The 144,179-nt window shown below is 42.6% G+C and overlaps 3 protein-coding genes across 9 annotated transcripts; 1 reads left to right on the top strand and 2 right to left on the bottom strand.

The window, feature by feature from the left end:
* Positions 1–4,474: 4,474 nt before the first annotated feature.
* LOC107319729 (D-threitol dehydrogenase-like) lies at positions 4,475–21,610 on the bottom strand. The gene is made up of 7 exons (XM_015874836.2): positions 21,504–21,610; positions 21,295–21,372; positions 19,939–20,155; positions 15,505–15,713; positions 14,923–14,995; positions 10,869–10,986; positions 4,475–5,154 (listed from the first exon to the last, which is right to left on the bottom strand). Exons 3-7 carry the CDS (start codon positions 20,144–20,146, stop codon positions 4,959–4,961), a joined length of 804 nt encoding a protein of 267 aa, XP_015730322.1. The 5' UTR covers positions 20,147–20,155; positions 21,295–21,372; positions 21,504–21,610; the 3' UTR covers positions 4,475–4,958.
* A 16,770-nt stretch (positions 21,611–38,380) lies between these two features.
* On the top strand, positions 38,381–41,050 carry LOC107319740 (2-epi-5-epi-valiolone synthase-like). The gene is made up of 3 exons (XM_032447317.1): positions 38,381–39,073; positions 39,835–40,068; positions 40,739–41,050. The coding sequence occupies exons 1-3, from the start codon at positions 38,381–38,383 to the stop codon at positions 41,048–41,050; spliced, it is 1,239 nt and encodes a 412-aa protein (XP_032303208.1).
* Positions 41,051–45,220: 4,170 nt separating this feature from the next.
* On the bottom strand, positions 45,221–131,459 carry MITF (melanocyte inducing transcription factor). 7 transcript variants are annotated; one of them, XM_015875345.2, is made up of 10 exons: positions 131,242–131,459; positions 83,259–83,505; positions 63,350–63,577; positions 62,130–62,213; positions 60,717–60,812; positions 55,970–56,087; positions 53,103–53,177; positions 52,096–52,171; positions 50,821–50,968; positions 45,221–49,179 (listed from the first exon to the last, which is right to left on the bottom strand). In XM_015875345.2, the coding sequence occupies exons 1-10, from the start codon at positions 131,343–131,345 to the stop codon at positions 48,778–48,780; spliced, it is 1,578 nt and encodes a 525-aa protein (XP_015730831.1). In that variant the 5' UTR covers positions 131,346–131,459; the 3' UTR covers positions 45,221–48,777. The 7 variants fall into 7 exon arrangements, with proteins under 7 accessions (XP_015730831.1, XP_015730832.1, XP_015730833.1 ...); XM_015875346.2 differs by having other exon boundaries at positions 53,103–53,159; positions 131,242–131,453; XM_015875347.2 differs by lacking the exon at positions 62,130–62,213 and having other exon boundaries at positions 131,242–131,453.
* Between the last annotated feature and the right edge of the window lie 12,720 nt (positions 131,460–144,179).

Raw genomic sequence — 144,179 nt, 5'->3', positions numbered from 1 at the left:
ATCTTGTGAATTAATGAGGCTTCCTTAAGATACAAACTGTGTCTGTACACAGGATGTGATGATGGTGAAGGGAGAGCAAGTAGAGCGTAGCAAAAAGAGCTTGTAGTTGCCAGTGCAGGGTTCTGTACTGAAAAACCCCAGAGGATGGTTTATTGTCCCCACCACCAAGCCAGAACAGGCTGAAGTAGTCCTCAATGAGCATAGGTTAGAGAAAGGACATAAGCAAAAGTGAGAATGGATCTCTATCCTTCCCCAGATTCAAGAACATGTTCACATATTCGGATGAGAAAGGCGTTGAGGTGGGAGTTACTTGTACTCACCGAGAAACAAGAGTCCTCCCACATTCACTCCTGTTGATAAAGTCCTGGTACCGTGAGCTTCGTGGGTGGTGATACAACACACAACAGGCAACCCCAAGTGGTTCTTGTGTACCTGTCACCAGGGGCAAGTAAATGGAAGTTATATCTAGGACCCGGCATTGAGATATCTCTGGGCAGCCCAAGTGCACTGACAACAGACTCCATTTGGACTCTCTCCACTCTTATCACCTGCCTCTGTGCAATGGAGTGACTACAGCAGCAATGGCAGGCAAGCAGGCAGGGGGAGGGATGGCTATGGGGCAAAAGCGAAGAGAAGGGAGGAAGGGAGAAAGCAGAAAGGAGACTAGACAGGTAGAAGACTAGCAGCAAGGCTCTTCGTGGAAGAACATGTATTCTCTTTCCCTGCTTTAAAGAGTTAATACTGTGTGGAAATTAATACACAATCAGATTTACAAGAGCAGCACAAAACACAAATGGTATTAGGCAAGGCTGGGGAAGGTATCTGGTTTTCAGTCCCAGCTCTTTGTATTTCCCTTCCCAAATACTGCCCAGTGCTCTTTCAATGAAGGTCTCAAACCTCTTGTTTCCAGGTGCTGCTCTCCCTTCTGCTGGCAGGAAAAGCAGTAAGAGCCTCCCAAAATTTCTTGCTTGCTAAAGAAGTGGGAATTGCAATACCTTTCTACTTTGCTAGTTGAAGATGACCAGGAATTTGCCACAAAATTCCACATTCTGTGGAAATGGCTGTTTTCTTTAAGACAATGTTCCAAAGGGGACTTTGCTGAACTTCCCACAAATGTTGACTAGTGGACTCCCACTAACGAATGGGCAGCAAGTTAGAGAGGGGCCAGGTAGAAGATGGGTTGGTGTCCTCTGCTGAGCACTCCAGGTTCTGGGCCTCCTAAAACCACTTGTGTCTTTGTGGCACCTGGAAGGTCCAGTTTCCATCACATGCAGAAGAGAACCCTGAAAACTACCTCTGATATCTCCTAGGTTCCTTTCCCACTCTGCACTAGAAATTTGAGTGGTGCCCTCTGCATTTGCAATGTGCTGAAACAGATAAGAAAAACACACCTGTATGAAACACTTCACTGACCTGTTGCCATTGGCCTTGAGCACACACATACCTGAGACACCTGTATCCCAGATGTCCTCCAGCACATGAAATGGGTGGGTGGGAGGGGGAGCTGCAACCAGCAGCTATGCCAGGTTATCAGTGTTGCATCACCACCAGTCATCTGCAGCACCTGATCCTTCGGAGACATCACCTTAACACCTTTCCATTGGGGTAACCAGTGATGGAAGGGTGAGCTAAAAAGCAATGTCCAGCCTTTTCCTTGCAGAGACCACAGTAACAGTCAAACCCACTACCAATGTCAAGCCTAACTCTGCATTTTAACTATACAGGAGACTGCCTTAAAAAAAAAAAAAAAAAGAAAAAGAAAAACCTAATATAATGTTTTAGAATAGAGAATTTACCTAAGTAAATAATTATTTTTAAACCCAAGATTTAGGCAGCTTTATTATTCCACATTATGCTAATGTTTGACAATTACTAAGAGTGGGTATCAGCCAGCATTTTTTTTTCTTTTTTTTTTTTTTTTTTTTAAAGTTTAATTTAAAGCAATTTGACATGGAAAGGTTATTACTTTAGTTGCCAATAAAAGCTGTACTTTTAACATAAGTGTACACCAAGCCCTAGGGTATGTGACTATTATCTTTTCTGCAATTATGTGGTGTTCTACATAAATGTTAAAAAAAAAAAAAACTTAGAAATATCAAAAGTACCAACTTAGCAGCAGTGTAGAACTTGAGCAGCAGCTCCGAGAAGCAGCAGCTCCCGCAGGCACAGAGCAGGTTGAGGTTTCCTCCTAGAGGTGCCGCCGGGAACGGCTCCGCTGCCGCCTGCGCAGCCTGGAGAGGGGCCTTCTTTGTAAAGCATGTTTCTTCTTCCTTTTTTCTTTAGGTCTTCAGTTCTAAATGGCTTTTATTTTTTTTCACTATCCCTCTGGAGCTGCAGTTTTCCCTTATTAGGGGAAACTGTGATTTCCGCTCACTGTAGGGTCATGTTGTCAGAAAACAGTAACCACCCCTATCCCCCCCCCCCGCCCCCTCTCAGGAAATTACACATGAGACCTTTAAGAGCCACGATGCTATTTCTGGAGCCACTGAACCACTGAATTCTAGGGTGGAGGTATGCATTGTAAAGGATAGAGCAGCACATAGGGTAGCTCAGCATGTGTCTGGGGCTGAGTACATCCCCCCTGACACCTCTTCACCTCCAGGATTCATTTCTTTGGCCAAGATAAGGTTGCCATAGAAGCTGAAAACATCAGACGCAGTTGCCAGTCACAATGGGGAGCTGGCACCTTGGGCTGGCTGACCAGAGCCCATCCTGTCCCATGGGTCCACTGCCAATGAGTGCAGCCTGTTGCACCAACCCCTCCAAGCCAGGTCCATGCGGGTGTATGGCAGTGCCCCCAAACAAGGGCCAAGCCCCACGTCAACCTGTGTGCAGATAAACATATTCCACTCACCCTTCAAAGGCAGAGCCCAAGGGTAAGCAGATTGAAACAAGACAAGTTCTAGTCCAAACACTGAAGGTTGCTTAGTTAAGAGATCACTTTGATATAACTTTTTTTTAAAGTCTGGGTCATTTTTTTCTGTCTGGGTTTTGTTTTTAAAGTTACTTTGGAGCTTGAAAAAGTCACAGCATGACCCTCGCCAACTGCAAACCTTCCAAAAACACCCAGTACCAGGGCAATGAACTTTGGCTTCCTGCAGCACCATGCCCACGCCTGTTGGAGCTAACCTGCAGCCATCCCTAGGCAGGGAAAGGGAGCTCAGCCCTTTGTCTTCACGCTAGAAAAGCAAGAGCATTGGTTATAGTCAGAGTGCCAACTCCAGTTCATGGTTCAAATTAGCTAAAGTTTGTTATTTTACACTTTAACTAGGAGCTGCAACAAACTGCTCACCGGCAGTCCCAGCGATAGTATACAAGCCCCTCTAGGATCCCTTGGAAGAGCTCGTGATGAGTTCACCAATGTTTGTACATTAACCTCTGGGTGAAAAGCCAGCCAGAGGGATGTGAGAACCGCTCCAAACCCTCCAGAGCATGACACAAAATGATGCAAGTGTGGGAGCTAAGAGAGAAAATGTTGTGCGAGCCCAGAAAAATAATAAAACATTTAAATCCTTAATTGTTTTTCTTGAAGATTTATCCAAAATTGAGCTCTCCTTAAGCCTGTGAGTTTGCAGAGCATTGTCAATAAATTAGATCATGCACACAAGGCAGGGATTTCAAGCCAAAAAGCTCCAGCCATGAGTCGCTTAATAGCAACACTCCCCAGAAAAACGACTGGAGATGAAGCACAAGATATGTATTAATTATCAATGGTCTAATAGAAAATTTAATGAAGACAAGTATCTTCTTGCACTTTTTCCATGATAACCATGATAGCACGTCAGCAAAATGCATACCTTACAATGTGGCGGTGAAATGTCAAGTCTGAGGCCATTATAGCAATTCACCACAATAATGGCTAGCCAATGTATGGACTTGTAGCACTTAATCAAAGTAATGACATTCATCCACAATTATTTATGTTATGGTAACAAAGAGCTGCCAAATGCAAAACAAATGACATGAGGACTTGCAAGTGAATTCCTTCCCGTAAATTCTGCTAAGGTTATGCTTAAAGGCCCTCAGGATGGGAGTCTGTATAAATTCAGAGCGTTATCACCGGTGTTGTTATTGTGCCACATTTTACTGCCTATAAGTCGTGAACCCAGTGGTCTAGCAGGGATGGGCTCTTCAAGACAACAGAGCTGTCTTGAGACCTTTGGAAATGGCCCTGATATACACTCAGGAATTGTCTGGAGAATTTTACAGAGGGGAAAAAAAATGTAAAAGAAGACCTTTGCTTACATCTGCTTATCAAGGAGAATGCAGAGCTAGTTATATCAACACGTATACATGTATTTAAAATACACGAGCAGCCCCCACTTACCTCAAAGGGTTTGGATTGCAGCCATTATGATTGCCAGCCATGATTCTCTATTAAACGCAATACTTTTCTTTTAGGGGCATTTATGTGGGTGTTTGTATAAAAACACTGTCAAAAACTAAGAACACCAGTAAATATAAAATGGCAACATTCGGGTTCAAATGCAATGAACTAATTTATTCTTTTCAACAGTACATCCAACTGTTTTTTACCACTCACAGATGTCACTGGAACAACTTGAATAAAAAAAAAAAAAATTAAATTAAAAGAAAAGAAAAAACAGCCTAGGAACAATATCCTGCACAGAGCAGCAAATATTAATTGCTTTAAAAATGCCCTCTATTAAACTAAATAATAGCCAAATCTCACTACAGTAAATGCGCCCTTACATGATTAAGTATAATTTAACAGAAATATGATTGCATAGTAGAAAACACGAAAATGTTGAAAATGAAGGTTTTGTTGGTTTTGTGTTTTTTTTTCTTTCCCAGAATATGAACCTCCAAAGAAACACCCAGAAGAGGAAAACAGCCATTAGCCAGTCACTCAACCACAGAGGCCAAAGCTGTGCTTGCACTAAACTCTACCACTCCACTAAGTGAATGCAATCCCAAGAAGGGAGGCTGGTGGGCTCTCACCACAGGCTCTGGCCACCCTCAATGACCAGGTTGTGGCCCGTCATGTAGTCTGAAGCTTCAGAGGCCAAGTAGACAACAGCAGCCTGCAGGTCGGTGACCCGTGCCAGCCTGGCAGCAGGGATGTCTGCCAGCCAGCGCTGCACCAATGGCTGCAGCTCCGGGGAGTGGATGAGTGGTGTGTCCACGATGCCTCTGTGAAGAGCAAACATGGTGTGGGTTAAGGAATTTATTGGCCCAAGTGGAAAGGCAGTACAAGGTGTTAATTCAGAAGGAAAGCCATGGGGAGTAGCATGGAGAGTCTTGGCATCGACTGAAGCTCAGAATGCAAACTTCAGCAGCAGTTTTCCGACTGCCTTCCATTACCACTGGGCAGGCTTAGAGGATTTATTCTAAAAGGAGAACATGCACACTGTCGTCTTAGCTAACAGCAAGACCCCGTAACCTTCAGGTTACTCATCATCAACTCCAATTTACATTTTCTTATAGAAGGCAACATAGCACTGGAACCAAAGGTGCCTCCAACCAGGTCTGTTGCTACTCTTGGGAACTGCTGAAATCAGAATAATCCTATTTCTCTTTTTGCAGCATGATGTTACACAATGTTCATATCCTGCCCAGAAACTGAAAACAGCCCAACTTCCCACACGTCAAACACAAGGAAAGCAAATGCCAGCACCTTTCTCAGCCCTGAACTATTTCCACACAAAAAAGGAGAGACACATCACAGTGAAATCCCATCAAACAAATACCCCGGCAAAGCATGTACCTGTCTTGCCTGTTTTACATTAATGAGAGACTACACCATTTATTAAAGCTCTGCTAAGTTCATTTTCTCCGGGTGCCCTAAAAATGAGTGATGCTCCGGAAAGCACAATGCATGGCGAACGTTAGGCTGGCTTTTATGACTTTAACTACAACTGATTTGTCATACTCCTCCTTAACAACATATTTGTATTTTGTGAAATGTATAATTTTTTCAGCCCCTGAACAAATATATTTACATAACTGTGTCTAACGAGAAATTACATTTAACTTCTCAGAAATGACAATAACTAAAACCTGAACTGCCAATTCCACTTCATTAGTGTGGTAGAAATGCATTCCAAATGTTAATAAAAATTCCAACATGCTGATAAATTAGCGCTTCTAAGGAGCATGTGACACCTTGGTTAACATATTCAACCTCAATTATATTTCTCTTCAGCACCCTGTTATCTGGAACCTTTGCTGGCAATCAGAGGTGCTGTTTTTCAGCGGCCAATTTTCTAGATAATGTAGCTTATCAACACTGTGGGTAAACTTGCCAATGAAATCAGGCTGCACTGAACCACACACACGCTAATTGCATCTCTTTTTTATGCATATTTACAGACTGTCACTTCAAAGAAATCAGTGGCCCATTGAGGCAGCCAGTTAGCTGGAAGAATTGCCTCTTGCAAATGAAAATTAGCAAACAAGCCAGTGATAAATATGAAACGAACAAAGTATAAAAATACCCATTTTGTTCTGAAACTTCATCGGCATCCCAATTTATACTTCCAAGGAAATCATTTTTTGAGACACGCTGGATTCTGGGTATGAGATTTACCTTTTGTTTTAAGTGAAGGCTGAAATCTTCTATTTACTCTGTTACAAAGTGGAACTAATTCAGACTTTCCCCCCCAAATTTTTTTGCTTTCATTAATCAGGCATGATTTAAAGATCAGCTTTATTTCTTATTGTAATTGACAATAAACACTACAGCGGTTCTGAAATGCTGAGCAATGCAGCTTGGTTAGGCTCTGGTGGTGTATTAGTATCAAATGCATTCTAGCATAGGGCTGCAGATTTTACTTCTTTCCCCTAAGCACGGCTCCTAGTCTCCCCCCTCAGTCAACCAAGCTCCTCAGTAACTGGTTTACTTCAGAGAGAACTGTGCTTTGAGCAGCAGATGTGGAGTACATCGCACTCTGTTCCCCTACACGCCTCTCACTGCACTCACAAAACCACCTGCATAATCATTCTGGCTTTGCACTATCAGACATCAAATTCAAATCCTTATGATTCTTTTGTTTTCTTAGTTTGAACCCAAAGGGAATGTGGATTAGGAAATACAGCACACATTCCTCCAGTAGAGCAGATTTCACTATAAGAGGATGTATTTCAATGTTAGGAAAAACCATCCTTGGTCTGATTTCAGCCCAGGGCTTCACCTCTTGGTTGACCTTTCCTTCGGCTCACTTTGAGTAGCAAAAATTTTGATGTGTGACAAAACTTCATTACAATTTTTTTTTTTTGTTCCATAAATGAGAAAAAAATATAGCACAAAACTTAAAGTTGCAAACACACATACTGATGGCACTATAAATATTAGGAATGTCATTGATACTACACATCTTCTGGGAAAGCTTTGGTGCCAAGTTGGGCAATTTAATGTTGTTGAACCCTTTTAGGCAGATTTTAGTTGGCTCCTAACCAGTTCCAGCAAAGACAACTGCCAATGCATTAATTCCCTACCTCATCTTGTATGCAGTGCTGAGCCTATCAGTACTTTCTGTTGCATGTCAATGTAATATCAAACTGCTAGTTCCTTAACATTAGGCATGAGCATCAATATTTAATTATTGATACACAGGACAATTTGAGACATTAGGAGAAGAAAGGGGAAAAAAAATAATAATAAAACAACAAAAAACAATTGCCTAAAACATTTCCACTCCAAGAGACACATTAGGAAAAATATCACTTACCAGATACTTAACTGGAATTGTTACGTGCGTTCAATCCCCAAATGAGAGCAAAAAGAGATTCCATCTGTGTGTAACTTGATTTCTTTCAGATGAGTTATTAATTTGAATGAGTTAAGTACACTCCACTTAATCAGGAAGTGTTTAATCAAGAGATCCACTTAATTGGGACATCTCCCAAGGAATTAGATTTAAGTCCAAAGATACTTACCAGCAATGACTGCTGCTTAATGGGGATGGTAATGCCTCTTAATTGGGATGCCTTGAGATGATTCCGGGTTGCTCATTCACCCGCTTTTCCTTTCCCCCAAATTTGGCTACCCCAAATTTGAGGAGATCCCTACCTGCTTTATCACACCTTGTTCCCACTGGGCTGAAAGCATCCAGTTCACATTATACAGAGCCCATTGGTCAAGCATGCTGTCTTCAAAATGAGGCATCCCATGCATGCTGAGAGCTGAGGTCCCCAAAGTTCCCTGGTCCATCACACCCATCTGACTTGAAATATCTGCAGGGACCGGGACAGGGACCATTTACTCATAGGTCCCCTCTGCGGCCCAAACTATATGTCTCTTTTGATGAAGTCCAGCACTTTCGTTTTGCATGGCACCAACTGTGCAACAAGCTATGAAGGAACAGAAAAGACAATGGCACAGAGATGCTTGCTCTGCATGGAACAAGAGGCAAATTCAGAGGATCATAGAATGGCCTAGGTTGAAAAGGATCACAATGATCACGTAGTTTCAGTCCCTTTGCTATATGCAGGGTCATCAACCACCAGACCAGGCTGCCCAGAGCCACATCCAGCGTGGCCTTGAATGCCTCCAGGGATGGGGCATCTATTGGATTCCTGGGATCCCATGTGATCCAACAAATCTCAGTCACTTTCTGCCCATGGGCTTGAGATTTGCCTGGCTAGTGAGAAAAGACTGGATCTTCAGTTTTATAATTGCAGTAAATTATGCGAAGGACTCTGCCATAACATTTTATGCATTGATAACTTTTATGCATTGGTCTGCATAAGTTTTATGCACTCGTTAAGAAATTAAGTTGATAAAAAGTGACCAGATAGGAAGAGGAAAAAAGGCCAAAAGGTTTGCATGGTGAAATAATGTTCAAGGCCAGACTGGAGTGTACGGAGCTTCAGGCAGATATGTGCTGTGAATGCCTTAAAGCATTAAAGAAATCTAGTGTGGGGAGAGCAAAGGACTTAAGGGCACACCTCCATACTTTACTTCTCCAGAGATTATCTGGAGCTAATCTACCATCATGGCTTATATCCATCTCTTGTGCTCCTCATAGCCCTCAGAATCTCTCAGAATGTTGCACATTACACTGGACATCCATGCTCAGATAAACTCATGCATTTGGAACTTTTTCCAACCCAGCAAAGTACTTTGATGGCCTCACCAAAATAAGGTTCACAACTCTCATACAGGCAGTAGCATATGCAGAGTCTGCTTTTAGCAAGGGAGATCTGAGCAGTACAAATCACACTAAACTCTGACCCAGAGCTCCACATGTGTCTGGACAGGATGGGGTCAACCAAAGCTTTGAAGTAAAACTCTGCGAGGATTTGGGAGCCTTTCAGTCCATGTCCCCAGCTGCATTGGAGAGAAAGAGCTGGAGACATTCAGTACAGCAGAAACTTTTGTCCTTTCTGTGCCCTTTTTGGCTATTGCTTTACAAAGAAAAATCCCACTTCCTATCATAGGATTTTGAGCTCACAGTTAGAGTTAAAGATGTGATGATAAAACTGCAACCTCATTTTGGCTTATAAAGTAGAAACAGACAAGTATGGCTCTCTTTTCAGTGCTTTGACAATTGCCTCCAAAAACATAACTTCTTCAAAGAAGAGTGTAAGTTTCCAACTTACACAAAACAATGAGTTTTGATCATTCAGTGGAGACACTTAAAATATATGCAAACCCCTCAAGAATAGGTAATTCCTCCTCTAAGAACCTTCATACCTGTGATCACAGATAATGTGGCATACTATCCCATCTCTGTTGGTAACGATTACCTGTGCATTTGCAGGCGCAGTTCCTGCCAGGTCCTGCTGGGCTTCCCTAATTCCCTTCATCTCCCCTGGCTCCTAAAAGCCTGTGTAAATTCAGCAGACCTAGTTGTGAGAACGCTATAGCAGAGCTGTTAGTATTGGCATGGGGAAAATCCTACTACCAAGTAAGATGCTGTTAAAAGAATCCATGGATCACATCAAGCAAAGGCTGGAGTCCCTGCTATAATTGGTAATAAATAATCATAAGGAAGAAAGCTAGCACAAGGAATCGGAGAGACAAACTGACAGTAAAAACACAGGCACTTGCCATTGAGCTCCGTGTTTTTTTTTCCCTTCCACTTTGTGGATTAAAATATGTAATTTGTTTTTCCTAATTTGACATACATTATAACTTCATTATTACAATTTAACTCCTGGGTTAAAATCCTGCCCTTCTTACTTACTCTGATTGACTTCAACGGTCTACAGAATTTGACCGCTTCCAATTAGCGCTATCCACTTGGGTTTCTGCTTAGCACTATGATGCACTGTTAATTGTTTAATAAAATGACTGTGTGTTGGCCATGTCTGTGAGAAACAGGGAGAGAAAAGATGGCAAGAAAACTTTGCTCTGGTGAATAAATATCATAAAATAAAATGTGCAGCTTTAAGCCTCAAAAAAATAAGGAAATTGTAATTTGTAATAAATACAGATATATATTTACAAAATTACACCTGGCCTCCTGCAACTGTCAGAGCTGAACGGTATCTCAATTACAGCACTGCAATGTGGCGTTTTAAGTGCCTATATATTTGTCTCAAGCAAAAAGGGGAAAGAAGTATTGTCTATTAAGTGTCAAAAGCCTTTTCTTTAACTGCAGAAGGCTTGGACAGACTAAGGAAATATTTCATCTGGAAGAGAAATGCTAAAAACTACCCTTCACATTATTGGAAAACCTATTATCAAATGCTAAAACCTCTTCTTAAATCCCTGAGTATACACAGCAACAGAGCAGGCTCAGTTATAAGTATTTAAACCTTTGTTAAGGAAAAGACAACATAAAAAGGGATGCAATCCACCTGCTAATTAGAAACTTTATTTTCCAAGATACTGCTCATTTGAGCTTTTTAGAACATTTCGTTCCCTTTGTACTTTCAGAATGAGACTACATTTTACTTACGGAGAAATGCAGTTGACTTTTACTCCTCTGTCAATCCATTCCGTTCCTAACGTCTGTGTTAATTTTACGACCCCGGCTTTGGAGGCATTGTATGCCAACTGCTTCTGCGGGTGCGGAACTGGAAGAGATTCAGAAATAGAAAAAATATTTATTCTCCTCAAATTAAGACGTATGGGGAAGTTCAAGTGCTGTTTCCTGCCTTGAGATGAACTCCTTGTCGTTTCCCTGATACCAGGCATGGAGTAACAAGAGTTTATTCATCACACAGCAACACTAAATCTGTATTTGGTCACCTCACATTTTTGCCTCAGCATCGGGGAGAAATGAAGAAAAAAGAAATGAACTCAAAACATTCTGTGTTTCGGCAAAGCCAAAAGCAATGTGTTAAACATATATGCAAGTATTTGACTTTTTCCAAGAAGGATAAATAAACACATCAGTGTTTGCACGTTTATGCTTTATACATATGTATATTTTATGGAAAATATTCATACACTGCAATACTAAGGAAAAGCTATACCCCATGATATAATATCGATGCATTACAGATTTTTATGTAACACACCATATTATATATCTCCCTGGAACAAATTATTCACCTTAATTTTTAAATTATCCACGGTCTGAAGCAAACACATTATCTAATCAGTGTTTGTATGGATGTGAGCACAGGTGCGTCCCAAAAATCCTGAACACCCACCATTTCCAGAATCTAAAGCTTCTGAAGATGTTTCAGAGATGTCACATGTCAGTCACGGAGGGATGATGATCGGCTTGCTAATTACAATGTTCAGGCTTGTTAGTGCGGTGTGCTTGGTGGCTCTGCCCCTCTGCCAGCTCTCATGCTTGCAGTGTTCCCAGAGAGCTGCTTAAGGACAAATCTACAGTGGGTGTAAAGTCTTAAACCCTGAGAGCCTCTGGTGAAACTCACAACACACAGATAGAAGCACGTGGAGTCACTGGCAGTTGGCACTGCATTGGTCCTAACTCATGGAGCTTTATGCCAAATTTACCAAGTTGGTAAATAAGTTCCAGACCACTGCTGTCTATGGTACCCCAACACCTTCACTACTACTTTCTGTCTAAAACAATTATTTTCAAGTAAGTATGCTGATTTGAAGTGTGAAAAGAAGACTGTCAGAGAAGAAAGTGTCAGAGTTAACTAAGCTCTGAAAGAGTGAAGACCCCTGCTGCAAGGTGCCGAGCCTGTCAGTATGCCTTGAACCATAGATCCACAGAATCATTACAGTTGGAAAGAATGTATAGTCCATCAACCCCTTCCCACTGTGCCCACTAACCATGGCCCCCGGTGCCACATATACCCTTTTCTTGAACACCTCCAGAGACAGTGACTCTACCAGCACCATGGGCAGCCTATGCCAATGCTTCACCAAACAAAGAATATCTACAAACTGAGATATCTGCTGTACCTACAAATGGAGATAAATATCTATGAATGGATTTGAAGAACATGAAGAACTGTGGCAAGGATTAGTGTTTCCTTTTACTCCATGTGCTGAAGGTATGCTGAGAATCGGGCCTTTTTAGAATTAAACTATTTGAAACTGTCCCCTTTGCCAGCATTTCTCCTGCCCTAATTTTTTGTTCTGTACCAAATGAATCCCATTCCAACCCACAGAACCCTGCTGCTCTCCTTGTCCCCATCACCCCACAGACACAGTGCTCTGTGGGGGCTCTTGAGCAGGAGTGGCACCTAATTTCCTGATTAATTGCAGCACATCAGCTGCAAGTTATGTACAACTATGGTAGTTAACCTCACAACCTCCCCAAAGCAGCTCATTGCTAAACTTTCCAAACACGTCTGTCTGTGATAAATCACTCAACGTTTGCTCAGAGGAAAAGAGTTTTGGCACTGTCTCTGCACCTCTTGCCCACACGGGTGAGAGCAGCTAGTGGTTGCCAGCAATCAGCATTCTGACTTGGGGTGGGGGTGTCAGGATTTACAAGACTCTCACCATGTCAGTGCTTTTTTCTCCATAGTAATGGCTAAGGAAGGTAACCAAGATGGAATATTTTCCTCCTGAGACACATAAAAACTTCGTTGATCATCAGTACTGCCACCTCCATTCCCCAAGCCACATTTTTGGGTAATGCTTCATAGACCCACAAATCTTCAGCCCTCCAAACCAGAGCCTGTGAATGAAGCCATGCCTCCAGCAGTGTCATCGGGATATCTGAGTTCATAAGGTCCACATGAAGGGAGAACGCTCGCTCCTGTTTGGCATGGAGAAGGTGGGAGGCAAGCAGATAAAAATGCTGCCAACATCAGCTGCATTACATTTTAAACATCTGACACAATGTTTTTGCTACCTTGTTCAGTGCACAAGGCTTCTTGCCTGACCTTGAAGCAGCCGTGTAATGTTAATGAGAAGAGCATACAGAGAGAAGAACAGATCACTTCCCACTAAAGATATTTGCTGTAAAAATTAGAGTGGAGTTCCACCTGTACAAATGGCTGAGCCGCAGCAGCCTCCTCTCTGCTGCTGAAGCATACGTCTGGAATAATTCCAGTCAAACACCAGAATCAACATGCACATATGCAAAATGTATGCAGCCTATCTTCAGTTAATTAGAATTGACTCTGAGCAGTGTATCTGGAAAATAAAAATCACAAACAAAAACCTTTCTATCCTGCAAAGAGTCTCCTTGTTTTCCTCCATCTCTCAGGAAGGACTCAACCTATAAAAAAAAAACAACCCACAACTATATCCCCTAACTATTTCTAGAAACATTTCATACTATGCCAGTTGGCCAACATACTTAAATAACCAACCAACCAACATATTTATTTAACATTCAGCAGATGGACATGATATGAACATCGTGGTTTTCAGTTGTAGTTTTATAACTACTAGATTTTTCCCATGCCAAGATCCAAACAGGTTCAGAAGGTAAACACATCCCTTTGTCTCCTAACTTCTGGTCTACCCGTGTCCACGTGCATTAACTTTCAGTGACATTTGATCAGAATGCATAATGTCCCTTTTGGGCCCCACTCAAAGCTGCACTTCATGAGGGTACGTGAAGTCAAAAGCTTTGCAGTCTTTTCAAATCTACTTTGGTTTTGGGGGATTATGTTACCTTACAAAGCTGGGGCAGAGGTATGGTGCCTGCACTTGAGCATAAGTGAAACAGCTGGTAAAGACACTTGACAAAAATTAACAACAACATTACAAATGCACTTTTGAAGAAACATTTAAAGTTACTACCCAGTAAACTGAACAGAATGTCACAGAAAGTCAAACTGGGCACTGTAAAAATAAATGTTATTCCCAAGGAAAATAAAAAGACTGCATATTTATGTAACGTTCAGCAGATGGACATGATATTAATACAGGGGTTTTCAGTTGTACTTTTATAGCTACTAGATTTTCTTGCCTAACTTGGCAACCCAAGGCACCATTTGATTTTTGGATTTGGACAATACTGCAACAGATGTCCAGACCAATAAAATAAATTCCTAAAGGGCTATGCTTAATTTGTGTAATTGATCAATTTTTGTTACATGGGCCTCAGTTCACCAGCATGTAACTGCCTTCCAGATTAGCTCAGCAGTAGGGATTTCATTCCATATGTTACAATGGTTTATTGGTGCTTTTCACAGCGCTGCTGATTCAGCAGCGTCGGTGGAGACACCTGTTGGCAACGACAATGAAATATAACCATGGTACCGTGGCAAAGAATGGCACAATAGCATTTAGGTGTCTTGTAAACATCACCAGGGCACCACTTTCTGCACTGAAACTCATTTGCCCAAAATTACTGGGGAGAGTACTAGCACCTCTCCCACACCATCACTGCAACAGGCGCACAGGTGACTCCACCTCTCCTATGAAAAGCAGTAAGTGCTCTAAAACATAAAGGACCGATAAATGTTGAAAAATGATATCAATAAAAATTTTGTAGTACATTTCCTCTAATACAAAATGTCAGTGATTTACTCCTTCCCAATACAGGTTTAATTGATTCAAATAGCATCGGTAGTAATTAAAATATGGATTCTGAAGCACAACTGTTAGCTCTCATCACTCACCTATTAAACTTGCCATAGATGCGGTGTTAATTATCTTCCCATATCCTTGATTCAGCATAATGCGGCCTGCAGCCTGTGACAGAAATTAAAGGAAAGACCAGTGACCCTTTTTGTGATTGTGCTAATAATGACATGATAATAAATTAGTCTTCACTTTTCAGAAGAGTTTATGTGCTCACACATTTTTTTAAGCACTCGATATAAAAACTTGGTATAAAAATGGCTGATGCAGGAAAAATTCCATTGCCATTTTGGACCCTCTTTGCTTTTGGCAATATATTCTTTTTTTTTTTTTTAAATCACTGATGCTGGCAATGGCCCCCCAAAGCTTTCTGCTCTTCAGGGGTTGTTGAATAATCACCCTTCCAGAATAAGGCCATTTTTAAGCACCTAAGCTTGGACAGTAAGTAATGACCAGCTGTTCTGAAAATATTGACCAAAATCAGTAAGTTGATTAATCCCATGAAATTAACCCCATTATGATTACATTAACAATAAAATGGTGTTTAATCTTGGTAAATTAAATACTACGAACATTGCTTCCCATTTGCATATCAAACCTGTACAGCATTTCACACTCACTTGGCAGCACAAAAATAGTCCTCGTAAATTGACATTGAAAGTTTTGTCCCATTCTTCTAGTGAAGTATCTTCACTTGCAGAATTCATATTGATCCCAGCGTTGTTGCATGCAATGTCAACTGTGCCCCACCGAGCTACAATGGTATCAACAATCCTTTGCACATCCTCAGGTTTGCTTACATCTGCTGCAAGGGCAATGCTTTTAATCCCTGAATTAAAACAGGGGTGATGAAGTCAGTATGGGAATTCAGAGAGAGAGAAAAAAATATATCTATTTTATGATTAGTTATTAATTCATCTCCCAGTTCTATATGTCTGTATTTCATATGTATGTATGCATTACATATATATTCACCGCTTTAATTTGCTTCTACACAAACCATAGCCAGTGTGCATTTGTTACTGCAATGAAATTTAAGTTGCTAACTGGAGCAAGGTTTGCCTGTTGGTAGCCAACATGAAACTGAAAGCAGAGCTCAGCGTTTGAGCAGGACGAAGCTGTGAACACTGCACCATCTTCTGTCCAAACACTCAATTGCAGCTTCCCAGCGGGGGAGCAACTCCAGCATTTCCTGGGTGCTGGGGACCGGAAAGAGCAACTCCAGAACAAGACAAAGCGGTGGGGTCCCTTCATTTGCTCGAATGCAAATGCATACATATGGATTATATGACAGATCTCCACATGCTACAGAAAGTCAGCCAATTTGTCCAAAAAATGTGTTTTCTGGTTGAACTGCATAGTGAAGTCAGCATGGAGCTTCAGACAAAACTAACCCAGTTTTAGGTGGGAGCTAACTGGAAATACCTGCAGGCTCACAGGTGTGATGGTCATGGCGCCAAGCCTTGCTTGCTACAGATCACATTGTCAGAGTAAGCAGAGCAAACATTCTGAAGGGAAAAGATTTGCTGTAAAATTTGTGCTTTCCTTTCCTAGGAAAATGATCAAGATGTTGACTATCGCTCCAGTGCTGATTTGTAATTAGCTTCATTTAATTTAATATCAAAATTTGATTTAAATATCCTTATTATTAAGCCACTGTAACAAGGTTATTACAAACCACTGGACTGGGGAAAGATTATATGTTATAAGCAGTTCTCCCTAGAAAGCAAGAAGGAAGGGTGATACCTACTGCAGGCGGGAAGGGCTGGCTCTTAATATGCAGTGCTGATTGTCCATGGATGTTTGAGATCATTGACTGGTACCATACCCGTTGTTCATGGACATTTGAGAGCATGTGATCAATACTATATGCATACTTCAGCATCCAAGATGTATCCCAGATGATGTTTCAGACCTTGTGAGAATGCTCAGAAACCAAAGACCTATGGACACTGCTGTACCATCCCCTCTTTAACATGTATGGAGTTGAGATCCCTCCTCAAAAAAACTTCAAATACCTCTGAGCAGAAGAGAAGGCTCTCCCAACCAATTCTTAAGATGGAGGCAAAGCAATAATATCCCAGTGATAATCTCCCCATAGAGGGAGCCACCTACAAAAAATGAATGCATACTCTGCCACAAAACAAACCCTCTTCTTTTATCACTGATTTTATGATAAAGATGCTGGAAGAATAAGAATATCCAGACAGCCCACTTTGCTCCTCCTGGCCCTGGCCTTTCTTATTCGATTTACAGACAAAAATGGGTGTAAGCTTGTAACTGAGGGCAACAGAATGAGGTTTTTCACCTGCCCTCCGATTCTCACCCCATGTACAGCTTCATCCTACATGATAGCTCACAAAAATAGGACAAAAGGCGCCATGAATGTCTAGAGAAGAGTTAGTGGAGGCATGCTCATTTCCAACAGTCCCACACTTGACCTTAATCAGCCGATATCTCTGCGCTCTGAGAGAACAGCTTCTTTCTCTCCACTGTTACCCCAAACCATCAGACAAAATAAATAAACAAGTAAAATAAACAATGGGAAAACAGTTTAAATCTGTAGTATCAACCAGAAGCAAGAGCCCTTCAGCTACATGCATGAGGGTACCAAAGCATCTCTTCAGACTTCAGTTTGTCTTTGTGAAGCTGGTGGGGGCAGTTTTGTGATGAGCAGAAGAGGAGCCCCAGTGTGCCCAATCTGCCCTTCTGCAGGGGAGCCCCTTTGACACAGAGCTCTGTCTTTAGGCTTTCAGCATAAATGGAAGTAATACACTGCATACAGACAAGAAGATCAGAAGTGACATTGTGGGAAAGGCATTTGCATAGTTTACAGTGAAAATGCACATTTTAAAAATCCCATCAGATTAATTCTTCCCTTAAGGTAGAGGAAGCGGTTACCCCTGAAGACATAGATGTATGTATAGGAAGGTAACCCTTAGGAGTTTTTGGTTCTGTTTCATCATTTTTGGTTCTTCTGTCAGGATCCATTAGCAACAGTTGAAAAAGGTATTCACTCAGGATGTAAAAACAAAGACCCCTATAGCCAAGGGAGATACACCCGAGATGTCTAACAAAGCTAAAACTGAGATCACAGAGTTTCTGATGTTTAAAATCCATCATGAAATGATGGCACCATCCCAAAAGACAGCAAAGGGCTCCTTGGTATAAGAAGCAAAGTGGATTTAAGAAAGCAAAGTAAAATGTTTTGAAGAAGTATTCAGTATGGGGATGACTTGGGGTGCTGCGTTTCAAGCTTTGAGTAAGAGACCCGCAAACAAAGAGCAGGGGGGAAAAAAAATCACAGCTCCTTTGTGTCTATTATAGCAGGAAAAATATGTATTAGTACTACAAGTGTTGCTTTAATTTACACATGTGAATATTGTGAGTGTAAAGCTAGCTGAACCTTTTTGTCAAAATTTATTTCCAACAGAGTACGTTGCTTCTTTGAAGCCAAAGTGTTTCATGGAAACATATTGATTTCAACAAAAGTTTTCAAGGAAAAGCTTCTGAGGTCCAGGCTAGACACACTAGTTACCTCTGGGGAGAAAGAGATTGAAAATCTGACCTTTCCAGATCTTTTCCAAGAATGGGCATTTGGATATAATTCCCTTTCACAAAAGCATTACAAAGTTTGGGTTTTGTTCCAACAAGGAACGACAATAAATTTGAAACCTCAGAAACCCTCATGAGGCGGAATAGATGTGCCCTGACCAGCCGCACTGGTCAAGATGGCGGAGAGTATCTGACCTAGAAAAATAAAGATATGTGAAGACTGAAAAATGAGATTTTCTTTACTTTGGACCACAGTAATATTTGCAATGCCTCATGACCCCCCAACTGTATCGCATAACCCCTCTGTCACGTCCACCTTCTTTGGGCTTGCAACCCACCAGCAGAGGAGCAGAGATAGGACAGCCATTGAAGAACAGATGATCAAACTCCTACTGAAAGTGCCCTGGAGAAAAGTTAAGTTCATTTTCAAATGGACCAATGGCATCCAAAGTCTCATGGCTCTATCAGCTATTTCATTTATTCTGAATAGCTCTGCTTGATATGCAGGATCTCACTATAAAAAAAATATCCAAAAGGCAAGTTAACTTGTAGGGCACAGCTATTGTGTGCCATGACCATATGGCTTCAGAGCATAAGAAAATGAAAAGCTTCAGGGAAAGAGGGACTAGATGATTTAAGAATTTGTAATAGGAACTGGAGACGCTATTCTGTGTCATTGTTAGGGATCAGACCAGCAATCAAAGCTTTAACCATTGCACCAGTCCTCACTGTAAAGTGTCCTACGCTTACTAAAGCTGGTATTGTACAGACTGGGACCTGTTGTTTCAAGCATTCTCTGCAAAGGCTCAGGATGGTGTCAAAACCAGAAATGAACCATCCCTTGTCCCTTCCCTAGGGAAAAGCTGATAGATGCAGAATGATGAAAAATAGAAATGTATCTGCAAGGACTTGTTTTGCTGAATAATATGGTTTCCAGTTGCACAAACACAGTTTCCCTGAATATTTTCCATTTGGCAAAAAAAGCTTTGCAGTACCTAAGACAGCGGAGACTCCAGGTTTCAATGGGCAGATCATCCACTGGTGATCAAACCCTTTTTGAGACCAGAGTGGATGCAAATTCTGTTGTCTGTGTCCAAATGGGATTGTGAAAATTTCCTCGGCAATGTTCCAACTTCAGAGGTGACGAAATAGTGAACTTAGAAGAAAGCTTGGTTGTAATCTCACAAATGGATTTATAAAATGAGTAACACTTCCTTTCTTTTCTCATTAAAATTATATTTCCAGCTTTCTTTTTCCCCTTTACAATTGCAGTTTAGCATGACTCTAGGGGAAAATTCAATTTTATGTTACATTTTGTGTTTTTACTGCTAAAATAGAAGTGCCTTGTAGAGGATTTTACCTCTTATTTTGGACTTTAGTTATTATGTCTACTAATATTCCATTCATTCCTCATCTAACCTCATATTCATGTCTGAAAGAACTATAGATGGAAGTTTTCAACAATGACTGCCCCAGTTTGAGGGCAGTGCCATGCTTACCTTTGAGGTTGAGCTCATGTGCCACTGCTTCTGCCTTTGCAAGGACCAGGTCCACCACAGCTACTTTAGCACCAGCTTCTCCCAGCGCATGAGCAAAGGCCCTCCCGATTCCCTGCCCACCGCCAGTGACGTAGGCCACCTTGTCATCCAAACGCAGCCGGTCAAGGATGCGCTGCTTATTATAACCCCAGAAAACATCGTCCCTCATCACTTCTTCCTAAAGTAAAGACAGATATACATGGCACAATCAGTGGCAAAGCTTAGTACTAGAACTGCTATGACAGGCTCTACCTGTGAGATCTTCTTGATCCGTTAGCTAATGCAAAGATATGATTAACTAAAGCCAAAAAGAATCCTTACCCCTACTGATATTATTCTCAACAGGAACACCAAGGCACAAGGCAATGTAGCAGAAGGGCTATGCTTGGGAAGATACACTGACCACTCCATATACAAGACAGTAGAGTGAAGTCTTTCCTGGCCCATGGGATATCATAGAATCATAAAATGGCTTGGGCTGGAAGAAACCTTAAGGATCATCATGTTCCAACCCCCAAGCCACAGGCAGGACCACCAACCTCAAGGTCTGGTACTAGACCAGGCTGCCCAGGACCCCATCCAACCTGGTCTAGAACACCTCCAGGATGGAGCAAACACAGCCCTTTTGGGCAGCCTGTTCCAGCAACTCATCACTGTCACTGTGAAGAACAATGGCATGATCAGGTATGACTTCTGAGAAAAGGACTGAAAAGTCTTCCAGCTATTTCACTCCCAGGACCAAGTCCTGCCCTCTAAATCAGCTGCCTCCAGGAAGAAGGAGGCTGAGAACATGTTTCCAAAGGCAGGATTTGGCTCAAATGCTGTGCAGTCAAAATATCTTCACAGGGCTGGTGCGCAAATAAAGATATCAGCCAATAACTTAAACCAAGCTGTCATCTGATCAGCTGCCATACATCATTTTCCCCTGGCTGGAATCACAATGGAAAATACAAGATGTTTAAAATATTGGTTTTGAAATGCCAGGAATTACTAGTGGATGTAGCTTTGGGAGCAGTCAGAAGCTGCCAAATAATCAAGACATTTGGGTCTGGATTTACAGAATTGGGCGATTACAATTCCAGATGGGAATTTCATTATAGCTGGATGATGCCCATTACAAAAAATGGAGTTCCTATTAAAAAAAAAAAAAAAAGATAAAATCACCATCTTTTCCATAGGACAAGCTAAATCTGCATGGCACTAACAGCACAGCACAGCATAAATCTGGGCTCCCAACAGCAAATCCCTGGAAATGCTCTTATCACTGTTCTCAGCAAAGTCAAAAATTTCCCAGAAATGTTCACAGAAAATACAGACCTTTGATTCAATCACTCCATCTGGCCGTATGGGGCTCCTTCGAATGATGCTCAGCCCACTTTGCACAGGTAAAATTATCTGCAGACATAATGCATAAGCAGTTAAGGAAAGTCCTTCCTTCATTAGGCCAGAGTAGTTTTTCTCCTACTGTTATCCTTTAGCTAAAATTCCTTCCAACCCAAATATGTCAGGCATCTATATTTGCTCACATTCTCCTCCCAAACTCCCAGCTTCCACAGATGCCAGGAAAATAAAAGCAATTTTGCCTCTCCATTTTCTAAATGAGTGTCAGCTGCTGAGATCTCTAGGTTTCCACTGCCTGGCTAATGCTGTTATGAAGACGTTCCAAAATCATTCTCGGAACTTAGCAAACCATCATAGCAACACTTCAGTGTTCATCACTATTCACTGGAACATCTTTCCTGCACCCATAGGTGAATCTAAGTGGACTGTGACAACTGCCTCTGATGCTGTTATCATACTTCAGTGAAAGATGTGCTCAGCGCTGGAGGTTCAACCCTGGGATCAAACCATTAAAAGAATAAGTACAGAAACAACATGCTGTTTACATGCATTAGATGGCTAGCAGTAATATTCAGGGCAGAGAAAGCCACTGTGAGTCTTTCCCTGTTCTACAAAGAATAGTCATTGCTCTTTGTATTCGATAGTTGAGTTGATGATAGAATAATAGGATGAGATAGGAGGCACCCCTAGAGGCTGTCTGCCCTGCAGATAGACAAAGATTTTGAGTTGATGAGGCACAAAGCCCAAGTCCTGTATTATGGCAACCAAGAGGAGGCTATTGGAAGAGTGGATACTTGAGAGCAAGCCTCGTATGCTGGTGCCACTGTGCTGGGGTGGCACTAGTGCCAAGTGCATTTAAAGCCTTGTTGTCTCCTGTTGCGCCAGTGGTGCCCTGTAGCCTCCAGAGGCTTTAAGCAGATTGGTGGTTCCTTGGTTGTGCTGCAGAGCTGATTATTCACTTCTAAGTGCTCAAATTTAACTTGCCTTTAACACTGGAGATGATGTATATAGAGAGCAGGGACTTTTTGCTGAAAATAGAAACTCAGGAAAGGTGAATTATAATAAAACTTGGGTTCATTTTAGGTCCTCTGAATAATGGCACCAACAAAAGAAAGATTCTGATGAGTACATTGAAAAATCCATAGATACAGTACGGCAGGCAGCCTAACCAATTGCATTGCACCAACCTGCTCAACACGAGGATCTGAATTAATCACTGTATTTAATTTCCTGACAGCTAGTACATTTTCCTCAGATATGTTCTCCAGGTAGACTTGTCCTTTCATGAGTGTATTCTCTACACAGATCACTCCGTCCATTCTCAGCAAGTGGTTATCCATGACAAAGCTGTAGTAGTTAACAGCATTCCTTTGATCAGCATCAATAAAGACTATATCAAAGTGTTCATCCTCAGCGTGTAATGCCTGGAAAAAAAAAAAAAAAGAGAGGATGGAGAAAACTCATTATTTACCTGCTGTCTGAATAGCCAGTTTCAACTTACCATTTAAATGCCCTCTATATAAAAAACTCAAATATGAAGAACTCTGGATTTTTGGGTGGTGTTTTTGTTCTTTTGGTTTTGGGGTGGTTTGGTGGTTTTTTTGGCTGAAATTACTTCTGGAGATCTTGGGAGTTTCCCATACTTCACAAAGAATTCTTCAGCAGTCCCAGTGCCCAGATCACTGAACATCTCACAGACAATCAGGATGTAAGAGATGATCTCTCATCCCAGCTTGTCTCATTGAGAATCACAGTAAAAACACCTGCATGTTGAGTCAAAGGGGACTGAGCCATCAGGGTAGGGGAGAAGACTCACATCAAACCCTGTGGCAGCTGAGCTGCTGCAATAAGCTCTCTCTTCTCAAAAGAGTAACTATCCACAAACCAAAGAGTGGCAATTGCAACAGTCTTTGGGAGAAAGAGACATAAGGCTGATCCTGGGAATTGCAAACTAGCAAGTCCCACTTCAATAACAGGCAAATGGTTGAAATCCCAATTAATAATAGAATTATAAGGCACATAAAAGAACAGGTCATGGTAGAGATAAAGCAGCATAGCTCCTGTGAAGGAAAATGATGTTTCTTTAATCTAAAAAAAATGCTCTGGGTGGCTCAGCAACAGAGGATAAAAGAGAACTGGCTTCTATCATCTAATTGGATTTTCAGAAATGCGGCACACCTTCCCTCCAAGCAGGCTGCTGATCATAATGTATTAAAGTGTTGATGGATGACCAGATGGGAGCCTTTACAGCCTTCTCCTGTGGCAGTTAATGCACTCGCTGCCCAAGAGGCTGCTTTGGAATATTTCAGATTCCATCTGGGACTATTTAACTGCATCTGTGTGCGTTGCAATGAAACAACGGCTCATCCACCTATCTCAGGCAAGCATAAATGCTTTCAAGTCTTGGCATTTCAAGTGAAAAGAGAAACAATTACATTTTTCAGAACTCACTGTTTCTACCACAACTTTTAACAGCAGTTCTTGCGTCCAGATTTCCCTTTTGTGTTTGGAGACATTGTGTACAATGAGTGATGAGAGAACCCCTGAGATGTAGGAGAGAAAGCATCAAGAAGAAATGGCAGCGGAGTATTTGAATAACTAACTTGTTTTCAGGACTGAGGTTGATAGCTCCCAAACAGGGATTTCAGGAACCTTTCAGAAGCAGAAAGCACACTGTTCTGATGAGAAAGTAGCAGGGAATGGATCACTGAAGCTCTGAATTATTCTGTTTTGCAAACTAGTGACATTCTGAGCTTGTTAGTGGTTAAGAAATAAAGCTTGTTTCCCTCTTGGGTACTACTGGTGGAAAGCAACAGGGAGATTTTTGCTATGGGGAAGAACATCTTATATCAAACTGAAACTCAGTCAGTCTGTCCAATGTCACTGCTTCAGGAGAGGTCAGAAGATGGAAGCTGGGAGGAGGAGTCTGTTGTGAAGAAAGATTAGAGGTCTCATTCTCCAGAGAGAAGAGCCAAAGCAAATTCAAGCAATTACCATGACTTATCGCTACTTTCTGACTTGTAACCTTCCTGGGTGGAGGAGGTGGGGGGCAGGTATTCAGAAGCAGATGTGGCAATCTCTAAACATATGCTACTACTGCTCTGTGCTATGGCTCCCTAATGAAAAAGAATCTCGCTTTTATGCATTGGCTTCATTAGGTCCATATGGAGTTGTACAGCTCCTAGGATATTTGTTGGACTTCTTGTTTCAACCCTCTTTCTGCGCTGCCTACCTGCTGACAGCTTATCCCTTTCTTATCTAACTTCTCATGCAGACAAACCATCCTTCAGCATCACAGCTCTCAGCCCAGGAGGACCTCTGTGCTCAGTGTGCATCTAGCACAAGCCTGTGTTACCCTTGCTCTGCTTAAAGGTGTTTCACTTCAGACAGTTTGAGTCCTGAAGAGCCAGCCTCAAATTTCACTTGTCACCTTTCATTTCCTCCAACTCAAGCCCTTTGCAGTCTCCTACCCTAATTACATTCTTTGTGCATTGCAGAGATTTGCAAGACACTAATACGTGTTGTGACAACTTGGGAGTAGATTTTAGGTGCTGAAGTTTAGGCAAATAGGTCCATTTTATCTAGCCTAAGGTATACCATACAGCTTCCACATGCAGCTCCAAGTATCTTGTTTCATATACAACAAACAGCTATGGAAAAGTCAAATGCCTAAGGGCAGCTGCAGCAGTACTAGATGCTTACGTAGGAATGCCCTTGGAGCTCACACTGGGACCTCCCAGCAGATCCGAGTGCGGAGCTTCAAGCTCAAAGCAGCAATGCAGCAATGGAGGGAGCAGGAGAGCTCACTGCTATCCCTCTCAGAATGGGACTGACCACCCTTTCCTTCCCCATGGGATTGAGCAGACCTCGCCTGCTCCTGCCTGGGGCCTCACAGCACGTCAGAGGTCCTTTTGTCATTTGCTAAGAGTGCCTCTCTCCAGAGAGAGCCCAAACATCTCCAACCATGAGGAAAACTGAGATCCAGAAGGGAATAATCTGCCTGCAGAATATCTTGCTGAAACTAATTTCCTGAATGTTTACAGTGCAATCCCTGCTCCTTGCTACAGAGGCATCATAGATGGTAACAGATGGCAACAAGAAGTGTCTTAATTCAGAGCAAACTTGGCTAAAATTAATGCTTTTACTTACAGTGAGTCATTAACTTCCTTTTGGATTGAAAAAGAAGGGAGAAAAAAAAAAGAAAAAAAAAAAAAAGAAGAAAAAAAGAACTTGTAGCACTGCATTGCACAGAAGAGATGAACCAAAAGCCAGCACAAGAAGGGCACAGCAACAGTGTTGGCAGATACAGCAAAAGATCAGGGAGAGGACATCCTGAATAAAAACATGAATGAATCTTCTGCCAGAGCTGAAAGAAAACCTGATTGCAGCTCAGATCAGAGACAACACGCTTTCATAAGGCACATATAAACTCAATCAGACACAAACAACTGTCCAGCTCCTTTGAAATGGATCATACAGTCAGCATATTTGTAATAAAGACGTACTCAAAACTTATTACCTTCCCTACGCTATGTTCTTGACCTAAATGCAATAGCGATCCATCCTTAGAATACACAGAATACATGAAGAAGTACAGCTTCCTTTTAAAACACCATTAGAATATTTTACTCTATGTGGACATACACTCTTGTTACTCCTAAACGCTATTCTATTGAGTACAGTTTATATTCACCGGCAAAGCTAAATCTCTGGGGAAGCTAGAGAGGGAATGCAATTTCTAGTAATAACAGCTCACAACAGTGAATACTATCCACTTATCCCCACAATTTCCAGCTATTTTGGACTCCTTTCTGAATTAACCTTTCATATCAAAAGGAGCAATTCTGCACACTAGAGACTCCGACACAATTTCATGCATAATTTATTCACTCAGTTCAACATTAAACGCAGAGTCCTTGACTTTGTCAAGGTGGATTCTGTTGGCAGACTTCACAAGCAGCAAAACAGGAGAAATGAGATCTGCAGCTCAACCTCTTCACCTATTCTGTCTGGTAAAAGGAGGGAAGAAAGGAAAAAAGAAACCCCCGGCATGCTTACACAATGCCTTGCAATCAGCAGAATCTGCTGCAAACACAGCGCTATTTTCTGTGTTGTGCTTTCGGTTTTAAAGTGGAAGGATCAAAATCATGGATGGGAATAATTTGCTGGTAGTTTGCATTCCCCACGGGCTTAATCCTGCGTTCATTGTTCCACCAAATGTCTACCGGGAATTAAAGGGAGCTCTTTGGGAGGGATCAGACCCTTTGCTAACAGCTGATGAGGAGCAAGGCATGTTGCTCAGGCACAGCACTTCAGATTTAAGCAGCTTGTTGAGAAAAGATTTTAAACACTCTGGTTCAGCACGTGCTAGTCCCACTGCCTGCAGTTGGGATCAGAACTCTTGAATCCTTCCGTGCTTTTTGTCCACATTACCCATTTTTGCTTCAGACCTGCCTCTTCCACCTAAGCTGGTCTTCTCTAGGGGGAGAAAAGCAGAGCACTGCTCACAGCCTGAGCCTCTTCCATGAGTTCCCACAACACTGGCCCTGCTCCAGACAGACCCCAGCACATCAAGGCCCCAGAGAGACAATCAAATGTGTCCCTTCATCATTTGTAGTCATTGTGACCAGAGTCCTAGAAGCCAAGTAAGACAGTTCTGATTATCATGGTGCCAATGACAAAATATGTCAGATCAATCAATGCCAGTTCAGAGGACAGCGTGGAAATCCTCCCACAGAGAGACATTTCAGTGCAGAGATCTCACCAGCCAAACACGAGCATCTCCAAGAGGTGTTGGAAGCCCCAAGAACCTGTCAAACTGGGGTCAGGATGTGCCTGTGCTTTGCAATTGGAGGCTATAAAATCAATTGCAACATTGTGTGTTAAGGATTTAATTTTCATGTCTTTGCTCCCTTCTTTAATCTCTACACAGCATGTACTCTGCCTGCCTCTAGATATTTCAATTCAGTCACAGTAAGTCAGTTGCACAGAATGGGCACTAGAGAGCAACAGCAATTCAATTAATTTCACACTCACTGCGGGGAGCTGGGATTTTAAATGCTGCACATTGCAGGTGATCTGTAACATTTCGTTTATTCATATACTTGGCAGAGCTCTTTGTTTCTTTCTTATCAAACTTGGAGGTCATGAAAGCCAGAGGTTAGGGAGCTCCTGGCCATCTCGTTTTGTGATACTTGTTAATGGAAATAAAGTTACAATCAGGCTCATTATGACACGTCCAGACTGAAGATGGAATCATATCAAACTGGTTTGCAATAAATGATGGAAATGCCTTGTATTTAATGAACCTGGCTTTGGCTTCTCCTGTTGGTGCTCTGGACCTGCTGCAATGCCACGGAGATCCAAAAATATGGGATTAAATGTGAAACTCCTCCAGCTTGCTGGGACCCACAAGATTGTCTCATTCTTGGGACAAAGTCACTATTCAGAATGAAACACATTTATCTAATGTGTCTGCACAACCAAAGCTTTTCACATTGCTCTGGAAGTGAAAAACCCAGGGTCTAACTCCCTGTGGTATTATCAATGGGAGGAAAATAGTGATGGGCTGTGGGTGATTTACAGACATCTGCAGGGCTTCCTCATTGTTGTGAACACTGAGGCACCTCCAGCAGTTCACAGTTATGTTTGGAACTAGAGACCCCAATCCAATGGTCACCCAAGTCAAGTAAAACTCTGCCACCAAAGACAACATACCTAAATTTAAAAGATCCGATCAAAAGTCTGTAGTATTTTGGTCAAGAAGGAAAACAAGCTATTTTGTGTGTCAGAGCCCCACCAGGCATTATCATGAATAAGAAATAACTCCAGTGCAAGGTTGTGTTCACATATTAGTGAGTGAATTAGGGTCACCGCTCAGAATCTTGTGGGCAGGAAATAGGACAGGCTGACCCTGCCCAAACCTCCTTAATCTGCTCTGAACAAGAGCTCCAAAATTCCCCTTTCAACAGACTTTACCTTCAACATGTCTGCTATCGGTCCCACTCGCATGCTTATCTTTTTACCATCTGAAGAATAATCAAATGCTTCTTGGCTGTTCACTCCGAGATACGGCGCTTCTGCACATGCAAAGATTTTGCCATCATCTGGCAATTCTTCTGCGATAGCAAGGATACTGTAACCTTTAAGCTTGCCAATTAATAAAATCTTCCTGGCTCTGATCAGATGAACAAACAGCCTAAAAATGTGGCCTGTGGAAAGACAAGAGTGAAAATATAAAACTATAACTGTATGAAAGACAGTTCTTTGTTCACAATGAAAATGAGACGTACCTTTTAAGTGATCATTAAAATAAAATCACATTTTAAAACACTTTCAGATAAGGGTTTAACAACAGAATCTTTCAAAATTTTTATCTAAAATGCAGCAAAAAGACAACAGAAAAGAGGGACTGGTTTGAAATGTAGAACCTTCATCATCAATGCTGCTATTGTTCGAGTGCTTGTTAAATAGTGCTTGAAATATTGCATATTTTAACATTCCCCCCATATGAAAATGGCTTTAAGATGTCTCCATATTCTTTCTGGAACCCGGTTTAAAAAAATCACTACATTACCTTGCATTTGCTCTTAGAGTCATTATCCCCAGACAGCACCATCATTTAAGAAATTTATCATCAGTGGTGTCCTTCGAACAATGTATTAGTGTAATACATTATAAGAGTACTTCACTGTGATGATGTATTACTCAAAAGATGGGAACATCTGGGAAGAATGAATCTAGGAATAGATTTAGTGTAATAAGCTTTGTATGGGAATCCAAGCCTGAGTATTGCTACTTGAAAAGGTGAAGTGCTTTGCCACAGACCACCTTCACCACTAAAGCACATAACACCCTAGCAGGCAACACCAAAGCAAAACTAAGGCTTTCCCCCTCCCTGCAGTGAGGACGACCACCTCCTGGCTGCTCTGTAAGGAGTGGGGACAGCATCATGAAGCAGAGAGGACAAAGAGCACTCATGAGCATATGTGTCAGCATATATGAATGAGCACAAAGGCATGGAGTAGGGGAAGGGCAAAATTCATACAAAAGGAAGGTTAGCAACAGTGGGAAGATCCTCTTTCTCTTTTTAAGAAATTTTCCATATTTTCTAAACTTTTCCATGTCATTCATCCGATCCCCACTCAAAACAGTCTAGAATATGAGGAACTTTGTTTATGCTGATCAAGAGCCATTTTATCATTTTGATTGATTAACTTGCCATTCAAAGAGCCAGAAGTGTCCTCTTGGAGTGGCTTAATTCTGGCTTTGGCTCCTCCAGCATCCCCTGAGCCACGGGCAGGTGACACCTTCCTGGATAAAGGAAAACATTTCAGTGTAATGGTGGCAACCAAAATCTGAATGTTTCACAGAAATAAAAACAATAAAGAGGAAACTCCTGGACACAAAGTGCCTCTGCGTATGAGCATGCAAAAGCAACACAGAGATATCACAAATATCACTGAATTACAGTCCTAGGGGGACCCTGTGTGTCTAATAAGCAAAAGCAGCCTGGCCATGATTCCTGGCATTTCTGTGTTGGGTTGGGAAGAGGGATCTGTTGGTCCAAGGAAGAATACACTCCAAGAAGAGCATTGGGTTCAAAACCAAATCTTTCCCACTGGTACCAAACAATCTGTTTCAGAGTAAACTGTTTCAGTTTCCAATGACTGTACTCATTTGGTGGTATGTTCGTTTTCCAGCTGAAAAGAAGATTTAATTGCAGAATGGGAAAAGAGAAGTCGAATTTTAACTTTTTTTTTACAAGAGAGAAGAAAAATCTTTTCCTCCCAAACTGCTGAGAAAACAGGGCACCTCCAGACACTATTTCACAGAACCCCAGTCTGAGAGAAGTCTGGATACAGGGAGATATTGCTCGTTGCAAAGGGAAATAAACAGGTGACTGGAAAAAGTCCATAGCCTAAAGACAGATTAGATTACTGTGTCTGAAGAAAGCAACCACCAGAAATGGCTGATGATACTTCTGCAGGCCAGAATTTAGAGTCATTTGAGCTTTTTCATCCCTCCCTCTTCTCCTCCCACCACTCACCAGTAAAATGAGAAAGAATTCATAACCCGTGTCAGCCACACTCAGATAATCTAAGTCCTAAAGAGTAGAACATTTCATATAACCTCTTTTCTGCCCCTCACAAATGCTTTAACAACTTTAATAAGATAATGTATAGCTATTACCATACAGCAAGCGTAAGTCAAACAACTATCAGCTATTATTTCAGCAACAGAACAAACGCTCAGTGTTCCCATAATCTACAGCCTGGAACAGTTTACACATTGTCAATTTAAGACAGAACTGGCTTTTTCCACATATCAAAATGTACACTGATAAACGGGAATTGTTCAGCAGACCCCACATGTCTGGGTAATATACTGAAAAAAAATAGAGAAGAAAAAAGAATAATGAGGGTTTCAGTTGGACTTCTGAATTAATGATACCTTAAATTAGCTTAATTAATTAGTTTAGTTAGCAGAATTATTTAGTTAGCAGATTAATTAGTGTTTGTTGAGCGCTGGAGATAAAATCTGCATATGAAGACTGTTATTATAGGGGGGGATCAGAGATTGCGATGCAGTTTTTCTTCATTTTTTCTTTATCCCAGAACTGGTTCGATCCAGGGTTTCCTTGGTATTTTCAGACATCCCCTTCTGGAGGCTGGCTTGCTTATTTTTCCAAGTATATGGTGCAATACAGACATTGCCGCAGTTAGCAGCAATCAGGTAAAATAGCTCACTCAATTTAGAGCTAGACTTCTTGTTCTCACCTCCTCTCCTCAAGGCCACGGTTGTGCTCAGACACACATGTCCGTGCAAGTGTCACGATATATTCAGACACAGTCAGCTCTCATCCTACTTCTTTCCTCTACTCTCCACATTTACAGAACATTTTGAGTGGAGAATCTAGAGACATACTTAGACAATCAGAGAAGAAAATCACAAGGTTATAAAAGGAGACCCATACCTCTTTGAAGTTGCCATTGCAACCAGGTAAGGGTCCAGTCCAAGGGCAACACCAAGGGCTTTCTGTAAGTAATTCTTGAGTTGTTCAGGTACACGAGAATCATTGAGGGCTATTTCTTGGGCTTTAAGAAGATTCTCTGCAATGCTTCCCATTGGGGTTTCTGAAATGGAAAAGGAAAGAAAGAACAATAACTGTTCAAATCAGCAGATGTTTACACCAAAAATCATATATAATGCAGGTTTTTGAAGGAATATGGAAACAGCCATGGAAGGTTTCTCAAACTGAAAAGAATACGTACTTCTCATTCACTTCTCTTTGCCTCCTGGTGAGCTGTGACAACACAGTGAGACACGGTTCTGAAAAATTCCCCCACTCCTCAAGTGTCAGAGCACGTGTAGGGTTATGAAAGCACTGCTGAGAGCAGTTCTGAGGCACATGGCAAACCAGCTGCGAGCACACCCGGGGTGGAGAAGTTGCCCCTGGCAGGATTTTATTCTCTGTGGCAGAAAAGCTGCTGAAAACAAAGCGATGCAGGCCAGAGTTGCCATCAAGGACAAGTCTACTCTGCATGACTGGCCCGGACCAGCCCAGCAGCTGTGAGACCATCCATGACACGTACCTCTGACTTCTCTCTTCTCTATTTCTTTGCTGTCTACCCAAAATGTCACCCTGGATGTACTCATCAAACATTGGGTCTCAGTGGTGTCCTAACTGCTGTTGTCACCTTGCTGACGATCTGGTGTTAACTTCTGGCCAGATGAATGTCGTTTTATTTTTTTAATATCTTCTCTGTCTGAGGGTTTCAAGGGAAAAATCTGAGGTGGGTCCATGGAGCAACTCCATGTTCCCAGCCAGAGACATGAGGATAGTCAGGTCTTCTCATTAAGGACGTTACAACATTGAGTGTCACCTACTTCACATCTTTGGTAATGGGGAAAGGTCTGAACCTCCCCAAAGATCTGCTTCTCAGAGCAGAGTAAGAGGACAACAGTGCTGTCTTCTGGGACAATTTCACTTATTTTCATTACCCAATTACAAACAATAGGAATGCAGACAAGGAAAACAAATAATACATGTTCCTTTTACATGGGAACTGTGGAGAAGACTTGGAGGTCATCTACACAGCACCACACTCCTGGCAGCAGCACATCCTGACACAGAAGCAAAGCAGATTTTGGGTTGATACAGCAGACTGTGATTTACAGCTCATGTTGGTATCTCACCATCAGGGGCATCTCACTCCTCTTTCAGCATTTTCTAAATTAATGGCCAATACAGAAGTAAACACTCCTTTCCCAGACCTTGCTAGTTTTCTGACTTCAGCAAAACCCCCAGCCCATCTATGTGCTGTGTGATAACACGGTGTCTTGCTGCAACATTTTCATCACCTCCAGGCTCCTGCCATGCGTCTGCAAGATGCCGGGTGTCAGGAGCTGCCTTCTCCATCAGCTCCCTGCCAAGCACTCCAAGGCTTTCTGCTAATTTAGCGGAAAAAACACGTGTTTATAATCCATGTCGGATTTCAGCAATCAACGTGTTTCACCCCTGGATGAGTAACAGACAAGGATGCCCTGTCACTCAGGGAGGGGGAAAAAAAATTTACCTCCAGCTGTTTTGTAACCTGTGTTATAACACCAACTGCAAACATCATGAAGTGCTCCCAGACAGCAGCAACATGCAGTACATGCCAAAATCAACTCCTCACCAAGGATTATACAATCTTTTCAAGAAGTACTGATTTTTTTTTCTCTCTCTCTTTTCCCAGCCCTGGTGATGCTTAGGGCCAACAGCAGAGGTCAGAATTGCCTTCGTTTATGCAAGGGCCTGACAAGCTGGAGCAGAGACTGGGGCTGGTTGCTTTTAGGGCTCTGAGCAACGAGGTGAAGGAAGATTTATGCAACTGCTTTTTTCCTGAGTAACTCCAGGGATAGTCCTCCTCTTTTAGTGTGTAGCTTTACAGCTGTACCATCATAAGCACTACATTATATTGCCAAGTTTCTTACCCACAGTTCTATCTATGCGCAGACATCTTTCCAACCTAATTGTGCATCATCTTTTTCATGAATATAGGGAAAACCAACAAAAATCTTCTACTTTACAGGTGAAACCAAACCTTTTCAGGATGGGATTAGATGGTGTTTACTTGGATGGCAGGACCTCAGCCAGGAAAGAGGAGGGTGTTATACTGTTTGCAGGGAGTTGCCCAGTAAAAGGCATGGTGTAGCTACAAACATGCAAAAAAAGAGTCTGAATTTGATAAAAGCCAAGTAAAGATGCTGCATCCAGAGATGTGAGACTGTATTTCTCATTTGGAGCCATCCTTCCAGTCTTCACACTGATTGTCTTCAGTGTCAACTTGGGAAGAGCTCTGTTCCCAGCCATGTGGAACACTGGAGCTGCACCAAGCACCCCCAGGTGCCTTTGGCAGGAGCTACCTGGCACTGAACACCAGCAAATCTGATAAAACCTTGGACATAGAAGCCTCATATAATCTTCCCAAGCAATTCCAGCTGTCATATTTACCAGTTCACCTCAGGCATCAATAAAGCTTATTGCAATACTCACCACTTTCTCTTAATGTATGACTACAGTGAGAGTGCTTACAGCAGGGATTCTCAGGAGTCACTGGCAGAGGATGTGCAAAGTATACCTTTATTTTTGTACATTACAAAGGATGCTGTGTGGCAGTGGGAAGCCATACACACTAACAGCTGATTCCAAAGCCTGAGGCAGTCTAAGGGAGCTTTTTGACAGCTTCAATGGGCTTCAGATCTGGCTGTGAGAGAACAAAGTTCGTGTTCAGATCTGGCTGTGAGAGAACAAAGTTCGTGTTCAGAGCAGCCCAAGTCCCCATGAGCAGTTGTTGGTTTTAGAAAATGGCCAAAAGAGTCAGCAAATATCTCACTGCATGTGCCATGCCCAGCATACTCAGCTACCAGAGCTAGAACAAAGGCTAAGGTGGCAGAAAACATACTAGTATAAAACAAGCATCCCAATCCATCCAAAATTACAGCCAGATTTCCTCTTGGTACAGCAATGTCTGTTCTTCCATTCACAATTCTCCTATTTCCTCACTCCTTTCTCTCAGTTCAGCCCTTTTCCCCCCACTTCAGGTTCAAGCAGCTCCTCCTCCTCTGTTCAGCTCTAAACAGTTGTCCCCACACATTCCCTTCCCTTCTCTGTTCCTTTCTGCTAAGACACAGAGCCTGGGAGACAGCCCAGGACCCAGGTCTGACACATCCCATGGCGTCCCTTCCTGGCATACCTCCTCTCCTGGAGGAACCCACCCAGACTCCTGAGCCCTTCTTCTCACTCAAGACACCAAAGCCCTTTTGTATGCTCAGCCCAACCATCACCCTGGCTGTCACGTGTCACTCATGCCAGAGTTGCCTGTTAGGTGAAAATCTCTCCCTGCTCTCTGCTGGAGAAACCAGAAAATGCCCATGGACCATCTTAGTCACCCATTTGCAAACACAAGCAGCTAAAGCCTAAAGCACGCGTGGAGGGCTGCAAGCCCCAAGCAGGGAGGTTACCTGCAGGATGCTGCATGTTGCTTCTTGCCTCTCAACGTGGCAGTGCTGAGGTTCCTGGTGAGCAGTTGAGCTTCTTGTTGCAATGCAGCACTGCCCCGAGTTGCTGCTCCCGGCCAGCAGAGATCCAACAGCATCTGACACTGGAGAAGGGGAAACTTCCAGTGCCCGTGCTTTACGTAACAGCATTGTTCACATCCGGACCTGGGGAAGCTGCTGGTTCTCAAGGAGGTAATCAGCAATTTCATAACCTTCTGGTTACATAGCATAGACATGTCCCAGCTAAGCCATCAGGTGTGGAGCTGCAGATGCCCCAGGACTTACAAGTGGCCTATAGGAGAGGTTACCCCACACAGCACCCTGTGCATCTCTTGCCTGGGAGAAGCACAACTCACATCCAAGTTCATCCTATGGGCCAAAGTTGCTGCAGCTGGGGCTGCACAAGGAGGTGGAGAACTTTGGCCACAACAAACAGATGAACATTGGAAAATATGCGTGTCACCTTCTGAAATGAAATACAAGTCATTTGGATGCCTCCTAAATACATTAAGAAAATATAAATGGAAAATAAGTGAATGCTCAGGACAAAAGAGTAATAGAAAAGCAAATAAAAGAAGTCCCAACACTCAGTAGATTGCTATTAATCAAAACAAATAAACAAGATGTAGAGGGCAGATCTCCTTGCAAGATTATTCCAGTTTATAATATAGTAAACAACAAACTGCATTAAACCTGCAGCCCATGTAGAAAGAGATGCAAATTGTGTTTGGATTGGGAGTTAAAATTTCAGAAGAGTATTTGATAAACAGGCTAAGAGCTTTAACATGCCACCTATTCCTCCCTCCATTTGCTTTGGAGGTGACTTTGAGCACAGTGCTTCTCTTCTGGTGGACTCTGTTCTCCTGTTCTATAAAATGGAGGTAACAGCTTATCCCCTCTGTGAAGTGCTTTTCCATCCGCAGATAGAGCCAGCAGAGAGAGCTCCATGTTAGGTGGTATCCCCCTCCATGGAGCAGCAGTTATGGCTTCAGGGGAGGTTGTTCTTGCAGCTCTTTCCCAAAATGGAATTTGATATAAATCTAGGTTCCTTGATGAGTTTGGCTGCTATTAAGCCTTCAGAGCAACCAGACCTAGTTCTTGCTCAGCAGGCTTTTGAAGAACATTTCCCAGCCTTTGCTTTTACACCTGGTATCAGTTTTCCTGGGTTTTCTTTCTGCTTTCAGAGAGGTAATTGAGGAGAAGGGAAAGATGAGTCTATACCTCCAGGTGAAATCACATCAGGGACCCATCCCCTGGAGCCCTCCTCACAGCACCCCTGTGCCTTTGGGCCAGGGCAGCAGGCTTTGCCCATCAGCTTAGGAGGAGATCTGGCATCCCCTTAACACAGCTGGGTGAAATCTGCAGCCTGAGAACCCAGCAGACCAGGAGAAGGTTCTGTCACTCAGACCACACTGCTAATTTTTCCCTTTGAAGGGAAACTTCAGTGCATTAGAGTCCCAGGGAAGCTGGGCAAATGAATCAAAACTCTGCTCATCCCCCAGACAGCCCTTCAGGGATCAAACAGCCTCTGATTGCTTTTTGGAACCTACAGTTATATCTGAAAACAACAACAAAAAAAGCTCTTTTCATTGCTTAATGCAAAGCAGGGAATGAGAGCTCAAAGCTGCCAGTGTCAAAACCATCCCTGTGCTCCCACTCCCATCTCCCCCAGTAAGAGCAGGTCAGAGCCCCAGAGTCTTCATGCAAAAAAAGCAAGTTCCTCAACAGCATTGAGGATCACAGAATTTGTTTTCGTAACATTAAATTTGCTGTAGGGCATCATGTTAGATATTAATCCACGTTCTCTCATGTACTCCTTAGGCGTTATAAAACTAGCTGATTATACAACGCCATCCTGGAGCCTGCACGTGTCTTCAGATGCTCCTAACACTCCTAACTTACATCTCAGATTAGATAACCTTGGTTTTGTAATTATTGTCTGTGCCACCTCCCCTTCCAACATCTGGTCACCTGGAGACTTTAAAAAGCACCTCAAAGTCACCAAGCTACATGAGATCTCCTGGCAGAGGTTTGGCTTTCCTAGAAACATGCCTGTGTCAGAAGAAGGTTTTGTGCCGATGGCTGCGGCTGCAGTTCCTGAAGAGCCCCAGCAGACAGACTTCCAACTGGTGCGAGTGAAGAGCACATGGTGCCGGGTCAAGAAGGGAGAAACCCTTTCCAATATCGAGGATGGCATAATTCTTTCCGAAGCAAAAATGTAAGTATAGGAGCTCACATTTCTCCCAGTACATCGATGATAAGGCTGGATGGCTCTGGCTGTGCAAAGTGTGCTGTGTCCCTAATGGGATGCACCTCAGTTGAGCTATCCTTCAGCAAGGGGACATTCAGCTGCAAATTCTCTGCTGTTTTCATACAGATGAGGGGCTGTGGTGGGTGTTGGTTGTGCCATCCAATGCCAGTCCCACCAGCTAACATCCAAAATGGTCATGTTTCCTCAGGGTCACATGCTGGAGATGAATGCAGGTGCAGTAAAATTACAAACTGAAGACATATGTTTGTGCATGAAAATATGCCCAATAATACTTTCAGTAATACTGTATTTTAAAAGGCCAGAATAAATTTTTGGAAGGTGTAAATTTACACTGCTTTTCTTTAACACTTAGAGCCAGATTCAGAGAGTTTGGTGTCAAAGAAAGCAGAGAAGTGCACCTGAGATCTGTAAGAGGAAGCTCAGGCATGTGGGAAGAAATCAGGCATGTAGAGAAACCAGATTATCCAATGAGCCATCCATTCATTTAGAAAACAAACTTTCAATTTTTCTCCAGCTGCAGATGAAGAGTCTCATAAGATACACTTCACAGTTTTATTTTGTTCTTTCTTGGTATTATTATCTCCTTTCCTAATCTGCAACAAACCAAAGAAGCCTCCTGTTCTTCTTCCCTCCACAACAGCAGAAGTGACAGATAGGTTGTGGGGCTGTGCTCTTTGCTGCTTTAGGTAGATATGCCTGCTAACTTCTGAAGCTTTTATTTATCTCTTAAAACTTCAGTACAGAAATCTTTCCCAACTCTCAAGTCATTTTCTTTCCCTGTCTGGAAGCACTTCCTATTTCTATCATATTTGTTTTGAGGAACATCAGTTCACTCTTACCGATATATGGTAGAGACACTACTTTCCATGGAGGTCTGTGTTTGGTTGTGTGAAGGTAGATGGGTGTAAGTCAACACTTACCATCAAAATCTAACAGGAAGACGAAGTTTCCTTGATAAAACCTTTGGAAAACATTAAGAATCGCTTCTTTCCCTTCTGGGAAGCTGAAATTATTGGTCTGGGGTTTTCTGCTGTTTTGTTGACAAATGAGAACTGGAAGGGAAATGACTTATTTCTTCAATCCTTATTGTTCTGTTTGGTCATTGTCACGTGGAATTTCATCCATCTGACCTTTCAATAAGACATGATGGGGTTTATCCATCTTGCAGCCCCACAGTTTTGCAGTGCGCAGGCAGAGATGCCATGTATTCCCCACCTTTGGCTACCTCCTTAAACCAGTTCAGACATGCAGGGTACAAAAGAGGAATATAATGATTGCAATCTATGTTTTCTCATCCTTGCCAGAGGTGAATGTGTCTCTGAAGGTGGGATTTCCTGGACAATCGAAGCTCCCATCTATTTCTGCTACAAAGTAGTAGAAACACACAACATTCTGGATCCATCTAACACTACCCTTCTCTGGGGTCACACCACTGACACCCAGAAACTCAAGCTAACCACTAATGGCAAAAGGAGGCTGAGGCGTTTTATTGTCATAGACGAAGTTGTGGATGAACTTTATGGCTCCAAAGTCCGGCGTTACTTTGAAGAGAACAACGTGCAGCACAAAATCCTCGCCCTGCCTACCACAGAAGAAACGAAATCCATGGACCTGGTCTTGAACATCCTGCAAGAAGTCCAGAAGTTCAGTATTGACAGGCGAACAGAGCCCATCATTGCCATTGGAGGAGGTGTTTGCCTGGACATTGTGGGGTTAGCTGCCTCCCTCTATAGAAGACGCACTCCTTACATCCGTGTCCCAACAACCCTCCTTTCCTACGTTGATGCCAGCGTGGGAGCAAAGAATGGAGTGAACTTCCTCCAGTGCAAGAACAAGCTTGGGGGCTACACCCCCCCAGTAGCAAGCTTCCTGGATAGGTCCTTCATACAGAGCATTCCTCGGCGACACATCTCCAATGGCCTTGGGGAAATCTTAAAGGTATGAACTCCTGCAACTGCAGTTTTTAAAACTGAAATAATTGTAAGATATTTATCAGCATCTACAGTGTTATTTAGGCAGATTTGTGGGCTATAAAGTGGGCCACCAAGGCTGCAATGGCTCTTGTAACTGTATGTATACCTATATAGTATATTTACGTATCTGTATAGCTACATATCTATATGTATCTGTATGGTTACAGACAGTAAATTTGCTAATTTTTTTCCCTTATATACAATGTAAACAAACTCCCAAACCCAAAACCTGACATAGACAGGAAGCACAACCTGGGAAGAAAGAGACTGATCTGTAGCACATTTAAATGAATTGCTCACAGACAAATTGAGGCTCATTAGACTGGGGATTAATAATCTGCAAGATCATTCGCACCTACCTCCAGGAGTGTGATGAGTGGGGTCAATCAATCTCCTGTGAGACAAATTCTACTTCTAAAATTACCTGGGAAGTGCACCCAGTAAATGGTTTTACACTTGAAGAGCTTAGAAAACTTCTGATAAAGCAGAGTTCAAGCTGTTCAAATGTATTAGATATCCTTTTTGAACCCTCATATTCTGTTCATTGCAGCACTTTCACAACTTCTCTTCCACAAAGTGTAGAATCTGCCCTTGTTCCAATTGCACAGGTATTTCTTTGCTAACACGCAGCACAATTGTACATCACTCTATCAAAACACTGTTGTTGGCAGCACGTACAAGGATCGTGTAGTTGTTTATGATTACCTCTTCTGTTCTCTACTCCAGATGGCACTCATGAAGCACAAAGGGCTGTTTGACCTGCTCAAGAGCCATGGAAAATACCTGCTGGACACCAAGTTCCAGTCTTATAGTGGCTCTGCCAACCGTGGGGATGCTGCACTGCAGACCACCAGAATTGCCATTGAAACCATGCTGGAAGAGCTGGCTCCCAACCTTTGGGAGGATGACTTGGACAGACTGGTGGATTTTGGTCACCTTATAAGCCCAGAGCTGGAAATGGTGAGTGACAGGCTTCATGCTGCATTACCTCATCTAACAAAAAAAAAGCAACATGAAAACTTGGTGTGAAAGTAGCTCAACCAAACACAATAACTGAACAAACAACTGAAGAGCACCCAATGCACCCAGCCTGGTCCTGCAGGCTCAGGGGGTGCATTTTGCTGCCCTGTTTCCCCCACAGCTCAGCTGTGTTTCCTATTCATGAAGTTGCTATTGCTCTCTTGCCAAGCATTTACCAAGGCACAGAAGTGACCAGATTTCAGTGGAGCCATTAGAAACCACCAGCACTAACTATAGGAGTGCAAAGGCATGGAGACCGCAGCCCATATTGCTGGGGGGAAATTGCCACTGAGAAATGAGTGGGGAGAATCAGACCTTATGCAAAATTCAGAGCTCTTCTCTCCATCCTATTGTGCATTTCATCAGTAATTTGAACAGGAGGAGAATTGGATCCTGGATCCCTGTGGGAGATATAACATGCCATTAATCACATGTAAAAGAGACCATCCTCTGCAAACCATAAATCACAAGATATTAACCCCCAGCATACCCATGCTACTACAGCCCGGAGCTGAATGTTAATTTTCATGGGTTATTTAAGAAATAAATAGTTATTTGTATATTTGGCAACTCAACCCATTTCTCCCACCCTCCCTTTGCTCCATTTCAGAGGGTTTTGCCATCGCTGATGCATGGAGAAGCCGTGACCATTGATATGGCTTTCATGACATACGTGGCCCACACACGGGGATTGATCACGAAGGACGAGAAGGACCAGATCATCCAGTGCATGCGGGGCCTGGAGCTGCCCGTGTGGCATGGTGCCTGCAGCTGGGCCCTCATCCAGGCAGCGCTGAGGGAGCGCCTGCGGCATGGAGGGGGGCAGCCCCGCATGCCACTGCCCACCGGCCTCGGAGTAGCAGGTACAAAGCATGGGGATGTGCTGAAGAGTTCAATGAAGGTGTTTATGGTGCGTCCTTAGCATCTCAGCAGTCCTGCTGGGAGGCTGAGCCCTCCTGCAGGAGTGCCAAGAATGGACCAAAATCCACTGGGTCACATCTGAATGGGAGGCATCATGGCAACCTATTGCTCCCTCACAAGGGCAGGCACTGATCTCTGCTCTCTGGTTGGGTGTTAGGGAAAGGTGGGCATGGCCCCAAGCTTCAGGGACCTCTTTCAGCCTTAGGATTTGGGTATGGAACCAGGAGTTGGATGGTCACTGACTGCTTTGCTTTGCAAACCAACAACCTAAGCAGAATGCTAGGACAGACAAACCAGAGTCATACAAGGAAAAAGATCCTTCATTACACTTGAAAATAGTTATTAAATTGCCCTTGCTGAAAGGAATGTAGTGTGTCCGGAACTAATTCTGGAAAGCAAAAGATCCGTTCAGCATCTCAGGTGAGATGTTCTTACCTATAAGACATTAAAAAATCTTAATGCAGAAGCAATGCATAGGACCAGGCTGCAGTCTTACATCCATACCCAGAATATTTCCACCAACCTCAGCCTCTGTGCACTCACAAGAAACCAGGCTCTTATGAACTCCTCAGAGGAGCTGTCCTCCTAGTGAATTATTGTGCACAAGCAGGAAAAACTTTCCTGGACACCCAGCTAACTCTAAGCTTTGTTTTACAGAGATATTCAACGACACCAGTGAGGAGACGCTGAAAGGTGCCTATAAGCTCTGGGTTAAGGACTGCAGGACAGTGCTGGAAGAGGGGACAGCTGCCCTGTGAGCGCTGCATAACTGTGCCCAGCATCCTGCCCACTCCCAGAGCTGCTCAGAATTGTGGGTAGGTGGGCAAGGCTGAATTTAAGGCAGAATGAATACAGCAGCATGAATTCCTGCAGCATTATGAAAGCCTCTGTGCTGCCTGAAGCAAGGACATCAGCTTAGTTTGCCTATCGAGATTGCTGTAGTGGGAAGGGAACTTGTTAGAGTTGTGTTGTGCTCACAGGGGGGATCACTCACAACTGAAACAAATAATGCCCATACTATAGTTCTTAGCAGCTTTGTGTCTCCTTTGGTGGGAAGTGGCACTCGTTCCCTTCATTAGTTAATCCATGGCCTTGTACAGTACTGTCCCACTGCTGCCTATTGGGTCTCACAGTCAATAGGTGTAGCCAAGAGAAGTCAGGGGACACCCAGTGAGATTGTCACCTCTGAGCAGCCTCAGTGCCACATCAAATGTCCTGGCAGGCACAGGACAGGCAATGTATCACATGCTGATTGCAGGAAACATAAAGGCAATGTCATCCTTCTCCCTGGAGGTTGAATCAGAAGAATCACAATCCACAAACAGCCTCTGAATTATTTACAGCATTATTGTTTGTTTCTTTCTTTCTGTCTTATCAGTTTGTGCTGATGTACTGGATTCTGTTTTGCTGAAGCAATAAAAGCTATTAATACCAGACAGCTTTTAGAATAATGATTCCATTGCTGCATGGAACACACATGTGTGTATCTGTGCTCAAGAGACCGACAGATGAACATCCACTTAATTACTCATCGTGAACACTTAAAGGCCCAAAGGCACTTTAGCCCCATGAGAGGCCAAGTAGCCACTTTGCACAGCCCAACAGGAAGGAACCCAAAGGGTCACAACTTACACACCCAACACCTCAGAGCTGTTTGATGCTGGTGATGAGGACTTGTCTGTGGGTCACTGCCTGCTGTCCCCACAAGCTGGTGTGTGTGTGTGTGTGTGTGTATAACAACACATCACAGGAGCCAGAGCACAATTAAGACTGAAAAAAACAACGCCGATTATGATTTGATCCTCCTCTTGCTGCAGGTGACAGAATACAATCAACCTCTGACATGCTTGGTTGCTTGGCAGCAGACAGCCACGTTTTTAATTACATACTAAAATATGCTAAAGAACATAAAAAGGCTGTGTGACTAATACGTGTAGATCAAGAAAGGCATGTGACAGCAACTAAATTGCTTCAGCATCTGATAAAGAGTGCCTCTGCCAGGCTTGTCACTGAAAGATCAGGGGAAGGAGGCAGAAAATACTGCTAATTAAGCAGGGACTTTTAAAATACACCTCATTGTATGGAATGCATTTGTGTGTGTGCACGTCTACTATGAACATATATTTTTTCATTTATTCATCTTTAATTCCTACTTTTCAAATTGACCTATCGACATTAAACCTAGAAACACTGCTATTTCCCCATTACCTTCTATGGTGAGTTGCTCCAAGGTGCGGAAAGCCATGCAGGATCCAGCTGCACTCTGCCCAAGTTCTTCATAGAGCTGTTTGCACAACATTGCATTGGTGCTGGGAGAGCCATTGGGATCCTTTACTATGTGCAAGTTCTGAAGCGACTTCTGTCACATCTGTCTGCTCTGCAAACTACTTCTCAGCTGCTCTCAGGGTTCTGATGCTTGTTAGTGACCAACAGTCGAATGTTTATTACTTGTGACTATCAGCACTGTTCAATGCTATGTAGAACAGGGATCAGGCCAGGGGTCTGGAACATAATGCAGAAAGATTCTGGCTAAATGTATTTAAACTGGCTGAGCAAACATCTCTGAGCACAACAGCAGCTGCAGGAGATGCTGTGGTTCTGCAGACACTGAGGGGCAGCCAGCATCGTTACTGAGCACTGAGCCCACTGGAAGAAGCTGCCCTCATTAAAACTGCACACCCACTGTCCCATTGCTTTAATGAATGTCCAGCGCTCCATCCAAATAGGACAGTGGGGACACCAAGCAGTCCCTTGGGAGGAAAGCATGACATAAGGATACAGCACTGCATGGTCCAGCCCTGCAGCTCAGCATCCCACTGCCCACAGCTGCAAGCCAGGCCCTGCCTGTGTTGACAACCTCATCCATTTTCATCTTCTGTACAGAATTTTTCAGTCCTGTCCAAAGGAAATAAAAGGTTTCTAAGAAGCACAGCTGCCATCTTTCACCAGAATAGACTGATTTCTTACAGCTCTTATCCCATCCAAGTTTTCTTCCTACTCCTCTTGTGGTCCTGCAGTCCAGCCACAAATGGCACACAGATAGCAGAGCTGCTTCAACCACCAGCAAGAAAGGCACTCCCAAAACACAGAACTGACCGAGCTGATCCCATGAAAGTCAAAATACACCAAACTACTTCAACTTAACCTAGAAACAGCATCCTGTGTTTCTGACAACCAAACTGACCACTGCAGAATTACACTGCCATGTCCTGACAGCACACTGAACTTCCAAAGAGACAGCCCTGCTGGAGGCACTCACAACCTCTAACTCAAATACCCTCTGCAAAGAGCGTGCAGTGCTTTTCTGCTTCTTCCTAGCAAAGTCAGGTGGATCGATATGTTTGCAAATTAAATTCACTTGAATTAACAAGCATTTTGTATACCTCAAAAATCCATTGTCTAATAAGAGGCCAATTTCAAAAGTTCTATTCATTTTGTTATAATTATTTTGGGCTGGAAAGCCCTGAGATGATACATTAACTACACCTGCTGCTACAGCAATGTCCACAAAGGTGAGGACTGCACAGTGTGAGCACAGCCTATGGAGGAACAGGACAGGAATGAATGAGAGCAACACCTGAGACAGTAAAGTGATGAGGGTGGAGGACAAAACAAATGTCATCTCCTCACCAGTTCTGGCTGTAGCTCCAGGCATGACCCAGGAGATTTTGGGGGTGAGCAGCAGGCAGGCTGTGCAGGGCTGTGGCAGGAGATGTGACCCAGCAGCAGTGATAGTGGGAGAGCTTTGGGTGCCCCACAGGCTTGCCAAGCCCATACCTGGCACGTGGCAGCCAGTAGTGATGGTCTGGGCAGACAGCCCCATGGGGGTATGAGGCAAGAGCCCAGTGAAGGGGACAGACAGAATGACATGTGCCCATGTTTTGTTCTTTACACTTGGCTGCAGATTTGGGTCAATCTGGTAGACAGTGTTTTGGAGTTAAACACTGCTTTCTAACACGTCTTTCCCAAGTGGGATCTGTTCTATAGCTCCAGCCCCTGGTGCTACAGCAATACACACACAACTGGACAACCCTGGTGCAGCCAGAGGTGCGGGGTGACACTGGGCACACGGAGACGCTTACCATCAGGCCATGGAGACAGCTGGGACTTCGAATGCACAAAGGAATCAACAAGGTTCACTTAGACAGAAAACGAGTGGCTTACACACACGTATGTGAAAAACCAAATGCTTTAATCCATCTATCAAGAACAACAGTTCAAATTATTTCATTGGATACATTAATATTGATCCATAATTTACAGTGCTATGGACCATACACAAATTATTGCTGCAGTCAACAGCAGATGAATATCAACATTACAGTACCAAGCATTATAGCAAGAGGCAGTAATTAATGTCACTTTTTCAAGAAATATAGGTATTTATACTCTTATCAACATCAGCTTCCCCCCCAGTGCATTTTATGTCAAACAAATATAAACGTAAGTGCATTATTTTGTGCTTTGTGCTTTCCTTGCGTACCTTTTTTGCTTTTGCAGGTCATTAAGAGTTAAATATTGCTTTCTAGGCCAAAAGCAGAAAGGAAGAACTCCACGGTGCTCTGCACGTTCCTCTTGGTTGCATGGCTTTGGCAAAGTGAGAACTGGTCAGCACCCCATCCGTTGGGGCCCAGTGACACACACAACAATGTCATCAGAGAGGCAGAGTGGCAACAACAACTGTCCATCCAGCTCCATCTCATTAATGCCATCCCTGCCTCTAAATTGCTGTCCCTGCCCTCTGTTCAGGATCCCCTGTAAAATATCATGGTCACACATGTCCCACAGTGCACAAAAGTGAAATAACATCACCACGTACCCAAGAGGTCTGCATCTCCTGGAGATGCCCCCACTGCACAAGGAACATGTCTCCACTCAAAAATGAGAAAACTCAGAGGGCTGTGGCCTACAGGAATGGGCTGGGGGAACAACAAACTGTCACAGCTGAGTTGTGTGTTACCCCAAAGCAACAGAGAACATGTGGCCCCCACTGCTGCAGTCGCTGTCACTTCTAGCAAGAAACACAGCTCTTGATACAACAGCTTGGAGTCCTTACCTCCACACAGCACAGAGCAAAAACTCAGAAGTCAGGGCTGCTGCTGAGTACCAGTAGCTTCATGTGAGCATGAAGAGCATTTATATACCACAGTTTAGACTTCAGTTTCTGAATGACCAGCATAGACATCAAACTAAAAGCCTCATCCAATATACTCAGTGGTTTACAGTCTCTACACCCCATGTGAGCACACCCCGATTTCACTGCATAATGCTGCAGAACTGCCCCATTTTAACAAGAAGGGTAATGCAGTCTTGCCTTACGGCCACAAGCACGTCATGTCACAGCCCTGATCTTCTTCACCTGTCACCATCACCAAACAGCAACACCAGAAGCTCATACCTGCACGCTCAGCCTGGAGCTGCAGAAACAGAGCACCTCCTGCCCTAAGTACCCAGATGGATGTAGCACACCCTCCCTAGTCCAGAGCTTCACCCATTGAAGGAAAGACACAGTTCCCCTAATCTGTCTGGGGTGTGGCATCATTATCACATAACTCCAGCTCCTCCTTCAAAAAAGCCACAACCCAGCAGCTGCACCCAGGTTAATGCAGGGACAGAGCAACACTTGTGGACCCCAAAGCACTATTATCACAGAAAGCTGCAGCCCTCCCGAGCCCCATGAGCACTGCCGCCAGCGCCAGGAGTCATGGGGCCAGGCACTCCAAGGATGCCTCTGTAGGGAAAATGCTCACCTGAGAGCTCAGCAAGCCCCAGCACAGCTACAGAACTCCCAGGGCTGCCCCATCCCTGTCGATTCACATTGAAGTTCTGAATACTGCAACCGCCGTGACCACGGTTTCCTTGCAGAGCCTGCCAAACTGGTGCTCAAGTCATTAACTGTTCTGCTGTGTTATTTGAGTTTTCTTTTTTTTATTCTCCATCATTTCCAGTGTAGCACAAAGGAGAATGGGAAGCTCTTGTTTTCTACACGTAGGCACCATGCCACACTTCAGCCTCCTACAAACACCACCCTTAGCTCTCTTCTATGTCACACTTCAGTCAGTGCTAGTTGGGGAAGACTACAACTAGAGTTTAAGGCACTTCATTCTGAATGAGATATGCTTGCCTGCCACTTGCAAGTCAATTGTAGGCTGCTATTGAGAAATCCATTCAACCAGTCTAGCTCATAACACCATATGTCATCTCTGTAAAACATCTAGGCTTGATATAATACAAGTATAACTACCGTTATTGCATAGGACTACACTTGAGTAGATAATGCACCAAACTACTTTTACAACATTGTTGCATGTTAAAAATTAATAACATTGTTATCAAGTAACAGTTATTTGCAGATACAGTAATTTACTCTTTTTTTGTGTTTTTTTTGTTTTTTGTTTTTTTGTTTTTATGTCAGCGTCAGTGCTGAAATAAAACACAAATTACTATGACGGGTATATCTACTACATAGTTAAGTTTCCAAGCATATCACTACTTCTTCTGTATCACTAAAAATAAATATGTAAGTTCAGTTTCTCTACAAGTCATTTTATTACCTAACCTACATTTGAACTCTACCTTAAACGTGTTTAAAAACATCTTCAAAGTGAGACTGTAATATACAAAATATTCCCAAAATCTCTCTTAAAACACAGAACCCTGCATAAAAGCTTCCTTTCAAGTGTTTACAAAGAACGCAGAAAACTTCCAATGAGTTCTTAAAATGTCAGAAAGAAACGCTGCAATATTAAGAGGCCAATTGACAAAGGAAATACAAATATATTTAAAACAAAAGGCTGAAGGTAACTGAGGAACCCATGCAAATCAGAATAAACTGTACAATGCCATTAAAAAAAATAAAGCCAAGTAGATATGTACAACGTAATGTGCCCAGCTGTTAAAACCTATCCATTATTACCGTCCAAAGAGTGCATACCAACCTATAGTGCTCCTTTCTTGGTTTACTGGAGGCAAGTCATCAATGCCTGTGACAAAACAAAACCGAAGGCTAAAAGAAAATTGTACCGTGATCAAAAGGAAAACCCAAATCAGCTCAGTGTAAAATCAAAGAGCACTCTGAGGAAGAGACTCACATCTCCCTGCAATTTCTATTTCATTTTCAGCAAGAGATTTCTATATCATCGTCAACACAAAGAGGATTTCTTAACACTTTTGTTATTGTATTCAGAGTGGTTTGCTTATTCTTCTTCCCTAAATGCTTGTCTATAAGGATCAAAGTTGGAGAGACACTGTATCTTTAAGGCAGCACTATTAAATCAATACAATTACAAATTGGACTTCTTTTTTGGTATCTTTACATTCTGTAACTTCACATTTTGTCTCCACGTAAGTAGGTTGCATTTACAATTCTATGATTCCCCTTTCCCCCCCTCCCCCAAACAGAAGCAGACTCTTCATTTGTAATTCTATTGCTTTGAGTAGATTTGACCAGTTCAAAGTTCTCGTTGAATCCAGTTCACAGATACTGTACATCTGCTGTACAATATAGTTGGAGGCATTGGTAGTTTTAAAATAGAATATACAAGTTTCTTCACAAAAAAATTCTAAAAAAAATCCTCTATATATAATATATACACACACGCACACACTGGGCTACTGATAAAGCACGAGAAACAAAAAAAAAAAATCAAAAAAATTCTACAAAAGGCAAAATATTTAATCTACTGATCAAGAACCAAAGCAGTTTATGAAAGGCGTGCCAAGTATTTGCTAACAAGCATGATCAGTGTCCTCCATGCTCACGCTGCTCCGCCTGCTACTTGTTTTCGATGCTCCAGGAGACACAGAGGAAAGCAGTGGGTCAGTTACTCCTACAGGGGAGAGGGTATCGTCCATCAAGATATCTTCCAGTTTGGATCCCATTTTTGCAGGAACACTGTAAGTGCCAGTTGGTTCAGTCACATTTCCGAGGTTGTCACTGAAGGTGATGGTTCCATCAGTGAGATCAAGGGTGGTAGTGCAAGACAGGTCTGTGTGGTGCGGCATGAGGTCTTGGTTGCAGTTATCCAGCACGGGTTCTTGTTTGATGACCCTGTTGACCATATCAGGGGAGCAAAGGCCTGTGGATGGAACAAGGGACAGTCCATGTGCCCGAGCTTGCATCTCAAGTTCCTGGGAAGGAGGATAAAAGGAGAAATTAAAAATCTGAAAGTAAAATCTATCATCATCTGATTTACATCTTATGTAATGTGACTTACAGTTTCCTTCTGTTGGACACAAACTATTTCCTCCTTTTGTGATAACAGCAAACACTTGCACCTTGCATACTCCTGCCCTGCAGATTTCCATCCAAATAATATTCTTCTGAAGAGGTGGATGAATACTACCAAATACAAGTCCTTCACAGTTCTTGGAATCTACCTCAATGCCCTGCAGAACAGATGCATTCCCACCCACCACTCAGGCCCCTTCTCAAACCAGTGTCATGCTATAGAAGCTGGACGCTGAAAGAGCTGAAAAAACTGAAGTAGCAGAAAGAGAGGCTACGAGCTTTTTAAATGTTGCATAGGAAAGTAGAGTTTGTCCACATGAGGTGGCTACTACCTGCTACAACACTGCAGTGCACACTTCTCACTCTGAAGCTCTCATAAAGGTAAAAGTGAAGAGGTCAGCCAGAACTGAGCAATGTTACTCTTGCACTAGAAATTATTCCTATGACAGGAAAGTCATAAAAAGGCTTTAGAGTTCACACAAAGTTTTCAAGAATCCTGGCTGTATAAGGCTTAAAGCTCACTCTCCCATTTAATTACAGATGCATTTGACTGAAGGCAGATAGTGAAATAATTCACTTAAGTGCCCGTTCTCAAATATGGCAGTAAGAGAGATGTTTTGCTTCTATTTATGCATCACATTAAGCAGTCACAATCACTGTTGTGATTGCCCTGTTCCTGGATATTCTTATCACTAAGGCTGATTAATAACCCTTTCCATTTCCACACTAAGACAACAACCTTGTAATGGCATGCTGTAAGATCAGAAAAGGTAGAAGCAGCAACTCTATCAGATAATGTGCCAAAACCAGAGTACACAGGAGTTCCTTATTCCACTTCATTTTCCCTTTTCGTGCTGATTTTGATAGAGACTTTAGGCTGTTTGCTGGCAGATACATTTCCCACTATTCATGGGTTAGTTTTGTTTTGTGTGTTGGCTTTATGTTTTGTTGTTGTTGTTTTTGTTTGTTTGTTTGTTTCTTTACATTATTTTGATTGAAGTGGGAACCAGAGCAGATGGGTAAAGGAAAGGAAGATAAAAGATGCTTAAAAAGTGATGTGACTTAGCTCTGAAATGCCACTGCTTGATGTTGTCCTGCAGAAGGACCATGCTTCCTTATCTTCTCATTCAAGCAAACAGACTGCTCAGCAAAGCACAAAAGCTATGTTGAAGCTCATTCCAGGCTGTTCTATTTTAAAGCTGTTTGCTGCCACACTTGACTCTCAGGTATTTCTAGCTTCATTATCTGCTTTGTGGATTAGCTGTGGCTCAGGGCTCTCCTGTAGCCAGCCTGGCGCACAGCAACCTGCCTGCAGAGGGCTTCAGCTGTTTGGTATGTTTGGCTTTTTATTTTTACTTTTGAAAACGAATGGATCCTGCTTTATTCCATAAAAATTCTGCAGCCATCACAGTACTGGTTACCATTAATTAGAACTGTGGCTCCCCCTCAGCCCAAATTCCTATTAACAAGCTTCAGTCACAACTATTTTGCAGCTGCACATTACAACATCAAGAGCACCTGCAACTTATTTATCAGCAAACCTGTATTCTGAGCAGCAGGTGCCTGTTGGCATGTTCCAATTTCTTCTGTCTGTTCTCAAGTTCCTTGGTGCGTTGCTGTTCTCTTTGCAGCTTACGAATGTAGTCCACTGATGCTTTTAGAATAGTTCCCTTATTCCAGCGCATATCCCTTTGAAATGAACAGAAAAGGAAAAGCTAAGGCTCTCAGAGATACTTCGTGTGGAAGTCAGTACCTTCATACCAGCAGCTAGGATTACACCCCACGTTATATAACATTCCTGCCAAGCCGATGAATGTGGAAGGCCTTTGAAATGCGCTAGAGGGGGCCAGAGCACAGCTCTTGCAAGGCAAATCACAGTGAGCACGATCCCAGCTGAAGGACGCAGAGCTCAGGCACTACTCATGAGGTCTGGGCTTCCCTCAGCTCCTGTCCTCTGCTCAGTGAGCAGCACTGCACACAGGGATGACGCCCAGAGCTCTTCCCCCTGTCCTCTCTGCAACAATAGCCAACAATAAAAGCCACAATACACCACTCAAAAAGTCATACTGCTTGCTCTATGGGTGATGCCTGATTTTAGATGAGTAATTAAAAGACTGCAGGGACTCTCGCATAAGGACCACTTATGAGCTGGTGCTCTTGTAGAAAGTGTCCCGAGGTCCTCAAGCTTGCAGTAATCCTTCTGGTGGCGCTGCATCACAGCTGTGTTATAGCAGGAAGAAAAAAGGTCCAAAAAAGCAGCAAATTTTAAACTTAGCTATTAAAGAATACAAATGTCAGGTTGCAACATGGGTGTGAAGCTCCTTCAGTGAGGTACTCTCTCACATATGCCCACCGCACACAGAGGTTGCCTGCATCACCTTCTTTCCCACATTGACTCTTTAAAAGTTTAGTATAGATTACAGACCAGAGATCCACTTGTTCTGCAGGCTGCTAATACATAATGCTGCCTTGCCTTAGAGGAAGCTAAAACGCCTCTAAGGAAGAAGCTATGAGTTAAAAAAAATAATAATAATAATGAAGATCTCTCCCACAGCCTCAATGTTTCTGATTGAAGTGATGCTTTTTCAAGCTCTGGAGTGAGGAGGGCTCCTTGCTATTGAACCAGCATAAGGTAGAAGTTATGACAAATCAGTAACACTGAAATCACCCAAAGGAACTACAACCTGCCTTACTGGGAAGTTACCACAAACACTTATTAGTGTTTTAAAGCATGAAAGCTTTTTCTCTATCCCCTAAGATTTCTTTTTTCTTTCAACACTTCCCTCCCACAGACCCCTGGGGCACATCATACTTACGGGTCATTTGACTTGGGTATCAAGGTGCCCAGTTCTTTTATACGATCATTAATATTAAATCTTCTTCTTCGTTCAACTTTAGGAAAAACAGCACAAATGTTACAAGTAATATTCACTTAATGACAAAGTATAAAGCTTCTCATTAAAGAGTTCTTTAAACTCCTTTGAAATTGTTTCCTGAAGCTTAAAATTCAGTGGCATAGTAATGTATTTTGCTCTCCTACAAGTGGACACGCTGAAGCAAAAGTTCTATCTGTACTTTAAAAGCATGGGGCTGTTGAAGTGGCATGTCTAAAATGGGACTCTGAAAATACGATGGTTGCTAGCATAGGACTCCAAGAAGAATGAGAAGTACATGTTTTCCAAGGGAAAAGTGTAACAAAATCCAGAGACAGGAGTTTACATGCTCAAGTATATCCCAAAACAGGAAAAGGAACACAAAATACAGACTTGCTTATATAGAATCAGAATCCTTATTGTTGGAAGGGGCCTCTGAAGGCCAACAATCCTGCAATGAACAGAGACCCTGTAATATGTACTCTTTTAGTACATGCACGTCACACTGAGGACATCCACTGATGTTTAACGCTATAAACTGACCATTTATCTTAAATCTTAGATTTTGTTTTGTTTGTTTTTAAGCCAAACTGTGCAAGATAAATTTGTTAAGAGCAATTGGATTAGATGTTGCCCTTGGCGTCTCTGCTGACAGCAGCACCTTTGAGAACATACTTTGACAAAGTCCAAATAAACAGAATCCTACTTAGGATTATACCACTTATTAAACTATTCCCCCCCCCCCCAAAAAAAAGTAGAAGTTGAATAGTAGTTTTAAGCACACTGTTGAAGAGGATTAGAGATATTTCACCCATGGGAATAACATAATGAACTACTACTACAAACTTCACGGAGCGCATCATTGGGATATATAAACCTACCATTTCAATACTTATAAAAGCCTGAAATAAGGACTAAAATTACTGTTAAAAGCGAAGAATTGAACTTACTCAAGTTGTGATTGTCTTTCTTTTGCCTCTCCTTAGCCAGTGCTCTCGCTTCTGACTCTGTAGGAAAAATACATGCTGTGCATGTGAATGAAGTAATTAGAATTAAAGCAATTCAAACACAACACTTCAGTTTGTGAAACATTAGAGAAGGCAGACTGATTGATAATTGTCAAATAAATCATTACACTTTCCCCAAGAAGTGAACAGGGCCTGTAACACAAGCTGTACTTGCTAAAACACAGTGCTGGTATTCAGCTTAACCTGCAGAGCTTCTGTTCCCACACTTCCTATGCTGACTTACATGATGAGAACATTTCCCACGGAGGCCCTGATTCAGCAGGGTATTTGAGGACAACGTGTTGCTGAAATCCAACATACCTTGTCCTACGTACACATGCAGACAACATGCTTACATACCGCACAAGCTGAACTAGAGGAACAACATGCTTATTGCATTGCTCCCAGCACAGGATGTGAAGCAGCCAGGAGTCAGAAGCTCTTCTCATGGGAATTAAGACTATGCCATTTCATGGCAATGTATGCACATCACCACAACACAGAAGGTATAACTTAAGTGACCTACTAAAAATGCTGCATTTTCAGTTCTCATTTGATTCTACATTTCTCCTACAATTTCAGCTACTTTAACATTTATTCTAATTCATTTTAAACTTTCGAAAAAGGCGAGGTGAAATCCTTGAGCCTTCACTCAAGTAAGATCCTTTCCTGTATTATTTTCTTTTTAATGGAACATGAATTAAGTCTCATTCAATCCACAAAAACTAGTGGCACTTCCCCTGGAGTACTGAATATTGGCTACTCCAGCATTACATGCACTATAACAAGACATACGCTTCTCAATGAAACACTCCCAAAGAATCCCAAAAAAGCTTGAAAGATCATGGCATTTCTTAAAGAAATCTGGGCTTAATCTGACATTCCTCTATGAAACCAGATGTGAGGTTTGAAAGGACAACCCTGATTGAAACTGCACTTGAGGCTGAGCAGGATTCCCATTAAATGCTTCAATAACTACAGCTGACAACTTACAACAATCATCAGCATCAGATGCTGGGATAAAATAATTGATTTTTTTTTTATCATTTTGATGTTTACACAGTAGGATGAAGAAAGGTTTTTTGACAAATGTTAGATTTAAACTTTACAAGCTAGCTCCAATTTAGTTCCAACAGCGTTATCAAGAAATGGAGAACCAAAAACTATTTGACACTTGTATGTGTACAGATTAAACTACAGTCTCTTTAGAAAACTTCTGTGGTACATAAAGAAGAAATCATTCTTACCTAGACTTCTGTCTGCAATACCATATGGGTATTAAAAGTCACTAGTTGTCAGAAAACACTATCAATTATGTCAAAGCAGCTGCTGTTAAGTTTGAGTTTAATTACTAAACTCCTTGTAAGTTAAATGTGATCTCCTACCATGTGTTTTGAAAAGAAAAAGCATTCACCTAAACCATTTCTGTCTACAGGTAAAGGCTGAACACTGACATTGTATGTTATTTTGACTAATTAAGGACTTCCATGAAACCATTTCTCCCATTAATCTCCTCTTTTTCTGCCTTCTTCACCCAAAGTCTCACACAATCATCTGTAGTGAATCCACCAGTCTAGATATCTGGCAAGCTGGGCATTTAGCTCAGTCTACAGCCACCTGTAGCTTTATATAACTGGAGCAATTAAGTCGCGCGTAACTTAGGACCTTGAGCAGATGTCATTCCCTCCCACCATCCTCTTAACATAGTCTAATATGGTGACCAAGTTTTTCTAACTTCCACAAGTCACTGTGCAGTTACTGTATCTTCCTTTGGCACTGAACTCAAATTCTGTGCTGTTATATAAACACAAATATCCACCAGCTCAGAAATGTGGCATTTCCTCCTGAGAAGCTGACTCCTGAGCTATTAGAATTGCTCTACTTAAACTAATTCCTGACCAGAACCTGCTCTGCAACTGAGTCAGCCTGTGAGTTTTCACAACTGAAAGATAGACAAGAAAACTATGCCTCTACCAGGTCAGCATATAGCACGACTCTCAGCTGGGCTTAAGAACAAACACTTGTGGATATTACAGTGACTTTGTCACTGGTTCTACAACATATCTCCATTTATCTTTTGCAGACAAGTTTGCTTTGTATATCATATCCTGCATGTGGTTACATCCTTTTATCTACAGGCAAAACAAAACAGCAAAAATAAATTAGGCTTGAGAACTCAGAGCTTCCCTTCTAATCCTTTAAACTAAGTTAGTAATGTTCCCATTTCCTCCCCTTAACTCCTGCAGCTTATTCAGATGAGATCAACTTTGCTACTTGAAGAAATGATGTGACAAGAACTTCAGAGGACATTTCATTTTCACCTCAATTCAAAATACTTTCTAGCGTCACATTTCACATGGCGTAGGATGCTGACACCCAAATTCCACATTACAAGTTATTTGTACGTTGCTGTCCCCTACTAGAAGAAACCCTCACCATGAAGCATTCCTCAGCATGAATCCCAGAGAGACTCCAGGTGTCAACTTGTTAAAGTTTAACACTGATCACAGAAATAAGTTCAAACTAGAAGACAGCACTGCAAGAGTTACATGCAAGTTTCCTAAGACACATTTCAAATGAGCAGATCTGACTGCAATAATTAAGGGCATCGTCTTAATTTGTCACAGTGAACCCACACCTAACACAAGCTGTATCACCAAGTAATACATCTGCTGCTAAAGAACTGGCTGCAAAGGAAAACAGAGCTTTTTGTCCATATTTTCTTTATTGTAACAGAAATTATGTCCAAGATCACTTGAATTCAAAACAATTACACCATACCTCTAAGGTGATATTTGAGATGTATTTACCTGTGAGCTCCCTTTTTATATTAGGAAGATTAGCTGGACAGGAGTTGCTGATGTTAAGTCCTGGAGGAGGCATGCTTTGGTTGCCATAAAGGTCAATCAAATTCCCAGACACTGGCAACTGGAAAAGATAAACAAGGAAAATGATTATTTAGTTTGCTCTCATAAAAAGCTTCCCACAGAAGAAATGAGTTAACCTCTGCTAAGAAATCTGTGCACTTTTCCACACACAAACAGAGTTTGTAATAAGGCCAGCAACAGTTTTGCATAATGCACGGGCATGAGGAATAAACCACCTACACTGGGAAAGTTATGTTCTCTCTTTTGAAGAATGTGCAGATATTACTCTTTTTTTTCCTTTTCTTTCTTCCTTTCTTTCTTTCTTTCTTTCTTTCTTTCTTTCTTTCTTTCTTTCTTTCTTTCTTTCTTTCTTTCTTTCTTTCTTTCTTTCTTNTTTCTTTCTTTCTTTCTTTCTTTCTTTCTTTCTTTCTTTCTTTCTTTCTTTCTTTCTTTCTTTCTTTCTTTCTTTCTTTCTTTCTTTTTCTTTTCTTTCTTTCTTTTTCCTTTTCTTTAAAGGAAGCACAGCTCAACTGAAGTTACAAAAAGTCTTAAGAAAGAAGAGGTAACACTGGCTGACAGTAATGTGGTATTTTTCCCTCTTATCTTTCAGTGTACTCCACCCTCATCACTTCTCTTATGCAAAAAAAGTCTGAAAGAGCCTACAGAAAGCTCTCAGAGGATGCCTCCTTTTTTCCAGTACCATCAAGTCGATGCACATTACCTGCTTGACAGAAACCACTACTCATCAATTACATTCTTCATGAGACTTGGAAGCTCCTTGCACTGAAAACATTTTGTAGGTTTCAAGTCAATTTGCTTTTCACCTTGCTCAACAAAAATAAGCACCAGTTGGAAGAAGATGATTCTGACTTTGTTTCTTCACTTACTCGTTGCTTTTGTAATTCATATTTGGGAATGTTTGAACAAAGATATTTATGAAGAAATACTAAGAAATCGTTCCAATAACACTGATCAGAACTACCCCTTTCCATTCAAATAAACCTAAAGAAATTTATATTTCTCCTGAGCTGATCATTTTACCCGTCTACTCTTTGTTTTCAAACTAGCTTTTGAAAAGACAGGTGTAAAACATCTTCATATCTTATCTGAGTGGCAACACCTATCTTTGCTGCAAAGAAAACCAGTCCCTCTGAGACACTGATTCTGCACAGATTAGACTATTAACTTTACACCCGTGTAAATAACGCTGCGGAATACAATGGAGTGAGTCACAGCATAGACTATTAAACTCCTACTGACTGTCCTTGACAGACCGAGACGTAAGAAAATTTATCTGCCATCTAGAGCTACCATAAGAAACAAAGCTGATATGAATTCATTAAGGTACCATCACTTAGAAGGTATGCTGAGATTTGCTGAGCCAAATCCTGAGCAGACAGTGGCCAACAGCAAAAATTATGTCCTCTGACTGACTCTTAAGGTAACAGAGGAAAAACGTACCTGAATTCTCACCAAGATCTTGAGCCACAAATCTACGAGCTCCCCCTTAGCTTCTGAATTCAATACAGAATTGTGTATTAAAAGCACATCAAATAAATCTAATGCCCAGCTGTCCTTCATAATGGTCCTTCCTAGTTGTGGCACACCTGCATTGATGCCACTGCAACTGTCATCTTGCTTGCTGCTCTACAAGGCTCACCCTGATATCTTATGTTCCCTCAATACAGCCATGATAGAGGAGCAGCAACGGCATCATACAGCCTTCTGACTTGGATGTATTTTTTCTATTCATGCTCTTAAGTACGGTGAGAGCACAAAGGACTTGTTTATAAGCCCAGAACTTATAACTTACAACTTATCTTGCAGAAGGCAAAAAATTCCTCTGAAAAAAAATGGAAATTAGCATCTGAAACCATGGGTAAAGAGGTCAGGTTATAATGAAACACGGAGAACAATCAAGGTCACCATGCTGCTTGACTTGATGCAAGATGGACCCCTGCTTCCTACAAGAGGTTTGTGATTTCACACCATACAAGCACCATAGTTGTTAACACTGTGTGAGATTATTATGTAAGGTTCTGCAGGTTACTCACTGGAAGGATTCTGTTAGCCAGGATGCAGTGTGTTGCTCCCTTATTTATCTATAAGCACGTGTTCAGTGACAGTTCTTGAAACACAACTGTTTGCTACTTGTGAGGTTTAGCTTCCACAGGGAAGTCTCCTTTAGAAGTGGAGCAGCATGCACTTGCAAAGTTTTCTGCCAGAAGTTATCGGCTGGATGAACGAGCTGCCATTTCAACTCGACATACGCAAGTATTTTACACAATACCTAGATGTGAGTTAGTAATTGAATTGCTAAGTAGAAAAACCCCTCAGCAAAACCAGTGACCATTCTGTGACACCGTACACCACAGAAGCAAAGCTGGTTAACCTGTGACCCAGTACTAAAGTTTACAAATACATCCATAGGCATTTATTGCAATGAGCCCTTTTCAATTAAGAGGTACTTGGAAATGTCCCTCAGCTTGTTCTACATGTAAACCCCTGATTTTGCTTATCAATTAAGTACTGTTACCAAATGTAACAAACCAGTCCTTTCATTCTTTGTTGGTTACAGAACAATAGCAGCCTTTGTTGCAGTCTCAGCACAGCTATTTATAGGTTGCATCTCTTTAGACCATTTCCTCTCTTGACTTTTTTTCTACCTCTGCTTAGCTCAGTCTACAGACATTTATTCCTCATTAGTAAAACACTGTGTTTTAAGAGCCTATTACAAAAGAAAAGCATGTGTTGCATCAGGTTTATTTTTTTCCCAAACCTATTTTCAGAAACATGGCTCCATTTCCATCACTTTCAGGATTGGTACCAGGTTAATTCAGGACTGAAATATACTTTTCTTTTATTTTTAATCCAGCACTTTAAGAGTATTAGTATACTTAGTTCTGCTATTACATATCCCTTCTTTACATCCACATCACATTAACAATTTCTGAAAGACTAATTAAAGTGGAAAGCATAATGTTGCTTCCTAGCTAATTCAAACAACTCGAGCAGTTCAAGTTTAAAAGTCACTTGAACTTCTTTTAAATGGACTGGCTCCTCTTCTAAGAATGAAAAGGTTGGCAACAGAACACCAGAAAAGAGAAACAATCTGATAGCAAACTTGCACGTACACTGGTACAAACACAAAGCAAACATGGATCAGGAAAACTTTATAATGTTTGCTGTCATGCAGCATGAAGGAAAGACATAGGACTATCCAAAATAGTGACTACATGGGCACTGAATGCTGTTAGGTGTTATTCTGGAAGGAAAGAAACACTACTGAAGTCCCTGTAAAATGAGAAAGGAAGAGAAGCACAAACAAGTCCGAGTCTCTTCTCATGTAATGGGTTCCAATCCAGTGGAACTTCAAAGAAAGGACTGCAGATGAACTCAAACAACCCCTACAGAAAATAACAAGTCTTGAAAACTTTTCCTTCTTATGGGTTTTTAAGTTTTCCTCTGAAATGCCTGGACTTATGCTCTTTTGAAGTCATCTTAAATGGAAGTTCTTCTCTCTGGTAGGACACAGCAGTTATTTCTCAGTCTACTCAAAGGGCACTGTTTAATGAGGGAGTCTGGTAGGCCACTTCCTGCGGTATGCACCATGCCTCCAAGAGGGCTGTGGGAATCTGTGGGAGCATGGCACTAGGCTACATGACATCAGACAAGTACATTCAGTAAACGTAAACCTGTGCTGCTAAATTGATGCTATGTGGTAAGCTGTAAATTTTGGCACTAGATAAAAAAAGAACCAGACGCCAGCACTGGCAGACATCTACTCAGCCAGATCTAACAGCACTTAAGCCGAAGGCAAAAAATTTACTAGAGCTACCCTCCACAAAAGATCAAAATAAGATTATGCCAGAAGTACGATTATGTTAATGCTCTCAGCAATGTGAAACAGCAAACAGAAATGGCAACTTGGAGGTTGCATACCACCCTCCCCTGCTCACCAACCTGCACATTTCAGCACTCTTGCCTTTTGTCCCAGGATTCCAACACCCTTTCCTCCCCTGCTCAATTTTTAAGCTTCATTCCTCCACCTTTGGTTTGTTTGGACAAGGATTTCCCCCCCCCCCTTTTTTGTTGTTCATTTGTTCTCTTTCTGTTTGAATTTCGTATCATTTTTGTTGTCATCTTACTAGGGTCTTCTCTCCACTTGGGATCAGGCTGTGCAAAGGATATGATCTTGAAGCTTCACAGTTGCATGACAACAGATTTGGACAAGGATGGTAAAACATGCTTAAGTGTAGCATTCAATTACTTACACTCACATAGCAAGGTAAGGAAACCAGGGGCACCAGAGGTTCCTTCTAGGCTTTCTGAAGTCAACTTTGATGTTTGATTAACACATCCATTAACATCAGTGGGTTATATGCTTTTTTCAGTTCAATTCACTACACTGCTACAATCTTCTCACTAACTAACTTGAATTTAAAATAAGAAAAACAAAACTGTCCTTTGTATTTCTTCTTCCCGACTCAAGCCTGCATTTTTAAACTCATATTTTAAATTGCAACTGTATATGTTAAGGTTCTCAAAGAAAACCTCATTACACCTCCACAGGACAGCACGATAACTACTACTTAATTGCTCAGAGGAAAAAAGTTACGCTAGTTTTGCATCCTCTTCAGGAGCAGCGACTAGGCTTAAGAGGGAAAGCAAAAGGAAAGGACCATTGTACCGTATTTGCCATTTGCAAGGCTGGGTCCATCAAGCCAAGGATTTCTTCATTGTAACTCGATTCCAGACTAATTATGTCATCAATCACATCATCCATCTGCAGCAGTAAAAGGGAACAAGAAAATAATAAAAGTTATATAAAAAAACCAATAAAACTTACAAAATCATTAAACAACAAGATACAAAGGTCTAACAAAGCACTTCAGCAACGTGCTGGTTCTCTGCAGTTTGGGCCAAAGCAGAAGAGGTTTCTCCCAACTCTGCTATACTCCAAATCCAATCCCACTAACTAGCCAGGGAGCCAGACCATGACAAAGCTTGAGGCTTCATGATCTAACCCACGTCTCCAATCAGCAGTCACTAGATTATTATACAAGCTGCTCCTAGCAGGAAAAGCACAGAATATTGATGCCCATATGAGTCACAGGGAACGTGAAACACTCTTCCCTGATTTTGCACAAGTCCCAACACTTTCCCATCACCAAACACAGGGCTCCAGCTCTGCCAGCTCACCTTGGGTCTCAGCCAAAGTGTGGGATAAAAACCTGTGTACAGGCAGCAATGCTTGAGCCCCCAGTATCTTCATGGGGAATGAAACAAAACTAGGGCAGGGTGATGAAAGGCTGCCCTTCTTCAACACTAGAGTCTATTTGACCTAATACACCCTCCCAGGAAGCACTATCCAAGAGCAGCTCAGTAATGATTATGTGGTGCAAGCAATCTTCTGGAAGATTCTTCTGCAAGATCTTGCACAGTCTGGAGGAACACTGTCCTCCAAGCACCCACTTAGATGCTATAAGTTGTCTTACAGATTGCCTGTTCCTTTTTTCCCACTACATACAAAGGAGCTTAAGTGACAGTAAAAAACAAAACAAGCAAAACTGACAACTGAAAGTAGTTTAGGGGATTTTCAAATCAGCTCAAGAAGGCATGGTCAAGAATGAATGACACTGTCTAGAAGAGAGGGCAAGAAAAGAATCAATATGCACAGCCCTTGTCTGAAGTCTTGTAAAAAAGACAACTTATCACAGATGGATTAAAGATGTTTCTGTCTTCTCCCCAAATAAGCACATATATTACACAGAAATGGGGTCTTCCAAACTATCAAGGCAGCAACACATACATGTAGTTTCAGAAAAATTGATTTAGAAAGACTTCCTGAAACAAAACCCTAAAGCATGCTTGATACTGTTATACTGTCGTAGCACTAACGTTATAGAAAATGATAAGCTTTTTCAGGTTGTTGATGCTAATATGTAAGGATTCAGCAGATTTATGATTTAAGAATGTTTTTTGTTGTTTTACATTCAACTTCTTAAGAACATTACTGGGCAAGTTTAGTGTTTATTATCACTTCAAATAAATATTCTCATCATAAAGTCTTCAGTGCTCCAAGTCCTGTGTCATCCAGTACCTGCATGCATGATGCTCGTGAGTGGGTATTCAGAGCCGGGCACTCACTCTCGACCCTGCTTTGCTCTTCAAATTTATAAAATCCCTGCAGAAATAAAAAGGAAAAAAAGAAGAAAAAAAAAAAAAAAGAAAAAAGAAAAAAGAAAAAAGCAAAGCATGGATCTGAGTTCATGGCACAGCCTCAGTCCCAAAAAGAGCACCATATTTCAATGTTGTCATGCACACATGGGCCTGATGACACAGTAAAGCAAAGCTGTAAATAACTTGAGGAAAAAATATATACGTATTTGGGTGCAACTGAGATGGAACTTGGATTTTCACCTCTTTTGAAGCTATGGAGCACAAGTACATTCTCTTGTATGCGTGAAAGCAATTTTGCAATCACTGTTTTTCTAAGCCGGATAATGCTTTCCTTTAGCGCAGAGTGCATCTGTATTAAAACTCTGGCATAAAGGCCAGAGGACAAGGGCAGCTCTACAGTTCTCTATGATTTGTCAAGATGCAAAGTTATTAACATGATTCGTGTAACTGCCGTTATCTTTCACGTAATCTTCCTTCCACACCTGAATGCATAAAACATGCATCTAAGTTTTCGCCAGCAAAGATTAAGATGGAAAATGACTTCTGTACATAGGCTAGAGAAGTCTCATATAAGCAGCATTGAGCACCAAAACAGCAAATTAGTAACATCTGATCTGACATGTTAGCTGAGATCATCTGGTATTCCAGCCACACAAGAGACTTGTTCAGGTTTTACTGCAAGAATTTCTAAAATCTTTTAAAATATTTCACACAGAGAAAAAAATATCTGATTTTTTCAGTTACTATTTGTTATGCTCTTTGTTCCCTTTATACTGAATGAGCCATAAATAACATTATTCCAGAAAGCTGCAGCTTACAAAACTGCTTTGTACTCTTCCAAAGGTCAATTATTCACTGTGTGCATTGAGCAAGTGAGAAGAAAAAGATTGAAGTTTTAATAAGCATAAACTGGGTAAAATAGTTCACAGAGGAGGAAGTTACAGACAGTTTTTGTGCCCAATTGTTGTATACAAATATATTCGTTAGGGAGACAGGGAAGTAGTAATTGCATTTTCAAGGGACACGGTTCAGAAAATACGCCAAACATAACTTAACGATGAGCAAACACAGTTTGAAACAGAAAGAAGGCAGAATGAGATTTCATTTCAATGAAGAATATACACAATGAGAGCATATTACCTCTTTCTCACAGTTGGAGTTGAGGGTGAGCATAGCCATTGGACTGTTGGGTGCACTGCTTCCAGTTCCAGGGGGCATGACATGATCACCGGGCTGGTTTGGACATGGCAAGCTCAGGGCTTGGTTGGCATGTTTATTTGCTAGAGTGGTAGAGAGGTACTGCTTTACCTGCTGCCGCTGGGCTTGCTGAATATGGTACTTGGTTGGATTCTCAAGGTGAGTCTGCACCTGTATGACAGGAGTTAAGAGAGCTTTATTGTTTTACAGCGTAATTGCATATAGAACCAAGCTGGGCTATATGTTTGTGACACACACCAGCCCAGGAGCATTTGACTCAAAGTACAAACCTGCGCTGTGCCGAGGAACTCAGCACTTTGCTAATTCACATTCAGTGGCAAAGAATGAGTTTATGAGATAATGTTTCAATAACTTTCTTAACGGTAAACCAACAAGTTCTCATTACTCTTCTACGTAACAAGATTTATCACTTAAAATCCATGCTTGGCCTCTCCAGTTTACGCAGATAGTCCAGAATGGCACTCCCCTGTTTAGACCTTCAGATATGTGATGCTTTATTTTTACACAAATATGGAAAAATAAGTAGCAGAGCAGAACTCGCTTTACTCATTGATAGCCACCAACTAAAACCAAATTTGATCAGTTCCCGTCTCTTACCAGACTGGTACTAAAGAAGAAATTACATTCTTTAGTTTACGTTACATTTTTTTAAATATCAAATGAATTATTTAGAAAAAAGAAGAATATGCCACCTTTTTGCCTCCAGATTAGTCATATCTCAGATACGTGGCCTAATCAAATCAAATAAGACATTCTGTTTAACAGCACATTAAACAAATACAGTGCAAGACAAGAAGTGTCACAGGCTGAATAAAGCGCAATATTTCATATATATTTGAAAACATATCCATCACACTGAACTACTCTCGTTCACCTTAAGTAAGCAAGAGAAGAAAGATCTTTTATTTTTCATGCAAAAATTTCACTGTATCTTGGAAACACTATCATGTATCTTGCATCATTAATGTCTGTATTGAAAGGTTGAGAAACTGAGATATAATAGTTCTCTGAAATGTTTTTTGTTTTGAAAAGTTCTATTAAAGCAACTTCTCTCGCCGTTACATCTGACCATGTACGTCCCCATTCATTTTTGTGGAAGAAATTATAATAAAGCATACTAGACATCAGAGGAAAGGGATTTCCTGTATATTTAAGCCTTCCTAGCAGCAGGTTTTAAAGTAAGTCTGCAAATAACAACTCACCTGATAATGATTATACTCAAGCATTTCCAGCATAATACTCATACAGTTGTGAGAGAAGTGACTGCAGTATCCTTTCCTTTATGCTACTCCAGTCAGAGACTCATGCATGGAAGCACCATGGAAAAAGCTGCCCCAAACCAGAAGCACTTGAATGCCACTGCCCAGACTTATAGTAACCTACGGTAATTAGCTACGCATGTAGAGAAACAAACAGTTCACAAGGGCTCTTCTTGGAGCCGTGCAAGTTTAGCCCTAAGTATTGGTATTTTTTCCCCTGGCTTTGACGTCATGCTTTTTCATAAACATAAAAGGACCTTTTAAGTGATGGGCTATCAAAGTCAGATTGACAGTTCGCTCAAGGCTAACTCGCAATTCATCTTTCGTTCCAGTCATACTAATAGACAATGGTATTTTTCTTTAGCGCTAAGGTTAAAAGTTTTTAAGTACAGAGTAGGAAACGACCGAATAAACCCCACAAGCCAACCACACACCCACCAGCCATGGGGTACACTGGGCAAAGCTACAGGGCTGCACTGCCCTGTTCTCAGCCTAGAGCCACGGCTGCCCATCACCCAGCTCCACAGAGGACCTGCAGCTCAGGAGGAGGATTTCAAGGTGCTGGGCCACTTCTTCAGCCTCCCTCAACCTCCACATTAACTCCAGCTTACCATACAGCTGGAAGAGGTTTCCCAGTTTAGGAACAGCTGACAACAGGCTAAGGCACAACCTGGATATACCTTCATCCACACTGCCCTGTTACTGCCCACAGTCATATAACATCCGAAGTTGGAAGGGACCCATAAGGACCACTGAAGGTCACCGAGTCCAGTGCCAGCACCTTCCAGCCCTTTCTTATCCTTTATACCCGACAGAAACGCTGTGCTAAAGCATACATGCCTGAAGTTGCTCTGCTCAAGTTATTTCCCTAAAGTCTGCTGCACAGCAAAGCAGACTCAAGATAGCATTTCTGGGGAGCTTAATCAGATTTGTTGCACTAAATCGCAATGCAACACAATACACAAGTCTGCTATGATAAGCACGGCACTTGCTTTGTTGGTCCCCAGCAACATAATCAATTTCCCTTTCACCACCAGTAAGAGTTATGCTACTCAGATAAATTTATTTTTCACTTGATCTACTCTGAAGATGAAAAATTAAGTTCCAGTAAATGAGTTAATTTCTGTAACTCTTATCTTACAATGTATTACTTTGACAATGGGCCCTGCTCATCTGACAGCATTTGCAGTCCTTTTCCTCCATTAGCATCAGACATCACACACATAAGAAGATCCTTCATCAAAAACACCACTGAACCTTTCTGTGGGAGCAAAGCCAAACCACTTAATGCTTCACTTACGTAGAGGCAGGCTAAGGCACAGGAACATAGCGGAGATTTAGAGGAGACAGATAACGAAGTGAGAGGAAGACTTTTTCCCCTCATCCCCACTTCTTTACTTCTTTTTTTTTTTTTTTCTTCTTAATTAAAAGACCATTTGTTTCAAGTAAATTGCCTTAGGACTTTCAGTTAATAATCACAAATAAAATACTTTTGGGTCAGTTTTCTCCCTTCAATAGAACTTTTTGTTGCTTAGACAGCTAAATGTCATGGGATTTTTAAAAAAGGTTAAAATTCTGCGTTGCTTAACAATTAATGGTACACAAAGAAAAACAGGCTAAAACCACATCCAGTGGCATGTTTTGTAACAGCTACAGGCTTCAGCAAGGCCCACTGCATCCGAAAGCCAGCTCAACATCCTGGGCCAGCCCTTTAAAGTTACTTTTTCAAACTGCTTTGACCCATCACATTTGGAGATGACAAAAAACAACAGCAGCAAACGCTTCTTAAGCTGTCCTAACAGGTGCCTATAATTTCATGTGAGGAAAAGACTGAGAAGAACAGGAGAAGAACAATCAGTGCCTCTTGCATTAATATGACTCCATTTTACTGTCAAAGCATGCATACTCATTTAACTTGATTTGGGGTAGCTGGTAAGTTAATCTTAAACATACATAACCATTCCAGTGGGTTTTCTTCTAGTGCTTAAATTAACTTCTCCTTAAGTTTTCTAACCCAGATTCTGCAAGCAATATCCGCCACTGATTGATCTGCTGAAATCTTCAATACCACATACAACCTCAATTACTTCATTAAGGTATCAATTATGGGTTTTCACTGAAATACCAGGAAGAACTCTTACACTACCTGGCTCCAAAATTCAAACAACCAGCAAGACAACCTTCAAAGACATCTTCCCATATGAAGTATTCAAAGGAAGGAAGGAAGCTTCACTTCCTTCTCATTAAGGACATCAGTGTTCTAAAGTAGCTTCACATTAGAAGTTCAGTCCTCTCACTTTTGGAAACCTTATCATTCCTCCAAGATGTAACAGCTACCTCACTTGAAATATAAACAAAACACAGTTGATTGCATTGCAGTATGCATTATCCCCTATAGGGTTACTGAGAATTCAGAGAGATAAATCTATTTAATAACTTCTCTGGCTGCTGTTTTACCATTCCCCTCCATCTTTTTAAGAGATTATTTGCTCCCTTTTCTTTCAGTCTAAAACCCAGGTAGAGTGACTAGGAGAACACAGACCAGAAGGCCCAAGAAGAAAAGAAACCTGATGATTAACTTTTACTTACTGAGGAACAACAGGCAAAAAAAGAGTATTTTATCTTAAGATGTAGTCAATGCAAAGAAATGGCATCAATTAGTGCTTAACAAAACCCTCTGGTTACTTAAACTATCCAAAAAAACCCTCTGAACATGAAAACCCAAGGCAGGTACAAAAAGACTATTTAAGATCCAGCAGTATGATTGCAATGTGTGCATCCAATAGACATCTTCTTACGCACAGTTATAAAAATGAAAAGGCACATTGTCCAGAATGAACTGGGAGTTGTTTTGCCCATCACCAAAAATTCCTCTGTGTAATGTGACATTTTCCTCCAAGGGAAAGACATGGAAGCAGACGAAAAGAACAAAGTATTTTGTGGATTAGTACTTAAAAACTGTGCTTTAGATATGGAAGCACATGACAACATTATCTAAAGAAATTAAAGAGAGGTTAACCAATCAGCCTAAGACAATGGGAATTGATGTAATTTGCAGGTTAGTGACATGTTAGCTGCCATTTCGTAAGTGTGGTCTTCAGATAGAACCTCATCCTTTGAATGGCAACAGTTTTCTGATAGGAAACAAACATTTCTGCTGCTTAGTTCCAGATGTAAGTGCCACATATTTTTTTTTTTATATACTTTACCAATAGCGAATCAAAAAACTATTTTACACTTCAAGACAGGCAAATCATTGACTCCATCAAATGCCAGACACCAATAGATTTCACATACACCAGGTGCTTTGGAGTGTAAATATGACTAACGGAACACAGTATCAGCCACAAGAGTGCATCTGAAAAACAAGCCTGAATTACTACCAAGGTAACCCAAACAACAAAAAAACCCCAAACACGTGATTCAGGCACTTCAAATCTACATCCATTTCTGCCCTCCTCCCTCTCACCTGCACTGGAGTCCTTTAGATTGCTTGCATTAGGGTGTGAAAGACTCCCCTGTACAAACGGATAGACACAAAGCTGCTCCATAAGCTCTCTTGCAAGACCAGTAGGACATTAACTTGCAAGGAAGCAGAACGACAGGACTAGACACTTCAGTCATCCCAAAGCCAGTACAGATGGTCTGAAACCACCTCTGTTCTTGGTTTATCTTTTGGCCTTTCATAGCCAAAGCAATATCATCTACCCTTCGAACAGCAGGACCAACATAGGATTTATCCGGACCACTAACATAAGTTGCTATTGACTTCAAAGTGTCACTTCAGAGAGGTTAAAACGTTTGTCTAACCTTACCTTCCTCCTAAGGTTGCCAAACACAGTGCCAGCTTTGACCTGCAGTCACATATTTAGAACCTGAACAAGACTATCAAGTTACACAGCACTGCTGTACCCAACTCCAGCCCCCAGTAACCCCTGCTAGACCTGCACACATCCCAGGTCTCTGGTTCACTGCAAGTCTTTAAACTGCTTAATTCTACTGCACTTCTTATGGAAGGGAAGAAATGCAGAATTGTGACCCTTCTCCTTAGCAGCGTCTTGACATACTAGAACTTAACTTAAAGCTATGAACATTTGTATGTACAAGCAATTCAGAAATCCTGGATGGAATTATAAAACCTGTGGATGAGACAGCATGCAATTACGGTATATGGAAGGAAGAACATCAGCCTCAAAATCCAGACTGCTCCGAGGAGACTTTCTGAACAGGTGAGAAGAAGCACTGCCCTACAGGCCCTGTTCTGCTAAGGTTGATCAGCTGTAAACAGGACAAATTTCAATCCTATAAACCTACTTAGTCTTTGCATGGACTTAATATGTATTGTGCAACACTGACACTACGCAGGTGAAACTGAAGCTGAAACAGGTAATTTTGCTCAAACAGTATAGGATAGCAAAAAAAAATATAAAATAAACATTGGTTTCTAAAAACTTCACACCCTCAACGCCAATCTTATTAGTTTGTGAAAACTTGCTCCATTTAATAGCCCGCGAGATGCAGTTTTGAGCCAAGGTAACTTTCCAGTTTGAAGAACATTATCTTCAGCTCTTTGAGGTTAAACAAGGAATGTGCTTGATTTAAAGGTCTTACAAATCCACAAATCTAGCATATAAAAATGAAGTGATGTTCAGAACACTGCCCACAGGCTACTGAAGTATTTACTTACAGAATTTCAACATTCAGCAGAGAAATGCAAGATAGGGAGAGAGATGTAGAGATGGCACCAGATCAAAAGTTATTTAATAGCCAGAAGCCACAAGAAAAATCATACTTGTATCTTCTTCTTTTTTTCTTTTTTTTTTAGAATAGAAGTTATTTTATTTGTAAGCTCAGATACAATGCCTGGTTTATTATATTCAAGAGGAAAAACCTGCTCCGGAGACACACTGTGCATCAGGAGTTCTCCACTTGTTGCACACAGCTAAAAATGATCTAGGTGAAGCTCCACTCATTGCTGACACAGTTTCAGGGACTGGCAGCGTGCTCTCAAGGTCACTTACAAAGCAGATATCCAGAGTGCATCGCTAATCAAGATCAACATTTGAAAACATACACTGAAGGTAACAAACACTGCACAGTACATGCAGTGTCTGGCCTACACCATTAACTGAAAAACCTTCCTACTGAAGCTTGCAAAGGAACATCCAAAAATAAAAGTGATAATAATTCTGAAAGGGCCGCTTCTTTTAACAAATCGCTTAGCACCACACTGCTACACAGCACAAAGAGCGCTTGTTTTAGAAGGTGCTTGTTTTGGGGGCTATCTGCTTTATGGCAGTGCCATGAGAAAAACTTAGCAAGAGAATGAGCATTTTGTTAACTCAAAATGGTTTCACGGTTTTACTTGATAAACTGCCCTGAGATTCTACATGTCACAGTTAATAAAGAATTAGAAAGACTTTACTGGGCTCTATAAAACTTTGCCTACAGCCTACGATGTCTCATGGCAGCCCTAATACGGAGGGCCTGAATAAGCCAAAGACTAAAGCGGTCTAAATGCATCCATTTTATTCATGCTTCTAATATGATTATTGGAAATAGTCAAAAATTATTTAAAAAAATAGCTGACTTCATATAAGCGAAAGGAACACATGCTGGCTTACCACTGAACTGCTTGATTTTTATCCTTCTGTTCGACGAGGTGTGATGTTATTTATGGCTGTATTAAAATCTACTGGGTTGTAATAAAACAGTTTCAGTAGCTCAGAGCGTTCAACCATCACGCTCAGTAATGTAAGACAATCCAAGTCACCTTCATGCAAACTCAGCTGGCTGCGATCGGAAGCATTCTGCTAAATACCAGAATTGGCATTTTTCTGCTACTTTGGCAAGCCACAAAGGTACGTGCAGGCCTCACTGAGAGGCAATGCACTGCTCCAGAGAAAGATTAACCCAACCAGCCAAGTTGATGCCATAGAGCATCAAAACTGAAAGCCTGCACTGTCAGCATTACTTTTCCAAGGGAGCAGAGTGCTCGTGTCCCTGACACTTCCATAAAGCAATATTACACATCCTATTTCCTGACATCTCACTCACAGAGAAGGTGTGTCTACTGTGATGTCAGCTCTAACAAGATATTAAAGGTAACAGAAGTAAAAAAAATTACATGTGTTTATTGCACTGTAATTTTAAACCACAGTAAAAAGCAGGGGGGGTGCTCATTCTTAGCTAAGGGAATACTGCCTTAATACTTCTGTATCAAAAAGATGTACTTATGGCTAATAGCCATTACATTGCGTGACCTCACCTCTGTACTCCATGAACTTATTCTTGTTACAGCCAGATGGTAGTTATTTCCTGGCTCCCAGGAAGAAGACAGACTATCAGAGGCTCATTCAATAAAGGACAACAACATTTCAGCCCTTTAAAGATCTCAGGCCTGACATATGTAAGAGATGTAGCATCATGATCTATTTTATAACAACAAAAACAACATCCAGCCGCTCAGCCACTTTTATAACCTTCCCCACACCTGCCTTCCCATGTCTTGCAGACATGAGCTGTTGAAAACTCTCTGCCTTGTGTTATTTCACATATGGAAGATAAATAATTAGTTACACTGTGAGATGAGAAGATCTTGTCCACAGAAGTGACCCTTGTTCAGGCCAAAGGAAGAAGAACTTGCAGCACAAACAGCTGAACGGGTGAAATCTTTTGACAAAAATTCAGCTAGCTGTCATTAGCCTTGTTTGGCCAACCGTAACAAGAAACTGCAGTCGGAAGCATTACTTCAACAGATGTTGGACAAGAATATTCCCTGAAGGAATACTTAAAGACTATGAAAATAATGTCACACAAAAGAAATGTCCAAAACTTCTGCATTTCCAGCACACAGACATGCCCTACAAAAAGCCTTTTCAGCCTTGCAAGGGCCTGCAAGCTCTCGATGCCCTACTGCAGAGTCCTGCTGGTGCCAGCATTAGGACTCTCTTTACAGGACATGAATCTGATTTTATAACGCAGTACCACAAATTCCACCTTCCCAAGCACTTTACAGAAAACTCTTTTCAATGATTTCATCTGAACTTCAAAAAAGAAATAAAAGCTCAAGTGAACAGCTCACCAGGAGGGCACATTCATGAGATACAAAGCCGGGTGTGTGCTATCAGCCCAGATCTCCAAAGGTTAGCTGCAAACCAGGACTGCCAAGAGATTCAGAAGTATTGGTTTTGTCAGAAGATCAAAATGTCTCTTAAGAGAGACATCCAGGGCCTCCAGGCTTGGTCTCAAAAGAATCCTGTTTTAAACCACACTTGACCCACACTAATTTAACCCTAGAAATGCTATTATAGGAACAGAACTATGATCCCAAGGGGAAACAGAGATAGTATCTTCCAGTCAAGGAAGATATGTGAAAAATATACACATCACTTTTTGCCACTGGAAAATACAGTTGATACTGCACGTACTCCATGAAATACCTTTCACTACTGATGGATGATAAGAAGTTTTACCTACCCAAGAGACAGGACAGAAACACAGCCCAACAGAAGGCAAGCAGGCTCTGGACAGTTAGATGGATGTAATTAGAGATTACATGTGGACTAACTATATAGTAACACTCTCTCTCCCCCTGCTTTTCTTACCCCCTTTCATATTTCAGGTATGAATCCATTTCTATCTTTATAAGATAGAACAGCCTTTAGAGATCTTAATGCTTTAAAATGCAAATAAGCTCACAATGAACTGTGTTTCTTTTAATTGAAAGTTTGAACAGAGGAAAACTAAAGGGCAATAGGAATCAGAGCACATGCCAGCACATCCACAACAGCCAACAGCAGGGTTGGACACCAGCAGGTCTATTCACAGCTGATATCCAGGACCCCATAGCTTGATGTACATTTGCAGCACAGTGCAAGACAGAGCTCTGCAGGGAAATGGCTCAGAAAACCACATGCATTGCAAGGACATTCACACGAGACCAGCTCTAGACTGCTCTCACAGGCTGAACTCCTAGTCTTGGCTAGAGAGAAGGAGGGCTCCCTGCTTAGTTCCCTTTGACACAAACATAACTAGTATTCATCAATAAAAATAAACAAGCTTCTAATAAGCAGGTACAACAGGGAATTTACTGCAAAAGCAGGTTGCTGCTCATGCCAAGGGCTGTCAATTCTGCTTCTGCCTTACTCCAGATGGTGCCTATTTCTTATAGACAGCTGGAAGCAATACTTAGCTGAGGCACTTTGTCTGGAATTAGAGAAGGAAATGCACTTCTAGATTAGCTGTAGTTCTCTAACAGTTATCTGCCCCTACTCCCTGGTACACACTGCATCCAAAGCAGAGAATCTAGATGTACTGCTTGCATCACACTGAGCGATCGGGATGGGTTCAGTCATGGCAGTCTGCTAAACTCGTCCTACCAGCTTCAGTCAACGCAGATAAGAGGAATTAATAGCAGTTCCTAGAGAAGGTGGAATCTCAGAGATAAAGGCTTTCTAAGGGCAAGTCCTGCAAGCAGCCTGGGCTCAGGCAGAAGCCTTGTCTGGAAGCATTTCCCTCGTTGCTTACATCAAACACTCCTGGGAAAAGCAGAAAGCCAATTCTGAGCAGCAATCCCATAGGAAACGGCACTTAGCACAGAGCGACCACTTGTTTAGTGAGAAGCACTCCAGAGCAGATGGCACCACTCTTCTACCCTCCAAAAGCCAACGTACATCAGAAAAGCATAAACTCTTTTGAAAAGCCACAGTAGCGTGATTAAATACTAGTTTTCCTTTTACACAACAAACCATACAAGGCTGAACCCTTAAGGAATACATGAACTTTCATGTGAAAGGAGCCCATTAACTGCTGTACAACGAATGGTGCTTGTGGGCCACGATTCATTTCCTTTTAGAAAGCTTACAATTGCTGCACATAACTGCTGACTCATTCAAGGTCATTTTACTCCTTCCCTGAACAAACTGTTTCTTTGAGACCCAGACTATGGTGGTTATTTCAGAAGGCTGCCATTCCAGTGGAAGCTAGGAAGCAGGATTTTGTTAGCTTGTGCTATACTTAAGGATTCAATATTACTTCAAACTTAAGCCAGAAAGATTTTTTCTCCAAAAGCACTATTTATTATGAAAATAGAACTTAGGCTGGAGAAAAGATATAACATTTCCCTGGGTCACTTTAAACAAGCCTATGAGAATCCCTAAAGTTCTTTTAAAGTGCACTTTATAGACATGACAAATCTTCACATGGATATCAAATGAACTCCAAGAAGCCTAATATTCATACAATAGTCAGCTAAATAGTAAGATAGCGTTAGACTGCTCAAATGAAGATTTTTCAGTTAACAAGTTATGATGATAAAGATGATTGCTGGATTTTTAACTGAAGTCTCACTTCTATTTAATGAGAGAAGAACCAACTTTATGTAGCGATAGCAGAGAACCACACAGCTTCAACAAAACAGCCCTTATTGCTGTAGTAGCAATAACAGAAGCTCTGCTCCACCCGCTTTGAAAAAGAGGACTTCCACTGGTTGCCTGTTTATCTCTTCCTCTGAAAAGGAAAGGAAATTTGCTTCCTAATCAACTGTGAAGTCCATAACGTTTTAGTTGTTTCAACCAGGAATTCCCGGGTGATTTTTAGGAACAAAGCCTGAAATAAAAGTCTTCATTCCACTCGATGTACAAACTTCCTTCCAAATTCACAGTTCAATTCTGATTTGAATTAAGAACAGAAAACATTCTAATATCATTGCAAGTGTAGTACAATATACTAATTTAGAGGAAGGCATTGCACCATAACTAGGTAGAAAAAAAAGAAGAGAAGCCAGTATCAGAGAAGAAAAAAATACCCAGAAACTCAACGTGAAGATTTTCTAGAGGTTAGAGCAGGGAACTGGAGCCTTTTAAAGGTGCTCAGCAGCTTCTGAGATCCAAAGCCCCATCCAGTTACAGCCACGCAGCTCCTTCCCAAGCCACCACGGCTCAGCAGTCTGTCACACTCCTTTGCGCTATGATGCATTTTGGTGAGCAGATATGCCTATGTCATTGTATCTATCCATCCGTCCTCTCCTTTCGAACAAGACTTACATTGCCCCAAGACAGAAAAACTGCTCTTTGAAACTCAGTGGGTTTTTAAACACATAAGACATGCCTGCTGATGTCAATGTGTTCGTTTTGAGACGAGGCTGATTCCAATCAAATCAAGAACAAGAATTCTGTTGTCAGAAGCCACAGCTTCCAGTAAGTGAGGTGCATGAAGATGCCCAATGGCTTCTGGGTTGTGTAATCCACATTAATTGTTGAACACAGAAATATTTAGTATGTAATTATATATTGTTACATACTCTTTTAACCGATTTTCCATTCACCTTGCAAAAGGAATGGTGTGTGTAGAAAGAATTGAAAGCAAACAGCAACACACGAGTACAGGCTACCATAACATACTTGCTATACCCAGCCTTGGTCCTTAGCCCTAAACACAACTAGAAATGAAAAGCATGCATTCAGCACTAAGGAAAGAGCAGAAACAAAAAAAATCTGACATTGGCAAGAGATGGAAGTTACTGGGTAGGTGGGAAGATAGAGAGGTTTTGCTACAACAGTGTCAGAAACAAAGCAATGAAAATAACTACATGCACTGGAAGCCGGGCTAGAGGCAAGTGCAACAGTTTACCATTAAGTATACACAGTTCGATGTTTAAGCCCCAAACTAGCTAAAAAGAAACTTAACACTGACACTGTCTATGAGAAAACAAAAACAGGATTTGTAGCACTAAGCACGAAAGAGAAGAATAATTCAATGCAATACAATTGTGCCGTACACAGCTTTGATGATAGGAAATGTTCAGTGGAAAATGCACTCCTGTTTTATCACTTTTGCTCCCCCCCTCCCCATTCAAAGCATTCAAGTTGTACTTGCTGAACAGGTTTTCTGCTCCAGTGCGATGCCACCAGCAGACTTTCACAGACTTTCCACATTCAATCAGTTAACAGCTTAAAGGCACCTCTGAGATATTAGTCGGTGGAAACAAAACACAGTAATACAAACATCATGATCAGAATAACGTGTGAAAGCCGGTTGCTGTCACTTGACTATTAGCCTTCATCAGAGAAGGAACAGTCTAGAAAGGCAACTTCACAAGCATCTCAAAGCTTCCCCAACTGATGCTCTTGGAAACTGCAATGCCATCTGCTGAGAGATTAGGAAAGTGCAGTGCAATGAATGACTCCTGAAAGCATTCTGCAGTGCTTAGAGCTTTTCATGTACTAGTTTAATTACTGTAATATTGATGTGTGCTGCTTGGGGGTCAAGTTCAAAAGACAAGAAAAAAAATGCTTAGATTAGAAAAATTATCCTAGAGTTTTCAAAGGACTGAAACATCACAGCCTACTGGTAATTATGCAAGGCAAAGGCACTAAAGAACAGAGGTCCACAATACAAATATTGTTCCAATAGGCTGAAAGGATAAGGGTATGGTGTGTGGGCCACCCAAATTATTAGTTTGGCTTACACATTCTAAAACATTGGTATTAAATATAAAATAAAATCTAAGATACTCTGTTTTGAGCTCTACATCATTACAAACTTGGAAAAAAATGGATATAAGTCTAAGCTGATTAAACTACAGATGTATATTAACAAGTCTCAAATAAATAGGTTAGTGTGGAACCAACGGAAGTGCTTCTAGGGACAGCCTGCAGGGCTGAGCTGTATCCCAACAAGTCAACTTATCCCACATGTTCAAAAGCAACAAGATAATATTGTAGTTGGCGATGAAAGAATTACCGAGAACCAAGGAATGGCAGGGTAATGATTCTACAAAGACCACCATATTAATATTATTTAATTTAAACAGTATGTCAAGCATGTATAATCAGGCACACTGTTCTGCTGAGTTACAACAAAATGCTGTGGAACACAAGTTCCCCAAGAACAAGCACCAGCCCAGGGGATGCACGGAAGATGAGCAAGGAAGGTGTTTTTCCATGGTTGCACTAAAACACAATATCCAAGTCTATCCCCCAAAGGTACTACCATAAGGTCTTCTAAAGGATTTGTTCTTCTGAAGGAGTCAAGATCTGCCAAGCCCAAGGTTCAACATTTAAGCAGAATGCTATCACAGTCTACTTTTCCTCTAGCTCACAGCAGTTTCAGGAGTGTTCCAATCCTAGTCTGCCATTAATTATTAAAGGAAGATTTACAGTAACAATGGTTTAATTCTTGTAATCAGACAGACAGACCTAACCAGACCCACTGGCTAGCAACTGATGATGTAAAGAATCCAGAGCAGATGCTACTGTACAGAGCTCTTCTCCCACAGAAGTGCAAAGACAGCAGTCTGTTGATCCAGTTCTAGTCTGACCCTCTCATCTAGTTTTTTCTACCTATAAAGAAGAAATAAACTTTCAATAATACTTTTAACTGAAGAATGCTGCATAAATACTTTCCTAAGAGAAGACAAACCAGATGTCTTCTATCCTCAGTTCGGGGACAATTCCACTGCAAGCAGCATAGAGATGCATTACTAAGACTGATTCTTTTGGTTTAAGAAAAAGTTGTGAACCTGGCACCTATCTCCTATAGGTACCCCTATACCAAAGGGTATAAAGGGTTAAAGCAACTACTCATTTCCTCAGCTGGCCTGCTACTATTGTAAAGTCAGTCTTCAGCTGAATTCCATCAGGCCATGCTTTCTTAACACAAGCTGACATCAAGATCTTAGAATGTTTTTCTCCTATCTGTCTCTCAGTAGTAGACATTAGAAACAAATACACCCTAAAAGCCAAACGGTAATCCAAAAGCAAAGTAATATTTAATAATCTGGAGGGGGGTGGGGGGAAGGAACAGAATTATTTTGTTTTTACAAAGCAAAACACACTTGCCATGTCCTTTATCAACAACACAATGCTGGGTTTTGTTTCAAGTTCATAACTCGGCTCTTAAAGTAGTTGATAATGAACCAGCAGGCATTATTTTAAATCAACTAGTTTTATTAAATGAGCCAGAAAGGAAAGAGGCAGGGCTAATTACCAACATTCCTTGATGAATTACCTAGCGGTGTGTGGTAAATCTCTGGACGTCTTTGTCTTTATCCCCAAATTTATCCCTTACTTATTTCTCAAGAGGTTAAAGGACATGGGGCTAATTAAGGAACCAATCCAATGACAGACAGAATCATTCAAGGTAAGGCTGGTTTCTGCTCTTTCAAGCTTTTGCATCTCTGCCTGGTACTTCTTAATCTATTTTTTTTTCCTTAATATTACTGCCAGGGAGGGGGAGGAAAAGAGTTAATCTTGTCACGGTCAGGCAGGTTGAAACTGCCATGCAGTGCTGGGCAAAATGCTACATATTTGTAATTTAGCCAATAAGAAATTCCTTAAGCCTCTCCTGAATGGCAGGAATGTCTCTAGCTTGTCACTTTGAATACATTCACTATGCAGGTTCAGTGTCTTGGAGAATAATGCTGCCAAACTAGCTGAAGAACTGAAATATTTGTGCGTATACATAATGCCTAAAGATTACTTTAAGCAGATCTAAGTTTTCACATTTTAACATTTAACGTCTATCAAAGCTGTCAACAGAGGCCTCCACAGACCTCCACATGACTCTCCCTGTTCTCCAGCTCTGTGGGGGCTCTGGGCACTGCTTTCTGTCCAAGGAAACCGAGCAGGCAATGAGCACAACTGCACTGAGCAGTGCTGCTTCTTTCCACAATCTGGGCTCAACCAGTACAGTGTAGTAAGGTGGGTTTTTTAATAATCTTTGGCTGAAAAAGTACTTAACACAGCCTGCTAAACCCTGTTACCTGGTGGGCTGCAGAAACTCCTCCATGCTTCTAACAGCCACAGCTATGAGCACCCACAAAACTTTGAGAAGATAACTCACCTCCTACGGTTCTGAAGCAGCCCCTAACACATAACGAGCCTCAGTTTTCCCAAAGCCTGGTAACTCAGACATCAGAAAACACGGCAGAAAGAAAACTTTGAAGCAGTAGCAGAACCAACTTGGCAAGTTCCCCTTACCTTTGGAGAGGTTATCATGCTTCATCTTTGTCAGAAGTTCTATTTCAAGCTACCAGGTAGATCTGGTCCTTCAGCACGCCCATGCAGAGTGCCAACTAAATCCCCACAGCAGCATACTGCCTTATTGGAACACGCTGGCTGTGTGCAAGGCACCAGCTCTACAAGGAGCAGCAGATTTACAGCTCCTTGCTCTGCTCACAGCACTATCTCCCCAGAAAACACCCAAACCTGTATATCTAATAACCCCTGTATTAATAAAGATGTTACATTTCACATCTTCTGAAAACTACAGACATTAGGACCATCTCTTATTCTGGAGTAGCTTACAACTCACTAATCAAGCAAAAGACTGAAGATACAAGAGATGCTTCTACTTACGTAAAGGCTTAGCAGGCAAGACAGGCTTCAGTGGTTGTCTAGTTAAAAGCTAGTTTTTCCTAAGGAAGAATTTGCTGTAGGCTTCAGCTATGTTCACTGGCTCTGCTATGCTGTATCTGTAGTTCACCAAGGCCTATTCTGGCAAATCACTTCTCCAAGTTATAATTGCAAATACAAGCCATACTTATTTAACATACAGGCACACACCACTATCTCCTATTGTCAGGTTTGATTAAATTAACTTGGAATCAGATAAGCATTTCCACAAACACACTCTTACTGTAGCAGATGGTACCATGCACTTATCTTGACATCCCATTGTTCCTGTTCTTCAGAACTGTAAGATAGGTCTGCTATACAATGGAGTTTCATGGTACTTACTATACAAGGAATACCATTTCTAACTGCCCAGCCTTCTCTAGTAACAGAAGGACTACAACAACACCATGGGTCACTGTTTGCAACAGAGCACACTGCAAAAAGATGAGGAGAAGGTATTTTTTTATATACATCCACAATTATTAGCATCACTCAGAAGGCATTTCAAATACAAACAAATACAGGGTGTCTGATGCAAAGAGCTCTTCATGGTGGTGCATTTAAAGTCTGAATGAACAATGCCACAAGGGTTAAGCAAGAGGTCAGAGTGGGCTCCTGCTGGTTCTGGAAAAGCCACTTCAAGGCAAAAGATAACACAAACTACAGTGATTGCAGGGATGGCACTAGGAAAGATGAATGGACTTGTGTTGGTCAGCCTGCAAACACTGCCCTACAATGGGCAAACACTCTTGGAATGATGAAGGAAGGACAGAAACAGAGAGAGCATCTGGGTCCAGTATTTGAAAAGATGTAGCTTGTTTTCTTTAAACAATGACAACTCACAGCAGTCAAGAGCTGTATTTTTTAGCACCAAAGGAGCAGTTAGCATACACCATGAGGAAACTCACCTAGGCAGCAAGGCAGGAGGAATCCTAAGTGAGGTCCTCTGTGACAGATAAATGTTCAAAGTACCCAGCACATTACCAACATTATTGTATGCCATCAGTGACACAGCCAGCAGATCACTCATTTTAGAACAAACTACTCACAGAGAAAGGAGATGGGGAACAGGTGAGAAGGGAGCATATTAAAGCTACCATCATCAGAAAGCAGTAACAGTAGATGCTCCCCACATGTAAGCATCAGCTGCTAGGACTACTACCAAAAAGGAAGTCCAGAAGCAGAGTGAAAGCAAGGAACCCCTTGTGACATCTTTCCGCATCATCATTCCTCAACCACTAGTAGGATATGGATGAGAAAGGTGCTTAAGGATAAATTAACCTTTATGCCAGTGAAACTAGCATCAGTGGTGAAGGAGGACAACTGGAAGCCCTAACAAACCCTCATCCTGCTATCAGAAGAGATGTTATTTCAAATGAATTAGCCCTATTCCTAGTCCATCTCATAATTACACTTTACAAAGCAACACAAAATTTAAATTCCAACAGGTCATTTCCTACCTTGCCAAGCTACATTACATAGCAGAGAAATGATGCAAGAAGTCATTACTCAAGAAAATAAAATCCTATTTATTCATATACTCTTGAACGTAATGACCACATGATGTAACTTGGAGATTCCTATGCAATGTGACATAGGTTAATATATATTACTCTTTCTGTGCTGTTTTAGATGACATCTTAAGCATCTTGAAAATACAAAATGCAAGCTCATCAACAGTTTCAGCTTCTTTTTAAGCTAGTCATCCCAAAATACCATCCCCAGTCAAGTACTATTCCCCTAATATTGGGAGATAGAGGAGACAGGGCCAGTCATGTGGCATAATTACAAAATACAAACAGGAAATTTACCTATTTGACTTTTGTGTTTGGTTGGCGCTTGTAATGTGATTTTAAATCACCAAAGCCAACCATATGAAACAGCTGCTACTTTTGGCATTATTTGCCTGTGAAGTAACATTCAAAAAGCTCCCTCAAAGAAAAGTGCTTCACAGATTAACGTTTTTGAAAGACAAAAAGGACATTTTTACACTCTCATTCTTTAAGGTCACTAAATCCAGACCATCTGGATAATAAAATTACCACATGTAGTTCCCTATTCATCTAATTAAAAATGCTGTTAGGCTTATACAGATAATTTGTCTACAGCTAAAAACAACTGAAGTATAAGAAGCAGCTCCAGGGAAGTGATGTCACCAGCAAGGCATACTCCAGGCACAGCTGGCTGGCAGCCTATCGGCACCAGGAAGATCCTCATTTACTGTTAGGCACAACTTCTGAGCCAAGCAGCAAAGCAGTCTTGTCTCATGCAGAGTAGGAGGATGACAAGGATGCAGTTTCACTCCTGTTGCCTGTAACGCTATGTAAATGCAGGTGACAGGCAGTCAGAGGCTGTTTTATTCCATCAAGTAGCTCACATTTCCCCAGCCACTACTTCAATGCACAGTTGTCTGTTTGCAAAAGGCATTTGTTCTAAGGCATTACTTTCAACTTACAAACCAGGTAAGCGTGTATTTGCTAGTTTTTCTCTCTCTGAGGTCAAGCACTTTGCCTTTGGGGCACAAGGAGACTGCCAAGGAGGTGTCCTCTCTCCTGCCAAGTAGAGGGAATGAGGACAGATGCTTCCTCTAGGACCCCAAAAGACAAGGGTTCAAGTCTGAATCCTTCACATCCTTCCCTTTCTCTCTCATGTAAAGAGGCAGCAGTAAAATGGACAACATAAACGACTGCTAAAACTTCATGACATTACACACCTTCCTTAACAATTACGTATCACCAGGAATTAAACATGTTCCTTTAAGCTTTCAAAGAGAGTTAGAAAAGGAAAAAACAAAGCCACCTACATTTCATGTCATGATGAATTAGGACGAAACTACCAAAAAATACAATTATTTAACCAAGTGTATTATGAATAGAAAACTACCTCACCTATATACCTGCTAGAACCACACTGTAACTCGGATGTCACAATATGGAAACAAATTTAGCAAATTCAGGATGCACAAACATTAAAACAAAATAGCTTCTCCCAGTCAGTTTCAGACTCCTTAGTATACACACATATGCCAGAAGTGCTTTACACATGCATTCCCATCAAAAATTAAATATATGGTTGATAATCAGTTTTACTCCTACATCATAGGCCGTATATTCCTAGTATTCCTCTAAGTATTAGTAACAGCACTGTCAACACAACACCATAATGCAGATTCAATATACGAGACCACCGTGCATCTCCTACATAAAACACACTGAGACTGCCTAGGAATACTGTGCCTGCAAGTCTGTTTTAAGCTTAAATCTTCTATTATATATCACTAATACAGAACAGAGACGGGCAAAATACAAGAATGCATTGTAACCCACTTAACTTGTCCTGTAAGAAATCACCTATTGTCTGAGAAAAATTACTGAATATAAAATTGTAATAAAAAGATAGGAATAATACAAAGATAATAGATAACTTTACAAAACAAATGAAAATTCTACTCTCTCAAGATATATCATCATATCTTTCCATTACTTTTTGTGCACTTTTACTATCACTACTTTAAGCGAACATTACTTTACATTAAGCGAACTTACTCTGAGCATGAAATTATCTCTTTTCTTCTAATTGTTCAAGATTTCCCTTGAGTATTTAGCAAGCTACATCCCCTTGGACAGAGAGATTCTAACAAACTCCTACAGCTTCCAATAGGACAAGGAACCCAGAGCTTCTAACAGCAAGTCATTTAAGCAAAAAAGGATTACCAAGGCTTGTTGCACAGGGCTGGAAACTCACCGTATTTCAGATTAAGACTTTCTGAGAAGCCTCTTTTTGCAATGAGTTTTGACTCAATTTTTTAAAAGCATATGTATATACACATATATATATATAGTATTTGTAAAATGAACTATTGACTCGAGTATTTATTATCATCTTCTTCCTTTTGAGCATCAGAAAGAGCAAGCAATGGCTTCCAATGGGAAAACAACAGAAACAGGAGTTTTGTAACAAAACCTCCTTCCCAAGATCCTGAAGTTTAAACAAAAAAAGGCCACAAGCTAACAAGATTTTCCATCTTGAATACTGTGACACCAAAGTAAACTGCAAATCAAGCCAAAGTGAAGCTTATTTGCAAGATTTTGGTACTGAAAATATTTCTCCCACATCCCAATTGCATAATGCCCATTTCAGTGAGTGAGAGCGGCACACGGGGACCCAACGTACCTTGAGGACCTCCATGGGTACTTGCGTGGCAGGGGGCAGGCTGGCAGGCACACTGACGTTGATGGCAGGTGTCTGGCTGACGGGGACTCTCTGTTGCATGAACTGGGCTGCTTGCTGCTTCTGCTGCTGCTCCCGACGCTCCTGCTCCTGCATCTGCTCACGCATGAGCTGCTGCCGTAGCAGGATTCGTGAGGTCATGCTGGAGGAGCTTAAGGGAGGCTTGGAAGCGCCAGGATGCTCAGAATTGCTGTGGGAAGAGCAGAGAGAGACGGCTCAGCTTCTACCAGGGGCTCCATTGCTCCCAGGCTCAGGGTTTGCAGAACCACAGAGCAGAATCCAAACGGAAATGCCGCACTAAGACGGGTGCGTGGCTGACCTACTGCGGGTACTTAGCAGCCGCATTGTGCTGCCCTGACTGCAACCAACCACTTCTAAACACCAACATCCAGCTGGAAAATGTGCTTCACCGTTTCAAGTTTTACAGCAACCAACTGTTAGAAAAACAAGAGATTTTATAGATAGCAGCAGGCACTCACATTCATAATTTTTAAAATAAGTTTGGGAAGAATGACTTGTGTTCATTGAGAGGTACAGACAATACTCTAGGTCTAATCATTGAGCTCAGAATAAATAAGTCTACGTCTACCATGAAAGCAGCCACCCTTCCCAAAGCCTGCTGAGCCAGCTAGGTTAACATTCAGCTAAACTGCGACATTCAAGAGCCATCAACACTGGGCAGCACAGGATAAGCACAGCACTTTGCCGTAAAGTCAGAGACATCTTCTGAAACACCCAATCATTTTGTTCACCCTCAGAAGTAAGACTCCATTTATAAGACATGACTATAAAGCAGAACTCTGAAGGAAGGTAAACATCAAAATACACATCCTTTAAGAGAAAGGAGTCAGAAGCAGCTAGGAATCCATGACTCCACGGACCAAACTGATACACAGTGTGCCTGGGAAACCTGCAGAGAGACTCCACCTCTGGCTTTTGAGTTTCAGTGCTACCTGTACAATACTGCTGGGGCAGCACACAGAGCAGCTCAGGGCTCAGCATCTCTCTAGCTCTCATCTCAGGACCGTGGACACTGAGAGCCTGTCCAACAGGAGCACTGCTGAAAGCTTGGTTTAGGATCAATGTTGTGTTCACCATGAAAATGCAAAAGGAGAGCCCATGCTTACTCTCACCAAAGATCAAACTTTGCTCTTCCAGAGCACACGTTCTGGGGGCAGGGAGGGAGCAGAGGGAGGAGACAGCCTCACTATTTAAGACCTGTCAGGTTGAAACATTCACAGAGACACTGATCCTTTTGATAAAACAAGAGAAAACCTTTGTGGTGAAACTAATGCAGCTGTGGAATAATCGCACTAATTAGCTGCTCAAGACAAGTCAATGACTGTGATACTTGCAAAAACACCACCCTCCCAATTAATACAGAGCATTCTCCCATCAGAACCTCACATCTGAGTGCATATAAGAGCTACTCAGAGTTCCCATCCAGCTTGGAAACACACATTTCCCAAACTAAGAGAATCACAGAGCTCCAAAAAAGTCTCCAAATCATTCTCATCAAACACACCCAATCAGTAAAAAAAAAAAAAAAGAAAAAAAAAAAAAGATATTGTGCCTGCACCCCCCAGTACAGGTATATTTATGGCCTATATACTCATGTAACTGAAGTGCTGACATTTCCTCCCGGCACCCCAATGGTTCTCCTCACACAACTCACTTTAGTGGTTTACTGCAATAGATAAGCACCAAAAAAAAAGTGCTGAAATGCAGCTTTTAAGGAAGGACTCATTCCTCATGCTAAAGAAAAGCTTTCTTTGTGTCAGTTTAAGCAGACTTCTCTTTAGTGTACTATTGGTATTTCTTACGGACACCTAATGCTGCAAAGTTGATAACCCAACAGTTCATCTCAAATTCTTTTGCAGTTAACGAGGTAACGCAAGAACGAGCAATGTACTCCTAACAACCATCACAATAAGAGCAGACACTGGCCAGAGGAAGAAGAGCCTGATCTGCCTGATCTTCCATCCAAACCACCAGATTTGGGGGCCAACTGAAGGAGAAAACAAGCTTGTGAGATTACGGAATGTCCTGTTCATCCTTATTGCAAAGCAGAAGCCAGAAAGCAATGTAGCTTAACAGCGTAGTGAGCTCAGCAGGCACATCACTGCTGTGTGTGCACGGTGATGTTACATGGCACAGAAACCAACTGAGTTGTTCCAGACTGTGCTGCTATCAGGCACCACCTGCCAGACAGAATGCTCCATTCATGAGGAAAACAGACAAACAAAGCAGCTCCTGCTGTTCAGATTTCCCATTATTTATCACCTGAGGAAGCTTTTTGGTCTATTCAGGGCCCTCTCTACACACTAAGGTTTGACACAGCTTTCCTTCTACTTGCTACAACTCAGCGAGAGCAGCACAGAGAACAGTAGAAACTGAAGCATTTGAAATTTCCCTCAGTATTTCATTCTCTCATCATATGCAAAATTCAGCCTTCATCCCCCACTCCATCGGCTCCTCCCAGCAGATTGATGCATTGACTGAATGGAAGGGTGCTGGGGTTTCATCACCATATACTATTTGGAAAGCAAATAAAGCCATAAACCAAAATTCAAGACAGATGTCAAAGGCTTAGTCAAAAGTATACTGAAAAAAAATCATACTTGAAGCTGCTTGACCTCTAAGCTCTGCCACATGAACAGATCTTCCCTCAGTGCTGAGCACAGAGAAATACACTGCAGTACGATGCAGAACCCAGACACCCAGCAGAGCTCACATACATGAACTGACTCAGCGAGGCGTTACACAGTCAGTAACAGAACCCACACGGGCAATTGATACCTGATGTGATTGAGATACTTCCTGCAAACACAGTCTATGGATATCATTTAATTGCAATAAATGAAACTGACTCATGCTTTTAATTGACATATGATTAAACCAGTTATCCATTAGCAGTCTAATAAGCATAGTGTAATACAGGCAGAGTTATTAGTTATGAATGCCATATGCCAATTCAATTAATGATTAAGTGATAACATTTTAACAAATAAATCTAAATTACAAATCCTTTGCATACATGCCTGGGAAATGTTAGTTACTATATGCATACATTATAATGCAGATAGTTGTTGCATAATAAAAAGCAACTGGTCATATTAAAATCAAGTTTAATTTCACTGCTATCAACTCAAGTGACTAAAGAGACCATATATTTTAAAGCCTAATTTATCTTTCCAGATGGGTACTGAATATTTCACTTCTGTCTCCATGGACAAAACACCAAACTAGTCTCTTTTTAGCCAGTTTTGTTTTCAGAGCAAGAAATTCAATAGACAGGATCTCTAGTTTACATGCATTACTCGTCTGGTTTACAATATTTTGCACTTTCCACGTACTTGTTAAAAGATCTGGAACAGGAGTTTCATCTGTCGAAAGCCCTTAAGTTGGAATAAAACATTACAAGAGTTGAAAACATATGCCAAACTACTCAAACACCCAGCTTTTCCAAATTATTTTTGATCAAAACAAACAAACAAAGCCCCACACACCTGTTTCCCCATCACTCTCTTTGAATTTTAGCAACAGCCTGTGATATTTTGCTCCAGACAGGATCTGACAAATGAATACCTGAAATATTTCAGCTAAGCGTGTGCACAACTGCCCTACGTGGCAGAGGTGACACTCAGTAGAAGACATTCTGAAGGCACCATGAAAAACATCCAGATATGATGTTTTTTATGGACTTATCTCTGAGATCAGCCAACAAAAGCATAAGATGTAGCACCTCCAGAACCCCATGGAGCTGCATCAGCTCTCAGAGATCAGAGCAGAAACAGTATGCGATTTAAATACCTATATTTAATGCCTTACCCTTACTCCATTCATTGTTATTTACAAAGAAAAGCAACCCACACTGAAGTATCTGACATCAGCTCAAGACAAGGCTGATCCTCCAAGCAAGCAGATGAAGGTCTGCCAACACAATTCAAACATCTGGCCTGACCTACAGAAGATACTGTCAGAAGCTGCTAACTCAACTCCCTTTCCAACACTCCTTCTGTTCAATGAGTGCTATCATTTCTCTCACCACTAGGTTTGTCTACACAGGTGCAATTTGCGGCCCCTGTAGCAGTAAACACCTCAGGACACAAATGCCAGCACTAGACATGTTAGCAGCACCTAACCTAACCTGTCAGTCAGCATCATCATTTGCCACAGAGGTAAAAAAAAAACAGAAGGATACCATATGAGAGCAAAATCAAAATTAACACAATGGGGAGCAGATAAAAAGTCTCTTTTCCATCTTCAGACATCACAAGGGACTCTACTTAAAGGAAAAGTACCACAGCATTTTCCCCGTAGCACTTTGTGCTTCATTCCTAAAATTTAATAATTGATTGCGAGTTACAGTGACATTTCATTCAGAAAGCCAATTGGTTGGCACTGAATTAATGTATCAATGTTAAAAAAAAAAACAACCCTTTAATGTCCTTTGTTGTCAAGGGCAGAGCAGTAAGGCTGACAATTACATAAACAGCGCAGAGGCTTTCATCAGCCTTTACAATACAGCAACAACTGTGTTTCAGCCCTCTTTATTAAAGGATTCTTTATTTGAAGGTTACACATGTGAAGAGACACACTGCTTGCTTTTGCTCCACCATTTTTCTCTCCCTCCAGCTTTCTAACCCTGGCCAGGCCCACCATCACATGCCCACCCCCAAGCAGTCAGTCTGCAGAGGGGAAGAGGTGAAGCCCTCAACTGCCCTCCATGCAGGTCCACGACCAGGAGCTCAAGGCCGAGTTACAAACAGAATTAAGTTTAGCAGATGCACTTGTCTTTACATTAGTAAATAAAGGAACACTCACAGCCACAGACAATTTAACCCTCCACCTTTTAAAGTAGCTGCATACCACTTAGTAGTTTTCCATTTTTCTTCCTGTCTTTAAAGCACACGTTCACAAGCTGCTAGCATAATGCTTTCTGAACTTAATGAAAACCTCACTCATGACCCAGCAGCACTCAGTAAATAATTATTAAGCTCTGGAGGTGGCTTTCGCATGAGTGTTGACTTAATAAAATGCCATGAGTTGATCTGCTCGAATGCCTGTTTACTTGGGGACACAGCTCTCAGTACATACAGCTTGGGAACTTGATCCCCAACCAGAGCAGGGAACCAGGCAGAACTAAAGGCCCTGCTATCATCAGCCCCTGGGATCAGAGCAGGCAGGCCTGTGCAGCCAAGTACCTTCTGAGGTGATGCTTCAGATGGCCACAGTGGGCTCCATGCAGCCCAGGCACTCCAAGATGGGTATTGCACAAACTACCAACTGCAGCAGGCCCAGAGCAAGGAACAGATGTGTCCTACCGTGGCCTGTGGGAAGCTAAAGGAAAAGCCCAGCGGTGCTGTGCTGTGGGGTCATACCACAAAGCTGGAGCCTGCACTGCCCTCACACCCATCCCTGGGAGCAGGAGATATGCACTGGTGTTGAAAGCACTTACCCCATTCATTAATTAAAAGGAGTGTGATTAGGGTAATAAGGCCATCAGAGGGGTGGGTGGACAAGAACACAGTTTTCTCAGGATCTTTATCAACAAAAGGGAACAGATGGGTGCAAGATAACTTGCTTTCTGCAGGATAACTCCTGCATATCCAAAGTTCACTTCAGTGAAACTACACCTTGGTTTGGAATGGACCCTTAGTTCCAACCTCCTGCTGCATGAAGGGTTGCCAACCCCTACAAGCCCTTGCTCATCAGGGTGTCCAGGGCTCTATGCAGCCTGGCCCTGCATGTCCCCAGGGACCAGGCAGCCACAGTTACCTTCAGCAGTCTGTGCCAACACCTCACCATCCTCCCAGTGAAAAGTTTCCCCTGACATCCAAACTAAACTTCCCCCCCCCCTTTTTTTTTTTAAACTTTAAAACCAATCCTCCCTTGTCCTATCACGCTGTCTTTCTCAAACTTTCAAAGTCATCACAAACAGAAAAGATACTACGGGGAAAAAAAAAGAAAAAGCACAAGGCAGATTTACCTTTTGCTTGACAGAGTGAATCGTCACCTTGCTGAAGACTTTTTGAGCTATTTCAGATGCTGCTCGCCTTTTATCTGTACTTACCTCTCTAAAGAATTCTGCACACATTCGCAAAACGTCTATAACAAAAAGCCAGATAGCTTCAACAACCAAGAAGTGATAAAATAAAAAGCAAGGAGATAACACTCCATTAATAACCTTTGTAGTTCTTGATTTTGCAATGCAGAATTTACTTGCTTTTATCTGGGTAAATAGAGAAGATAACACTGTCGCCAATAGGGAAGATGAAGTACATACATCACCACACTTTTTGATACTTTTTAACTACATAGACCCAAAATCTGACTTCAGGTTCCTTTCTCATTGCATCTAAATTTAGGCAACAATGTATCAATCTCACAGTCAGTTCACAAGATTATTCAAAAGACCCACAGCAAACAAAGCTCAGACATGCTGTGTTCAGTTTGTACACCTTGTTTACCTACCCGGAAGCTCTTCAAACTGAGAACCCAACAGGCTTCCCAAGGTCTGCAGGAATTCAATCATTCCCAATCTGAATATCCCTCTACTCATCCCTGATTTTCTGCTTACTGACTCTGCTTGTCAATGCACTAGGTTAATTCTTTCCAAAGAATGCAGAGGGCAGCCTGAAATCTCATCTCACACAGATGACATCCTCCTTCTGGTATGCTGAGCAAACAGGATCTTAAGAAGCAAAAGAGAAAGTGTTTATGGAAGATTTGCCTTAAATGATTAAAAACCCCCAACACTCATAATGAAAAACCACAAGGTGAATTTTCAATGCTTGTGACAGGTCTGTGTTATCAGTGTGTATGACTCGCTCACTACAGCGAATACAAAATTCACGAGGAGAACCTAACACATTACTTAGAACTTTAAAATCACCTTGGACAGATGTTATGCAAACTCCCACTTCAATCCGTAGCCACAGGGCTAGCTGGCCAATACAGGATCTGATCAGGGAGTGCGTTTAGCAACTTCTCTTTCTAAAAAGACTGCAGAAACCAATTCCTCAGCATCCACACATTTTAAACAGACTTAGTTTTAGAGTCTTTAAACGTTACTTATAGTCCTACATTTTTTGGCTATTTGTGGAAGAATTATTGGGATAAAGAGGATTATTTTACTGTACAGGCTGAACTACTGAGGGGAAAAAAGGCCTTCATTCAACAACATTTGCTTCACTTACCATTTGGATATTTACACTGCAGTTGCAGTTTTCAATAGCAGGACAGATATACCACTCCTGCTGCCTCGGTTATTCACAGTGCAGACAGCAAGATGGGAAAAGTTCCAGCCGTCCACGTAAGAAAGTAGTAGTGATGTTTACAAATGCTCATTGAGGCCAAGTAAGACGATGGTCATTCAATGGAAGCAGTGCCAAACTGCAAACAACTATTGAAGAGATGACCTTCAATTCCTCTGTATAGGTTATTTAATGCAATCAGCAAAATCCCTGACATGAGATGATTTCAAATCAAAAGCAGGAGCCAGCAGTCCAACAGTTAAAGCTGCAATACTATCAGCAGCATCCTCACCAGAACCACATCCAGCATGATGTCCCCTGCTTCACAGTGCCTCTTCTTTCCTGCTAAGGGCCAGCTCCAAGTCTGTCTAGCAGAGCACCCCATTAGATAAGCAACCAGAAATGAGATGCAAACAAGTCAAGCATGTTAGGAGGCCTCCTTAAGCAAGCTTCCAAACTCCAACCACTCCCAGCTCAGGGATTTCTCAAAATGGGTATCCTTTCTGCATGCTCACAGTCCTCAAGCACAAGCTGTAGGTCATATCAGTCTCACCTCGGGTTTTGCTCTGCAGCTGGCACTAGATGGCTGGGGAAAGGCTGGGGAAAGGCAGTGGAAATGTGGACTACAGAGCCTCTTCATCTGCTGTCTAACAGACATAGCTCTGTTATAAATTCATGGCATCTACATGAACCACAGCCTTTAAATCAATATTAAAGATTTTTGTGAATGGCTGGACTACTGGGGAATGGGCATCTGCAGGGACTGCTCTGCCACTTCCCCATCAAACCTCTTTTAAAAACAATTCCACACCTTGTTTCTGGACATGAATAACACCAAGGAGAGGGAAAAAAAGATGATTACTTACACTTAAGAGCATGTAAATAGAAAAATTTAAAATAAAAAGTGATACAAATGAAGTTTCATTCAAAATAACATGCAAGCAATGTTTATACCTTCTGATTTTATAAAGTGTCATTATATATAGGAAAAGACCCTCCTTACTCTATTCAAGAGTATTCTTTAGAACATGATAAATACAGCCTAATACTCTGCCTTAATTTTATTTTGATATCTTCTTTCTGTTCTGCAAGCGACTTATGTTGCACTAAAGAAAGACATCAGTAAAGATCCTCAGAAACAACTCAGTGCAACAAAACACGTTATTGGAAGTTAATACATCTGCAGTCCTACAGAAAGTTTATATTAAAACCATTCAGTAGACACTAAGTTTTGCAGTCCCATGACAACTATGACATGACATCTACGTAATGTGCTCAGATAGAACTGTTGCATGAATATCACTTTTCCAAACACACTGCAGCTACTGAATTCCTTTTGAAAATAAGCTGCCAATTATTTACAAGCTTTTTCTTAGACCTTCTTAATTCCTTCTGCACTGCCAGAATGGCAGCACTTGAATGGCTAGTTCTATTCAAAGATACAGCTATATTTGTTGTGCAGCTACTGCAAACTCCTGAATCATGCAAGCAGGGGTAAGTGCCAAAATATGCTTCACTGGACATGAAGTTCACATCTGCCTTACTAGGACAAAGAAAAATAAAGGCAGGCACTTAGTTTATAACTAATAAATCCTGCAAAGACTACAGTTAATAATGAATTCTTGCAACAGGGTTTTGCTTAATCTGGTGCATTTAGTGCTCATGACCTTGGCAAAGTACCTGTGGGAGAGCCCACTAACACTGCACAGCAATCCTCACCTTCTCTCATATTAGACTACAACTGAGAGCTACACAACATTACATCAGTCAACCAGTTCTACAGATCTGCAACAAAGTCACCTGGAGATTACGATTTCAGAATTGCCCAAGTCCTGCAGCCAATGGGATATTGCTATCCCTAAAAAGTCTCATGCCAACTGCTTTTAGTCCTACTTGGTAGCAGCTGCATGCTACTGCAAAACAAACGGTTGGCAAATAAGCTGCTGCTGACAGCAAAGTGACCCCCATTTCTTTAACTCCCTTGGTTCAGAAAGGTTCAGCGCAGTTCCCTGGGTTTTAAATTTCCCACAGATCTCAAAGAACCACTACTGCCACTAATGACATGTTCTGCCAATCAGACTTTGGCACTACCAGGCCAGGAAACATGATTTTGGATAAGGATGGAATATCAATGGGGAATTAAGTAAAAAATATTTCCTTCACTATCTACAGCAGAAAATCTGGACCTTAGATCACAGCTGCTTGTTTTGGCCATAATCTATTTGCTCATTTTAGCTATAAATTCAGTAGTTGCCTGACGGTTAGTTGCCAAACCTGCATCTATTACATGGAGGACATTTATCCCACCCTTTTAAAGGATGCTGCAGAGTCCCATTCGGGAATTACAATTGTATTTCCAAATAGTCATGGGGGGGAAGCCTATTTTTAGCAACCTCCAGAACAAACAAGATGATTTCTTGTTCTCATTTTGTCTTTAAGAGCAAGCAGTAATGCAAGTATAAATGGACAACACGTTTTATCTACCATTTACAATAGATTTAACATTGTGTAAGTCAGGAAGAGGAAAAAATATATATATTTTTCCCTAAGAAGTATTACCTTTCTAGATGATTATACTCCTGCATTTCTTCTCTTTGCCTTCCTTCTCTTGGCAGACTTACAGCCTAGCCACACAACTCCTAACCTTAATAGAAGGAACATATTTGAGAAATGATACTCTAGACAACTTAAAATGTTACTAAAGCCAATATGAACCACCTTGTGTGCCAGGGTATGTAAATACACACTCAGACAAAAGGCATATCCGCTTGCAGAACAGCAAAGTTATTCAATTAACACTTGCACAGTTAAAATGCTTGCAATCCTATTTCACAGGCTACCAAAAACCACAGAACCCGTGTCTGGACTATGCAAAGCCATCTTCTGCAGGATTTCTTCTTTTGTTAGCTCTCAGATGTCTCATTTTATACACTAGATGGAGCTTTGTCCCCTGTATCCCCCCAGCCTGCCAGCTTGCACTGCTTTATTTGCAGTCTTATACAGCGTGGATAAAAAGGGTAAAGGATGAAGCACACTTGTTACCCCAAGTAAAGAAAGCAGACAAAACTTACAAAGGAGCAGTGTTTTAACTCATTACCAGATTACAGACCTGAACTGCTTTGCTCGTTCTCCTGGGTCTTCCTTTTTATTTTATTTATTTTTTAATCTTAAAGGTCTTTTCCAACCTGAGTGATTGTATGATTCTATGATTTTATTCCCACTCATTTTCTTTTAACATAAGCTCTTCCATCTCTTCACTAGTAACCTCAGCTATCGGTATCTAATGCCACTACTAAGGCTCCAGCCTTGGATCCACTGACACTGTTGGGAAACAACACTGATCAGAGGAAAACACCCCTTAACTTATACCTTTGATGTATGGAATGCTCGGTCAGAAGCAACAGTAAATGCTTTGCAAACCCTACTACACATTTTAATATGAAACAGCAGTATGAGAAAGCTAGCCTGACTTCTGTGGTAGGTTGCCACAACTCTGTTCATGTTTCCCAAAGCACTGCAGGTTATGCTCCACCACTGGTATTTAAAGGGGGAATTTTAAACTCAATGGGACAGAAAAAAAGGCCAAGTGAATGTATTATTCCTGATATCATAAATGGCCAGCTAGAGTGAAAAACAGCAGATGCAGGTTGCATCAGGCAAGGTCACATGAAAGAGAAGATCAAATCATTGGTGTTGCTGGTATATAACACCTATGTAAGACCTCATGGGCAAAGGCTCATGCCTGGGCACCCTGTTCAAGAGCAAGAAACTTAAGCGATGAAAGGAACAGAGCCCACTTTATAGTGGGAAGCTAAAGAAAAGTTTGGCATTTGAATCTCACAAAACGGAGAGGTTGACAGGGATGAGTGTTGCTGTCTATAAATACTGCAGAGAAACAAACACCCAGAAAAGAACAACCTTGGCATTACCCCAAGTGATATGAACCAGCTATGAGTAAGATTAAATTAGTACCAGTTATATTCTGAGAAGTCCAGTCCTGAAACAGTTTCCAGCTGGAGGACTATCAAAAGAACAGCGTGCATTGCTTCAGAGACTCACTGCAGAACGAAGCAGCCAGTAACAGTAACTTAGAAGATGCCCTCCAGCCACAGGCCATAATGGGGTAGACACAGGACAAAGCACACCTACAGAGCAGCAGTGCTGGAATTTAGCAATGTATTAAACTGTAGCCTGTACATACATCAGCACAGCCAAACATTGTACATCTGGAAGGTAAGCTGGCTTCTTAACAAGTCACACCAACATACAGATGTTCTTCCAGAGCTAACAGCAAGTTCAGACACTAACTAATACTACTCTTCTCACTTGGTATTCTGGACAGGCTGGAAAGTAAGCATCAGCAGCCCTCGTGCTGCAATTTCTTGGAACCATCATCTTCACTCTTGCCATCAGCTTTGGGACTGCCTACATTCTCCCATGCGTTGACCCAGCTAAGTGAGCCAGAGTTCAGGAGTGGGGAACTGGAGCAGTAAATAATGCCTCAAAAATGCAACCCCTCCTTTTCGTCTCATGTGGAAACAACTTGAGTGCCTACATCACTGCTTTGCAAACAAGTGCCTGTAGTTCAGCTGACTGCACTTTTCTCAGGCTGGCTGTTATGCTTTTTGCCCAATTTCTGCCCCAAACAATATGGGGGGGGAGGGGGGGGGGTTGGTCAGCGGTGCCATAATTTGGTGCAGCCACACATTTAGAGTGACTAAGTCAAAGAATAAGACCAACTTCAAGTACAAGCACTAGAAAAAGGTTTGAAAATTGATTCCAAATAATGGTCATTTTTTGTCATGCAAAGATTCCTCCAAGCTAGTACTTCTTAAATCCACAAAACCCCCCACAGAAAGAGGTATAAGTGATCGACATCAGAGTGCACAAAGGAAGCTAGAGTAAGAAAAGTGTGGAAGCAGGTGACAAAAATCATAAACTGTTATTCATTAACATTAGAACTAGCTGTCTCAGTCCCTATTCTCTTTCTGTCAACCCTACCACACTACCCAGTTTAACTGGCCTGCCAAGTCAGCTCCAGAAAGCTTTCCCTACACCAAACATTTTCATAGATCAGCCATTTTTGGCAGAGATCTGCTTCTTTTTTCACCTGAGGAACAGAACAAAAACAAAAGCACTCCAACCTTACTTCATTCTCCTTGAGGCTTCCCCTGGTTTCCACACAACAGACAGGCCAGGGCACTTCAAACAGCAAGATGGACAGCTAAAAATCAGTCAAATGTTTTTTAAATGGTGTATGCATGTCAGAAATGTGTTGACTTACAGCAGATTCTGATAGAGGGAGAAAGCTCTCATTCCTTCCTAGGAAGTCAGCTAGAAAAGAACTAAAAGTCAGCCCGCCTTCAAGAATCTTACCACACCCCTTCATTTGCCATTCCACATCAGCACAAAACCCCCAAATGCTTGGCATCTCCTTTCTGTTGGTCTTAGCAGGTTTGTAGTCCAAGATTTGAAGTGAAGTTCAGAAGTAGAACAGAATGAACAACTTTACTGGCCATGTTATTTCTAGTCTGGGAACAAAGATCATCAGCCTCCAATGTTCTTTTAACATAGTCTGAAGTATTCTTGGATTTTGCCTTTTTCCCCCCTTTCAGAAGTGTACAAAATGCCACTACAGAACATGAATAACACCCTCCTGTCTGGCAGAGCAAGCACTTTCCTGGAACACTGACAATAGTTCAAGCTGAGAGGATCTACAAAATATACAGTGTTGAACTGAAATAAACGTGTTTGATTTTCTTTATGTTTTATTATGTCTATACACAAGTAACTTGAAATTGGTCTTTAACAAACGAATGTTGAGATAGGAGTTTTCAAAGCAAACAGGCTTAGTACTACTAAAGAGCCAGCATATTAAATCTTTCCAGGCTGAGAGTCAAAAATTCCCCTAAAACAAGAGCAAAAAAGCCCAAGGCAAAAGTCAGCTTTCAACACACACCTCTGCAGAATCATTACAATGAAGCACTATCAAGCACCTGCAAGGGAGGCATTCAAGACTGATTGCAGGTATCTTACAATCAATAAAACCATGCTACAGCTATTATGTAAAATAAGTTGGATCCTTCCTTATTTTAGGAAAACATCAATATAACGCTAGGCCAAAGGGCAATAAAAGGCTGAAATGGCAATAAATGCAAAAGATCACAGTGTGAGGGACCGAAAAGAACCTTCCCTGCTGACTTACATGGGCAGGCAGTAGGAATGCTTCCCACCTGAGGGGCACAGCAACTGTGCTCCAGAAGCCCTAAGAAGTCACTTTGGTTTGACGCAGGCCTCTATACTTTCAGTTCAGTGGGCCTGTATGTTCTCAGTTCAGTTGCAGCTGCTTCAAAACACAAGATTTCTAATCAGTTTATCATATTCTCACTGCATTGTTCAATGGTGGCATCATTTCATAAACTGCTGGATTATTACCCTTCACGAAACAATACCCAAGAGCTTCTCTGCAATGTTTTCCATCAGCTCAAGAAAACAAAACAACTCCCCCACCCCTCCTCCCCCTCAAAAAGAGGTTTGGCAGATAACCATGAAGCATTCTAGACTAAGGTTCATCCACATAATTTTCATTCAGAATTAAAAGCAGCAACTCTTTGGATCTTAAATCATGCATGCAAACAAGGCAAAAGCCATTTAGAACGGCTATATCAGATATTCTCCCCATTCCAATGACAGGGGTGACTGTAGCTGTTTCAAAGGGAGTTGGGGACCTTCAGAAGCAAGGGAAGAAGACAAGGAAGTGGTAGTGATCTCAAAATCTTTTGTGTCAAAGAAAAACAGGAAGAACAAGAAGAAAAAACTGAACAGATTAAGAAAATCATCCTAAAAATCACAAAGCCCTGCTAAAAACTCAGTAAATACGCCACCAAAGGTAACATTCTTCCCATTCTAACAGTCTACACTCCCAAAAATCTTGGCATCTGAGAGCAAAATATTATCCCATGCGGGCAAGAGAGAAGGCATGTTTTTTGAATAAATATTTTGTAGAAAAAAGGCATGAAAAAAACATTTATGACTCGAATAAAAATAAAACATAAGAGTTACTTAAATTACTTAATCTATGCCCTTAGATGACAGTTAACAACCATAAATATAGATAAGACCTTTTATTCAGCTATCGTGCTAAACTTCGAGTTTCTGTAAGCAGCCTGATAAAGCAGCTCAGTTATTCCCCCCTCATTTATCTGCTATCTAAAACCACTGACAATATCGTCTCAGACAGCAGAAAAACACTTGGAACTTCCTACACCATTGCTCAGCCATCCCAACACACCTCAATGCACAAATAGTTTTCATCCTCCACTCCTGCTTTCTTCTTAAGTGTAACAAACCGAAGGGGTTTGGTTTTATTTGCAAGTCAGCATTTTCATCATGCAGACATCTGAGCAAACACCCGTTTTCAAGAGTTACTTGGAAAAGTTTCTGTCCCTTTTTCTCAAGGCATTTGGTCCCAGTAGCTTGGGGATTTAAAGTCAGGTTGCAAGACCGGATTCTTAACTGGTGAAGGACTGGGAAACAAAGAGGCTGATTTTAATATGTTTATTAAACAGCAAACTTTCACCAGGCATTTAATTACAATGCTGAACTCGAGCTGACTTCAGCACATCATAACCAAGTTACTGGGGACGTTGTTCGAAACCCAGGGGAATCAGCAAGCTTATTTCATTCTTAATTCTATGTTTTCAGCTGCAAACTCACCTGTTCTCTGTACACCTGAGAAAACTGCACCAGAACAGCAATCTCAAAGCAAGGGCAGCATCAGCCCTGCAGCTCACAGCACTCACAACAGTGTGAACCATGGAAACAAATGGCTGAACATTAAAGCACATAAAAAGGTCGTGTGCATGCTTGCTATGCTTCTGTACAGAGAAAACAAAGCAAGGAAACATTTACCAAGGTCTGTTTTTTGTTGGTTTTGGTGCTTTTATGTCAGATAATTTTTAATTTTTCTTATCTGATCAGAGTACAAAGTTGGAAATCACACAAACCGAGAGTCTCCAGCTCTGTCTATGCTGCAAGCAGGAGCTTGAATGCAAGCCCCACAGCATGCTGGAGACAGGAGGAGCACCTCACTGTGCAACACTGAAGTTCAGAAAAAAAACAAACATCCCAGAACTTACCCAGAGTGCTCATCCTTTCACTCTACAATCCAGCACAGTAGGGGCTGGTGAGGGGCAGATATGTGCTGCTGGTGGCCACCAAACCAAAGGGCTGTGCAGAGAGGTGCCAGTAAGCTCCCAGACTCAGCTGTACTCCTATTGCTAGCACTCACCCCACTGCCCTGCTACTACCTCTGTCTGCCCTCGCTACAAGACTTCTGCAAATGAAAACAGATGAGTAAGTGCTGCTGCTATAGCAAACTTCCATGCCCATGGTCACTAATAATAGCTTTGTTCCCTTTATCACTATACTAAAACAAAAATGAGTTTAAATGCTTGTAGCAAATGTTCATGGCCAAAGGTTGCCCATACATGCCTAGCATGGAGCTCTCAAACCCTGCAGGTATGAACACAATGTGGAGCAATCTCATATTCACCAAAGGGAAAAATAAATAAGGGAGAAAATAATCAGATTTTGTGCCTATAAAATGCCATTATATAGGGAGCTTCAGGTTGCAGGGTTCGTTTGTTTTTCCATAAAAAAACACCTAGAGTTTTTTATGCTTCTTGTAAGAGGCCCCAGCGCTAAGGATGAACAAACTCTGGACAAGCGACACTGAAAACCCTTCCCACATGCAAACCCTGAACTCTTTCTCCATACAACAAAACTGGCTACAGTAGAAGTAACCACCTTGCAAATCACTTCTGTTATCAGAAAGACTGCCAAGTCTTTTTTCCTGCAGCCCTCTGCCACAGGATCTGCTCCCTGGCTGCAGCAGCAGCCCTAAGGCCACCTTGAACCGGGCTTTGTGCTGCTGTGAAGCTGCTCTGAAACCAGGCCTGAGCACTTCCATGCTGTGAAAAGCATCCTGAAGCTTCTAGCCCTTTCCTCCCCCCCAGTAGATTATTTTCTACCACTGGGTTGGCTGTCACCGAGCATTACACAGTGAATGATTTTTATTTATTTTTTTTTTAACAGGAAGCAACTAAGCCAGAGGCAGCAAAAGCATCCCCTTGTTCTTGTGAGAGCCCTTTTCTTTCTTTTTTTTCTTTTCTTTTTTTTCTAAGTTTATTTGAACAGCGTCACCATGAAAGAGCTTACAACAATGCCTGTTACAAAATAGGAAGTTCAATTGTTAGGCAAGCTTTGCCTGCATAACTCCACCAGTCTAGAGAGGATATGACGGGCATGTCCAGGACAAAGGGCTGCACTCGGTCACCCCACACATCACTTTCAGGCCTGGGTTTCTGCAACTGAGTTACTACAGAGCTGGTGTTTGCTTGTCTGCTTTCAGCTGTTAAAAGTGGTCTTCATATAGCGCCAACATGACTTAAGTTACCACTTAAGTTGCAAGTTTCAAAGGCAAAGAACTTCCCCAAGCCTGCAGAGATCCCTAAAAGCAGCTCTGCAGTGACATACTTCAAATCACATTATCCATCACATAGGCAGAGCCCAGGCAGCCCTTCACTGCCATAATCCTGCTGGATCCATGGCAATCTGGGCTAAGCATAGCACTCAGAACTACTCCTGCAGATAACAGCAACACAAGTGGCTGAGCAACTGCAATCCGGGAACGTGCAAGTGAATCATTAACGAGCACTGATGTCTCCATTACTCACTGTGGATATAGAACTAATGTGGGTAAGATTTGTTTCTTAAAAAAACAAAACAAAAAAAAAAAACAACAACCAACAACAACAAAAAACCAAACAAAAACAACAAAAAACCAGAAGAGCCAACAAACATGAGTACAAACAGATTCATGCAAACCCAGTGCAATGCAAGAAGAAAAAGAGGAGGGCACAGCCACCGCACCCAGGGCCATGCAGGGAGCAAAGCTGGCTGGCTTTGCCCCACCAGAAATGATTAACTCACTCACAAACGTTGGACAGCTGCCAGACCAGAGGTACAGAGCCATACCCAACAGCCCCACAGTGACAGCATGACCTTTAGGTATGGGTCTCTATGCCCCTTCACCCATTTTCTACTACAAATGCTCCCAGGGCTTTTTCTCCATGAGCTCACTGTCTGTGTCACTGAATGAAAGCAACAGAATTGAGCTAACAATCTCAGCCAACCTGTGGGTATGATGAGCACAGACATGCTTCACCAGAACTAGAATGCTGTCAGAGCACAGCTTTGGCCCATCAGGTACCATTCATTCCCAGATGCACCTCTTCATTAGGCAAACAACAGGAGAAAGCCATTCATTTCACCGGGGTGGTTTATAAGGTGTCCAAGGGGAAAAGCTTGTGCAACAGGAAATAAAGTAGGTTTTGTGAACTGTCACCCACTGAACAGGTGGCATGGGTTTGCTTATATGGGTTGAAATTAATTATTTTCATAAACACACCAACTGGGGCAGAAAATGACCCAATGAGCAAAGCAAGCAAAGCAGAGCAAATAAGGCAGCAGGAGCTGGAGCTGCAGTTTCAGACTGTTTCGAGAGCACTTAGGTTAGAGATTAGGGCTGAGGAATAAGAACTCATTAGCTCTTCTCTAGGGTTCACGATTCGAAACTGACAAAACACACACTTCAGTGCTTCCAGGCTTAACGAAAATTCCAGCAGGGTCGCAGAAGATGCTATTTATAGCTGCCTTAATCTCTGTGCACTCCAACACAGCTGAAGTGTGTACACATATTTTGTGAGCACTTAGACAAAAAAATCTTTGTTACTGAAAACTTAATCAGCCGCAAGTTCTAAAAACGTAAATGAGTTTTTCCTCACAGTGTTTTCGCTGCTTCTCACTGAGCTGCAAAGGAAAACAGACGATAGCTTTTCCAACCCAAAATTGTTACTGGAGAAAAATGGGTCCTGGAAAACATTCAGTGGCAAAATTGAGAAGTAAGAATATGGAAAGTTGCACAGCAATTGATTTTGTCGATAGGAAAACCAACTCTTTTTGCACATACCAATACAAGTGAGATGCTCTGAAACCTCGCACACCCAGGCTCGAGTGCAGCAGCACAGCCTGCAAGCTGGGGAGCAACCACCCCATGGCCCTGCTGCTCTATGAGCTCACTGCTCAGACACTGGGAATATGCCCAAGTGCAAAAGATCACCAGATCATTAAGGCTGGAAAAGACCACTAAGATCCCCCTGGCCAACTCCAACCTGTCCACTGGCCACATCTCTCAGTGCCACCTCCCTACATGACTCCTATGGTGACCCCACCACCTTCCTGGGCAGCCTGTGCCAGTGCCTCACCACTCCTGATAAGAACTTTTTCCTCTACACAGAACTGACGCAGCTGCCTATCTATGATGTTGTAAGAGTCCGCACTTGGCACAGAAACACCCAAGCTTATAGCCTTCCTCTCTTAAATAACAGATCACCTACTTAAAAGCATGGAAACATTTTATTAATCCAAGTTACAAAACTTTCACCCATGGCAGAAGGGATGAAAAACAATGTAGCACAGGTGTTACATCACCCCTTGGGAGATACATAGAAACATACACAGCTGCAACAAGACTCACTGATGGCCAATGAGCGACCCAGGAGTTCAGCATGCTGGACATGGGCTATCTACTCACAGGGTCTTTGCTATCATATTTTCATTACTACTCATCTATAAGTTTGCCCATTGAACTACTGTAGCTTTCAGACATCCAGATGTTGAAGGAACCTGCTATCTATCCAAACACTTTTAATGAAATTAAATGGAGAAGTGATCTCAACTTCTAGTACTGTTGACAACCACCAGGACCCAGCCGGCCAGGCCTGGTGCAGAACAGCACATGCAGACAGCAGCTCTCACTGACCGCCTCCTTCCAACACTGACAGGCCAGTGCTGAGCATCAGGGCATGGCAGACAACACACAAGTCCTTCAGCAAGATGATGCTTCACATCAGTGCCGCTGCTGAAGATCACTGTTTCATAATCCCTAAGCAAGTTTGCAAGAGCACGGCAGAGAACTTAATTTACCAAATGCTACTCTACATCATGAATGCACTGCATTTAAGTCTTTGACGTAATAGCTATTGAGCACTGAAAACAGAAGTACTTCACCAATATACATACATCAAAACCGTTATGCAGAATCAATCAGAATCTCCTCGTTCCTTTCTATAAGTGCTATAAATCCTCCAGCAGTCATAACTCATAACCAGCAGTCAGTTCTCATAGGGTATGCCTCAAGGAAACTTGATGTACATCCAAACTTCTGCAAGGTTGCTACTTTCTGGTGGATGCATCTTTCATTTTCCCTGAGAGTTCAAATCATGTTCTGGAAAGGCTACAGCATGCCAGGGATGCTTAAAATAGACAGGCTGAAGCTAGAGGTATTGCAAACACCAATACAGCCACTGGTGTGCAGTGGAAGGCACAGCAGCAATGTGGATCCAGAGCAGCAGTGGTCATCTAATGCTGCCAGCGAGCTCCTGGCAGCTCCCTCAATGCAAGCAGAGAGCGGGAACAACCATCTAACAGCCTGCATCTGCACAATACCAATGAAATGAGTTGTGACAAATTCACAGCACCGTTCTAATCCTCCGGCTGTAATGTTACTAAATTTAGGAGTTTCAGCACAGGAAGGGAGGTAGAAGAGCTGCAAAATTGCTTTAGTAAGGCAGCAGATAGAGTCAAGTGCAAAATCTGTGCAATTGTGACCTTTCTCTGCAAGAAGTGTGTGTGCTGTTGGTAGCTCAGACAACACGCACAGCCACCACTTCTGCATCAACAGGGAAAAGCACAGTCTTTCTGTAATGAGAACTTAGAGGATACAAACAGAACCAAGAAGCTCAGAGCAAAAAGCTGGGTGAGGAGAGGCTACAGCTCTCACAATTCAAACATTAAAGTCTACTTAAAAATACTAGATGTCAACGTTATCAAAGCACACCAGCCAGAACGGTGCCCAAGTCTAATGTAATGTCATGGTTATTTCTGTCCCTGACTCCAGCTATGTCTGTGCTTCTTGCAGTATTTTAAGGGAAACAAACAAACACACAGCAAGGACCAGAGCAGAGGGTGCATTAAACAACCTATTTAAGAGCCCAGCCTCGGTGCACCACCGAGTTAGTAAGCAATTCCAAGTCAACACAGACCAAAGAATATACTGAGAAATCCTCTTTTTAAGCATTTTTAACTACTGTTCCCATGAGACAAAAACCAAGCAGTACCTCATACACTTAGAATAACTTAGCAAGCCTCATTTAGAAAATGAGAAGAAAAAAAAGCCTTCACCTACAAGGTGACTAAGTGCTCAGTTATGCAGTCACCCCACCAGCAGCCAGGGGCACTTGAGACCAGCATCCATCTGGCTGTGTCATTCAAGCCACCTGGTCCACAGCTCGGTGTCTTGACAGCAAGTCTTCCCAAAATCCTGAGAACATTCTCATCTCTCTGGTTACTGTTTAGCACATCAGTGACTGAGGGAGATACTGCTGCCCTGGTACTTGCCTCTGATTTCAACTGTGCTGCTGCTGGCTAGAATGCCAATATTAATCATGATTTGAAAAAAAAATAAAGTCGGACTTAGAACTGAGACAAGAAACAAAGTCTAAATCTTGGAAGGTTAAGAACAGATGGACAGCTGCCATTTAGCTGCTTGATCAGCATGCACTGCCATACCAAGCACCTAACTCCCAACATCCTTCCTGCAAACTATATACACTTCAAACTAAAAGTGTGTTCACCAAGGGCTCTAATTTCATGCAGAAACCAAACAGAACTCCTTGCTGAAGACAGCAGAGCTTGCTCCCCAAGGACAGCTGCTCCCATACCCATGGGAGCCTTCCAGCAGCAGCTCATTCTGAGGCAGGGCTGCAGCATAGTTCTGGTGCTCACAGAGGGACGATCCACCCCAGAGCAACACGTCCTCAGGCAGGCAAGGTCAAACCCAGAGCGTTTCTGCTCAGTACTTCATAGCAACACAAAAGTGGCATGCTGCTCAAGCTGGTTTCATCTTAAATAGACCACAAATTGTTGAAGAAATGAACCTCATGCAAATCATGTGTCTTAGTCTTATCAGGAAAAAACAAGCCCACCCTCCTCTCTCCTTCCCTTCTGCTCTCCCAGTTCTGTGTTTCTTTACCCAGAGCTGAGAATGGCAGGCTGCAGGCAACATGGGATGAATGTAGGCATCTACACCTAGACTTGCTTCAGGTGTTTGGGGTAAGAACGCAGTACCTCAAAGCAGACAGCCCTTGTTCAGTCTCAACAGCATTCAGCACATCTCCTTCACCTTCCCCAAATTCAAAAGAGATCAGGACAGATGGCCAGGGGACACATCCACAAAGCACTTCCTAAGAGCAGCTGATGAATAAGTCCACTCACCTGAAGCATTAGAAGTTATATCCTTGCAATAACACAGAGCAATGTTCTCACAGCCCCAATAATCACAGGATATGAGCAATCCCAGAGACTGCTTCTTTAGATCAACAGAAACACTTTGGGGAGGGGTCTGAGGGAGATGGAAGCCTCCAGTGGGCAAATTCTTCCTCCAGCCCACAGGTACTACCATCCAAGTGCCAAAATAGCCCTTTTCATTTGGGTATTTCTCACAGAAGATAGAAACGGGGTATGGAAAAAGAAAGGACAATGAACAACATTTTCTCCATCATGAATTCAGCACAATCATATTCCAGGTCTACCACCTCTGGCATCTACTTGTACATGTCAGAAAATGCTTACATAAAGGTAGACCAAATCTAAAATACCATTAAGCACGCAGCTGTTCCACAGAGCATCAATAGATGGATCAGCATGAGCAACGCTGAGATTTTTCACCTGCCATTGGCTATAACAACCAAGAAAGAAGCTGCCCTTGTGGAACAACTGAACTCGCATTAAGAATTAATAATTTAGCCATAAAAACATTAATTGAGGCCTTTTCAATGTGTTTTGCAGAAGTACAGATCTTAGATGCAAAACTAACATTGCTTAAATGTGATTACTGTTGGGGGGGAGAGGGGCAGGAAATAATGGATCATTTATGGCAAAAAAATAATCCTAAGTCCATCAAGTCATCACTTAAAATCCAGCTGACAAGTTTTCCTTAATTGTATGATGGGAACATGGTTAAATGAAGTTACTACATCTGATTACTGCCCCTTCCTATTATAGAGGCATGGTAAGGCTTTAAGAGTACTTACGTCTTCATGCTGAACACTAGCAATCCCACCACTAGCCACAGGAGCAAGCAATTCTTAGTGAGCAGAGCACAAATAAATCACAGTGAGAGGCCAGCTACAAGCACACATTATGGCTGGTTTGGACTGTGACCATAAAAACAGGCTGACAGAAGATAAAGAGCAAAAAACATGAGAACACCTTATTTTCCTATACACTGTGGGCAAAGGACCACATATGAAAGTACTTCTCAGAACTTTCCATAGACAGGTAATACAGGAAGATTCTTCCCCAGTGCCCCCACGAATAAGGCAACAGTCTGGTCTGTGTCTGTACTGCCTGCTCTGGCTCCCCAGCCCCAACACTCCAGCTCAGCTTTTCCTACCCACTAAAGCACATCACTGCTGGCAAGCCTAAGGACCTGCTTACTGGTAATGGTACTGCACTGCAGGACCAAGTAAGTTCTGTCTGTGCTAGGGAAGAGTTGTTTATGTTTTGCAATATTTTGTAATAGCACCTCATCTACAGAAGCTCACAGGAGAGTTTTGCTTGGTGACTCTATTAATAGATGAAATAACAACAGGACTTGGCAAGGACAAGGGCTCTGCTCCCGACTGCTGCCATTCCATATTACCTGAGGGTTAGTGCTCCCTTCTGCCGCTTCTGTTTCCACATGTGCAAAACAGGAATAATGATGAAGGCACTTTTTGAATTAGAAAACACAGCCACTGTTGTCCAAGCACAAACAATGGTCCCTGTTCTAAAGAAAATGGAAAGAGGCCAACTATTTGGATGTATAAACCAAGCATAGCTTCACTGAGAGTACAAAGTCTGGTATAAAGTACGTGGCAGGCTCAGGGTGCTCCAGCAGCACTGGCATTAAGAACAACACACACACATGCACACAGGCCCCCCAGCTTGCCCCTGCCTCCCTCCCAGCAGCATCTCTCCACACTCCACTGCCCAAGCTGCTAAGCACTAGCTGGGCTTAAGCTCCATACTACAAGGCAAAATAATTACAGCATATATTTGGGATGCTGGAAGATCTGCTTTCTTATTCCTTGTGTGCTATATTTGCCTCTATGTGTTATATTTGCCTCTATAGCTTTCCCTCTTCCCCTTGCCCAGCTGTGAACCGAAACCAGTTAAGTAACAGTACCGCTCACCCTCGATGATGCAGAGTTTCTAATGAGGGACTTCCCAAGAAAATAACACTCAGACTTTCTGAGTAATAATTATTCATACATGTTATAAATAAGCACAGCACCTAATAATTTTAATTAGATAGTTTCCACCAAGAAGCTATGTCCTCCTGAAACACTTACATTGCAAAAAGAAACCACACATCATCCCTTACAGAGATGGAAGAGTCAAAGAGAGGAGCCTAAGCCAAAGTGGACTTGCTGAAGGTCTCTTACTACAGCTTTCTTCTTTCAGACTCAGTCAAAAATTCTTACCATAGAGCTCTTCCTCCCTTGGAAGGAAAGGCAAATACTCAGCTACACCTTTTCCATACTAAAATGAGTGGTAAATTCATTATGATGCAACAAGATCAACAGACAGAAGCTTTCTACAGCTTCATAGCTGATTATCTTTTCGCTCTTCCTCCCTATACTCTATGTCACAGAACCCACCCTTTGTTTTCTATCAGCAGTGTTGATTTTGTGCAATGCTTTCTGCTGTAATAAGTCCAGGAGCAACTCTGCTCGCCAATTTACCCTCCTTTGCAGGCAACCTGAAGTCCTTGAAGGAAAGAATACAAGACTGATGAATTGCTCTGAAGAAAAAGAGCAATGCAAAGGTACTGAAGGGATGAGGCAGAAGGCAGCGGTGCTAGAAAAGCAAGCAAGGTAGGCAGAGGCAGGGAGTTGCATCTGTCTGAAGGCTTCACAAGCTGACTCACCCACGTCTCTGCTCCTCTCTTCAGCTCAGCCCAGTGTTGGATCAGAGGGCAGTGCTGTGCATCAGGAAGAAAGGGTGGAGCTGGCAGAATATTTCCTGGGCAATCACAGCAATCCGCAGCCTGTTTGTCTGCCCCGCGCAAATTACAAGAGCATCTCCACTGCTCAAACAATACAGCGTGCAAGAAAACCCTGAGAGCTGCTCCTGCAGCCCTCTGTTGCCAGGATGAAAGAGATTAAGAGGTGAGCAAGGCAAGAACTGGAGTAGGAGGCATCCACTGGAGAACACCACAGGTTCATTTGGTAACAAAACGGTGTTCTTATATACCACACTGAGACAGCTCTAAAACACAATAGCAACATATTGCCATCTCCTCAGCTTGCAGCACAGTTCATCAACACAACCATTTTTAAATGCTTGTGAGGGTAAAGACTGTTGGACAGAATGGGTGAACACAGCAAAAGCTTCAAGCAGGGGCAGCAGAAGTGCTGTAAGGGGAGATGGATTTGGAACAGTGACCTCAGAAGGTGGGTATAGAAGAATGTGAAAGGCACATCTACAGTTGCAACAGCCAGTTAACTTCAAGCAAGAATCCCTCCAGGACAGAATAGCAAGCACAGGGGAGCCCATGGGTTCAGAAGAGGGATGTCACAGAGCAAATTCTCCAGGCTACAGATGTATCTTATATACTCAATTACTCTATTATAAAAGGGACAAAGTCTTGTAAAAAGCAAAGAGGGGGACTAAGATAGCACAAGGAGGTTAAGTGGAGACTCACCTTGAAATCAGTTCTCACCCAGTCCCTCACATATGCTTTAGATCACGCCAGCCAATGCTCCTGTGTGACCTGACTGCTTGCCGCTGCCCTGCCTCATTTCCTCTGAAACACAGCTCCCATTACTGTGCTGCCTTCTCCCATATATCCAACCAATACCTTCACATCCTGTGCTGTTCACCTTTCTCATCCTCTTTTCATCCTCATAGCAGAGCTATTACTTACAACACTCCTAATCACGTTTAATTGGGGTATGTTATATGCAAGAGATCTATAATCTCCAAAGCATCTTCCAAACAAACTACAGCAGATCTCCCACTCTGCTCAAGGCATTTGGCAAGAGCACAGCAGCAGACATTACACCAAGTGGCCTTCTTGTTTCCATTCCTTGAGTCACAACCCTATGCATCAGAGATGGATTTCACACCTATCTGGGATGAATGAGCTTTCCTCAATGTTTGTGACATGCAAAAGAAGAAAGCAGCAAGGGGAACATATGACTCACCAAGTATTTGTTAATCTATAGCCCATCTTCTGAAGTTATTACATTTGTGTCGTGTTTCAGAGAAACATGCAGATTTTCAACGCTTATCTCAGACCTACAGCACAGAGCACTCTATCATTACGGGTTACCACAGCTACTGAAAGGAACAAACCCAAGCATAGTAACCTTCCCAAGGAACTAAGCATACCAAGTCACCCAGGTCAGACAGAAATAAATGAGCGATCCCTCAACAAAGGTATATTCATTGATTAAAGGCTTTTTTTTTTTAATTCTGGATTTATCATAAGCCCTGTTCTCTCCTACCACATATAAAGGCAAAAATCTACAATAATATCTTTAATTTTGTTTAAACCCCCAAAATTCTGTGCAGGCTTCCAGAAGGCCCTTTGTTGTCTTCTCCCATCTCATGTATCTTCAGAAGTATTTGGCACAAGAGGAGGCAACGCCTCTCTTACAGCTGAGCAGATAACCAGTCTTGCTCGGCTGTCTGAATCACTGTTTTAAATTAAGCACAAGAAGATGGAAAATCCCAAGCTTCCCTTTGCTTCCCCATACTCCTACTCCCTGTTTCAATGGGGGAAGTCCTACAGACCTTCATGGAGCAGCTTCAGGCACAGCAGGCCCCAGGCTCCTTGTCCCAGCCACCCCTGGCTCCCAAAGCCACTGTGTAAAGTGACTTAGGAGATGAACCTGAATGCAGACGTAGGTCTGCAGGTTGGCACTCACTATGGAGCAATGAGGGTGTAATGCTTACAGCTGTACTGGATATAGTTCTGAGTTTAGAGAATCCTGTGAGTGTTCCAGCACAACACATTTCTTCTGTTTTAAGAAATGCCCATTTTGCTGCAAATGCTGTTGCAGCATGTAATAACTGAGCAAGATAAACCACAGAATCATCGAAGTTGTAAAAGACCAGTACGATCAACAAATCCAACCATCAGCCCATGCCCACTAGCCATGTCCCTCAACACCACATCTACAGAACACCATCAAAATCAGTGACTCCATCCCCTCTGCAGGCAGCCTGTGCCAATCCCACCTTTGGGAAAAGTGAAGTTTGAAACTGATGAAAAAAACCTCAGTGAAACCCTTGGAGGACAGGAAGATTGGAAAGGAGGCTGGGCCTCACACAGCTGGTGATACCAACAAACCAGATATCAGACTAAGAAGATGAGAGCAAGTCACACCACCAGTTCCACCAGCTATCATCAAATACCTTAAAAGAAATTCCAGAAGTCAAATACCGGGGAAGCATTTTCTTGCTGCTACTCAGAACACAGATGCATTTGGGAGCCCATAGGTAGATAACGTTCTTCAAACACATGCTCACCAGCAAAGCACTTCCTCCATCCCCGTCCCCCCAGCACTCAGGTCCCACTGCAGCACTTGGAAAACAGCAGTACTGCCTGAACCAACAGCACCTGGTAACCACCGAGTCTACTCTCATTAACTGGTTAAAAACCACAGTTTCACACCCTATAAAGTTCTGCTGCCTAGCGAACAAGGAGAGGCAGCCTTCAATTAACGCCTCCCTTCTTGCTTAAGGACAGTTCTGTGCAATTACTGGGACCAACTTCTGTTTGCTTCTCTCATGAGAGCACTCCAATTTCCTTTAGTGGGAAAACTCAGAATTCAGCTGTGTTCAAACAAGCTGCAGATTTGACTTCTGTTGCTCCGTGACCTTAATGCCTTTGATACAAAGGCTGCATCTTGTGCTAAGGCATCACTTTCCTGCTCACCAGGTAAATTCTGCACTGGGTAACAGCTGCAGAAGAGCTGGATGACTATCATAAATGAACCAAACAACTGAAAATCAGCAGACTGATCTGTTATTCCCATTCTTGCCAGCAAGTGTTGCTGTTTACCAAGGGAAACTAAGAATGGGGGGGAAAAAAGAGAATTAAAAAAAAAAGCTATTGCTAAACTTCCTTATTGTGTTTATATCCAAATTCTTCTGTGCAGAGTTCTGATTCACCAGTTGGAACTCAATGCAGCCTCAGAAACGCATGCTTTGATACCCTCTGAGAGCAGAAAGCTTGCAGATTAGTTTCTGCAAAAAACCAAACCAAAACAAAAAAAGTCTGAAGATGCATACAAGTCTTCTGCAGTGCAGATAAGCACATTGCAAATGCCTTAAGAGAAAATCTGTGTGGGGAGATAACTGCAGAAACTATTCTTAGCAATGCAGTTCTGCATCTGTTAAACTAACTCTGCTGGCACTGTGCTGAAAATTCATATTCACTAACACGTGCCCCAAATGTTGTGAAAAGGCTACTATTTTAAATTCAGTTTTATATAACCTGAAACATCTCTGAGAACTCAAGCAGGTATTTTCATTGCATTTTCTTGTATTAACGTAGCTGCCACAGCCAGAGGTAAGATCACATCCCAAATCAACAACAGGCCATGATGACACCTGTAGAAAAGGAGCAGAGCCCAAGCAGTGGTCTGCAGCATGGGGCTCATCAGCATCATCCAGGGCTGTGCGTGGGCATCAGAAACGTGCAAGTTAAAAGCATGGCAGAAGGCACAGCACACAGCCTGATCTCCCATAGAAACAGACTACACGGAGTTTAGCTTCAATACTTCTTTTAACTACATCATTTCAACCTGAAAAACATCTTCAGGTAGGATAAAAAACATCTTCAGGTAGGATAAAAAGTCGGTTGCAGACTTCTTTTTTCATTCTAACATCAGTGGTATTCAAAATTCTCCCATTGCAGTTGCTCCCATTGCTGATACTGCTAAGTCAGACAGAAGCTCTCCCTGATGCACCTCCAGTGCAGCCAAGCAGAAACCATGGCACTGTATGCCCAGTTGTAATGCCTTTTCTTATGGTTCTGCCCCTATTGTACTGAGCAGAACCAGAGCTCTCCATGCACTTGCAAACAATTGCTGTGAACAAAGTACTGCCAGATGGAAGGAGAACAATCACTCAGTACTTGGCCAAGGTCTTGCGAAAAAGACAACTGTGAGCAGAGCAAACCTCACCTCTAGATCTGGATTTCAAATCTCACCCAATAGCTTGAAGTAGCATCTATGGACATCACAAGAAAAGCGCTGTGAGCTCTTCTTGAAACATTTTAAGTGACCACCTGCAAGCATTACCAGCGCATGTGGGAGTAACTGGAACCTTCACTTGTGGAACAACTGCAGAGAAACCAAAACCTACGGTTCTGATGGGGGAAAAAAAAGATAAAAATCAAAGCCTGCAAGATGTAAGCACTCCAGCAAAACAGTTTTCTGGTCAGTTGAGAGTGACACAGGCTAATACTGCTTCTAGCTGTCCAACCAACTTACACTCTCTTCCTTCTGGCCCCAACAAATCATAATTCTGGTGCACATTTTTAAAGGCAGTTTCCCTCTTAAACCATTTAAGTCTCTTTCTAAAAGCTGACGGTACACACAGGGCTGCACAGCAGTTGCAAAGAAAGTATTTTTCCTGCTAACTCATCTTCATAGCAACAGTCAGAAATACCCTCCAGTAACCCGCATGCGTCAACAAGCTTTGTTACAGCCCAGAATGTTTGTTGTAACAGTTATTTCACAAGCCTCTGGTGGGACTGTACATTCTGGCAGAGTCAAATACATTTCCTTTTATTACAGAATCCATTTTGAAGCCATCAGAAGTCTCATTTGTAAGCTAGCAGTGCTATATTTAGATTACTTGGATTACAGATTTATTTCTCTCCCTGATGCTGCAGAAGTCAAAAGATGGGGCAGAACCTCAAGCTGCAGGGTGAATTCTCAAATGATGGAAAAGATTTAATTTCTTGGAGAACATTATTACACATTCTAAATACACCCACGGCTGTTCCATTATCTGCATCTGATCTTTCAGTTTCAAAGAGAAGCTTACACAGATTGGACATTGTTTATGCACTTTGTTTGTTTGTTCTGGTTTTATTGTCCTACTCCTAAGCCTTTAATAAAGTTTATGCTCTCGAAGTTTGAGTGGGACTTGGACATAGAAAGTCAATATCAAACCTACCATGTACCTGGCCAAGAGAGGTCAACTCACCTTAACTCCTTTGTTCTTCTCCACTGAAGGCAAAAATACCTCTCAGGTACCTCAGCCAAGCTGAGGGGAGCAGGACACACTCACAAAACACCTTCTCCCCCTCCATTCCAACCCCCCTCCCCCCCCCTCCCACTGACACACACACAGGCTTTCACAAGTTCTGAGCTAAGCTGTTTTAACACATACAGTGAAGGACAATGAAGTGGGCCTTGCGAGTCAAAATCTGATGGATAGCTGACGGAAGGAAAGATTTTGGTTACAATGGAAATAATACCCTAAGACACCACACCAGCCTCCTGTGCACTGTGTGTGCAATGATGAGCACAGTCAGACATGAGAGCCATCTCAATAAACTCTAACCCAAACTAATAAACTTGATTGGCAGGATAACAACCAATCCCCCAACTAAAGCAAGCCACCCCAGAGCCCTTTCACATGGACTAAGAGATTCAGATGTCTTTGAATTCTCAACTCAGATGAGCTTTTTCATCAGTCCTGGATTAACTAGCTCATTTATCTGCTCAGAATAAATGATAGCCAAGCTTTTCTTGACTAAAACCTGCTCTGCAGCTGGGAGTACTACCCAAGGCCTTCCCAAACACTTGATACAAATAAACTGAAGGAGGATTGCATATTAATTCCCAGCTCTCTGAATACTTTTGGTTTGATCTGCTTGTTTTTTGAGTGGGGGAGCATTGTTCCAATATTTTCTTAAAATGATGGCAGCAGAACAGAATGTGAAGCTGAGTGGCATGTAGCTGCCAACATATCAAACATTCACAGTGATTCATTAAGTCCAGGTTTTGATGACTAGTTCCTGCTTTTGAAATAACTAAAGAAAGAAGGAACCAAATGTCAAACCTGCCCAGAGCTCAGCCAATTGGTACCCAAATTCCAGATGCTGACCAAATGTACTAAGTAGAATTCTGCATTTCCACCCAGCTCAGCACCCTACCCTGCAATGGACAAGCACACAACCCATCCATGAGAGGGGGCTGGAACTGTGTGATATTTGACATCCCTTCCAACCTAAGTCATTCTACAAACCTTCCTGCTGTATGTGCTCTGCTCTCCAGTGCCTCCAACACCTCACTTGTTTTGGAACCTACTAAAACCTCCACAGCCTTCTGAGACAACCAAATCCAGGAGTTGACTAGTTGCTTAAATTTACTCCTTCCCTCACAAACCTGTATTACTGTATTACCTGTACTTAATTTTATTCTAATTCTGACAGGTCAAATGATGGTATGGTTGAAGGCAAGATGGCATCTTGGAGGTAGGGGGACAAAATAAACTAATTGAACAGCCACAGGCTAAGTAGAATTTTAATGTTTCAGCATTTCCATTCAATCATAATTTAATTTCTCTGTGCTTTTTCCAAATGAAAATATTACCACACTTTCATACAGTAGGACCCTAACGTAACAGTCTGGATTTTTTGTTGAACCTTTTTCCAGGCTTCCATCCTCCCTTTTCTCAGAGAAAAGGTCTTTAGAAAGCTTTTATCAGGCATAATTTAGTCTGTTGTAGCTATTTCCAGATGGTGTCTAATGAGATGATTTTATATGCTCACTACGAGTTTTCCAATAGGGAAGAAATAAATGGAAACAGGAGAGGATTCCTAAAGCAAGAATCTCATCTAGGACCTCAGGAGGTATGCTGCTTCATTTCTTCTAAGAATCTACATGACTGGATCTAATTCACAGAGATACCACAGACTCCTGGTGACTTCACCCTTGTCTCTAACCCAAATGGCTTTTCATGGAAAGAGGGCCACATCACAGGCAGGTATGCAGCCTGTTGGCACGCCTCACTGGAATCTACTGACTGCAGACCCAGCCATTAGCGTATGGAGGATTTGGAACAAGCACTACTATTTTTATTGCACATCATCTTTTCTCAGTTATCATTTTCCCTGCGTTACAAGGCATTTGGCAAAGCAGACAGAAGACTGAATCAGGATCAAGAATTACTGAACAGACCTCGGCCACACTTTCAGCATGGCAGTGCTTTTTTTTGTCTAAAGAACCCTTGTCTTGCTGCACATGGCTCAGCACACACAGCTCCTGGGATTACTTTTGAACCTCTCCTTTTCTTTAGAAGAAGCTCTGACACAGCACATAAGGCAGGTCATATGTGCAGAGAGGCCGGAAGGTCAGGAGGCAGTTCTCCAGGTTCCAGACTAAGGCCAGAAGCCTCAGTAAAGCCACTATTTTCCTGTTTTCATTACATCATGTTTTGACACTTCTCCAAATACACTACTTCCTTGTCGCATCACATCTGAACTGACATTTTGCATCTGTCCTCAGCTCTGCTACCATCAGTCTCAGAACCATAGTAAGTTTTACTGAGTGCCCAAGGAGACAGGGCTGGCATCCAGAACCACAGGCCCTTGAAATTTGAGAAGAAATGTTACAAGCAAGTCACCAGCTTTAGCAAAAGCCAGGATTTGATTCACAGCTTTTATTAATTTGTAGAGGTCCATGCAGCACTGAAGATCTGTCTGCAGAACTTTCATATGCAGCGTTGCATAAAGAAAGTAAACAGACGTGGTTCTGCGGCACATACAAGCAGAGCAGGAGCATTACATCACCATGGATGACATCCTGGAACAACCAGGAAACCACAAGATCCAAAGGGATCGTGGGGCAACCTGAAATGTAAAGGCTGATGAAAGAAGGATCTAAGCAGCAGGATCCCAGACGTGCAGGTGCAAGGTACCTATATGGGATGCTGACAGATACTCAGGGAGCAAGGACTCCCTGCTGCACTGGCAGCACTACCTCATGCTTTCCCCCTGCAGCCACCTGTCTCCCCTGCCTTCCTCTCAGGTTGCAGATTTGCTGTGAAGCACCTCCCCACCCTAAGCTCACGAACACCTCACAGCAACACAGGTCCCCAAGCAGGGATCCTGAGTGTTAAAGCAGGATAAATCACAACTGCAGAACAAAGCTGTTTATAGAGGACTTTCTTATTGGAACTTCCCAGATATACTGCTGGAAAAATAACATCACATTTCATCATAATTTCCCTGGTGTGTGCCAACTACAGAGGAGCCTTCTAGAACCTTCTGAAGCACCCTGTATCAAAGACCCAGGCACATACACAAAGCTTCTGAGGAGAAACAAGGTTTACATCCTGATTAATTGTTATGGATGAAAATATGGGCTCTGACATAATGTAACTGCTATTTTGGCACAACTTTTGAGGAGCATGAGTAAGCAGCCTCTCCTAATTGATGTGCAAATCCTGGAGTGGGTAGTAACTGCATAATAGCTTCATGTTGTCTTCAGAAAGCTAACACAGATGTGAACCCTGCTAAACTAGTCCACAGTTACCAGCCTTGGCTACACACTGAAAGAATTCGGTCCTGTTTCATCCATTATACACATTTTCTGTCTCCCATGGAAAACACATCTGTCTTCTATGGAAAACTAATTAACGTAGGATGGCTTGGACATCACAGACACAATCAAAGCAACTGACTCCAGATCTGGATGGTGGTAGGGAGACCGAAGCAGCCAACCTAAACACCTTGGTTTAACAAGTTACCGTTTAGCAGCTAAGGAGCAAGCACAGCCACGTGTGCTGTTAGATAGATCACAGCAAATGTGCACCAAGACAGCTTAGCCTACGGCCAGAGAGGTTTGTGTTAACGAGCATTACGTCATATTTGCTATGAACCAGGACTTTGCACATAGATAACTACCACAGCATAGCTGACATCAGTAAACTATTACACAGAATTAACTCAACTATGCACGAGCCATAAGATGATTAGCTGGGTGACTCAGTGCATTTGGGATGTGACGCCTATAGAACAGCATAAAGCTCAAGAGGGGAGCCTCGTCAGGTTACCAGAATGCTGGCATTACCACTCTCTCATTTAAGAGACTTGGTTCATTAAAAAACAATGACAAAGTCATCACATCAAACTCATTCATTTCATTGAATGTAGGCATGATACATGTCATGTTTCCCACAGGAATACTGGCTTTAGGCAGCAACATTCAGCCATAAAGAAACCAAGCACAGGCTTGGCTGCCATGCAACCACTTCAATTTTAAATCAGTAGTACGGTTTTTATGTCCCACCAAACTCTATGTAAATGCAAGCTGCTATGGAAGGAGGAGACTTACCCTCCCATCCCTGGAGGTATTCAAGGCCAGGCTGGATGTGGCTCTGAGCAGCTTCGTCTAGCAGTTGGTGGCCCTGCACATAGCCAGGGGGTTGAAACTAGATGATCATTATGGTCCTTTTCAACCCAGGCCACTCCATGATTCTCCGTACAGTCCTCAGCCTTCTCCCCACCTGCTCACTCCTTCAGCAGGGAGGAAGCAAGCCTGAGGCTGGGGGCACAGCTGGGCACAGCCATCACTCCCAGCAGCAGCCTGCAGCTGTGGGACAGCAGGTGTAGCCCAAAGCCACACCCTGAGCGGTGCATAGTCCTGATGGCAAGCAGATGAACTTTTACCTCAAATTACTGCCTTGGAAGTAAAGTAGCTAAGTAACAGATAAGAAGCCATGGGTACTATTGCACTGATGGGCCAGTTCTAAGCCTGGCATTTTCTGGGGCAAGTTAGAACTGCGGCAGCCTCAGTCCTCTTGGTACTTCTCATCCAGCACATGAACACCTTGCACCTCCTGGTAACTGTGCTGTCACTGCCACCCAAACCCACAATGCAGAAAAAGCTGTACCATCGAATGAGTGCAACTATAAGTCAGCGTGCAACAAGCAAAATCCATTATTCAATTCCCATTTAAAACAGAACATTCCTCAACTATCCAAATGCAGAGGTGAAACAGTGCCTTCAGAATTAAACTCTTAATTAAGAACTGGGCACCTAGCACAGCTCCCTGGAAACTGCATATAATCCAATTTCTGCACTTTCCTGTTTCCATTTCTCATTACTGAGCATCTTTCATGTTTTAATTCACACGACACTAGATTTGCTGCACTAAACAAACAACTTCTGAACTCCAGAATAACATGGAGGTTAATTACTAAACCAGATTTTTAAGTGAGAGTAAAACTCTATTAATGCCTAAAGCAATGCTAAACCTGACAACTTAATTGAAGTTCAGCACTGCAGAGTTAAACTGCCCGGACAACTTTCCTAAGCAGCAGCTCACACAGTGATTGAGCCCACCCAAATCAGGGTCTCAGCTTCCCTCGGAGCTTCTAAGCAGCTCCAGAGACATCAGCCCTCTCCCCCAGAACGTGATGCTCTGGGAAAGCATCCACCCTTAACTTCTGCTCATTTCTCAACAGTTACTGGAAATGCAGAAGGAACAAAAGCTGGAGCTGTAAACATGGTTTATTTTCCATACTTGCTGTTTTGCTATTCCCAGTCAACTACAGTTACCAAAACATGTCAGAGCCTGACAATACAGCACAAACTGGAGCCTGTACAGTCAGCACGCATTCACTGCTCTGATACCAAGCAAAGACTGCTATGGCACGGTGCAGCACCCAGCTCTTATTTGCAATTAACAGCCCTGTTAAAGATTTGCACTTAATTTCTGTAAGCTCTCCAGTTTGCTGGTCCCTAAGCTGCCAAAAGCAAACTAGCAAACACTGAAATGTAGCCCTGGATAACTTCACAGGGGACAACCAGTGCCAGAACAGTCAAGATACTCAACTCCGTGTGTTATTTGTTGAACAAAGCTTGTATGCTGTGCTGGGGAACACAGAAGCAATTCCACATTACAAAAGGCACTGAAGAACACATTCTAGAATTATCCTTAGAGCAAGAAACGACCAAAGTTCATGTTTACTATTTTAAAAGCAATTCTAACTTTATGTATGAATTCATAACAGACAAGTTAGTGCTGGTGCATCAAAGAGCTGGAATATTTTAGTCAACAGCCTTGTGGAATTATTATTATTATACAAGTTAAGCAGTGCTGATAACATCACAAGTGATGAGCATCTCTCAGGCGCTTTGCACAAACAGCACTGAGGCACAGCTCTGTGCACCAGACACCTCTGCATCAAAGCTGGAGTGCTCACTACATGCTTTGCATCTCTACCATAATGCAGAGGAACACAGTGAAGAACTGCTCTGTGTCAATCAAGAAGGAATCTAAACAATGAAGAAAACCTGGCAACCTCCATGGTGTGGCAAAGGATGCAAGGATTGCCCACCCTACCAATGCTTGGACAACCACTTGATTGAATGGCCAAATGCAACAGTTAAATTAAGAAATAACTCCCCTTGCCCAGCATACAAAAGCAAAGCTGAAACAGCACAACTGAGGTAAAATCGTTCTGCCCCTGCAAACCTACAGTAATACAAAATTTCAACACAGAGATACAAAATTCAACAAGTAGTTTCCATCCGAGTTAGGGACAAGTGAAGCAAAAATAAATAAATAAACATACATCAGTTCTATTGTGTGCATGGTCAAATGCTGGAATAGGTTCCCTAGCAAGGCTGTGGGGTCTCCACCTTTGGAAGAACCCAGTGCCAACAAGATGTGGCTCCAAGCTGGACTCCTCACAGCCACCAGGAAAAGGTGAAGAGTCTTGAAAATAGCCCTAATCCAAAAGTGCAGAACCTTTCCACAGGAGATCTGAGAGTAGGCCAGCAGCACAGTTCCCATTCAGAACACCGCCATCACCAACCACTCCTTCCTCTGGATGAACCACACCAGAATGTGCCAACACCATGGGTACACACAGCATTCAAGGAATCATTCTTCGCAATTAAGGCAAATCTAACTGCCTCTCCCCCCAACGCCTACAACATACCAATGCTAAAAATGTTATCTCTTCCCTTCAACTCACTCAGAACAAAATTAAATAACACAAGCCAGTGTTATCATCAGGACATCAGAAACTAAATGGGTGGCTAAATCTTTTTTTGGGGGGATAGAAAAGTCTGACTGATGGTGGTCTTCCTGTTGAAGCATCTCACGTCACAAAGACAAATGCATTATCTTTTCCTAGGAGGATTTCTTACTTTTCTTTCTCATGCAGTCAATGGAAGTGAAATAGACCACAGCGTCAGGCTCAGAAGTCCATTGGATTGAACAACCTGCCACACCATGAACACTACTCTTCCAATCCAACAGTGTTTAAGCCATGTGTTGAAACCTCAGCACAGCAGCACAGCTCCTGCACTACGGGTTTGCTGGATCAGGCATGGAAGATTCCACATATTTGTTACCCGAGGGCTGCAACAAGTTTAAACCTATGAGTACAAAACCAATTGATTTAATTCGGATTCTGAAATAAAGAAGACATTGAAGGGTTTTTCTGAACTGCGGTTTAATTAAGAAAAGCCTTTAAGCATATGCTTAACTTTAACATGTGCTTATGACAGCTCTCTTTCAAAGCAGCCGCGGCACAAATGCTGAATGCTTTCCTAACCTGCAACTCCCACAGCACACAGAATTCAAAGTACATTAGGGAAATAAAGAAAAAAGCCCTACAGGAGGCATTTGCTCAGGAAAAATGTTTTCAGGAGAGACTGGACAGCATTTTAATACGTTAAGTACCTTTAAGATTTCAAATAAGCAGAAGTTGCTTCTGAAATTCCAGGTCATAAACCAGCCCATATTTAACTTCTTGAATTTTAACTCAAATTCTCATCTTCATCAAGCAAGATGCCAAGAAACAGAACAGTGCCTGTTACCAAGACCTTAGATAAAATTCAGTTAAATTATCCAGATGGTTTCCATTCCACAGAAAATACTAAAGCAGCAGTTTGCCGAACACAGCATTCTCTAAATGCACAAAATAAAGCGAAAACAATACACAAATGGAACGTGCAAGTGCTGAACCAGTTATATTTTTGTTCCAGCAGAAATGCAATACAGCCAGTACAATCTTGCAGTTCCAGAGCACCCGTCCTTCTGCGACAAAGGGTGTTCTTCAGGCTACTGAAGCCTCACCAAATGAAGTTCATGCAGTTTCTAATTTCATCGCTGATTTCTCCCATACAGAAGATAGGAACTACATTTCCATCAGAGCTCCCAAAGCCAAGCGTTCTTTATAGCACTGCATGAAGTCAAACGGCGCCTACTGAACATCTTCTGTACTTGGGATGAGTCTGCAAGCAGCCAAGTTTAGCACTTCCCAAAAGCACAGCCTGATACTGTAGCACGTCAATACAGGGAATAGCGATTATAAAATTGGATTTCAAGAGATGCGAGAGTCCTTGCCACAAGAAAGAAGTAAAAACAATAATAAAGACAATAATAAAAACACTGAAAACAATAACAAACACATACTGTGACTTTCTACAATTTGCTACTTTGTAAACCTGGTCTTCCTCAGCGCAAAGGTACTAAATGACAGATGTGAAACACGCACCAGATAATGGTATGACAGTCTCTGAAATCATTCAAATCCAACAGCAGAACTTCATTTCATTTCAAGATAGACATTTCTGCCTGCAGCATCGCCACGAGGCAGCACCGCTACCTCCCAGATGCTCCCAAGGGGCAAAGGTTCCATGCAGCTCTCTGTGACACACAAAAGAGTCACCCCAGCATCAATAGGGCCGGCAGCTCCCAGGACCGTTTTGTGTGGTAAATACCAAAAGCTGCGTTAGCTGGGAACCAAATTATCACTTGCAGAATAGTTTTGCAATTAGATTGGGACTGTCAATTGTGCAACAAGCTAAACTCAAAAAAAAAAAAAGAAAAACAAGTCTGTGATAGAATGAGATTATGGCTCTATCTCCTGCCTTGTTCACTTTACTCCTTGGAAATTACCCGCTTTTACAGATTCCAGCTTCTCCTGCTACTCTACACACTATTTCACATTCCTAAGAGATTAAGTGCTTCCAAGAAGCGACCTGTATGAGCCTTCACTCCTCATATTCTTCTCTACCAATACATATTACTAAGAGAAGCACTTCAATTACCAATTCCAGAGTAAATTTCCTCACCCCTTGCTAACCCCTCTGCTTCCCACAACTCTAGGAACGTTTTGCCTTCATCCCACTGCCTGTGCTACAAACAACGCCACTCAGGGTTCATGTAGCTCCCTGTATTTCAAGCTGCGACCCCAATTGCTGAAACTTGGCTAACAGCCTTTAAGGAACAGATGGGGCTGAAAAAGATCTAATTTGTGAGCACATCCTCCATGCTTCCTGGTAGAGCTGTTCCACCCCAAAAAAATCATTTCTCGAGGAGGATGAGAACAATCCCAGGTGAATGCTCACTGTGTTCCTAAGCCACTCCTGCTCCTACAAGCTCAATGAACATTATACAAGGTAAAATGATATAGCGCCTGTTCAAGACACACCTTGAAAAAGCCATGGCTCACTGGTTTGAACACTTCTGAAGGGTGGTGGTCACACTGAAGGCAAACAACATGGATGTCTGCAATATGTATCCTTACATCCCCCCTTTGGCTGACTCAGGCAATGCTCTGCTCAGTATTCCACACCCCACAAGGCCTTGGAAGCAGGGCTCAGGGCAGCCTGGTCTGGTGAGGGATGTTCCTAACTCAGAGAATGGGGACTGAACTGGGTGATTCTGAAAGGTCCCTTCCAGAACAAACCACTGCACAGTTCTCTGAAGCCACATTTCCCCCACGCATTCTGTAATGAATATAGACACCCACTTCATGTGGGTGTATTTTCTTTTGTTTTTGCAGGGTGTTTTTGTTGTTGTTGTTCTTTTTTTGGTTGCTGTTTTTATTTTTTCTTTCTTTTTCCTAATCCCACTAAGGAGCAGAGCACACAAAAAATGAGATGATGCAATGCAAAACCAAAGGAACATAGCCCTAGGTGCCCAACAGGATGTGACAGGTGGACAAGCAGGCAAGCAGAACGGGAGGATGAGGTCACAAAATAAGCAGTTGCACAGCACACCACTAATCTTAAATTCCAAACTCATTATGCACAAAACCAACAAACAAAGGAGCAGCTTAATAGATTTACACTGTGCCTTCTTCAAGGGCAGAATATCAGATAGCAACTTTTGTCTTACAGCAGCAATAAATAAACAAGAAATCCCCACGACTCTTTAACTGTGCCCATGCCTTCACAAAGCAAAGTGATACCCGGGATGGATAGGATGAGCTTGCTAAAACTGTAAACATTTGGTATAAATAAAGATTGCAGAGCAGAAACCCAAACAATAGTTAATGGCATTCCAAGGAACACACTGTAGAGGCCTCACACTTCCCTATGCTCCTAGCAGCCCACAGCAAGTTTCTCTCCTTTCCTTCTCTGTAAGATCACCTCCTTCCTGCATGTTGGCATATCTCATTTCTGATTTCACACTCCAAGGTTGTAACTTATTTAATTTGAGTGAAGTACACAAGCACTGTAAGAAGGAAGGAGTTGCTTTGTGCCCTCTCTCTCTGCACTGCTACTCTCCCTGGCTTTACCACCTTCTATTACCACTCAGGGTCACGTCCAGAAAAAGCACTTCTAAAATAATTCTTGTCTTACACAAACTCTCCTTCTTTATTTAGAGAAACCTCAAAGAATCCTTAAAAGAAGCAGTGAACGTACACAAAACAGGCTGAGCCCAGCCCTCCCACTCCAGATCTCCTAACCATCCCCTTTCAGCTCCTGGCACTATCTCAGCTTGGCAGTGTGAAGCTCCAGGAGCGCAGCCCCCTCCTGCCCCCACTCCTCACCTCTCAGTGTCTGGCAGCTCCCAGTGCCTGCTCCCATCTCCCCACCCTGAAGAAGCTCAAAGTTGAGTTAGCTCCATCCCAAGTCTTTTAGCTGCCTTCTTCTCGTCCGGAAAGAATCACAGTAACTCCTATTTTCTGTATGTGTTTACATGTTACAACAGGATGGCTGGGAGTAAGATTAGTAAAGATCATTAATCATCCCTTTCTCCATTCTCTGAAGCATCCCTCATTCAAAACATTCCAGTGGTTCCCACTTCTTTTTCTTGTTACTCCTCTGGTTTCTCTGATCTAAAAATCCCTGCCCTGCCAGGTTTCTACTCTTTGCATAGCACTTCATGCTGAAGAAGAGGAACAGTGTCATAGCATCCACACTTTGAAACTACAGTACCTCTTATTGGCCTAATGCTTAGAGACGCATCAACTTGGCAAGCCTCCAGCACCTAAAATATCTCAAAGGTGATTAACATCTTTCCATATACCCAAAACACTAATTTTCCCCATGCAAAGTCCTCTTCAGATTCGTCTCAAGAAAATTCTTTAATGGAACAGCAGGCCAAACCAGGCACATTACCCTTGCATGTACAGCAATGAAATTCTGAGTGGATACAAACCTTCCTGCTCTCTACAACTTCAGCCCTCTTATCTCTTCACTCTTTGCAACCAGTAGGTGGAAAAAGCCAAGCTGGCTCAGCTCAACCAGCCACACGAGTCTACTGATCATAGGATCACTAAGGTTGGAAAAGACCTCTAAGATCCCCTAGCCCAACCCCAATGTACCCCCACAATGGCCACTGACCACATCCCCCAATGCCACATCTACCTTTTTCCTGGACACCTCCAGGGACAGTGATCCCACCACTGTGCCAATGCCTCACGACTCTGAGATGAAATTCAACCTAATATCCAACCTGATGCACAGCAACCAACAAAAGCAGCAGCTTGAGAGAGACTTAAGTTCATTTTGTGTCTAAAGAACAGCACAAAGGGAAACAGAACATACCTGTGAAACTAGCTCATGGTTTTTTGGGAAGCATTTAAAAGGATGAATCCAAGAGATTGCCACATTGCCACAAACATGTCAGTTGTTCTTACAGCTGAAACATTCTCACTGAATAGAGACTGCAGGATCACCCTCCAGCTGCCCAAAACCAAACCCAATATGCAGCGGGTGGAGAGAAAAAAAACACAGGGTATTTGTTTGTCCTTAAAGCTCTTCTCCTCCAAGTAATACACAAATCCCAAAACAAACTCCCCATGCCCACAAATGCTCGTCTGCTTAAATTGTGAAAGCATAATCTTCACGGAACTGATTAAAAAAAAAAAAAAAAAAGCTTGTTTACTGCTAAAGGCTGCTAATTACAATATTAAAATAGTAGCCCAAACCCAGTATTAAGCTCGCATTCTGCTTTACATAGCAGTACAGGCACCAATCATCGCAGCGAGCAGCCCTGCCGGCTGACGCTGGAAGCTGTAATTATATACAGCAGCAACACATTTCTGCCCTCAACCTGCCTGGCCGGTCCTCGCAGCAGCTGTTGGCAGCGGGGAGGGCAGGGGGCTGCACACCAGTTGCTCAGAACCACTGAGAACTGAAGGAAACAGAACAACCCACCCAGCCACAGCTGCACGCTGAGCACAGAGCTGCTAGCACAAACACAACAGCAGCCCTTGCAGCAGAGATGCTACCAGAAAAAGTGAGCATGATCCAAGCACGCTGTTAGTGGTTGAAGTATTAACTAGCAGCTAAATTCTAAGCCTTTCTTATCCACATTCACAACTCTTTTACGTGTAACAGCCATACCTACACCACGCTGGAAGAACAGCCTCTTTAAATGCCTTACTTTCAGGTGAAGCCCATAGACATCAACTGCCAGGCCACTGTGAGTCACAAGGTGACACTGTGGCCAACGTTACTGAGACAGAGTGCTTTAAGAAGGCACACAACAGCCTGGAGAAAAAGCAGCACCTCCTGCCATTCCTGGGCACACTACAGGCCTCATAGGGAACACACTATTTCAGTCCTGAAGCTCAAATCAGCAGCAGCACTTTACAGCTGCTGCAGGTGAAGCAATAGCATTATTTTATCACAAGTCTAGAATATGATGCTTCCTTCACCCCCACCGCCCCCCCATACAAGATAAAGTGTGAAATTATATGCAAATCAGTAGTTGCCTTGTGCTTCCCAGCAGCAAAACAGTAAAGAGCATCATATATAGTGATGCAGTAGTTAACAGTACAGCAAGATCTGCCAGGCCACCCTGCCTCATCACACTGTCTTTGTTCCAGCAAAAATGTTAGGAAAAGACAAATTTTATCAAGTACAAACACTACCATAATCCATTTTGAAAACTTTTAGAATCTTAAATAGAAAGAGACGGACAATAATGGCCAAGGGCCCGAGCAGCTTAATGAAAGCTGGACTCTCATTTTGTTCCCAGAGCTGAAATGGCAGACTGTGCTCCAAAGACAATTAGCAGTCAACATGCAATTTCAATTTTAGCAGAAAAGTAAACAGATTATTCTCATTTCACTCTCAGCATCTCAAAGTGGCTCATTAGGGAACGTGAACAGAAACAGGGGCTGTCTCCTGTACCCTCATTTTTAACAGCTGTACGGATTTCTTCCTATTAAACTTCTAATCCTAGAGTGTATAAGTAGAAAAAATTGGGTAGTAAGATAATGCATCCAAGGGTCTCTTTTGCTCTCTTCTTCTAGATCCTGACCACACAGTGCAACAGGAATTGGTCATGCTGCCTCCAACAGTTCTGGAACTGCCCTCCGAGATGATCACAGAGTGTTTATATGTCACACATACACAGCACAGAACAAGCTCCATGGAAAAATATAACAATTCCAGTTGTAACCTGGGTTCTCAAAAATCAGTCTTAGCCAGCGAGGGAGGCTCAGCAGTGAGGTATGGATTTACTTCATGTAGAGTCTATGTACTCACAACGAACACAGCCAATAGTTTGATAAGCGAAACCAAAAGATGTGCATCTGCCCAAAGGTGCAGAGTCAGTGCAGTCAGCTCCATCCCAAAATATCTGCGTGCTGCATGATGAGCTTGGCAGCCAAGCACAGTTCTCCTGAGAAAAGCAGGCTGGGGAAGTGAAAAGGTAACGTTTAATAGCTCCTATCAAAGCAAATGCTGAACAGAATTTCATGGGCTATTTCTGTTTCTGTGCTAAACAGCAAAGGCCTACTGCAAATAGCAGGGAGCGTTCTTCTAAAGAGAAAAGGTCACAGGAATCTTTCAGGATGGAAAATGCTCTGTTACAAACATCAGTACCAGCTCCTAATACAAAAGAAATAGCATTTTTCTGTGCAACTTCTTATTGTCTCCATATGTTTACACAACAGGGACGCCAATTACAGCCTTTCCTTTCAAGTCTGTTTTCCAAAATAAACGAATACAGGAATATTTGGCTAATAGGGTTTCCTTTTGAGTGAAGTGAATGCGAGGTGCAGAACAAACGTGGGATTACAGACTCAGTCACCAAAACACGATGGAAGACATTTCAAAGACACAGACCTCTGGCTCAGCTCTGCTCCCACTGCCCCTCAGCTCAGGCTCTTACCATTGCCTTCAGCCAACATGAACTGCACAGCACTTCCAACTCAGACATTATTACCTTTCAGTTTCAAATACATAACGATCCTCGTAACAGACTGAAAAATATTTCAGGAACTTTTAAAATCTGTTCCTCCAAGATACATTTTTCTTTTTTTAAGCAGGCTGAGACACAGTTCCTGGATGCAAGCACATGTGACCAGTTCTAAATAAAGTCTATTTTCCACTTCTTGCACAACTGGAACAGATGTAAGCAGTAGCCTGAACAAACTGCATTGCAGAACCTAACCAGAATATAAAACACTCAAATAAGATCCGTAAATAGCAGTGCTAGGAAGACTACCTCCAGTAAAGCATAAATTCAGAGCTGAAGAGCCTCAATGTAATCAAGTTCAAATTTAATCACGCTGCAAAGTTCATTTGCAAAATTTAATTTCCATCATCTGCAGATTGAGGCACTTCAGGAGAGTCCTGTTGGGCTCCACAGTAAGCACACATCTCAAATGTTTGCTTCTGGTTACATTAACATTTCCTCAACAAATACTGGGCATTATAAGGAGAGCTGTTATTAAATTCAGTCTTCAGTGTTCAGTAGAGCACCAGGAGAAAGCAAGTGCTCACCAAGGGATCCCAGCTGGGCAAAGGGGAGCTACAAGCGGATGGAAGGCACCGACAGCTTACATCACTGCTGCAGCAATGACAAACTCAACAGCTTGATGCTATTGCTCATAAAGCAAGAACAAGCTTCCTCTACAAGCAACACGCAACTTAAAAGCATTTCCTAATAATTTTTTCCACTAAAAATAACTCCAGTCGCTGCATCGTTCCAAACCAGTCTGAACATAAACTGGCTGCAAAAGGGTAAAAGAAAATAGCACAACCAGTAGCAACTGAACTGCAGGTACGTGGCTTTATTTAGAGCAAGGAAGTAAATGACAACAGCTGATAATTATGTCCTGGAACTTCAGAGGCAGCTCATACCAATGCACACGCACTACAGGGAATAAAAAAGAGACATGCATTTGAATTTATTTGTTTATTTATTTTGCCACATTTGGGTCAGTTCAGTGCACTGTGTGCATCTCAGTGGGTCAAGCTGTGCCTTCAGTGGTACTCACTCAATATTCACCCAAAGGAAAACGTGTACAGAACAGGGCAGGAGACGGGTCAATAAGTGGTAACCGCATGCAGAATAGGCAACAAGACAAGGTAAATACTACAGCAACTGAGAGCAACAGCAGCAGGCTGCAAGGCCTTCCCTTGCAGATCCCAGTTTGATACCCAAGGCAGAGCTTTAACAAGTCAAATGATTTAAAGAAACCACATTAGCACAGTGACAGATGTACTGTAACAGTGTTCTGGTGTCTGCGTGCAGAGGTGACATCTGTGTTTACTTCTAACAATCGCTGATTACTTTCTTCAATTGATTGTCTGAAAATAAAACTCCACCCATTTCACTGTGCACTGCTTACACCAATAAAGAAACCTTATTTACCTGTTCATTTACACAGGTATGTACTCAAGAGTGTGTACTTATAATTTAGGACTACTGGCCTCCAAAAGTGAAGCAGTAAAGGAATAAATTACGAATGTGAGGAGGGGGAAGGAAACAAGCCCAGCCACTGACACATGAGTTCAAATCCAGTTTCCTCCCACAGCAAGGAGTCACTGCAGACAAACCAAACCAACCAAACCATCATCTCAGTTTTCAAAGATGTTCAACCACTGCAAATTCCAGAGAGCCCTAAGTGTATCTAGCACTTGGTACAAGAAGCGAGGTTCTCACAAACCTGAAGGGTTTAGGAAACATGGCTGGAAATGATGCATCTTTGTCCAATGAGTTCTCTTTGTCTCTTGTGATTAAAGCTTTTAGCTGACATTTTTCCTTGGCCTCTAGCATTCAGTTGTGGCTTGGCCTAACTTCGTACAGTATTTACAGCAAAAAGCTTTTGTTATTGAACCCCTGGTGGCTTTGGATTGCAGACTTGAATTATGAAATATGGATGGACTAACTGAGAAGGCACAACAGCAAGGAGGAATATTGAGTTGGACGTCATACACTGGAAAACAAGCAACTGGGGAAGACACGAGGAGAACATGACCTGAACAAGAGGCAGCCAGGACTGAGTTCAAGTGCCAATAAAACATTTCTTCTAGGATCAGAGCCACTGGCACTCCTATGTAGTTGTGTGGTTTTCTTTTCTATCTACTCACAATTTCAGTGCTATGAGTAAGCTGAGGATGCTTCTCACTTCTTACTGCTAAAAAGCATCAGAGAAAGCCCTGAATGTTGCTAGGAAATCAGCAGTTCTCACCGGGGAAAGTAGCAGATCACTGTTAAGCCCCATCCCCTAACACCAGTGCTTGCATCTACAGCCTTACCTAGAAAAGCAGGCAGAACAGAGAAGACTGTAAGAAAGCAATTCTAGTTGCCACAGCCCCATCATGACACCGTTTGATTTGTTTTGTTGTTCTGATTGCATTACAGGAGAAAGCAGCACAGTGATGCCGGATTCCCCAACAACCACCCATCAGACTGGGTTCAGGCCTGAGCAGTGCTGAAGGACTTCTGAAGTCCCCACAGATTATAATCTGCATGCTATGAAGCAAGCAGGCTTGTGAGCAATTTCTGCTACCCATTATCAGGTTCCATCAGTCTGGCTCTAGGGCTGGGTTTACATGGACCTAACAGGGATGTCTGGGTCCTTGGCTCTTCAATGGGGCCAGGAGATGCTGGGACTCACCTGGAGAAGACAGCTGCACACAAGGCAGCAGGTGACACAGCAAGGTCAGCACATCAGCCCACATGTTGGGGAAAGTCAGGGGAGCTCAAAGTGACAGCAAGGCATCAAATCACAGAAGCCAAAAGTGCTTGTAACACTGGTGCAAGACAACTTACAGATTACAGAGGAAATGACTGCAAAGGTACAACTCTCTCACACCAGCTGGAATCTGAGGCTGCTGCAATCCAGGCTGATAGCTGTGCATTGGTGACCTACACAGTGACTGCTACAACACGGTCACTGACCCCATGCCACCCCAGCAGCAGGTCCACCTCCTCTGCACCCTTCATGTCTTTCACTATGAGACTGCCGTGTTTCCTCAGCACTCAGAGCATGATGAAGAATTCATTAGAAGTCAGTCTGACACGCAGCGCAATCCAAGTTCATTCCAGCAGTTTTTAATATTTACTTTCCCATTCATTTTCCAGCTACACGCACAGACGGACGCAGAGCATTGTTCAGAAGCACAAGCCATGACTGTGAAGTCAGGCTAACAGCCCGGGCTGCAATGAAATACACCCGCAGCAAGAGCCTGACGCTGGGGTGAGGGTTCGCTCCCAGCCCTGGGCTCAGAGTGGAGGCACACAGAAGGCAGAGGAGGGTTCAGGGCACCGGGGGGCACAATAACACACCGCAACAAATAGAACCTTGTGTGTTTTTATTCCCCTTTAAAACAAAAACATATCTAAGCGACACAACCACTTCAGATAAGAATAAAGCACGTATCTCCGGAAAATAATTTAAAAAAAAAAACAAAAAAAAAAAAAACACTTCAGGAAGAAGCTGACACACCTCGCCTAAAGTTTCCAATCCCCAGCGCTCGCACACAACACACCTGCTTTCAAAGTCAAATGAAAGAGAACGGCCCAGAATGCGAGACCTTGCGGCGACCGCGCACCCAAAACGCAAAGCCCGGACCGCACCGCGCTGCCGGCCCCCGTCCGGCCGGGACTGCGAGGACTCGGCGGGGCCGTGCAGTGCAGAGCAGTGCAGTGCAGAGCAAAGCAGTGCAGTGCAGAGCAAAGCAGTACAGTGCAGAGCAAAGCAGTACAGTGCGGCCGGCCCCGTGCCCCGCCGACAATGCCCTTTACATAATGGCACGGCGGGGACGGGCCCGCCCCGCGCAGGCCGAACAAAACTGCCATTCTTGCAGGAAACACCGGCTCAATGGCTGCTTTTAACGCGCTGCTCCGCGGGATGTTCCCGTCCGGTGCCGTTTATCGGGTCCCGCTCCCAGCCCGTACCCTTCCCCCAGGCCCCGATCCACGCCAGGACGGCGCGTCCCCCCCGCGGCCCGGCCGCCACCTCCCACCTGCTCTTAAGGGGCTGACTCTTCAGCTCGTAGTACGTCTTGGGCTCCTCGTGGAACTCCTCTCCCACCTCGAAGTCCGGCACGATCCCCGACTCCGCCTGCATCGTCGCCGCCGCCAGAGGAGAGCCGCGAGGTGACCGCCGCTCCGCTCCGCTCCGAGCCGCGCCGCTCCCGCACGCCCACAGCGCCGCGATCCGCCCCGCCCGGCACTGAGTCCGCCCCGGGGCCGGGCCGGGCCGGGTCGCCGCCTCCGCCCGTCGCAGCGCTACAGCTGAAGCCCCGCTCCGTGCCCACCTGCGACCTCTCGACCCCCGCCCCGCTCTGAGCTCACGGCGTGACGTCACGGGGCTCGATGCAATGCTGGGTGTGACGTCACGGGGCTCGATGCAATGCTGGGCGTGACGTCACCGCCCCTTTGCTAGGCGGGGCTTTCCGTGACGTCCCGAAAATCCGCGTTTCGGGGTCAAAGTGGAAAAGTACGAGCTGGGGGCCGGCCCTCGCTAGCGGGAACGGGCTCGGAGTGCGGTGAGAGGCAGGGAGGGACGCTCTGAATGCAAACGATGTGCAGGGAAAGTGTCAAAGCGGCACGGAGTGAGGTTTGCGTGACTGCAGAATGCCGGGGATTCCCGTCCCAGGGCGGGGTGAATTTCTAGCGCAGCATTTTCAAGTCTTCCTTCAAGTTTTACATGCATTTATCAATGAAATCGCACCCCGCACGAGCAAAGTTGAGCACACAGTTCAGCATTGGGTCTTAAATGGCTCTGCAGCCTCCAAATTCCGTGCAGCGACTCCACAGCGAGAGCAATTACTTTGCTGAATCTGAATCAGAGGCAACAACTTGGATAGGGCCCCAAAGAGTGTTCTTTTTGAGCCCACATTGGCAGATGGTGGGGATAACTCTGAGGAGCCGTGGGTTTGCTAACTGCTTTGGGGGAAAAAGTTGGGGGGGGAGGAAGCAACCACCAAACAAACAGAACAACCTGTAAAAAGCCCACTGCCAAGCTGCGCTTCCAGCTGAGCTGTGGCTCCTTGAGCTCAGTGCCGTCCCAATGGGATGCTTCTGTCACTGAAGGATGGTGCAAGGGAGCAAGGAGTAGGATGCAGCTGGTTGTAATGGCTTCCCATTTTTCTAGGTGCAAAAACGATATATTCCGCTGTTCAAAATGTACAGCGTATGAGGTTTCAGCTTTGCTTTAATTATAGCACTAGTTCTAAAGATCCAGTATGCAAATCTATGTCCCAGGCAATGACGCTGCTCTTGAGATATTGCAGCTTCAGTAACGGCACTCGTACAGCTCACAGCACAGAGAACACAGCCTTTCCTTTCAAAGCCCTTATTTCTGTCTTTCACCCCTTTTCTGGGCCAGCACACAGTTTGTGTTCAGTGGACAATGTCTCGCTGCACCTGGGCTAATTGGGACCTTTACAGTGTTCTGCTGAGTCATGAAAAGCTCTTCTTGTAATAGATAGCATTGGTGTTTATAATTCTCTTGTAGAGTTCATCTTTCAGAGTAAAGCAACAATACTCCCCCCGGGCCAAAGCAGAATATTAATATGTAAACATACCCCCAAACAAATATGATGCTTAAAGGTGAACCTATTATGCCAATTTTGCAGTTAATTTGCTGTAAAAATAAAGGAAATCAAACTCAAAAGAGATATTAGGTGAAATTAAAGATGTGGCTGTTGTGCTGTCACGAGTTCTAGATTTCTATGGAGCAATTCTATGGAGCACTGAGTGTTTTTCAGTTGTGGATGTCCAGCGGGGAAGAGCAATTACAAACAAAGTGGAAAACAAAACACAAAAAGGTCATTGGTCACACATCAAATCGGTGGCAGAAGGCGAGTTTTATTCCACTGATTGCATTACAGATATCGCACACTGAGACCTTTCCCATGTAGGTTTCCTTTGGCATTATCACTCCTCCAAGGCCTGTGACCTGTGAGCAGGTCCAAACCATCCTCACAGCCACATAGCCATGGGCAGCATGTTGAGCAGTGCTGCTTTGTTGTTATGATTATTTTCCCCTGGATGGTTACTCCTTGCCACCCTCATTTGTAGTAGCTTCACTCACATATCCCATCAGCTGTATTTTTCTTCTCCTGACCTACAAATGCCATTTAAAACTGTTCTCCCATCAATACTGTCACTCAGAGTGCAGTTTGGGGATCTCTAGTGACATCAGGAGCAGCGACATCGTTTGGTATCACTGTCAGTAGGCAAAACATTTGCCACCCAACTCAGCAGAGTTCCCAATTTGAAAGAATTTCCCCACAGCAACTGTTTGTGCATTCATCTGAAGGAGAAAGGAAGCAGCCAATGCTGCTATTCAAAAAAGCAAACAGGCATGTGACAATTTTGAAGAGATTTCCCAGGCTTTAGCGCTCATACCCTGTACTGGATGCTGTGAGGTCTGGGATGAGAACAGTATTAGTCCAGCAGATCAAGGCAAGAAGCTGTTACTACCTTGTCTCTCTACTGGGCAGAATACTCTGATGTACAAGAAAGCCAGCAGCTGCACAGAGTGCAATAATTCCACTCAGTTCATTTGCATGCGGGGTTTGCCAGACACCAGAAGCAGATAGAAGTTTTGGGGGGAATCCAGCAATTCTTTTGAGAGAGGGAATAACAGGCTGGGTGCCCCCACATCCAGGTGGGACTGCTCACCTCACACAATGTGCAGCCAGTTCTAAAATCATTCCCTGTGAGATTTGCATCTGCTTCTCATTGAAGAAGTTTCTGGTTCTCAGAATTAAAATGGGCCCCCTCACTACACGAGCACCCCAGGATAGATGAGCAGAAGTTGTATTTTAAAATAGAGCTTCTAAGATTACTTCATCATACTTGGAACAAAGTCTGAAATGCCGTCAGTCCCAGGCTGGTTTTATCAGCAGAACTGAAGGTGATTAATTCTGCAGCTGGGCTCCTAAATGAATTCTGTTCCTTTAATGAGTCATGCACTAATTCCTAGCCCTTTCTTTCTTCATCTCTACCATATTCTTCTGTACTTAAATGGATGGGTGATGGAAAAATTCAAGGGGAACTATACAGTATCCTTAGTTCGATTTTCACGCGTTCCTCTTTCCAGATGCTATCTCATGACACTGGTTAGCAACAGCAGTGGTCGCACAAACAGAAGCTACAATAGCAATGTCATCCTGACTCTGCTTTAGGAAAAGCAAAAAAAAAGTCCTGGGCTGGGGTTTCAGTCATTCCTTCCAGTTCTTGTTCAAAAGACTAACTTTTAAGATTTCCACAGTTAAAGAGAGTGAACAGATGCTGCTAAGTCCAAGCAGACAGTGTTGGAGGTCACCACATCTCTGTGCACTGAGGAACTGCAGATCCTGCAGCCATTTGGTATTGGGCTTTAGGCAGTCTTGTCTACTGGGAGGTGTCTCTGCCATGGGACAGCATTGGAAATGGGTGATCTTTAAGGTCCTTTGCAGCACAAGCCGTTCTATGATTCTGTCATCTTTCCTGGCCTGGGGAGGGGCTGCAGGATGGAGAAGAGATGTTTGAGGGTTCTCTGCTTGGGTCCATGGTCAGCAGAGGACCTGGGGGGCTAACTCTAGGAGAGAGGCAGCAGAGTGGGACACCACGTATTGCCATTCAACAGTGACAGTTAGACCAGGGAACAACCCTTTAAAACTCAGCAAAAGCAACGGAATAAAAGCTTGCAGGGGCAATCTTATTTGGTGTAACAAATCTGTTTAATTAAACCAGTGCAAAGACCACAGCAGATGTAAATGAACCAAGTTAAACTCTAATGCTGATTTAACATCATTTGGTACAGCATCAGTGCTAGTTAAACTGATTATAGAGCTAACTGGTTTCAGTGAGTTTGCCCCAAGTACCGGCACTGGCTTAACTAGACTGCTTAAAGTCAAGAGAGAGCTCCAGCTCTGCCAGATTTTCCCTGTTATATTTAAACCAGCACAACCTGTAGGGACATGTGAGTGACTGCTTTTAACAGGGAGCAAAGTGCATCAAGAAAAGAGGACTTGGCCCAGGAGTGCTGGTCGCAGGCACCTTATTCTTAGCTTTCTTGAGAAACTGTGTCATCTTAACATCAACAACACTTGGGTCTAATCTTGTCCCTGAAAATCCTATTATAAAAGGTGAGACCAAAATCACATTATTATTTTTTTTTCCAACACATGCATAATCTAATCAGCTTCGGGGGAAGGTGTTTGTTCTGTCTCCCCACTGCCCAAGAACAGTTTTGAATGAAAAAGCATCTTTTTCACAGTAAGAACTTTCTACAGCTTTCTATTTTGACACAGACCTGTGAATGCTTCCCAAGCTTCATCTGTCTTTTGAGAGAGATTTCATTACAGGAGCTATTTGGAGAACAAGACTTCCATTATTTTTAAGAGTTCAGGATTATACACTGGAAATACAAACGTCTGTACTTAGTAGTCACAAGCTTGCATACAAAGGTCCTAATTTTCCTGATTCACATCAGGCCTTTACACTCCATGAAGCACAAACCTTCTCAAAATGTCTTAGGATACACATTCCCTACCTGAAGTCAGAATCCCTTTGGTTTCTCTCATCATCCATATTTTCACAATCCTTTAACTCCAAGCTGCACAGAGATAATTGATACCATAAAAGGCCCAAGACATACAAAAGATTCCCAAAACTCTTTTTGAGTGGTCATTAAGTGCTTTATTCATAACTCGTCTACTGCAGAAACCCCAACAGGGATTTAATACTTTTTTCTCCCTTTTCTCTCAGTGGGTTGCCATTGATCTGACAAGAGGCAATGCAAGTCTGTGTCATTGCCTCCATCTGCCTGGAATGGAGAATTTGCCAGAGGGATTCTTTCTGTGAAGGCAAGAGACTTGGATTAAAGAAGTGGGCTTTGTCAGACTCACTGCCTACTTGTGAAGATCACATCAGTCATAGGAATGTATCAAATACCTGGTTTTGAGATGCTCACGTTCCAACTGAAACCCACCTACAGCCATAAAGGGATGATGCCCCTTCTCTCAGTACCTCAAATGTATCCATACAAGAAGCATGAAATTAGGCAGCTTGCCCACCAGTCAGTAATATGCCTCTGTGTCCTTGGGTTTACCCTTCTGTGCACTTATCAATCCTCACTCTCCATTTCTCTGCTCCGTGCTCATCCAGCACTTGTTACCATCAATTCTGGTCCATGAAGAGGGAAGACACAATGCACTTCGGGAGAAAGTCAACATACACCAAAACCGTAACCCATAGGGCCAGTCACATGCAGTGCAATGACACCAACAGTGAGTGAACCACTACTTTTGAAGCACTCTTGGCAATCCTTTGGGAAGCACAGATGCCAACACTGCTTGGTTTATTAGGAGAGTTGAAAAAGAACACCATTGCCTGGACCGAATTTTACACAGTTAGTTGAATAGAATGCATGAACAGACAAGAGGCTTAACTTTCCATGTCCTTCTAGATGATGTACTATGAGAACTGGGTATTCAAGCTGCTTCACATGGCCTCAATTACTTGGCAGAGCAGCTTTCATAGACATGGCTAAAGTAAGTTGTCTTCCCTCCAAGGAGCTATTCAATAAGAAAGCCAGACCTGGAGTTCATGCTGCCTGCTTTCCCAGAAGTTAATGCCATTACTGTGGCAAAATGGAATAAAAAGTACACTCTGTACTGTTGTGGGAGAATGGAGAAAATACCCTGCAGTGATTTCCATAAAAATGTCATTGCACAGCAAGCCTTAACACAAAGTTATTTGCAACATGGAAAGCCCTTGCTCAGCAGCACACTAAGTCTACTGGGTAGGTGTGAACTCATAGCAGCCAGATTTGCCTGGCTGAGTAACCTGCCCATGTTCACCTGTGCTGTTCTAGATAAAGATGGAGGGTTCTGTGCTGGGCTTGGAGCTCTCATCTGCCTGCTAATGCCTGGGCAAGACACTACAGCTGCTCTGACCCAGAACTGTAAATGAGTACCAAGAAGGCCAGTACTTGCCTCACACCCACAACTGCAAGCAATCACTTCAGCCACAATCATTGCCAGCATCTCCATAAGCCTTTTACATAAAATGCATTATTTATATTTTCTCCATGTTATTAGCAAAAGGTGTAGTCTCTGGCACTTTCCTATATCCTAAGTGTTCATAAAGCTTTCCTTGATGTTAGCAAGTCTATTAATAAGAGCTGCAAGCAATCAGAGCTGTTCCACCAGCCTGGGAGGGGGAGTGTTGGTGACATTGTGTTCCAGCTGAAAGTCATGCAAAACTCTCTACACCTTCTGAAAGACGTCAGCATCATCAGCAAATGCAAATGTGCAATCACAAAACCTCATAATTATTGGGAAGTTTCAGGCCCCGTTAGCACTGCAGATCCAAGCAAGCAGGATTCTTGCCCGGCTTGGATGCCATCAGTACAATTCAGCAGCAGACCCACATGCAAAGAGAACTTAACCATACACCCATCTGTATGAGTGTGTTGTACCCCTCTGGATTTCTGCTGTGTGGCAGCACTTTCTTGCTTGTCTGCTATTGGGACCAACAGGACAAGCATAACAGACTTTGCTATGGGTTACAGCAGTAAGACTGTTCTTTTGCTGTTTGCAGATGCATTTGAAACCCCATATCAGCACTCCAGGGAGATGCTGTCTGAGCTCATTGCAGTGTTAGTACTGGAAAGAACTTGTAGGACTCATTAAGAAATAGTTCTGTTCTTGAGTCTGTCTTGCTTTTTTTAAAGCACTCAGGAGACACCAAAACCACATTTCCTTTTCACACTCAATTTTGTGATCGGGGCCTGAAGTGCTCTCTGCCAGATGTTGCCCTGTTTTCATGCAATCTGTGCAATAAGCACCAATGCCAGCAGCTATGATAGCCTATGATGTCGGTGCACAGAACAGCCAGGTAAGTGTTCTACATATAGCTAACCAGAGTAAATATGCAATGTCGTATAGTTTAAATATGTCAAACATATAGTATAGATGCAGTATTTTGATCAAGTTGCACATCTTACACCATCAAATATCAAGATGTTCCTGCTCAGCATCACACCACCCCCATGCTTATTCTTTGTCATCATACTTGCACACCCATCATGCTATTATTGATACTTAGATATACTGTTTTAAGCATGGGGAGGAAAAAAACCGAAAAAACAGCTATTTCTTTTATCCAAATTCTGTTCTGGATTTCCAGACTTCCCCTGTTCATCAAAATAATGCAGTCTTATAGAAGTATATGAAAAAGATGCCAGGGTGTATATTTATGGTCCACACTCAGCACTAACAAATAATTCACCATAAATAATGACATTCCATTCCTATTCTAGTGTTGCCCTTTTTGCCCTTTTCCTCAGGTCCCCATGGAGCTGCATCACAAGAAATCAGAAAGATCAGATGCCCAAATGTATGGAAAGGCACAAGGAGCCCTTACCACATGGGAGGTGCTGTGATCTCTGCCATCCCACAGCTTGCCACTCAGCCTGCCCTCTAACCACTCCTCATCTATTTGATTTTCCTGTCCTTTGCCTTTTAATTAATGGTGAATGAAAATCCTCCCTGAAAATCACTCCAACAAACCAACCCTGTGGCTTCAAGTTGATCTCAGGTTTTAGACTCACCAAAGGCTCAAGGGGATCCCTCCAGTGCAAAACCAGAAATCAGCTGAAGAAATACAAAGAATTTTGTAAGAGTCTCATTAGAGAAATAAAGGGCACCCTGGCATGTTCTAAAGATGCTAAGCATGGAGTTAGTCCCATGGCCTCACTGAATGCATTCCTTACAGACCCAGTGTTAAGAAACATGTAGATGTGGTACTAAGGAACACAGATCACTGGGCAATGTTGTTGGTAGGCTGTCAGTTGGATTAGATGATCTTACAGGTCTTTTCCAAACATAATGACTCAATGATTGGTCAGAGAAAGCTCCAGACCTGTTTTCTTTTGCTGAAAAGGGGACATTAAGAATGAGAAAGCAGCAGAGGGGGAATTCCATGGAACTGAGCTGGGAAGCAGAAGGAATAAAAAGTGCTTATTGCATGTCTGGCATGCACCTGACTGACATTTCACTCTTAAAAGTGCTCCCAGTAGATTAATGCAGATAAACGAGAGTGGAAGTCATCTGATTCAAACATGTGTTGAACAAGAAACCACATAAATGAAAATATCAAGGATGCATTGAGTGATGAGGCAAAGAGCTCTAGTCTGTAAACAGTCTTTCACAGGAAAATCATGTGCTTTGTATTAAAAGAAAGAGGAAAAAAAAAAAAGAAAAAAAAAAAAGTTGTTTTCTTTTGGCAAAACTCTCTTAAAATCCAGTAAGCCACAACTAGTTATTCACAGTGGGATCTGAAGCTTGCATTGGGCTGCTCTGTATCATGAGGTCCTATTTATTCTAGCAATGCTGTCGTGTTCTGTCCATTAAGCTTCACCTTGTCTGCATACACTAACAGGGCTCTCAGAAAGCAGTCAAAGGACCACCAGAAATGTTCCCTCCTGCAGTCAGCAAGACAGTGAAGTGCTGAACATGGGCTATGGCTCCTGTTGGCTCCCATTGCCACTTGGAAAGTTAGGCAGGAAAGTCCTCACTCACCAAAATTAGGTCACTAAGGGAGAAGAAGCATCCCTGCACACTGTAATGGTGAGAAACTTCCTACACAAATTATGTGGGACTGGCAGCCTCCACAAATGCCACTCAAAGCACTCTCCCACTTCCAGGCTCCTCTGAAGAAGACACAAAGACAAAATTCTTTCTTTGCCCATTCCCAGTTTCTCCAGAGCTCCTCAAAGAGGGATTTGTTGAAATACACATGAAGGGAATGCTGCAGAAGCCCAAAATCTGTGGTGTTGATGTATGCCTGCCATTGAGATGTGTCCCATTTGGCAGCCAAGCCTTTCTGCCATGGAGCCCTTAGGGACACATGGCACTTTCTGCTGAACAGGTCCATGGTGACAAACAATGCCTTTTGCTACACCAGAAAGCCTAAATTATACTCATTAGAATTACCCCCAAAGTGGCAAAACTAATTATATCTACATGTTTGATAACTTTTCCAGTATTCATGCTCTGCTGGTAAATCTCTTTGTCTCAGTACCACTTTGGCTTTCTTTTCTCCCATCTAATACACCTTGTTTCAGGATTATCTAAATAAATAGCTAATTCTTTTCCTCTCCCTGTTACTTTGAATATGTCTGCATAACAGACGCTATCAATGGGACCTTTCCTTTGCCCATCCCAAAGTGAGCTGCCCAATGCTGCTATAGAGTAGCAGCTCCAGTCAATATCATCAGCTACAATGCTAGGAGCCTACAGAACCCACTTTATCACAGTGAGTTTGGAGACCAGCCAAGCCTGAGATGAGCTTTACCTTATGCCACCAAAGCATCTCTGCAAAGTCTACATCGGATCTGTGACATCAGACCAGCATAAAGCTAACTTTGAGTTACCAAAATGCTGCTAGACATGCCCAGAGCCTTCTTGGGGTTCTTCTGGGTTAAGCCTCTCTTCCCTACAGGTGTAGCTCCAAACACTCCATCCCAAACTCAGAGCCAACTACGCGCAGCAGCTGACTGAAATTGAAAGCGATATCTCAGCCATCTGTTTAAAAATGTGAGGCCATTGACTCATTAGTTTCATCCAACTGTACCAGCACAATAAAAAACACACGCCTTCTGGAGAACAATATCAACATGTGTGGGAGGGCAGCATCTCCGCAAGATGTGGTGGGATGCGGCAGCAAAGAAGCATCTCTACAGAAGTGATCTGCAGGAGCTTTGTCCTGACTTGCCATGTTTGCTTTGGGTTCACTCTGCACACACTCTGGCCATTCCCACACTGGACAACAGGCCATTTTGTTTGGGTGCTCTCCTTGGATTGAGGTTTTGGTGATGGGGGCTGCTTTCAGCTGCCCTGGTCTCATCTAGCCAGTCCCATTTAGCAAAATTACAACATTCAGGGAGTGTTGCAATTCTATGGGACTACTCAGAGGCCAATCAGAGCTTTTTGCAGTAACTTTTCCAGATCAGGAGTGAAAGCTGGCAAAGATTAGTTTAACAGTGTGCCTCAGTTCATGGAGGTTACTGAAGAAAACATAAGGAGGCAAAGCAGGTCTTGGCAGAGTTCAACATTTGAAAGTTGAAGTCTCCTCCTTATGAGCTCACCATGCTCTGCTGAGCAAGTGGAAGGGAAAAAAATTTCTCTCAATAGCGTGACTTCAAGAAAGGAAGTTGTGTGGGCAGAAGCACTGGGGTAACTTTAAGTGCAACAACGTCTCCTTCCACAGCTTGCTGGCCAAGGGGCACTTGCTTTATTCCAGGTGGGGAATTCAATGGCAAGACATAGGGAGGAAAATATCCAGTATCACCCACTTTAGAGACATTTATTTCTAAAGCAAATTATAACTGCAGCCATAAACTTTTTATTGCTGCCTCTCATGCAGTTCATTTATTGTAACTTCCTTTTTTGAGTGGGCTGTTTATTTTTAAGCAAGCGTTGTTACATTTTTCACTAGATTACTAATAGCCACGTGCTCTGGCTGCTGAAGCTGAATAAGCTGATGTAACTGTAGGTCAGAATCTCAGCTCCTTCCTTAGCCTGTCTCCCCACCCCCACCCCCCACCCCCCCCAAGTAAATATACAGAAGATGAGCTCAAGTTTTCCTCTAAGATCCCAATGCACTTTGCACTTGTAGGAGAAGACAGAGTCTGACTTCCAGCACAACCACCAGACCTCAGTGTACTGAAGATGGGAAGGAGACAAGTGACAAGTGTCTACTATCTATCTGCCATTGATAGAGCTTTGCAAAGTGCAGGGTTCTGCATCAACCCCTTATTTCTGACACAGCTCTTAAGAGTTAATAAACAATTCATTAAGTTCTTGCCCCAGCAGCTTTGGATACTCCTTCCCAAAGCCTCAGCAGAAGGTTTGCTGCACTCACTAGCTCAGCTAACAGCATGATATTGGGGCACATACTCAAACACTCTCTGGCATTGGCAAGTGGGGGTTTTCTTGGTCCAGCAAGCCCTTGCCTGATGGCTTGGGTCCCCTCAAAGCCGAGTGTCTGGTATTCTCCTTTCCAGTATCCTCCACCCACCAGATGTTTTGTCCCACTGAGAGTTCATGATAGACTTAAAGGCCTTTCATTATTACTATTTTTGTGCATCTCTGCTTGTGGAAATGAGGAAATAGAATTGCTCTGGGTTTTCTAAACACATCTTCCTCTCAGGAGCAGAGTTTACTGGAAGCACACATTCTTGGATAGGCCAAACAGCCCCGGGCTGCCCTTGCTGGGTGCAGAGCAGCCTTGTTGAAAGGCAGTTGCAACAAGCAGGCTGCTCTGGGTGTCTCCTTACAAGCATCTGCTTTCTGCTTGCAAGCGTTGTGCAAGATGGAGTGGGGCCAAAGCCCTCCAAGCACAGCCAGCTTCAGAGACATCTGAGTGTGCAAGGGAGGACACCAACAGCACTTCATCTGCTCCACAGGCACAATCAACACCTCTGCTCTTCCCTAAGTGAAGGTTTAAAGGAGATAATATAAACTTCCTATAAGTTTTTCAGTTATTCACATCTGCAGGTCTCACTGAGGTGAAGAACTCCTGTCCTGTCAGCATCACCTCTGCCATGGTATTCTCAAATGACAAGATTAGCCCTATCCAAGTTTTCAGGTGGTTGCTGGACCTGTTCTGCACCATCCTTTATGTTTACTGAGAAATAAATTTGTTTTCTAGTATTGTTCAAAGTGAAGATTATTTGGATGAGATTATTTAATTCCAAATTCGTCCAAAGCCAAATTTCTGGGATGGGCTTTGAAGAAGCCAATATGCTTTGGATCAGGCCTTCGGCACATTGCTTAATTTTCCATTCTTCTGCATGAAAACAGTTTACCAGTTACAGGGAGGAAAAGGGCAGCAGAGTTTTCCAGACAGCTCTCAGTACAGTGCAGCAGAGGCCGTCCTCTCAGTTAGAGACCTCCTAACTCACATTACAGCCACCACACACAAATCAATCTGTCCTATAGTTTTCAGTTGCTGAGGTCCCACCTGAACCTCCTGCTTTCAAAGGATCAAATTGGAGCTTTCAACCAACTAAGGAACAAGGGCATTTTCACAGGGTATTTCCCTTTACCCCTCCGTGGGACTACAAATGCCACAGAGGTTCTGTGGAAACTTGACAGTTCCTATTTTAGCAAGGCAACAGATGATCCAACGCTCAGCACCAGCTCAGCCCACCGCTGTGCATCAAGATGCCTGCAAACTGTTCCGTGGAGCTTCTTGTCCTGTTATCTGCATGTTCCATGGTCTTCGGGCAGCGCTTAAGCTCCAATACCCACGTTTAACTTCAGATCCTAGCAGGAGCTGAGAGCACTCTTCTAAACCCAACTTTCTGGAACGTAATTATCACTTAAGCAGAGAAGAAACTTCCCCTCCGAATAAAGGTTTCTGTTCTCGCCTCTGGCTGCTGCCCGGTCTGCCCAGCAGAGGGCGCTGCTGCATCGCTGCTCGCAGCCCCCAGCGCAGCTGCTGCAGGGCCAGGCTGGCATCGATAGGGCACCGGCTTTTAACTCGGGAAAACAGGAATTCAGGCCTTTCAGAAACAGAAGAGCTCGTTTTCTGCATCACCTGGGCGGTAGAAACATTACAACACCGACCTGAAATAACCGGCTGTGGCTGAATTCCTAAAGCCTTACCTGATGGTAAATGCTGCCATCCTATAGCATAACTCCAAACTCAGAGTAGTTGTCAGATTCTGGGAGAGACTTTCAGAAAGAGCCTTGGAGGCTGGTAACCATTGGATACATGCACACCTGAGCTCCTTTAGATCAGCTAGTACTGCACCAACCAAGTCCCAGGAGGGCTGAACACAGCCTAGGAGAGGTGCCCTCTGCCGAGCTTCATGCCTTAAAGTTAAATACAGCAAGGCTGCTGCCACGCTGCCCACCTGAATCTGGCCACAGGGGTATGTATCTATGTACAC

This window comes from Coturnix japonica, chromosome 12 (assembly GCF_001577835.2).
Source record: "Coturnix japonica isolate 7356 chromosome 12, Coturnix japonica 2.1, whole genome shotgun sequence".
Classification (NCBI taxonomy): Eukaryota; Metazoa; Chordata; class Aves; order Galliformes; family Phasianidae; genus Coturnix; species Coturnix japonica.
The sequence above is the reverse complement of the archived record's forward strand: the minus strand, read 5'-3'. Positions and strand labels throughout refer to the sequence as shown.

Excerpts from the sequence above, each read along its gene's own strand:
- LOC107319729 (XM_015874836.2), bottom strand. The coding sequence starts at position 20,146 with ATGAGGGACGATGTTTTCTGGGGTTATAATAAGCAGCGCATCCTTGAC. Across the intron at positions 14,996-15,504 it reads GACTATTTTTGTGCTGCCAA|GCTGCAGGCCGCATTATGCT; the intron begins GTGAGTGTGAAA and ends TTTCTGTCACAG. Across the intron at positions 10,987-14,922 it reads ATCTATGGCAAGTTTAATAG|TTCCGCACCCGCAGAAGCAG; the intron begins GTGAGTGATGAG and ends AATCTCTTCCAG.
- LOC107319740 (XM_032447317.1), top strand. The coding sequence starts at position 38,381 with ATGCAGGGTACAAAAGAGGAATATAATGATTGCAATCTATGTTTTCTC. Across the intron at positions 39,074-39,834 it reads GCCTTGGGGAAATCTTAAAG|ATGGCACTCATGAAGCACAA; the intron begins GTATGAACTCCT and ends TCTCTACTCCAG. Across the intron at positions 40,069-40,738 it reads TAAGCCCAGAGCTGGAAATG|AGGGTTTTGCCATCGCTGAT; the intron begins GTGAGTGACAGG and ends GCTCCATTTCAG.
- MITF (XM_015875345.2), bottom strand. The coding sequence starts at position 131,345 with ATGCAGGCGGAGTCGGGGATCGTGCCGGACTTCGAGGTGGGAGAGGAG. Across the intron at positions 63,578-83,258 it reads TACCCATGGAGGTCCTCAAG|GTGCAGACTCACCTTGAGAA; the intron begins GTACGTTGGGTC and ends CCTGTCATACAG. Across the intron at positions 56,088-60,716 it reads CCTTGCAAATGGCAAATACG|TTGCCAGTGTCTGGGAATTT; the intron begins GTACAATGGTCC and ends TATCTTTTCCAG.